This window comes from Rutilus rutilus (assembly GCF_951802725.1).
Source record: "Rutilus rutilus genome assembly, chromosome: 1".
Classification (NCBI taxonomy): Eukaryota; Metazoa; Chordata; class Actinopteri; order Cypriniformes; family Leuciscidae; genus Rutilus; species Rutilus rutilus.
The window spans coordinates 32,975,534-33,103,477 of record NC_140209.1 but is presented as its reverse complement, the minus strand read 5'-3'; the positions used below and the strand labels follow the sequence as shown (position 1 = coordinate 33,103,477).

Sequence of the window (127,944 nt, the reverse complement as noted above, 5' to 3'; positions counted from 1 at the left end):
TTCTCAACTCTCTGGTAATATTCTATTCACAAAATACAACCAATAGTACGGTAATGTTAAAGTAATCCCCCGAACCCTGTTTGCGATGGTCCGCTGATTTGAGCAGGAATATGCTGCACAGTGCTCTGGCATCTTGTTTCTTCTGCTGCTACGCAACTAGGAGTATGACCGGTCCAAGATGGCGACCGCATTTCTCGCGCCCAGCGGCCAATAGGGCGTCTACTCTCTATTATGTCTATGGTTTACACTCATCTTCTTCTTCTACTTCTTCCAGCGTGCGTTGCTCTGATTGGTTGTAGGTCTATCCAATTGAGTGCAGAGGCATTTTCTTTCCTGGTTCGGCTGAAACACGCCCCATAATCACAGCCCAGTGGATCAGTATCAGACTCATATCCTGACTAGAATCTGAGTATGACGACGTCAGGCTATGTGTGGATGTAAATTGGGTTGATTTTGATTTCATGTTGACAAAATCAGCTTAAAAAACAAGTCTTCAGATTCTGTCTGGTCCTGGCTCAGAGATACTGTTTTCCCTTGCGAAAATGTTGGTTAATGATTTGAAAACGTGCTTTGCCCTGTTGTTGGTGTAGGTTCGCTTGTGCCCGTCTATCCAGCCCCCGCACACCTACGCACACTCCCACAACAACACGAGCACAGATGGCACACTCAAGGGGTTCTGGGAAAAAACAGGCAGTCCAGAAAACAGATTTCCCACAGAGAGAGGTGTATTAGAGAGGAGGGTATGGGAAATTCGATAGTTGACAGTATGGAGTCTGCTCACAAATTTAATGCAGCTGTTGGTCTGACCGGAATTTGAGTTTGTAAGGGAACGAAGTAGAGGTAATACTGTCTGACACGGACACTGGCGGATTATGAATGTTCTATTTGTGAAGCTCCGGTCCTGCTACTTTTTTAATCATACTTACTGCATGGCTTGGCTGAGCAGCTGGATTCCTATTACGGCTGCTTGGCCTGCTACCCTATTCTTACCCGATAACTATCAGCAGCCGTACCGGCAAGGATATTTTTTTTTCTCGCTGCAGGGCTCAGGGCATTTTTATTCCACCTGATCTCTCTATGAACTTGTCTTCATCTTGTCCTCTTTCTATTGAAACCATTCCGAGATCACACAGTCACATAACCACCTCTCTGACCTAGACACCTGCAGCATCTCCTCGATGACGTCAAACCCGATTTCACGGCAACCTTTATATTATTAAACCAGCCGTAATGGTTTTATTGCCTTAGTGGAGTGTGGCATGTTCGAGCAGAAGGGTTATAAAGACAAATGACCTGTGGTTGCGCTGCAAAAAATTTCTGCTTTATTGTCTTTCACAAATCAGCATGTAATGAAATTAGAGCTAGGAGTACCAATCAATGTGTGTAAAAAAAAAAATGCAATTACGAGGGCAATTACGAATTGGTGTCTCGTGGGAGATAAGGAGGAGAATGAAAACCTATTACAACCTGCTTTCCTCTTGTCTGTCCTCTTTACACCCCTTTCTCAAGGGGGTGAAACAGCTGCCCAAACTTTTGAGAGCACCAGAATTAATTTCAACCTGAAGTGCCTCTTGTGCTGTTGACAGTACACAAAAAGATTGAAGGGCAAATTCATTATAAACAGTGGTGCCTCTTGCCAACCTGCATCCCAAACATTATCCAGTGGTGTAGCGATGCTGTGTATCAGTGGTTCTCAACTGATTTTGACATGGGACCCACATTTTCCCATGGTCTTTAAGCCGCCATCCAAATTTTTAGGAATTTGAACCAAGCTAATATATTTCTCAAAAATGGTTGCCACACGCTAGTAGGCCAACCATCCCACTTTACTTAAGACAACAATTTATATCCAATTTGTATCCCATTCATACTATAGCTTTTCATAATGCAATAATAATTTTTATAAGTTGGTATGAGCCACCACAGTCATAAAAAATAGCCCTAGGAAATAGCATAGTAAAATAAAGTATTGTTTTGGGTTTGGGTTAAGGTTATGGAAATGGTAAATCCACAATATTAGCATGAACTATTAATAAAACATATAGACACTGCAAATCCTTCCCAACTAACACACAACTTACCAGTTGCATAATTCATTGGTACTTTTTGGCAGTTTCATGACTCACTTATTGATAAATATAACTACGATGTTGCACTCTCTTAATTTCATTTGCTCTTTAAATATGATGAAGTGATACACAGCACACACCGCCGCATTTGTTTCATGTGTTTATTTTTACCTTTTATTTTCTTATTTTCTTTATTTTCTTATACAGCTCTTTTTTTTTTTAAATAACATTTTATTTTATTTGAATGCGCGATTTAAGAATGTGCGCCGCAAGCACAGCATGACGTCTAACTGACGTGCCATTACTTCTCTTTCTTTGAAACCAAATAACTGATTTCTTGTTGCATCAATGCATCAATGGGAAGAGAATTACAATAGTATAAATTAAGTTCCAAGTGCCCAACCAAAGGGAACACTAATCGCCATAATAATGACTAAAACATTTTAGGAAAATCAACATCAATTTTATGAAGTCAGCTTATGTGATGTTCTCTCAAATTTTTCAGTTGTATTGGCAATTCAACATTCAAGATGACTTTGGGAAATGAGTGAATGCAAACAGAGAAAAGGAACTGCAGAAGTGAAGGGAATGAGTGAAAAGTCCATTAAGAATTTCCCTGCCTCAAAAACCGCACTCAAACCAACAAATGAATCTTAACTTGGGTTGTCTGAGTAAACAAAGCATAGTATGTGAATAGTACAGATTACTAGAGTTTTACAATTAAGTTAAGACATTAAGTAAAGTTAACTAAAAAGTGTTAATTAGAATCACTGTTGGATTTTACAGTGTATTTGTTTTCTGTCTATTATGTTAGCTTAGCAACATGCTAATGCAAACCTCTAGTGAAATCAGTTGACACCAATTTTCTGCGTGCTTCAAGTGAGGAGTGCTATTTGTCTGTTTGGAGCTTTCCTAATTGGCCACTTCCTAGACAGCAACTAAGGCTACGTTCACACTGCAGGCTCAGATTTTTTGAAAAAATGCGATTTTTTTGCAAGGCCGTTCACATTTCCAATTAAATGCGACCTTTTGTGATCTCCTGTGTGAACGTGAAATGACCCAGAAGTGACCCGCATGCACAAAAGAGTACTCAACGTTCAACGACGTCACTTGTTGTTTGCGGAAGTAGCTAAACTTCAACTAACTGTGATTCACTCACACACAACACAAGAGCGCGCGCAGCGACCGTTACACAAGAGCCAGACAGCAGCCGCTGACCTATCTAATATCAGCACAAATAAGTTAACATAACGTTAGTCTACTCTTATTCACATTGGATATATAATGATGGTGGCCGTGGGCTTTTATTTATTTTTTTAATTAACGGGCTCGTCGAGGTCGACCCGTTCGGCAGATTTACCTCAGCTCGACGAATATGCAGTCCGTTTTCAAACCGACGACTACTTCAACGCAGACTTATGATGTTTATCGCGTATCAATGACGTGCGGGTCGGATACATGCGACCTGGCCGTTCAGACTGAAGTCGCATTTCAAAAGATCGGATATGTATCGGATTTTGGACCACATACCCAAGTGGCCTGGGTCGCATTTGAAGTGTCGTTCAGACTGTCATGAAAAGATCAGATACAGGTCGCATAGGGGCAAAAAAATCAGACCTGGGTCGTTTCAGCCTGCAGTGTGAACGTAGCCATAGTGTCTGCCCAGATCCGGCCCACATCTGGGCCGTGTGGAATCCATGTGTACCAGATGTGGGCCAGAGCTCGTCCGACACTATGCTGCTGTCTGGGTTACCATAGAAGACAGATTTCTATGTAGTCAAGCTCTCAAGGTTTTGGACAAAGCCCTTGTATTATTTATTTATTTTTTACTCAAATTGTTAAGTGAGTGTTAATGTTGGACGCTGCATGGCCAGTTGTCCTAGGATGTGCTTCATGTGAAGAAGAAAGGGTGTGCCATTTTACAATAAGAGATAGTGTACACTGCAGTGGAAGGGAAGGGCCTGCGGCTCTTTTAATTGGCTGCGTATGAAACAGCTGTCATGCCCGCCATTTAGGCTGTAAGTCTTAATTAAACAGCAGTGCATGCTGGGCCGGCTGCAGCCTCACTGAGAAACGGAAGGTGCTCTGTGAAACACACTGATGTCTCACTCACACAAACACACGCGAAGACGCGTGCGATCACAAGGGTGAGTCCGTCTCTCTCCATCACATCACCTCCATCAATTAAACAGACATGAAGCAGGATGCTAACAGACAGCTTTGCTTGTGTCATTGAAAGTTTACTGTAGTCCCAATGCACTATTCTTAAGAGAAAGGACGCAGTGTAGATGCAGTGGAGGCTGTTAAATGCTCATCTTTTATTCAGGAGGGATCCTTGCTGATTTGAGGCACTCAAACAAGAGATGTGGCTGTGCTAATGTTGTTCCACCCACAATCAAGATTCATGAGGCCTAGGTGCATGTTTGTGCCTGAAAGAGAAAGGAGAAGAAAGGGAGCGTGTACAAGCTTTCTTTGGATTTCTTTCGCTCGGCTTCAAAGCATTGCAGCATTCTCAGCATGATTTCTATTTTTAGCGGCCTCACTGCATCAAAGCTTTAATTCCCTGTACGTATACAAATGAAACAATTATTCAGAAGTCTTCACCAGTCTTAGATGCCGCAGTGTGACACGCATCAGATTATTTTCCTGTTATTTACCTTGTTGTAAATTGTAGAAAGTCTGTTTTACACCGCGCAAAAATCGACTTCACCTGCCATATTAACAGGTTGCAGCATTCGCACTGCAAGATTAAGCAGCACTCTTAGTGGAGTTCATGTGTAACACGGTGATCTCAGAAGAAAATATGTTGAAAATGCACTGTGAACCATATTTTTTTCAGCACGATTCTAAGCAATATAGGATTTTATGAAGTGGGATGTTATTATGAATAATAACACAGTGGGTATTGAGGGAACTCTATTCTTATTGGTAGTTGTAAGAAGGTTCAATTTAATCAAAATAACACAGTGAACTACTCATGGTTTGCAAAATACCAATTTATGTTCAGAAGAAAGGCCCTCTTAACATGCATTTTTGGTGATCAGATCATGATCGAATGGCACTTAGAATTAAAAGCCCAATATACAGTAAATGCACCAGAAATTACATTTGAGGCAGGTTTTAATCACACTTAATGAAGATATAAATGCAAATGAGTTTTCGTTATGCATATTCAACTTCATATTATGTGAGGTAGCGCTGCAAATAAAGCATCACATGAGTCACTTTCAAGCACTGAAACTTTAAAGCGCTGTGTTGTTGGTATTTGGCTCTTTCTTTTTATTCTTTTATTCTGTATTGCAAAAAAAAGATAACAGACAGGTCTTTTGTGAGCTGCTCACCTGATTTAATGATCAATACCACATGAATTATTACACTCGTCTATCCACACTCCACTTCTTTTTTTTTCTCACTTTCTTCAATTTTACTCCCTATTGTGCTTTACTATGGGAATATTCATTAAAAATGGGAAACACAATAGACCACAAATCAAGTTTTGGTTTAATTCCACGTTGATTAATCACTATTTGGATGCAAATTCGCTTTCACTATAGTCAAGAATGTCATTCTCTGGCTCTTGATACTCTCGATAGCCAATTCATCATTTAGTAAAGGGACACAGGTGTTATGTAGCTGAAACGCTCTTAGTGTAAAAGCGTCACGCGTGCCTGTTGTTGCAATTGGGCTACTGCATCATTTACGTGCTGGTTAGGCATGCAGTGTGAAACAGATTCATGTGGGATTCATGCACAGCTGCTCTTTGCATAGTGTGTTGAACTCACAGGAGAACTGAAGAGGAGACAGTGGCATCTGAAAATCTTTCCAGTTTGCTGAATTTGCATAATTTTCTACCTCACTTCTTCTGACTCCCACTCTTATACAATTACTACTTCCACCTTTATTACTGCTAAAGGGGTAAAGTAAAACTGTTAGGTTTATCCATTTAGTTTAGCCATTTAGTTTGACAGTTTTGTTGTTCTGCCTCTGAATGAATTGCTTCTGTGCCTTTAAGACTTCTATTTAAACAGCTCTCAGCTATGACAGATTCACAGAACAATCTGCTCTGAAATGTGCCACACAATCCGTTAAGATCAGTAATGTAAAAAAGTAAAAGTAAAAAGGAACTTTCAGCTGCTTGTTTCCAATCTTGGGAACCTTCAGAAGAATACGCAGAGCTGTAGGTGCTACACATAGCAAGGAACGGCACAGCATTTTTTTATGAATAACAGTATCTTTCCTACAAATGTGACTGGGTGGGCCAAGTTTCCAGACATCAAAGTTGATGTGGAATTGTGGACGGTTGTCTTTTAATGGGTTTCTGACATCAGAAATGAAAGCTTTAGCGTAAGGAAGACTCAATTGTTACGTCACTTATTACCTTCTCATCTATCCAATCGTCTTCTAATACTTGTATAAAAGATCGGTACTTACACATGTCTGAGTTCGCAGATGCTGACGCCTACATTCTCCTCTATCCTCCCCACCACCACCAAGATGGTCCCTTCCCATACCTCCCAGGGGGTCGGCTGCGCCCCTGCCTTCGTCTTCGGAATACGAGCTACGGACAGGGCCTACGCCAAAGAACTTTATATCATAATGCTTGCTGGGCTGTTAATACATACTTGTTATGTTATTTTTCCTCCCGAGTCTTTCTGGTAGAAATAAATGAATAAATAGAGTTGATTGTTTTTGGAGTATATTGGCCATTACGATGAAGTTTTGAGTTAATAAAATCACAGTATGAATGCTCTCTTTAGTCTTTACCATAAGTGAGATTTGATGGATTCGACACATTCACAGTGAGTCTTCCTTTTCAAGTGCTTAAATACTTGCACTTGCACAGATGTCCATGTGGATATTTTGCACTGACATCGGCGGACTATGCAGATGATAAAAATGACTTCATGCTGACTGTCCGTGAGCCGAAGCGGAATGCGGAAAGTATACTTTGGGCATAACTCGAATTAAATAAAGAAAAACATCTAAATGGTAGTTGGACAAGCCCACTGTTTCTAATTTAATATTTTAACACAGCCTGCTGAGGAGGCGTGCCTTGTAAGAAAAATGGAAACAGATTGCAACTTGGCAGGCGCAAACAACAACAACAACCGCAGCAGCATCTGTAGCCTGGGGCCTCATCTGTCCAACTCAATGCTGTTGCTTTTTATTCATCCTTCCGCTGTCTCCCATTTCTTCTCTTCTGCCACCTCACCTTTCAGCCCTTCATGTCACGGAACTCTTCCTGACTGACGTCTCTCCTCAGGACGGCTGACACCAAACAGGAGCTAGATTCTCTTCCCGAGGCAGTCAAGGGGAGCTCGGCTCATCCTGCTGCGGCAGATCTCCAATTACATTACAGCTGGAGCTTAGAGAAAGAATACTGAGCGAACAGGCGTTTACACAAACGTTTCACTACAGAATGCAGCCATTAGCAACCAATGGAAGCAAAGGGAAGAAAAAGATGAAACTTGAAAATGGTAAAGTTTGATGTTTATTTACTCTTTTTTTTCCACAAATAAAAAGAAAGTACTCATGCTGAATCATCACAGGAAAGAAAATAAAGGCTCAGTCCAAGTCCATATACCAGTACCAACCTCACTCTCCTTCAGAACATTAGATGAATAATAGCACTCTATGAAGTTTGGAATGCTGTAAAAAAGTCTAAGCTTTAGTCATGTCCTCCTCCACATTAATGTTTTGTATAAGTGTGAGATTTGTGTGGGCATATCAGTGTGTGTACATTTGTGTATGAGCAAATGTGTTTGTAAGGTCTACATGACCTAGTCCTCAGCTGTTTTAATGACCTGGAACAATGTGACGTTGTAGAGGACTTGATGTCCGTTGTTCCAAGTGTAGAGCACTCTTTCTCGGGGGTTGTAGTCCATCATGGAGATGTGGGAGTATTGGTTATGGAAGGGGATGTCTGTGTACTCATAGGTTGAGGTGTTGGTGTAATATGCGAAGTAGATCTTAGCACCAGCCAGATGGGAGTTGGTGACGTAGAGCGTGCCACAGATCATGAACGACTCGCCGGCACTCCGTTTGGGGAAGCCTGTGTCCCACGTCTGAAGCACTTCCAGGCTTTGAGGCTCCAGACGGCTAATGACGATGTTTCCAGCGTTGGGAATGGTGGTGTAGACGGCCCACAGCCCGTTCTCGTCAGCCATGAGGTCGATGTCGGATGATCCGCCCCAGGAGTAGGGGAAGGTGTTGTTATAGCCTGCGCCGCTAAGGCTGCGCTGCACCAGGACGCTTCGAGATCGGAAGTGGTACTTGATGAGGATGTTACTCTGGTATTTGTTGTAGTAGAGGGAGCCGTTGTAGACCACGTGGCCCGTACCGGCCCAAGGGTGGGGCAGGAGATGCTGCACGAAATTCTGGCCCTTCATGAAGTCATTCATTGTGCGGTACTCCAGCACACGACGTCCCTTAAAGTAACCGTCCATCGACCACACCTGAGACAGAATAAAATATACAAATGTAAAATGCATGACGGTTAAAATTGATATACTTCAGTGTTATTATACGCAGTGTTATTTTTGTAACTAAAGTACATTTTCCTGACTCCAAAACTACTGTAAAATAAATGTTTTGATACATGGTATACTATAAGACTTGAAACCTTTACAACCACATAAATAACAATAACACGAACATTAACTTTGGCAGCCCTAAAATACTAAAACAGAAATTAAAAACCCAAATAAAAAAAAGTTTTATTTTGTTAACAAACATGTATTCATTACTTCCATGAGCTCATTGTTTCTGCCTTAAATTAATACATTGTTTAAATGAATACAATATTAGCTAATTATGTGATTTGTATATGTACATTTCTGAAATGCATAACTGGGACACAGTCAGCTCTGATAACAAATCACTCAAATTGTAATGTAGACATGGATTTTCTGCTTTGAAACACTACGTATTGTGAAAAGCGCTATACAAATAAATGTGAATTGAATTGAAAAGTTGACAACTAATTTAAAAACCTTAATTTTAAGGAATTTCCAGGTCAAACCATGTCCCATGACGAAGTGAACTTCTTTGTACAAAAGCACTGATGGTCTTGTTTCCATTAAAGCACAAGATGCTCTTTGGATTATTTGCAAATTATGCTGGAGGATAATCAGGTTTTACACAAACCTGTGGCGTTCATTAAAGCTAAATGGGGATGTATGAGATATTTAGACATATTAATAATCACAAATAATCAAATTGGAAAAGAATGCAAAATAGAAGCATTTTCACGAGTGGTCCCAGACTTATGGTATGTATAAGAATGAACCAGGTTAGAAATGAAAGCTGGGGTTTGTGTGCAGAGAATGGAGTAGAGAAAGCATATACCTGGATGAAAGTACAGTACATCAAAAGAGACGCCATCTCCTGACTTACTTTTGAGAGAGTGAAAGCAGAGCCTTTCTTCCTGTGTAACCAGCAGTGTCTGTCACTGTGCACAGCCAGTGTGCGTGTGTGTTGTCAAATCTATTGATCTGCTCTCTGTGTGGGAGTGGAGATGCTGTATGTGCTCTGCACTTGGCTGCAGCAGTTGTTCCCTGCCCTTTTCCACTCCACATTCACAGGAAATCAATCCTGTTAGCAGTTCCCCATCTCTCTTCTCCTTACTCGCCATCACTGTATGAGGCTGAAGTATCTATCAGGCACACAATAGCCATGCTGTGCCCCCATCTTCACCAAGCCATGCTCTGTGCACTCTTTATTAACACATCGTAATGAAACTTCAGACAGTCAGCTTATTTAGGAGGGTTATTATGTTCTTTCTCCTGCATAATGAAGCCCCTCTGAGGATTTAACGCTCCCCTGCTATCTTTTGCCTCCTCTTCTCCTTCCTCCCTCCCTTCTGCATTCTCCCTCCCTGCCTCTTCCCCCATTTCTAATTCCACAGAGAGATGCTGTGCATTTTTATTTTTAGGCTACTGTGGGGCTGTGTGGTGACTGGAGAGGAGGAGAGCAGGTGACTTATGGACAGGCAGGATAATTGAAACATTAAGTATAGCATTTCCTTTGTGGGCTCAACGAGTCCCTGTGGATCAGCGAGTGGAGCTGTGGTCATACTGTGGTTGGCCCGTCTCCGGCCCTGTGTTCTCTTCTAAATAAAATGCCATATGTTGTGCTTTGGATGCTGGCGTCTGCATCTTTAAGCTTAACCAGCAACGCCGTGTGTGACTTGGTGAATCTGAGGATTGGTGAATGCTCAGAGGATGCCTGCAGAGGATGTATTTGTCACTTTACATGATTGTTGATTGATATTGGCGAGTAATGCGATCATTAAAGTCAAAGACAAAGGACTGTATCATTGGAGATTAACTTTCAGCTTGCAGTATCAATTTAGATGCCCCCATGAAAGAGAATAATTGATGATCATTGCCTGTCGTCCTCTCTACATGTCAGTCGTTTTATAGTGGAAATTTAAAAAGACTGAAGACTTCATGGACAGAGAAAACAATAGCTAGAATGATAGAACGATAGATAGAAATAAATTAGGTAAGAACACTTAATTTCCCAGAATTTACTATTGAATGTTTTGAATTCTTGTCATCCATATTCAAATTCAAATTAAAAAAAGAGCCAGTTTGTTTAATTCTTCAACCCTATTCTCCACCAACATTGTCAGGGTCATCACCAAAACTAACATAGCGAGTGGACAATATAGGTTTATATGATTTGGCCCCCTCACATCTGGACTCAATGATTAGATCACACCTTAGAGCTCTTCAACCCTGCTCTTGAGGACCCACTGTCCTGGGCCCAGTTGTTCAAAAAAGTTTAATCTGGATCAGAATGATCTGGATTTGGAAATACCATGTTTTGCTATCCAGGATCAGGTAATCCTTCTTACTTTTGTGCCAGTTTTTAATATTTCAATGCTTTTGCGTTCTCTCTAAAAAAGTTTTGCGTAGCATTCACCCGAGAAAATAACTTTTGACTGCTTCATATCTTATGATTATGCCAATGTAGTTTACAAACAGTGATTAAAAAAAACATTTTAAATTAAATATAATATTTTTGTATGATATTTACAGCTGTTTGGGGATTATTTCATGGCACCAAACTGTTGGCTACTGAAAGGCTTGGTAGCCTAATGTCTACTTCTAATTTATTACTTTAACAGGTAACACTTTACAATAAGGATCATTAGTTAACATCAGTTAATGTATTAACTAGCATGAATTAATAATGAGCAAGACATTTGTTACAGTATTTATTCATCTTTGTTAATGTTAGTTAATAAAAATACAGCTGTTCATTGTTTGTTCACGTTAGTTCACAGTCCATTAACTAATGTTAACAAATATAACTTGATTTTAATAACGTATTAGTAAATGTTGAAATTAATATTAACTAAGATTAATAAATGTTGAAGAAGTATTGTTCATTCTTAGTTCATGTTAACTAAGGTAGTTCACTAATGTTAACTAATGAACCATATTGTAAAGTGTTACCCTTTAACAGTTAAACTAATCAAGAGCAAAATAAAAACATATATTTGTGTGTTTATTACATGATTGCAAATGTATTTTTTTTTTCAAGTTTTCAAGTTTTCTTAAATTTTTGTGGGATCAGTATAATCCAGATTATAAGATTATATATCTTTATACCAAAGGTATCCCAATCTTACTAGAACGTTTTGGATTTTGTGATCTAATCTGATTTCAGAATACTTTTTTTCTTTTGAACAACCCATTTTCAAGATTTGATCCAATTACGTTTGAAAAATTGGGCCCTGGAGATTTTAGCTCCAACCCTAATCAAACACACCTGAACAAGCTAATCAAACTCTTTAGGATCGCTTGAAAATCACATTAGTGTGAAATTCAGGTTGGATATTAACTTTGCTGGACAGTGGGTCTCCAGGAGGAGGGTTGAAGACCTCTGCCTTAAAGGCTTGTTCTCCAACCCTGTTCCTGCAGGCATTTTACATTTTTTTATTTCTCCTTTATCTGACCCATCCATTTTTGTTATTGAAGCATCAACTAACGACCTGATCAGTTGAATCGTGTGTGGTTGATTAGGGAGAATTTGAAAATCTGTAGTGTTGGTGTGCCTCCAGGAACAGGGTTGGGAAACACTGCCTTAATGGACCTTGTTGGGCACGCTCATTACTGGGCCCAGGACAACTCTGGCTGCTAGTAATTCATGGCAGTGATTGGCGTTTGCCTAAACAAGTTGTTAATATCCAACCCCCTGATGGAGTAATTAATATGGGGACTGTGGCTCTGACAGGAGATGTGAGGATTGAGGGAAGAATGGAGTGACAGTATGAGAATAATAGAGAAGGAAAGAGAGGGAGGGAGAAAATGGTGGAAGAACCATCCATCAGTGACTCAGTTCTCACTGCTGAGGAGCAGCTTCACTGTACCAAAACACTGACTCAGTCACAGTGTGTGTGTGTGTGTGTGTGTGTGTGTGAGATTGTATGTCTATGGGGAGAGGCGGCTCATAGCAGTGGCAGTGATGGAGTGATGGAGTGATAGAGTGTTGCGATACGGTCATTCTTACCCTATTATCGGAGCTGGGGATCATTGTGTCAGTCATCCAGGAGCCGAACCTTGACCCTGAGGCGCGAACAGTGATGGGGTTACTAACGCCAGTTAGCTTCCCGCAACCTGGCGATAGAACACAGGGGACACCATAAATGACGGCTTCAACGAAACTCGGATGCACCAGTCAGCATTAAATTGGCAAAAGCGACTTTTATGGAGCAGAACGAATATCCGTTAGATCATCGTTTTAGATTTTCTTGTGAAGTCATCAGTTTCACCCTGAATAGAACATGAGCTTGTCTCATCATGCATCTGAAAGCTAATTACTCTTTCAGCCAAATGAACTTTGGACGTTTCGGTGCAAGGCTTGCTAGCTGGCTGTTTTTAACGTTCTAACGTTAAATTGCTTTTCTAATTGGACAGCAAGCACATTTTGACTTAATTGGGTCTAATGCGGTCTCCCCGACCATCAGACATGTCTAGTTTACTTTTGCTTTTTCAATTTAAAAGCAAATTACTGCAGCTGCTCTAAAATAACCCTGCAAATAATCATGCCAAACGAGTCCTGCACTGAGAATCCAATAAGTCAAAATTCATTCTATTTTCTTCTTGTCGCAGGTCACATACTGCCAGTCCACAGTCAATAGCTGCCTATTCCTGATTATTAAAATCAGCTCAAACCCACTTCTACTAGACGTCTTACCAAGTTTCTGCATGCAGGAGTGCAGGCGAGTCTCCAGCAGTAGCACTCGCTGCCTGAGCTCCTCGTAGTCGTAGGCTCCCATCTCCTCTTGAATGGCCATGAGTACCAGGGACAGATTCCTCACCTCCTCCCTCAGCCGCAGGATCATTCTTGCATCCGCCTTGTATTGCTCCAGCACTGGTAGCAGGGGAAGCAGCTGAGTAACCTTGTCCTTTAACTCCTGAGGGAGAAGAAAGGAGTGCAATGGTGGTTAGGAGTGAAAACGAAAGATGAGAAACGGTTAATCTCCTTCTCACAGAGGTCTGGGAATTTGCAGTCGGCTCTCATTAACTATTCAGCATGTTCATCTCCAACCTTTCATCTCGCATGACCGGTCTCCAGCCCCTGGATCCGAATGCATCCTCACATGAGAACCGAGTATTGATTGTGTGCATCTGCAATCTCTGACAATCTACCACTTGTCTGACGCAGCGACACAGGCCCACTCATCAGAGAACCGTCAGCTCTCTACCTCGGTGGGACCAAGCGGCTATGAAAGAACTAAAACTTGTGGGCTGATCTCAGCTCAGTGAGGGCCATCAGTTACGGCACCCAGGCAAACTGGCCGGCCTGGCATAGGCTTATAGGCTGAGGTGTATCAATAAAGGGTGTCCGAACAGCAGGTGTATCAATAAAGCATGCTAACCACAGGAGGGGCTATTTCCTTCTTGTTAAAGTTTATCGTAAATCTGGTGATGGAGCTGCTCTCAGCCCTGCAGCACCACATCATAAATCTAATTTTCCTGTTCCGAGACACAAAAATTTAGTCTTGTTAATCTCCCACCCTGCCATAGGCGACTTTGAGCTCTCAACATTCATCAGCAGCCTCGCCGAAATAAAGCCGGGCTTTGAGACACCCACTCTTTGAAATAGTGCTTTTAACACTGGCACATATCGCAAATTTTTCACAGCTCCAGCGGAGAAGAAGGGAGGAAAAAAGGATTATGGTGCTTTGAACATGTATTGATAGATGAGGAATGATTTCTGGAAAATTTTGGAATAATTTTCTATGCAGCGTTGACTCAGATGACTCAGACCGCAGCAGAGCGGGGTGGATGGGTAAGTAGTGGTAGTGCATTCTGAATGATAGTGATACCCCTGGGAAAAGTGTCTGTGGCTTCCATCCCACTCTTTTTAGCAGACGGCTACATGTTACTCATCTTAAAGCTCTTCCATTTAGTCCTCTGCAGGGACGTCGCTAGTGGGGTGAAAGGTGGTGCCAATTATAGGGGCCCCACAAAATCCAGCAGTTATACTATATAGGCCCCTGTTGTATGAATAATTCTAATATTTATATTAGTTGTATGCCTGAGATTTAAATGAAAACCACAAAAACATGCAATTTGGTTAAATATATTTGCCAAATATCTGCTTCTCTTACCTCCCTAAAAATGGTTTAGTCCGATCTAAAGTATTTATTAATTATTCAGTCAGTGACAAACATCAGATGGACCCAATCAAATTGTAAGTCCCACCCCAGATCGTGAACAGAACCAATCAGAGTTGAGGCGGCAGCTGCCTGAAGTTAACGATGAACTTGGTGGAAGAGCAGGAGACTGACTGACTGAAAATTTCGGGGAAAAGAATACATAAATCAGGGTACCAGAAACGCCATGAAAAGAAGGAGAGGGAGGCCAGGAGAGTTGTTGTATCCCAGTCGATCAAGACATTCTTAAAGACAGGTTGTATTGTTATTCGCAGGGAATAAGAAAACTACCGTCTACAGCCTGCCGGGTAGGCCTACTGTCACTTTTCATTATCGGGGCGGACCACAATCGACCGAATGATTATGCAGTCAAAATCCCTGTCTTTTTACACTATTGTAAATAGAGTTAAAAAATTGACACGAGTCACAACGCATTGCATTATGCACCTGACCTGCCAGCTGATGATGTATTTATTACATCAATAAAACACGAATACACACTGCACTTGAATGAATAAATTATAGCTTTATGTAATAATATTATCTTTATTAAAAAATAAGACAATACATGATTTTATTTTTTAAATTTGACTGCATTCTTGTCAATTTCTAAATGTTTACTTTTTGATTTATGAATTATAACAGACTGATGGGGAAAAAAAACATTATTTTGCTTTATTATTATTTAACAATTTCTTTTTATAAGTTGTAATTTTTATATAAACATTTATCTTTTAAAATAAAGGTTTTACAACAACATCACCAGGTGGGGGGGGCCCACATCAATATTTTTGCAGGGGGCCCCCGAATCCTCTAGCTACTGGCCTCCTCTGTATATTGTAAATGAGTCCTTTGACTATTCAGAGATCATACAGAGATACAAGCACACTATCATATTTAAAAGATGCAAGAATAAAGCGGTCTGAATCTTAGCCTTTAGGAGAGCAGCTGCTAGCTAAAAAGAACAGTTAAACATAACCTTTTGTATGCACACACACACACACACACACACACACACACACACACACACACACACACACACACACACACACACACACACACACACACACACACACACACACACACACACACACTTATTACTGAAGCTCCATGTTTATTTGAGGTGAATTTGAATTCTCTCAGAGGACCTTTGGTATGTCTCAGTTAAACACAACAATCAAGTTGTATTGAAGATTAGTGCCAGTGTCTATGACACGTAGGGGCAGAGGCGCCAGAATGAGATTTAGAGAAGGGTGGCTGAAGGTAGGTGGGTTGTGATGTCAATATAAAAATACTGAGGCTGTCAATACTAATTAGTGTGCAGCTAATGTTGCTCAATCTCCAGTCATGTTACCAAATTAATATTAATGCTAAACTTAGCCTTGGTTGATCCCAGCACACACAGGACATGCCCCTAATAATCCTATGGTTTCCATTTGTTAATTTTTTGGGAACCAAATAAGAACATTATGGGAACGTTCTTTGTAGGTTCTTTTTGTGTAACCAAAAATAAACCTTCCCAGAATGGTGCAGGTTTTTTCTTTTCTTTTCTTTGTAATAACCTAAAGATAATTTATACAGAACATTCTCTAATGGTTATTTATTTGTAGGTTTCAAATAACCTTAGAACGTTGCATTGTTTGTTTTTTTGCAATAACCTAAAGAGAGCTTATACAGAACGTAATCTAATGGTTTTATCTTTATAAAACATTCTGCAAACCTAAAAAGAATGTTATTTCCAAAAATAAATCTTTCCTGGCTAACCCAAAACAAACCTTAAAAACGCATTTTTTGGGGAATGTTCTGAGAACATAATGGGATTGTTCCCAGAACATTTTGGGAACCAAAAATTGTTAGCTGGGATTTGCTTGGTGTTTTAGATATTTCACATAGTTTTGACATTGATATCCAGTAGGAAGCCAGTTTTACATGTCAGATTATTTTAAAAATATTTATTAATTAATATACTCGGTATGTGTATCAAGTATCACATTTGAATAGAATTATTTCAAATGTCATCTACACAATTAATGTCTCGACCTTTTCTGATTGACTGATTGACCTTTTCTAGTAAAAAATAAATATACCATATATTATTTTATGCTAAGAATACTACAAATACATTTACATATTTATGTAATTACCATAGTATAAATACTCTGCAACTGTACTTTTAGTATAATAAATATATATCATTTGTCTGCTATATTGGAATGACTACTTTTGTACTTAATGCACTTTAGTTGTTCAGAAAAAGTGCTGAGGTTCAACTAAACAGATTGTGCTAAAATGGAACTATTGCAAGAATACTTTATGTACACTTTAAATATCTTGCATTTAAAGACTGATATTATACAGTGATCATACTATAGTGATATTAAAAGACATTTTAGGCTTGATATTAAGAAATGTGCATTGTGCAATAAAGAAGTACTCCAAATAAAGTTTAATTATATATATATATATATATATATATATATATACCAGTAAGTCTCAAGCAATATGTCAGTAAATATGTTAATAGATCTGTACTATACTTGAAATATAGTACGTATGAAATAAATGTATTCTACATAAATCTAAGCTTACTCTCCAGAAATCACTGTAGTTTTTTCTTTTTTTGACTCAATCTGCATCATATTTTAATATCACTGACGTGGATCTGAACTAAACATGGAGGGGGTGTGAGTGTAGGCGTTGTGAGAAGAAACACACCTGAAAACTCTTGGGGTTGAGGCTGCGTGGATTTTCAGAGGCAGTCTTCAGTTTTCCGTCCACTGTTTTCATGAGGTTCTCTGTGTCTCTCACGTACTGCAGATCTCTATACGTCCTCAGATCTAGCACCTCCATGGATTGAGTGATATTCTGAACCTGTTAAATACAAGAAAACACAAAGTCAAAACAGTGTGATGCATCAGGGAATGTTTTTTGAGGGCACAACAGCGTGACGCCTTCAATTTGTTGTAGTTCAAATCAGCCTTCCTACATATTCAGACCTCCTGCCAAGCATCTTGCCCACATCAACAGACTGGGCGACGGGAGCGTGACTGTTGATCAGCAGCACACACACCCAACTAGCTCCTATATACTCCTACATACACCCAGAGGCCACAAACACAAACACACACACACACACACACACAAACACACACACACACACACACACACACACACACACACACACACACACACACACACTCACACACACGGAAAGATTCACACAACCTCCTCCTGGCTGCACTTAAGAGAATCAAACAGGATATGGATTGTATGCTGGTATTCTCCTCATGTCTTCACTGATGTGCATGAGGGGCCTTGTCTAATGAGCTGATCTGCATAGCTGTCAGACCCAATGGTCACACTTAGAGCTGAGGATTGTGGATGTTTGGACTTGAGCAAGGGTTAGGTGGGATCACATATTCACTGTGCATTCACTTATTGTTTGTCATGCATGTCGCCGAATGCTTAGGAGGGCTGAGCATACTCACGCTCTCTCACACACACACAAGAGGCTGGGTGGTGGTAGTTTAATTCTGAACACATCTCTTTCAGAGAGGGACTGACCCAGGTGTCCTCATTAGTCTGCGTTTTATTAAGCAGGAGCATTAGTGTCTCACAGCTGCTGGCATAGCCACACACACATTTTATTGTCTGAGTGGTTGAGTTATGTTGAAATACAGTACGGCTATAGATAAGGTGTTTAGACCCTGACAGTGGGGCAAGGCAGGATTTAAGGTAGAGTTTGTGGCAAGATTTAAAGGGATAGTTCACCCAAAAATGAACAATCTGTCATCATTTACTGCCTCTCATGTCGTTCCAACGTTTTATGACTTCCTTTCTTCTGCAGAATGCAAAAGAAGATATTTTGAAGATATTTCTGTCCATACAGTTTTATGAATGTCAACGAAGAGATCATGATTACTTTGATGAACAGATCGATCCTTAAAACAACACAAAATCAAAACATTCATCAACTTGCATGTACACAGACTACATCAAATATCATGATGATTAAGAACCAATGAGGATTGATGTTAGATGACTTTGAGGTTTATATTTGATGTAGTTTTTGTATGTTTGTGTTAATCGTTTGTGTTAATCAATGTTGTGATTTGATAGTGAATAAAGGCTTAAATGTTGATCTGTTCATCATGCATAGAGATTGTATCACATTAGAAGACAATATAGGGTACAACGAGGTTAAAGGCGCACCAGGGTAAAAGGCGCCTTCGACTTTTTTTCTTTTAAACCACTGGATGGCACAAACAATCAGCTCAGCACTTTTCTTAACAACCGACTTTGATGATACACGTGGCAATTTGGCTGATCCTACACGGGATCACGAACAGTATCGCCAAGTTGATGTGAGCTAATTTGATCTACTATTTAATGTTTTGTTTTTTAAATAATGTAGATTTATGTAGCAAATGAGAATCAATAAAATCTTTGACTATATTTTGAGACAAAGTTCTTGTTAATGATTTTCAGTTTTGTTCAAGGTAATTAAAGCAACAGTTTTTCAATAACGGAAGAATATGTTAAAGTCAAGCGGCAACATTCTAATCTGAAAAATGAAGCCTACCCGGTAGTGCGAAAAACTGCAATACATCGAAAATCCGCTAGAGGGAGGTCCCAAAAGGGAGCAAATGTCCATAGACCACTATGTTAAAATGTCCGTTTTCACAGCATAAATTCATGTTTTTACAGGTTGGTCCCATGGACTTTTATTGTATTTTTCGATAGGTTCCGAGTGCCTGACAACTGTGAGGGGGGTGAATTTTTTTCTAACTCGTTAGTTTAGATCGTATTTAGATATAAAATGTATGACAAATAAGGGCGTGGTTAACTTTGATTGACAGCTTGATTGACAGCTGATAACGAGCATAGGCTCGTTCCAAGGAGAATGACAACATAAGAAGCGCCATTTTTTAACACAGTTGAAATATAATACTACTGTTTTTGAATCATGAAATGTAGTTTTAAGAGTTTTTCAGGCGAGAATGTAGTTGTTTTACAGCTCAAATCTGTGGTTTATTTATAAAGATTTCTGAAAATTTTATCCAGGTTGTGAGATCCAGCGATGACCGGGCGCTCGGCGCTCAGGTACCCCGCCTGGAACAGCCTTTCCTCGGCTAGTCGTTCTGACGTTTGCCGCTGACTCTGGCGTCTCTGTAGTGGTTAAACATAAGATATAATTTGTCTTGTGTATATCTAACGGGCGATTTTTGGTCTCGTGAATCTATAATTTGTTCCCTGGCCAATCGTTTTGGCTGAGGGGAAGTTTCATAACTTTATAAGCTATTTAACTTTACCGTTGTATGATTAGACTAGAGCGCTGACTTTGTATGTTTGACTGAATTGTTTGCTTTATTTGTATAGCTCCTTGTACCTTTTACTTATACTTTTATAATAGCTAATATTGATAAAACTGAAGTTTAACAAAAAGAGACTGGGTTGAGTTTTGTCATTTTAAATTTTAATACAACGAAGATGATCTGTAATGTTGTTTACTGCAACATCTGTTGTTTAGTACACATGCACATATTGCCTGGACCATTTTCAAATGTTTAATATTTTTATATTATATTTAAAACGAAAAGAGGCAGGTTTGTGTTTTATATTTCGTTTTGTTATAAATAGGCAAATATGCAGTGAATATAATCAATACGCGTTGCCTGAACCACATTTGTGTGGCTATAATGTTTAAGATTTCTTTAAGTGAAACGAAAAGAGTTAGTATGGTGTTTTATAACATATTTCGTTGCCTAAAATATACAGAGATAACCGGAGTAGCAGAGCGAGCTGAGTGAAGCGCGCTGCGTCCTTTACCCATATATGGATTGGCCAGAACGTGGGCGGGGTTAGGATTTCCCAAGATTTTTCAAGATGGCGCCGCCCATACCCCCCATAAACGGCTTCAAAACCGTTCTTCAGAAAGTCTATGGGTGACGTCACAGACGCTTTGTCCATATTTTTTACAGTCTATGGTTAAAGTATGGTATTTGGGGTAAAAGTCGCATCTGCTGTTGGGCCGAAAGGCACAATAATTATTAAAATGATAATAAATAACTGGCTGACTTTTCCATTTGTTGACATGACATACACTGAACAAAATTATAAACGCAACACTTGTTTTTGCCCCCATTTTTCATGAGCTGAACTCAAAGATCTAAGACTTTTTCTATGTACACAAAAGGCCTATTTCACTCAAATATTGTTCACAAATCTGTCTAAATCTGTGTTAGTGAGCACTTCTCCTTTGCTGAGATAATCCATCCACCTCACAGGTGTGGCATATCAAGATGCTGATTAGACAGCATGATTATTGCACAGGTGTGTCTTAGGCTGGCCACAATAAAAGGCCACTCTAAAATGTGCAGTTATACTGTATAGGGAGGGACCGGGGAGGGGGGTGTTGATAAAAAAAAAAAAAAAAGTTGTTGATTGTGGCCTGTGGAATGTTGGTCCACTCCTCTTATGGCTGTGCGAAGTTGCTGGATATTGGCAGGACCTGGAACACACTGTTGTATACACCGAGCTCTGTTGTTCACTACACTAGTCGTATGAATCAATTTCAAGCTACCTTTATTTCCTTTTTGAAACTTAAAAATGTTGGACCCCAATGACTCTCATAATATAGAAACATCCCCTGAAACATTTGTCACACATTTGTTTTCAAACACAGTCTTAAGAAAGAGTTTGGAATGACAAGACGGTGAATAAATAATGACAGAATTTTCATTTTTAGGTGAACCATTCCTCTAAGGTAGAGTTATATTGAGGTAGATTGGCATGGGTGTGAATCATGTGCGTCATTGACTCACATTGTCTGGAGTCGCAAATTTGCCTTCTCAGGAATCCCTCTCCAAACGATTTCATTTTCATCCTCTATTAATCTCTATCTGCCTCTCTCTTCATCTCTGCCTCCATCAGCTGTGCTCATTAACTAGTCAAACAGCTGCTTCCTATTGTAGTGTGATTCCAAAACTCTCTCTGATTCAGTGAGTGTAATGTTGATGGGGACGTGTGGTTCTTCTTCTGTTCACAGATGAGGCTGGAAACCACTGAGGGGTTGGTGAGGAAGGAGGAAATGAGGGCCGGTCAACTGTCTGAGAGTCCAACACTCTATTTATGCCGACACTTTGCATTTAACTGCCAATCAGTTGAACCGCGCATATCAACAGACTCAATATCCAATCGTTTTTCTGTAGCAAAACATCTCTCTCTCTCTCTCACTTCCGGTGCGAGTGTTGGGCTTGAGTGTGAACGGAGTGGTGCTGAGTGCTGTGAGTGAATTTTTTTTCTAGCAATTTCTCTACGCTGCTTTTTTTCTTGTTTGTTTTGTTTGTTTTGGTCTTGTTTGTTTTTTTATTGTTGTACTACATCTAGGGCCGTGTGCTATCCGTTTGTAGGAAGCATATCGGCCCAGCGGGTGCAGGGTTTGTGCTCACTCACGAGACGCCACGCATTAAAGGTGGCATCCGCGGTGAGCATAGAGGACTGTTGCTTGGCTGTTGGGGAGGTGGTTGTTCACTCAGGTGTTTTATCTGCTTCCAGGATGAATAATGCATTAGTGTTTTTTTGGATAGCGTAGAAAAAGCGAATGAGTTGGTAGAGCAGGGAATTGTAATTAGTGGAGAATTTGTTTCAGTTCTTCCTCTTTCCTTGCCTGCCAAAAGAGTAACTCTTTCTAACGTGCCACCTTTTGTGAGTGACGAGATTCTAACGCAAGCGTTGTCACGTTATGGTAAGTTGGTGTCTCCAATTAAAAATATACCGATTAGTAGTGAATCACCTTTATTGAAGCATATAGTTTATTTTAGGCGATTCGTCTACATGATCATTCCGGATGACGCTGATCTAGATCTAACGCTCAATTTTCGGATTGAGGATTTTAGTTATACTATTTTTGTCACTACTGGAAAGACTAAAGGCCTATTTATACTTCTGCGTCGAACTGCCGCCGTAGCTACGTCGTAGGCTGTGTGTAGCGCGCGTACCCTACGGCGTAACCTGACGTGCACCTCTCCAAAAATGTAACAACGCGTCAATTCTACGCGGACGCCAGCGCTGTGATTGGTCTGCCAGAACCCCTCCCTCGGGGTTTCACATGCTCCCTAGGTGCGCGTCAACGCGGACAACGACACAGAAGTATAAATTAAAACCAACACGTTGCCTACGGCGTATAGGCTCCGGCGTAGGTCCGACGCAGAAGTATAATGAGGCCTTAAGTGTTTCGGATGTGGATAAACGGGACACTTAATTCGAAATTGCCCGAACAGAAATGTTGCAGGGGAGAAAGGAAACGAGAATAGAAATGTTGAGCAGGGTGATGAAGGTAACGGTGAAGTGGAGACTGGTGTGACTGTGCCAGGTGGAGGCTCGGTTGTGACAGAGAGGTTAGAAAACCCTCCCGGGGAGTTTGAGGCTGAGTTAACCCCATCTCGGCTACGGTTTCTAGTTAGTCAACGGTTTTGGTTTCTTTCTCCGATAACAAAAAAGAAAGTATAACCAATGAACAGAATCAAACATCTGTAAGCGAAACTTGTGATGTAGGCTACAGTTAACATCGGAGCAAGAGCAGCTCCTTTTTAAGATACCTCAAAAATGAAAAATGATAAACAAGTTTCTAGAAGCAATAATAAGTAAAATCGATGACTTAAAAGATATGCAAGACACCGAGAGTGATAGTGATTCCTCAGAATGTAGCGTGAGGTTTTCGCAAAGTGAATCCGTAGATCGTAGTTATGAACTTGAGAACATAAAATTGTTTCTCAGATCAACGAAAAACAAGAGAAGAGTGAGGGTACAAGATTACTTCCCGTTTGCTGATAAAGCAAAAAGTTTGATGGATGGAGATTGTTTTACCAACAAAGAAGTTTATAGACAAAAAAAAAAAAAAAGGAGGAACACCAACAATGCCCTAAATAATGATGCTGTTCGATATAAAGAATAAAGATAGCTCTTCTTTTTGGCCTTGTAGTTTGTATCTTTTTTTTTTCTTTCTTTTTTTGAAGTGCATCTCGCTTCTTTGAATGTTAATGGATTTTTTAGGATTTTTTTTTCAGAGACCAGTATCCCTGATAGTGAAGACCCATTCCCCTGTTTGTTAATTCAGCCGAATTTTGAAGAGTGTTCAGGTATTTTATTAAAACAAGAAAAATTCCTTTCAGTTGATTGTATTTTTTTTCCTATAAAGGAAAAGACCTGTATAAAATGTGTTCTTATCCTTAACAAAAAAATGCTTGACAAAAGAATTGATACCCCATGGCATTCAGTTTTTAAATTATGCAACGATGTAAAACCTGAATGGAGAGTGTTATTTAAACTACCATAATTAAAAAAGACGGGAGAATTCATGCAATGGAGAATTCTTCATGGAGCCATTGCGGTCAATTCTTTTATTTCTGTTTTGGATTCTAACAACAACTCTGGTTGTCCTTTTTGTCTTCAAAAAGAGACAGTCTTTCATGCTTTTATGTACTGTTTTAGGCTTAAACCTTTATTTGTGTTGGTTCAAGAAATGTGTTACAAGTTCAATGAGAATTTTTATCCTGAAACTTTTATTTTTGGTTTCAATTATGTGGTTTCAAGTTTCAATTACTGAATTTTATTTTTGGACAAGCTAAATTGGCGATTTATATGAGTAGAAAACATAAACTAGAGCAAGGGTGTAATGATGATGTGATTGTGGTATTTAGGTCCTTACTCAAAGCAAGAATGCTGATTGATTTCAGTTTTTATAATGCCATGAATGATCTTTTCACTTTTAAAATGAGATGGTGCAGTCATGATGTGTTGTGTACAATAATTGAAGATGATTTAACTTTTTGTTTTTGATTCTGAAGTAAAAAAAAATAAAAAAATAAATTGCTTTGTGAAAATGTGAATGTGTTTTTTGGCTACTTGTGAATAAAGTTTTTTTTTCAAAAATCAAAATCTCTCTCTCTCTCGGTGTGACGTGTGACTGTTGAGTGTGAGCGGAACGATTGCGAGTGAATCGGAGCTCGCAAGTGAATCTTTATTTCTTTTTCTTGCTTTTCTTTCTTGTTTGGGTTATTGTTAAAAAGTTGTGGTTTATTTGTTTGTTCGGGCCGCGTGCTACCGTTTTCTTTTGCGGGCAGCATGACGGCCCCACGTATGCGAGGTTTGAGTAAACTCACGCGGCGCCATGGAGTGAATTCGGCGTCCACTGTGAGCATGGAAGACTGTTGCCTGGCTGCAGGCGAAGTTGTTGGGCATGAAAATATCATGTCGGCCTCTAGAATGAACCACCGTCATCTTTCTTAGCTCTGTTGAAAAGGCAAACAAGTTGAGACTAGAATAGTTATTGAGAATCTTTTTACTCATGTTCTTCCACTTTCCATCCCATCCAAAAAAGTGCTGTTGTCTACTATTCCGCCTTTCATAAGTGATGAAACTTTAGTGAGAATTTTGTCCCGATATGGTAACCCAAAGAAGTATACTTCAAGTTCATTTTATGAAGTATACTTAAGTAATGTTCAAGTATATTTTTAAGTATACTTTATGCAGCAAGTATACTAATATCAATGTGTACTTGTAGTAAACTTGTAAGTGTACTATTTCAATACTGCTTGGGGCTAAATTGGCCCACTTTTAGTATATAAAAGTATACGTTTAAGTGTACTATAAGTGTAAGAGTAGTAAACTACTTACTATTTTAATACAAGTAGTACATTTTTTAGTTTATGAAAGTACACACTGAAGTGTACTCTCAATAAACTACTAGTTTAGTTTATACTGCAAGTATACTTGTAAGTTTTCTTTAAGTGAACATGACATTATACTTATAGTTTACTATTTATATATTATTTTTGCACTTGCAGTATACTACTATGTTCAAATGTAGATATTTTTTTTATAGGCCTACTTGAAAAATACCTTTAACTGTACTTTAATTTTAAAAACATTTTATTAGCTTCATGCATCCTTTTTTTAATCAACACTTGAATGTCGGTAAGTTTCATAAAGAAAGGCAACACTTTAAACAAAAAAGTAGAGCAAATCACATTTTTGTCAAAGACTTCGCCTTGATCAGATTCAGAATGATGATCAAAACACAGATGGAGTAGATTGAGTCCAACACCCCCAAAGCTTCACAGTCGTTTTCTCTTCATGGGTTACGGTTCATTTCATTTGGTAACATTAAGCAGTTTTGATTTACATGCTGTTTAATGTTTGATGATCACGTTATTTTACATTTGAGTGAGCAATCTTCTATCACTTGTTTCAGCTTCTTCTTCTCCTGTGTTTTGATCCGGAGATTCTGTACTAGAAGATGTGTCATAGCGCCCCCTACTGTATATCAGTGAAAACATGGATAGCTGGAAAATTCAGTCAATGGTGGGGAAAAGTAGAATTAGAGTAAATTCCTATACACTACCAGTGGACTAGCCAACACAAAAAATCAGATACGCAGAATTAGAAACATATCTGTTTTATATCAATATTCTAATCAATATTTTAAAACAATTCAAGTTTCATAAGACTGTATATGAAAAACTATGTAAAAAAAGTATATTGATGAAATGTTTCAAATGTGGTGAAGTCGGCCACTTAATCCGTGCATGTCCTGGTAAGAATGAGGAAAACGGCTCAGCGGCTGATGACATTGTTAATAATGTTAGTGAGGCTGGTCCGTCAAACGCAGCTCGGCCTGTGACAGAGACAGGTGCAGTGGAGGATAGAGCTGTGGAGAATCCGCCCGCGGCCGAGAGTGCGGCGATCCAGGTAAATTATCCCCAAAATGTGGTTGAGGAAAATAGACCGGGTGATGCTGAAACATCGAATATTCATTCTCGCAGATCGAATATGCAAAAAAGTGATAGTGGACCTAATTTTTTGCTGCCCGATTTGTTTTGTGATGGCATTGAAATGGAGACAGAGCAGAGTGAATTCAAAGTTCCATCAAAAAGGAACAAATCTGACGTGTTTCAAATGGTTAGAGCTAAGAAAGCTGACTTCGAAGATTTTTATGGTGAAAGTGCTTGGGTGAGTCTTCTGATTCTAGCGTCAGTCTCTCTCAGAGTGACTTCTCTAGCCGCGGTTGTGAAGTGGATGACATTAAACTTTTTTTAATGTAGTGGTTTTTAAAGGTAGTGAGAAAGTATAATAGCCTGGCTAGTAATGTGTGTGTAGTGCTATGTTTCTTAGTCTCTTTCATTTCTCCAAACATGAGTGAAGTGAATATTGTGACTTTGAATGTAAATGGAGCAAGGGAAATGAGAAAAAGGGCAGGAATTTTTGAGGTGGTTAAACAAAAAAGAATAGATGTTATGTTGCAAGAAACACATAGTGACTTGAGGAATGCTGCTGATTGGGCTGAGGAGTGGGATGGGGTCTCTGTGTTGAGCCACAACACCTCACTTAGCGGAGGGGTTGCTATTCTTTTTTCTAAGAGTTTCAGTCTGACTTCTTATCAGGTTGATGAAGTAGTTAAAGGTAGGCTATTAAAAGTAAGAGATACGTTTGGAACCACCAATAGAAAGAATGTTGTTTTTAAAGGGATAGTTCACTTTGAAATTAATTTTTGATATGTTTTAGCTTACCTCAAGGGCATCCAAGATGTAGGTGTCTTTGTTTCCGCAGTAGTTTCAATTTTGATATTTTTAGGTCAAACCGTTCTTGTCTGTCAGTCATATAATGCAGGTCGATGGTCATTGTCTCAAAACACAAGCACAGAGTCCAAATTAAAACAATTCCCCATCGTCCAAATTAAACAATTCCCCATCGTAAGTACACATTGATGGCCTAAGACACGAAACGAGCGGTTTGTGTGAGAAAACGAACAGTATTTATATCGTTGTTATCTCTTGAAAACAGCACACGTCCAAATGATCTGACGGCGCGGGCGGGTATAGATATACATAGATGTCGCCTTGGCTACTGCAGTTCATTGGAACGAAACCGTAGCCAAGGCGACATCTATGTATATATCTATACCCGCCCGCGTCAGATCATTTGGACGTGTGCTGTTTTCAAGAGATAACAACGATATAAATACTGTTCGTTTTCTCACACAAACCGCTCGTTTCGTGTCTTAGGCCATCAATGTGTACTTACGATGGGGAATTGTTTAATTTGGACGATGGGGAATTGTTTTAATTTGGACTCTGTGCTTGTGTTTTGAGACAATGACCATCGACCTGCATTATATGACTGACAGACAAGAACGGTTTGACCTAAAAATATCAAAATTGAAACTACTGCGGAAACAAAGACACCTACATCTTGGATGCCCTTGAGGTAAGCTAAAACATATCAAAAATTAATTTCAAAGTGAACTATCCCTTTAAATACTTTGTGTTCTGTTTTACAAAAATGCTGTGTAGAAGAATATTTATTCTTGGGTGGTGACTTTAACTGTACATTATCGAATTTGGATAGAAATCATATTGAACCTCACTTGCCCTCTCGTAATCGGTTAATCCAGCTGGTCAAAACGCATGAGCTATGTGATGTTTGGAGACAGTTTTATGAGACACAAAAGCAATATACTTGGACTCATGTTCGTGACAGTGTGATTTCGCTGGCAAGATGTTTTTAAGCATCACTGTAACATTGTAAGAAAATGTTTAATTACCCCACTGAGTTTTTCTGATCACAGTATGGTGCAGTGTTCTGTGTTTTTAAACCCCATTAGGCCAAGGAGTGCATACTGGCAGCTAAACACTACTTTGTTACGTGACAGGTATTTTAAAAATATGTTTAAACTTTTTTGGGATGAGTTCAGGACCATAAAGGGATCTTTTAAGGGATCTATGACAGTGGTGGGATTTTGGGAAAGTCCAAATAAAGCAATTCTGTTTGCAGTATACTCAAAACGTCACTAGAGAGACAACTTTGAGTATGAACACCTTGGAGACCGACATTTTAAAACTTCAAGAATTAGCTGAGTCGACTGGTGGCCAGGGTTATTTAGATTCTTTGTCAAATAAAAGGACACAGTTGGCTGATTTACTGGGTATTAAAACACAGGGGACTCTGGTCAGGTCAAGGTTCCAGAGTGTGGACCAGATGGATGCTCCATCCAGGTTTTTTTTCAACTTGGAGAAAAAGAATGGTCAGAACAGAGTCATCCATGCTCTGGTTTCTGAGTCTGGGGGATTATTGACAGACCCTGCAGACATTCAAAAGAGAGCAGCTGTGTTTTATGAAAACCTGTATAAAAAGGAACTTGAGGTGGAATACAGGAGTGACAGTGAATTTTTCAATGACTTACCCCAGGTGTCTGAGGAAGTCAATGCTGAGATCTCTGGTGCTTTGAGCATGGGCGAACTGTACAAGGCCCTCCAAGGAATGGAGTCTGGAAAGGCGCCGGGCATTGACGGCCTGCCAGTAAATTTGTATAAATCTTTCTGGTCAGAACTGAGAGAGGACCTTCTGGAGGTATTGAATGAAAGCTTGCTGAAGGCCAGCTGCCTCTGAGCTGCCGTAGAGCAGTGTTAACCCTTACAGACATAAAGTGCTGGCGGCCTGTATCACTACTCTGTAGCGACTACAAACTGCTCTCGAAAACCCTGGCTAACAGGCTAGCAGGAGTGATGGATGGTGTCATCCATCCTGACCAGACCTACTGTGTTCCTGGTAGGTCAATATTTGACAATGTTTCATTGGTTCGTGATGTTGTAGAGGTCTCCAAGATGTTGAGTTTAGATTGTGGTTTAATCTCATTGGATCAGGAGAAAGCATTTGACCGTGTTGAGTATTGCTATTTGTGGAGAGTGTTAGAGACCTTTGGGTTTTGCCAAAAATGTATAAATTGTATTAAAGTTCTTTATGTGGCGTTGAGAGTATTCTGAAGGTGAACGGTGGTTTATGTGCTCCTTTTAAAGCTCATAGAGGTGTTAGGCAGGGGTGCTCATTGTCTGGTATTCTCTATTCTTTGGCAATAGAGCCACTTTTACAACAAATACGGGTCAAACTTCATGGTATATGTTTGCCAAAATGTAAAAATAATCGTATATTGTCAGCTTATGCCGACAATGTCATAGTCATGATTAGTAGACAACATGACATACAGGTTTTGTTAGGTTTACTTAAAACTTTTAAAGGTTAATCTTCTGCGAGTGTAAACTGGAGTAAAAGTGAAACTTTTATTATTAGGTAAAAGGACAGGTGGGCAACCAGATCTCCCTGAAGGTTTAGGTTGGGGAAAATCAGGTTTTTAATACTTAGGAGTGTATCTTGGTGATGATTTTACAGTCATTGAAAAAGTCATTGAAAAAGTTAAAGGTCGTCTGGATAAATGGAGATGGTTAATTCCAAAGATACCATATAGAGGGCGTATATTAATTATAAATAACTTAGTTGCTTATTTACTATGGCATAGGGTTGCATGTATTGATCCTCCTTCACATCTGTTAGTGAAAATCCAGGCTATTTTAGTAGATTTCTTCTGGGATAAATTGCATTGGGTCCCACAGAGTGTGTTATTTTTGCCTAAGGAGGAGGGTGGACATGTCTTAATACATCTTCAACACATACAAATTGCAATTCATACAAAGACTATTAATTGGTTCAGTTGAATTTAAATGGTGTTCTGTTGCATATGTGATTTTACATAATCTTGAGAATCTGGGTCTGGACAAAACTCTTTTTTTACTGGACTCTACGAAATTGAACACTTCTTCTGGTCTACCAGTGTTTTATAGGAACCTATTTAAGGTGTGGAGTCTTTTTGTTTTAAAAAAAGCAGAGGGTTCACAGTCACTTCATTGGCTATTGGAAGAGAATTGGCTATTTATATAAGTAGGAAAAAGAAGGTTGAACAAAATGTGGAGCAGAATGTAGTTGCTATGATTTCATGTTGCAATGTTTGCAACACGCTGCAACTGAAGAAAAACCATGCACATAGAAAAAGCAACCGCAATTTAAGAAAACATCTTCATCAGTTTTACAACACATGTGTGCTCCAAATACTCACAACACAACCAAATACAGAAACGCGCTGCAAATAGCAGACTACAACGGAAATGTTTCCAGGGGACCCCAATAAGTGACGAAACTGGCTATGTACAGCCGATGTACGATCAACGGCTGTCCGAATTCACTCACTCGTTTTCATTCACTCCTTCAAGTGAACTGTATTAGTGGACTAACGTAGGGATTAATGAATGAGGGTTTAGGGGGCGATTTTGGATTCAGCCAACATAATTTCCTCGTTATTTTCACCTGGGATGTTTCCATGACAACGCAGCACGGTGTCCATCAGCTGAATAGCTGTTCTTACAACAGAAATGTCTTATTATTGCTGTTAACATAACTGTTGTAAATAAATACATTTTATACAAAAAAAGTTTTTATAACATGCTTTATTTATCTGTGTGTGAGTTTTACAACTTTAAAAATTGCTGTCTCATCTTTGGACCCTACATTACCTAACATTTCTTACCTATGAAACTAATTTAAACATAACATTACAAAAATGTTTACAATGTTACTGATGTAGGCTATAGATTATAATCTATAGCCTACATCAGTAATTAAAAAAAAAATATATATATATATCTTACCCTCATGGTCTTTTTCTCTATCTTTTTTCAATTTTAATTTTATTTTTCAGCTCTTTGTTAACTCTAATACATGTTGTATATTGTATACAAAGTTGTATGTCATAAACATGTCATCTCTGTAAGTTTTGCAAGAAAAAAAAGCATGTCCAGGCATCCAGGTTCATCACTTATTGGGGTCCCCTGGAAACTTTTCCGTTGTGGTCTGTTCTATTTGCAGCATGTTTCTGTATTTGGTTGCTGCGCGTTTCTGTATTTGGTTGTGTTGTGAGTATTTGGTGCACACATGTGTTATAAAACTGATGAAGATGTTTTCTTAATTTGCAGGTGTTTTTTTATTTGCATGTGCTTTCTTCATTTGCAGCTCGTTGAGCTCTCTCGGACACCGTACGGATGACCTACTACTTCCGGTGAGATGTGCATACGATAGACACTTTAATATCCCATGAGGCCACGAGAGAGGATTTATGAATGGCAGTGAAGCAACGTAATTGACGTTGGTAGGTCACGTGATAATGACATCATGTTGAATGTAGTACGTCATACTACACACATTCATACTATATAAAACATCCTTTTTTAGAAGTCGTTAAGTAATTACTTATTCAAAATAAGTACCTACTTAAGAGAGTATGCGATTTTGGATGCAGCCAATGTCACGTTGTGTACCTTACTTCTTTTCACCACTGAATCCTGATGGTTTAGAGGACAACTACTCTGAGTCGCCCCCCTGTCGTTTTAAAGAATAGTACAATGGCGAGCGTGTCAAGTATAAATGCCTTATCCGTTTGTGAAGGAGCGCACGCAGTCAGCGGAGGCTCGCGGTGTGAAGCCAGGCGAAAGTAGCCCATTTGATATCTAGAACACACGTAAAACTTAGATTGGGCTTAAGATGGTGTTTTGTGTTCAACAGATAAAAGAAATATATGATACCGACTTCGAAATACATTCTGTCTTCATTTACTCCCCAACGATGACTAAATTTTCATTTTTGTTCTCCTTTACACAGGGTCTCTGTGTGTGAATTTTTTTACCAAAGCTTTTACTTTTAACAAAGCCTGTGCATTGAGTGCTCCATTTCCTGATTTAAGAGGTACTTTATTTTTTTCAGCAGTTCTTTGCCTGGTCCCCGTCTAATGAGTATGATTAGGAAAAAAATAAAAACCTCCTAACGGCTCAGCAGAATGAATCCAATTTCACAGCAGTATTTAGGACGTGTCCTCTTTTAGGCAGTTGTTTTGCATCATGTACTTTCAAAAACTTTCTCTAATGGGCAACAGTATTATATAATGTTTGGGATCCATGTTTAATGACTGTGTAAATATGTACAAAACATTACTCTGCAAGGATTTGCTCTTGACAAGTGCGTGTCATTTAGGTTATTGTGCATGTAACCGGCAAATGTCACCTTCTCCATTAGTTGTCGGAGCTGTCTGCTACGTGGGTCTCGATTACACATGTTCTGTGCTGGAGCCACAACGGTGCAGATACATTTCCCATCTGCGTCTTGTGCCGAGCTGTAGATCTGCCAGCCCTCCTCTGGGCTCGGATACAGGGCCTGCATAGAGAAAGAGATGAAGAGATGAAAAAAAGAGATAGAGAAGGATGCATGGAGAGACAGAGTAAATTGCATGAGCAAAATAGAATGTGGCATCTGTGAGAGGAGGAGGTTTTGATCAGCTTAGACACTTGGAGGAAATAGAGCCGCTTTGGATCGATAAAGCTGCTTTTTCATTGGAGGTGGAGTCAGGAGATGGATGTCTTGAAACAGTGTACATGCTCAAACGTACACACACACACACACACACCCCTAACCCTAAAACATCGCTTAATATAAGATGAAATGAAAGACCAAAAAAATGTCCCCATAAGGATTTCGGATATTGCCTTTAGGGATGCACCGATCATGTTTTCTCATGGCCGATTCCAAATTTTTACTAGCAAAGTGGCCCATTCCGTTACCAGTTGCCGATTTTTTTTTTCTTTAATAAATTTACTTGTTGTGTATTTGCTCTATTACAAGCCAAAATGGCCTTTTAACAAAAAATGTCTGTAGTCATTTCAAATTAGAGGTAACCACTTCCAATGGAAAATTGCAATCCAAACAAGGATGCTACACACATGTAGCATGAGCAATTGTTTTTGATTTAAACAGGATTGTGTAAGAATGGTCTGACTTTAGCGTTGACAGATTATGCTACATAAGACACACTTGCACAAAACAAAAACAGAAAGAAAATTCACTCTCTGCCAGTAGGTGGCGCTTATGTAACAGCAGCAATTTCGTTATCTTGGTTTGCGCTGTGCACAAAGCAACGCTTGCGCTTATAAACTACTTTATATGGAGGTAAGAAAGTAAATGCCATCAAACCTTTTCTGAAGACAGTTAGTTCCCTTCAGAGATACATTCATATAAACCAATTCAATGTTTATATTTTTCTTCCTATATTTCATGCATCGCAAACAGTGAGCTTGTTGTGCCTGGTACTGTATTTTCTCTGTTCTCCTCTTTGTGTCCGTCATTCGGCATGTCCCGTCTTTGGTCGTGTTAACGTCCTGTTTACAGACTTCATAATATTTCCACACAAGTGACATTTGGGGAAATGATTGCAATGCAGTTTGTGAGCAAGTCCAGAATAGAGATCAGCCAAAATATAAATAAAACTGGTCGACCTGTGCATCTATAATTGCCATCTTTGTGGGGACATTTTTTTCCCCAATAATTTTGGGAATACAAACACACACTTCATGTAGACTTTCCATAGGCGTAATGGGTTTTATACTGTAGAAACTGCATATTCTCTCCCCCTACACTACCCCTACCCCTAAACCTTTCAAAAAAACATCCCTTAGTATGATTTATAAGCTGTTTTCCTCACTGGGCTCGACCAAATGGCCCCACAATGTCAAACATTTTACTATCTTTACCTTTATGAGGACATTTGGTCCTCTTAATATAGGTTAAACAAGAACACATACAAATGACACATGCATTTGTTTTGTTTTTGTTTTTTTTATTATTATTGCTTTTTTTTCTAAATCAAAACTCACAAACCTTTCTGCTTTTTCATTAATTAAATAATAAATGTTCAATCCACAACATTTGTGGCATAATTTTGATGACCAAAAGGACCTCGTCCATAGTTCCCTTTATAAAAAAATAATTATAAAAAAACCCCGCAAACAGACATCAAGGTTATATTGAGGTATTTACAATGGAACTAAATGGGCCAATTTTGGGCGGATTTAAAAGCAGAAGTGTGAAGCTTATAATTTTAAAAAGGCACTTACATTAATTCAAGTAGAAATTAATTGTTGTAGTAATCAACATTTTGGCACAAATGCTTTTAATTGAGCTTAACTTGACTAAACCAGGAATATTCCTATAAGACACTATTTGGTATGTTAATGAAGGTGGTTTTCAGGTTTTACTATCCCTAAAGACTAAAAGAAGAATAAAACTAGATTGAAAAAGAACAATTGATTGTCAATAAAAAGGGATAGCATTCACAAGAAAAAGGAGTGGCAATAAAATGTCTCCTCCTGCTCTAACCTTCCCATTTTCATTCTTTCTTACCCTCTACGGTGTTTTTCAATCTCTCTCTCTCTCCCCACACTTCCCCGATCAGATTAAATGACCGAGAGGACAGAGAGACTATGTGATTGGAGAGTAAAGCAGCAGCCGCCCCAATGAGCTCACTGTCACTTCCCGTCACATCCTGCCAATCCCTGCCACTCTTGTCTCTTTCTGTCTCCTTCACATTTTCACTCCCTCCACATCCTTTTCTTCGACACTCTGTCCTCTCCTCACCTTCCCATCTGTCCCTTCTTCCTGTGTCTTCGGCTCTGTTTGTCCCTGAGCAATCTCTCTCGCTCGCTTTCTCAATTTAATTCAAATTAGAGCAATTCAACTCAATAATGCTTTATTAGACTGCCAGGCAAATGTAATTTCACAAAATCAAAAGGAATTGATTTGTAAATTTAGGTGTGAAGGCAATAAAAAAAAAAGGTTCCACACACAAATAATCACAATGAGTGTAATTCATTCAAGTCAAATGTATGTGTATCTCCTTTCCCAATACATATTGTTTCAAAACAGCTTTACAGATGGTCATACTGTTATGTCTCAATAATGCCTAGTGCTTTAACATAGAGCAAGTTTTAGGGCTAGACGATATGAGGATTTATATTGCGATAATATGAGCGATCCTTCAGGTTTAGATCTTGTTATATTTTTATTTACAGTATAGAGTTGTCTATATCAGTGCCTAAGTTACTTTGAAACGTATGAGCGCTCAAAGGCAATTAAGAGATTTAAATGCTGGTTGGCTTTGTTCTAAGTGAGAGTAAGCAATTCTCAAAAAGCTTTAATGAAAATACGATTAGTTGTCGCAGGTGAAAAGTCTGAAAAAGTCTGAAATGTTCTCCTAAAGTAAAAAAACGTATGCTATCCTTGTGCTCAGCTCCTTTGACAAACAACTCTGATTAAATCAAGCCATCTCAATTTCTGTGTTTTGACAGTCTTTTTTTTCATTCGACAATTTCTTTGACTTCTCTACTAGTCAAGTAACATGCACATTTTTGATCCCTTTGAAGATCTGCGTTGATTCGTTGTGGAGTTGCAAATCATTTGAACCGTCTAATGATGCTTGTCTTTTCAATTTTATCAGTTTGTTGAGTCTGGAGATGCGGGAGAAAAATTGATTGTTGTTTTGATTAATTCTGGCTTGAGAAAATGTCTCTCTGTGCATCTGTTTCCCCAATTTATCCTCCATCTCTGTCTCTCCCCTTGAGCACATTTTCGTTTAGGCAGCATGGGCTCCCTATTTTCAGTTACAACCTCTCTTTTTCTCTCTCTCAAAAGAAAAACAAAATACAAAAGAAACAAACAAAACACACCAACACGATGAAATGACATTAAAGGTCTTTAGGTCTAAAAATACACCAAACTGCTTTTTTTTTCACCCAGTAGATTAGGACACATTTAAAATCTCCCATCTCATTCCAGAGAAGGTGCCTGCAAAGCCTAAAGGCATGAGAGACAGACAGACACACACACACACACACACACACACACACACGCACAGTCAGTTCCTGGTGGTTCAGATTCGATACGGTTGGTCTTAGCTCAGTCATTTGCCTCATTCCTTCTGTTCATCTAACCTCTTGCTTGTTGATTTGCATAAGAATGCCACATTTATTATAAATTATGACCTGTTATAAATGTCTTTCTGGGCATTGTGCTATTTTCCTGTCCAGTCTGGCTTTCAGCAGCTGTCAAATCTAGCAGGGTCCTCGCTTTCCATTAGTAGTGATTTTCTGTGCGTCGTGTCACTGTCATCAAACACTTGCTGAAACTGCTCTGCCATCCAGGCTGGAATTTTCCCAGGTGAGCTGATGCAGAAATACAACCGTCTCTGCCGAGATCAGCACGGACAGGTCTTGCTCCAAGACGGCGTGCGCCGACACTACGCTCTACTGACCACTCATAGCCGATATGAGACCAGTTCAAGCGCATCTCGCCCTGGCCTGAAAGAATGAGCTATTGCTTGGGTCTTCGATTCCCAGCCCAGTGTATTACCACCCTAACATTTCATCATCATTCTCATTCCCATCCCGACCGACCTGCGGCTTAGTGTCTGAGCACGTCAGATACGGTTAGCGTCGAGCTCCGACTCAATCTATACGCCAATCTGCCACCCGCAGCCCCTCAAGAGGATAAAGCATCCATCATCAGTGCGGTACATGCACCTCACATGTTAAACATCAGCGTGGCACGTGTGCCCATCCGACGGGTGGAAGACACAAGCCGCATAAATATGCTTTCTGTTCATTAATGTTGCATAAATGTTGAGTTTTAATTTAAGAACTGATTAGAATCACCCCTGGACTCATTACCACCCACCAATTCATTCTGCTGTAATTTCCTCTCATCTACTGCTAATGGCAGAGTAGAGTACGGGGGGGCACACTCTCTCTCTCTCACACACACACACACACACCATATCACTTACAGATGTGTGAAGCATCTCGCCCTTATTTTGATGATCCCATCCCATCCAGCATCTGTATGTGGGTGCATGTTACGGAATAGGCCAGTTATTTATGAACAAAGAGGTCAGATGTAATGAGCAACGGTTTAATTAGTAACGGTTGAGCTGCCATCCGTAAACGTCAGGATGAGTGTATCTGCATGCATCTGTTTTTTTTACCTCTCATTTGCATTTAACACTCGGCAAACGATCAAATTACTCAGTGATTTGTCAGTAGTGCGCAGTCTATTTGCCGGCATTTAAGACGACAAAGCGAGTGAATTAATGATCAGTGAAGTTGCTGATCATTCGTTTCTAATACTGTATCTTAAACAGGTGCGACACGATGCAGCAGAGAGCAATGAATGGTGTGACTTCTATGTTCATTTTAGTTGTTGTTCTAACCTGCTGTGATCATGGTAGGTGATGAGCAGGACATTTTGTCAGCTGCTTAGTTTAAATTTCTGTCGCATTGAGCAGGGTAATAACCCTGTCTGCAGTGAAATCACAGTGGTCCAAAATCCATATACATAACTGTAGATGAACTCTTTCCCCGCAAAACACAGAATTTTCTGTTATTTACAAGAAAATGCTTCCTCGCCAAACACAGAATTTTCCGGGAATCCGTGTTTTAGTTGGTATACGGTAGGGGGCGCTATGGCACATCTTCTGAAAGAGTACTTAATCTCCTGATCAAAACACATATGAAGAAGATGTAGAAACAAGCGATCACCAACATTGAACAGCATATAAATCAAAAAAAGCCTAATGTTAACAAATGAGATGTCGGCCCAGGACGAGCTATAGGACTGTGAAGCTTTGGGGGTGTTTGATGGACTCGATTTACTCCATCTATACTTTGGTCAACGTTCTGAATCCGATATATTTCTTTTTTATTCAAATTATTATTTTTTGTCTATTCTTTCTTTTGATATATTGCATGTTCAGATACAACAAAATCGCTGGGGGGTGGCTGGCAACTTTAAAAAAAAAGAATTAAAGATGCACTCAGTCATTTATTTAGTTTTAGTTTTACACAAAGATATTAATAATAGTTTTGAAAAGAATGTTTAAAAGCATGTACTCTTATAAGAGATGAAGATGCGAGTAATATCTGAAACCTAATAAAAGCCATTTTATTCTACGTTGAGCGGGTCTCCTCAAGGGGGCGGCCATTTTGAATCGCATGACTCACTGGGTGCATTCTCAATCAGCTCCCTAGCTTCAAAGGTAGTGAATAATTGTGTACATAAATTCAGGCACTGGTAAGGACCCTGGCTCACTACACATTGGGACACTAGCTATGTTTCTATCCAAAGTTGCGAATTTAACTTAATTTAATGGGAATTTCGTATTAAACATTTACCAATAAAGCACCGTTTCCATCCAACCGAAGAGAACAAAATCGTCACTTCCTGATAAATTGGCACTAAATGTCAATAAGAAAAATGGAAGTAGTTGCAGTAGGAGAAGCCACTGCATATTATAATTTTTTGTATATAATAAATTACTTGCACCGAAATCGGAGCAACCTATCGGAGGCGGATGCCTGCTGTTCGGGAACACACTCATGTAAGACAGTTCTGGGAGGTAATTATACCAAACCACTTTGATGACAGACTTTGTTTAGGCTTTTCAGAATGACCAAAAACAGCATTTAAGATGCTTTGCAACAAGATTGGTCCACTGGCTGGTCCAGTTATGCCGTCCCATTGCGTCACATGACTTTTTTAAATGTGCATCGAGGAATTTATTCGGTACGCATGCTTTCTTTTCGGTTAAAAAATGTATCCGAATGAATTGAGCGCATACGTTTTTTATGCGCATTTTTAGAATTGATGCGCATCTTGGCATTTCAAGTTTGTTTTATTTATATAGCACATTTAAAAACAGCAAACACAGCTGACCAAAGTGCTGCTGAACAACACAAAAAATGAAGAAACACAGGGCAAACCACACATTAATGACAGAAACTCAGTGAATTGAAAGCCAAGAAAGAAAAAAAAAAAGGTTTTAAGAGACGATTTAAAAACAGTTAAGGACTGTGCCGATCTGATATACGCCGGAAGGCTGTTCCACAGGCAATGGCAAAGGCTCTATCTCCTCTATGCTTTAATCGCGATCTGGGGACAGAGAGAAAGTCTCTTCTCACCGGACCTCAGATTTCGTGTGGGATTGTATAGATAGAGCAGCTCAGCATTTCCATCCAGTGTTTTTTTTTTTTTATGCAATATCCCGAAATAGGCGCATAAAAATAGGTGGACGAAAACATAGCTACTGATGACTATTTCTGGTGATATGACAACGTCCTCTTTGTACAACACCACTACTGGTATTTATGAACAACAGCAAAACTGATTGTAACTGACTATTTTTTGCAATGCTATTTTAAGTTCATTATACTTTATTGTAACATAACCCTTCATATCAGCTGTAAATAAATTCTAAATGTATGTTCACTACCTGTCTATCAGTGCATGTTTATGCTGAAATATAATTAAATATCCGTTTTCTTTTTTTTTCTACGTGTCATATGTATTGAGTTGGTTTGTGTGACATAGTTCACACTGTAGGCCTTAGTGCTCAATTCCGATTCATTGTTCAGATACGATTTTTTTTGTATAGCTGTTCACTTTGTTGTTTTAAATGTTGCAAATATCAGATTCCAGTGCGAATAGATTATGGTCCTGGACTGACCCTCATGCGCAAAATAACAGTTGAAAGACGTCACGCACCACGCTGTCATACATAAGTAAACACAGAGGACAGCATGAGTAGCATGAGTGCAGAATTGTGATGAATGTTGCTCTAGAGTGACGTCAAAGTCGCAGGAATTCCGATATGGCTGTTCAAACTGAGGTCGCATTGCAAATATGGAAGTGACACAAATCCGAATTGAAAAGATCAGATTCCATGTGGTTTGTGCTGTTCACACTGTCATGAGAAAAACAGATTTGAGCAAAAAATAAATAAATAAATCGAATTTGGACCACATTTACCTGCTGTCTGAACTAGTCATAGTGAGCATTGATGCTGCCTGGTTTTCACAAAGCATTGTGGGACATTTAAGGAATGAACATTTCAGTGCACTGGAAGGATTTTGCGATTGAGACAGCCCTTAAAATGTCCGACTCCCTGATCAGTGCCCTGAATACTGAACTGATAAGGAGCTGATAATGACGCACCTACTTCTACCCCTATTATTGGATGCTTTCCAATTAATCATGGCTGACAGCAACTGTATGCTCTTGAAATGGAGTCTGAAATTTCATAAATGTAAATTTTTGTGCACATGAATGATCGAGTAAAGTCATATTTACAAGTGGAGAAACTCAGAATTCTAAATGATGCACGAGTCGCTGAGTTGTGAGGTTCAAAGGGACGTATCGGTTTGAAACATTTTGAACGTATCGGTTTGAAACATTGCAGAGACACTGATCTATAATATTCATAATTCATATATTTATTTATTATATAAAAAATTTTTTTATATATAAATATAATATTTTGATACCTTGTATAAATAAGTGAAAGAAATTTTCATAATTTTTAATTCAGGTAGATGGGTTTATTGTTTTGTTTAGGATACTTCCATGTTTTTTCCCGACTTGAATGTGTGATGTCGTAATAATGAATCCCTGACTCTGAGGTACGAGTTTCCCAGGTGCCCTTGAAGGCAGCATTAGAGCATTGCTACAATGGCATCAGTAATGAAAACAATTTCTTTCACATAATAAATCAATATAAATCAACATAAACATAAGCACAACATAAAAAATGATCATTACGTATCTTATCTTACGTAGTTTTGGTTACTTTCTCACCTGATGGGAGATCAGAAATCCATTTGGCACATTTCAGTCAATAGCGATGACGTATAGCAAAAAATTGGCAAGTTGAGAGCCTTAATTAATTGATGTCCCACAGGTCCAGGTTTGCTTAACAACACGCACACACACAGACACTTACCCTACCATTAAACATACCTATCACAGAAAACTTTCTGCATTTTTAAAAAAACCTTTAATTACTTTATTTTTATACCAGATTTACAAATGAGGATGGTTGAGGAGGTTTTTGGAGATTTTGGTCACTTCTGGGTACAAATTTGTCCCCAAAATATAATTTAGGTAGGTACACACACACACACACACTTTTTTGTTGAGACATTCAATAAACGTAATGGTTTTATAATGTAGAAAGCTATTTTAGATTTTCAAAAAAAGATCATTCGGTATGATTTATAAGCTTATTTCCTCATGGGGACAACATTTTTTTTGTTGTCATTTTGTCCCCATAATGTAGGGAATACCAGGACCACACACACACACACACACACACCTCCTTTGTCCTCCAACACTCAAAAATGTCAAGTCATAGAAAAGAGCAAAGTGATCGCTTCACCAAGAGATCCTGAGCAACAGACCAAAGGAGGACAGAACCTGATGTGAGGGCAATAGATAACGAACTACCGCAGCTACTGTTTGTGTGAGCGGAAGGGAAAGAAACACAGGAAAAAAACAGAGAATGAGAGAAAAAGAGTGACAGCAGCGAGAGAAAGCAGAGAGCTGCTGAGGGGGAAGATGCCGAGGTCTAATTTCAGACTCAGAGTGGCAGTTTCTTACTCAGCCCAACCGCTGCCAAAGCCTGACACCAGCTCCATTACATGCCCAGCCCTCACCGTGAGCCCCACAAGCTTTCCCGCACCGCTCGACCTTTACAAGCCTCGATCCCGCAGTCTGATCTTAAGCCCTTGGTTGGAAACCATCACACACATCCCACACACTCCCAGCTACCCAGGTATCGACGTCCTATTGAGAAAACGGAAGGTGATCAATAGGCACTGAGAGCAGGAAGTTAGGGTCAACTCCCCTCTCTGGGTTTCCTCTCACTCGCTGTCGCCACTTCTGCTTGTGCTCACCAGCTAGCCTTTACTTTGAGGCCACCATTAACACACTACGGAAAGGATTAACTAATTACAGCGGCACGCTTGGCCCCCATGGTGTCTGTGGGATTGAACTTAGGGCGGTTTTCATTAGACTGACCTCTGAGTTCGGCACTGTAAAGTCTGGACATAAATGAGATTGTAAATCTGTAAGGCCTATTTCATGAAAGCGACAGGAAGTCCATTACAGCTTTCATAAGAAGCGTGTGGTATGACCAGTTGTTTTCAACAGAAAGACCCTTTATTGGTGCTATGTGAACCTGAGTTTCCACAGTAACAAGGAGAAAGAAAATTGCCTTATTTTTCTCCTTAGATGTCCTTTGGTGTGTTTTCGTTCTCCCGACCCTTAGTTTTTCCCATTCTCGCTCTCTCTTTTTCATCAACAAAAGGCTTTGCACTCAGCTTTGTGATTGTATCACCCTGAAGCCCAAAATTGACCAAATTTGACCCAAAGTCTCTACTCTAAACATGGATGTGAGCTGTGCCATGACTGCTGCTGCTTCTATCAAAACATACGTCCATGACACTCATGAACAACTTTAAAGATCAAGCATCCTTGTAAAGCACATATTCTGATGCAAATGAACATGAATGTCCAGCATGCACACAGTTACAAATGTTCCCTCACTAAGCTCTAAGACGCAAAACTAGAGCAGTATAAAACTGGTGAACGAGATATTACTCTGTTTGTCCTCTGAGAGCATTTAGATGCTCAATTTCCTACAGGCATTCTTAAAGAGTGCCCTGCTTTTGACTCGGAAAATAAAGGATTCAGGATTCAATTTTGAGCATGGTATTGATAATCTGACAGAGAAGTTTGAAGTGCTTCCTCTCCTACTTCTTCAGATCTGCAAAGGTGCCAGTCAAGGGACTGACGAGATCTTGCTTCACAAGTTTCTTAATATTAATATTCATTTGAGGGTTTCTCACAGTCTTTCAGCTTGTCGTCAAAGACATCAAGAGTGTTGAACAGCACGTTTCTGGGGTGGATATTGAGGTTTATATTACATGGAGAGAGCTAGCATTCCCATTCATCTGAATGGTAGTTGCTGAGCTGCCATCTTAGCTTATGGGATCACAGATCTATATAAGCCAATCAACTGAACTGTAAAAACCACATAAATAATTACTCTGGGGCTCCAGCAAAATTATGTCATGACTGCAATGATTGGCTAATGCACCACAACAACACACATAGCCCCAAAACATTCACTAGCAGCTATCCTGAGCTGTGACTCAAATGCAGCAGCCTGGAAAAATATAAACTAGGGGGGAAAAAAACAGTTTAAGCTCCATTTTATGCTTTAAAGAGCGTTCAAAATCCAAACTGTCGACTGGCAAAACATTGACTATATGCTTGTAAAAAAAAAAAAATCATTTAAAAAAAAAAAAATGTAGTAAAAATGCATGGTTAATTTTTAATGACCGCAGATGGAGAAACAAGCTACTCACAGTCAGATGGCGTAGTAACAGACTCTACCAGCAGGGGCTAAAGAGGGCAATCAGCAACATGTGAACGCTTTGTAACAGCCCAGACAGAGTAAACACAGCTGAAGACTAAGGTGAGCCTGATTGGATGTCTTTTCGAAGGCTGTAAATCTCAACATTGTCATCTGTGGGAGTGTGTAGCCAATGTGGCTCAACCTCACTTTCTCATTTAGAGATCCCTGGTGGGCAGCAGCAGCTGAGCAGAGCTGTGTTATGGTGCTTTCATGACAGACAGCCGCTCCAAAAAAATAATTCCAATGCTCCATGTTTCCAATTCCCACAGAGTCAGTGGAGTTTAGTAGAACATTGTATCTGTTGCTCATTTATGCATGTCGGTCTCCATGACGTTCTTTTATTATTTTGGTCCCATGAAAACAAGAAACGGCGGCTGAGATCAGTCACATGGGCATGTGGCTTTGTTAAGTGTTTGTGTTCATTACACGTTTGTTGCAGATTGTCCTACGGCTTCTCACTCGCATCTCATTTATTTTTCATAATCGAGGAGACAGTGTTAGACTCACCCTTGAACCAGCAGTATTCACCACACACGCACATGCAACAAAATTGTTACCCATCATTCATTGCGGTACTGAGACATTGCTGTATAATTGCTCTTATGCAGCTTTGCACTTTACTGTGTATGTAAAGGTTGTTTCCTTACCTAGAGTACATAACAATAAACTTCCTGACATCTATTGTCACTATCAGAAATACTTTTTCTCCTTAACTTTCAAATTTTACATTTTTATTTATTTATATACAGTAGCACATTTAAAAAGGTGAAGTGTCATTTTTTGAATATTACTACTTATAGATTTTCTTTCATTAACCTGAAGAAAATTATTAGACAACCAGACTTTGACCTCATTCAAACAGACCAACATGTTCTTCAAAAGTCAGATCATTTCCAGCTTTAAGAGGTAAATATAACTGCGTGCCATCTGCAAACATATGATAAGACATAGCGACGGCAGATGGATCTCAGAGTGCACATATACAATAAAAACAGCATAGGACCCAGAATAGATCCTTGAGGAATACCATATTTTAAGGGAATGAAGTGTTTGCAAAATCAACAGAGAAGGTTCTATCCTAGATAAAACTCTATCCAAAACCATTTTAGAGCTGTCCCACAAATGCCTGCCTCATACTCCAGACATTCTCAGAGAATCGAATGATCAACAGTGTCGAATGCGGCACTGGGATCCAACTTAATTAAGACAACCGCCAGCCCAGGATCATATCATATCAGCTGCATATGGAGTGAGTTTGATGTGAGTCTACCTGTTTGAATAATGAGATAGAATCAGGTAAAAGAAGCAGTTCGGATGTTTGGAAAAAGCATTGTAAAAAATATGTGTGGTATTACTAGTAGTGCAGAAATTACACATTCCACCTTTAAGTGTAGTGTTGATCTTTACATGTGATGAGTTCACATGAATAAGCAGTTGAGCTGAGAAGGGCAAAAGAGCAAGTGAAGCGGAGTGTGATTGTTGCTCAGAGCTGATGGAGTACGGCATACTTAACATGTAACTGTGACATAATGGTGGACTGGACAGACATGCAGGTCCAGATGATCATGGCAGAAGGGAAGACAAGTTGCTTTGAAGAGAAGCAAGGATATCCCTGCGGCCTGCTACGAGTCCATCAGTCACTCTGCTTCACAGACCCCACCTCCATTCTGCAGCTCATTTCGCATGATCATCACCTCATCTCAGGAACAGAGGGATGCATCTCTCTTCCTGACTGAGAGCAAGCTGATTTTGAGATTAGATTTTGAGTCTTTGCAAAGCCAGATTGCTTTGGATGGGTTTACACTTATCTCAGAGAATAAATTAGTCCCCGGCATGAGAGTAACATCTGTCTAATGCCTCAAATCTAAGAACGAAGGCCTTTGCTTTGGGGAAAATTGTTTTTACGTATGCTAATTTCCCCTTGTTTTTTTTCCTTGAGGTGAAGTGAGGCAATGTTTTAAAGTGATTGCTTGAAATGAGATACATAGCAGTTAACGAATGCTAATGTTTTTTGGGTAATGATGACTACCGATAGCGGAGCATCAACCACTTTAGCTAAATAAATAAATGTTTTGAATAATTTTGGCTCATTTTCCAATAGTTTCCAGTGTTACTTGATATAGGTGTTATCAAATTTCTGGAGCTTGCACCCAACCTGAGCATTAGATTTTCAGGATTGAATAGAGAACGCCTTTTAAATCCCAATTCAGTTCTTTGATTCAAATTCGATTCAAATTTAAGTAGCAGACTTGCAATTCAAATTTTAATATAAGACAGGAAAAAGGAAACGAAATTCCAAGAAATTTATACCCAGCAAACATTGACTTTTAAATTGAGCTGAGTTGGAAAGTTTTGAAAAAAGTCAAACAAAAAAATAAGTTTGAAGGTAGAACAATAGATTAATTTACCAGAGAACACTTCATTTACCAGAATTGCAGTTCAGTAAATTCCTCTTCCTGTCATTCTAATTCAATTAAAGGGCCTTTTACATGACAATGTTTTCAGCTAAATATGGAACATTTTCTATGCATTTTGGCCTTTTAATTTCACAAGACAACAGCGTTTTTTTTTTTTTTTAAAGGGTTTCAAGTTTTTGAAAACTATACCGTTATCGTCTTTGTGTAAACTACAAAAATTCAAATTTGTGCAAATGGTGACGTCATGTTCATGCGTATTACGTGTTCAGTCTATAGGCTTAATGGACATTGCCAACTCCGGCTTGGGCATTTGTTTTCGCGGATCCGTGTGAATGGGGATCGTTTTGACAATGTTGTCGTCTGTATGCGAAAAACTCAAAGGAATTTTGTTCTTTGTTTTTAGCACATCGTTGTCATGTAAATGTATCCTTAAATTTATACTCACGAATACCAAGCTTAACCCCTGGTGACTATATCTATGGCCTGTCTTATAGCAAGACCATTGGGCAGACATGAGCACATGACTGGATGAGTAATCAGACTTGATATAAAGCGGAGTTGGTGTTGACTGTAGAGCTCTGTACATGGTAAACATCTCTGTAGGAAAGCAGCTTTTAGCTTGTGATTAGTAGTAACGGTCTTCCAAAGCGAGTGTGAATGTGTTAGACAAAGCTGTGATAGACAGTTTCTGCAGACTCCATGGAAATCAGCGTAGGCATTCTGACCGACCCAAACGACCCCTACAGCGTCTCCTCTCTCATCCAGATGGAGTGTCATCCCTGGCCATAAGCTGTGCCGAGTAGAGCTTTTATTGAGGGGCAGATGCTTAGATACTACACAGATACCCCAGGCAGTCTCTCAACTTTAATGATCCAGAAAACATTACAGGGATCACATCTCACTCTCACTCCACCTACTTACACCTGGTCCCATTTTTCAATACCCAACATTTGGAAAACACATAAGCATACACAACTCACAGATGCAAGATAATTACTCACACACTGACAGAATTGTGAAGGTTTAATTTCAGCCAGAGCTTACTTAACAACCTTAGGATATAACAAAGTGCTTAGCTCTAGAGTCTTTCTTAGATTTGAATCTTCTCTTTCTGTGTTTTTACTTTAAATGTGGCAGCCTTGATGCTGCCAAAGGCCTGTCCTCTCTCACACAAGGCACTTAATTCAGTTATGGACAGAGACAAAGTGCACAGTTCTCACAAAGAAGTACAGTGGATTTGATTAAAAAACAGGGAGCGAGGGGGTGGGAAAAAGAGAATTGTGCCTCTTCAGAAGAAAAGAATTGGCTCAGAAGCTACAAAAGTCTAGCCTCATGTCTCAGAACCATCAGCTCCAGCAGACGAGCCGCTGCCTCACAGAAACAATCCTGCCTCCCTTTCCTAATTTGACCTGAACATCAGTCATGAGGCACTAAACTCTTCTCTCCCTGCCAAGTGAGGATATCCTCGCAGGAGTCATGAATCTCGCCAGGTATATCTCGCCACTTCCTCGTCTATCATCTCCCACTGAGAATCACTCATCCACAGCAGTCATCAATTCCAACCCCCAAAGCCAGACACGCATTCAATTTACCTGCCTCTCACCCTGAAAATCCCTCTAAAAGCCTGTCTGGCAAATCTCTTGAGGATCGTAACCACAGAGGAGTGTAACTGCTCTTTAACACGAAGGTCCTGACTCTTTGGCTTATTCGGATGAGCAAACAGACACATAAGAGAGATAAACAGACAGGACAAGAGTAGAAAAGCGGAAGGTTACGCACACTGACGATCCTTTCCGAGGTGCCTGCGCGGGAGATGGTGGTTCCGTTAAGCCCCACCAGCGAGGGCAGTGTCTGGGACATCCAATTAGTGACCATGGCCATGGTGCTGAGCACCGCGCCAATCTTCAGGAGCGGAACGCTCATGTCGTCCCCCCGGCCGGCCGCCTGGCCCTAGTGCCCCCCACGCTCCCTGGAGCCGGGGTCCAGATGCAGCGCGAGAACAGACACGAACCTGATGCGTCCTCCTCCCTCTTCCTCCAGCCAAGCGACGTGTACACGAGTCTCAAAACCAGCTCACACGCACCAGCTGCTCAGATCCGACAGCATCACAGCGATGCACGACGCGCGTTATTCTTCAGCTGGAGAGCGACTGTCAGTGCCTGATTCACACTCCTCCACTCCCTCTCCCTCCCTGCCTTCTCTCTCTCTCTTTCTCTCTCTCTCTCTCTCCTTGCGCTCATTCAAGATGCCGTGCTGCGCATTGGCTGCATCTATCTCTCTCTTTCTCTTCCCTCCCCTCCCCTGCCTCTCTCCAGCCTTGTTCCACATCCATCCCTCTGTCTTCCTCTCTGGCTCCTCTGCACCTCTTGATCCCTCTCTTTTGTGAGCGCAAAAAAATCAGAGGCAGGGGAGTTGTGCACCCCCAGATCTTTGTGCAACCATCAGCTGTTTGAAGCAGTCACCGTTTGAAGGGTTTGTCTTCCCTCACAACTGCACAGAGGCGTCTCACAGCTCGAGCTAAATTAGGATCTCTCGCCATGAGTGCATTGTTTATATGTGTGTGAAGAAGAGGAGTTTTACTCCCGGAGTGTTTAATGAGGAAGAGGATGAGGCGTTCCAGTTGGCGGCTTTCCCCTGACAGCTCATCAATCTCGTGCGCAGCTGACACTCCCTTAATCAAAGAGTAATGGGAAATCTGAATGCGGATGGGTATGGCACTGGTGCTCGGCACTAACCAGAGCTGACTGCAGTCCATCAGCAGCCCAGCCATGCAAGCCACTCTCACTCTCTCTCGCTTCCATCATCCCCAGTCTAGAGCCTAAAGCCACATAAGTCACATAATTAAACAGATGAGCCGCGTGGCGGCTGTTTAACCTTGAGCGATGGCCTGTTGGAGAACTGTGTCATTCAAGCCTTAAGTAGTATGCCTACTAAGTATGCACAGTGCCCCGCTTGTTACTTTAAAAAACAAATGGCTTGTTTTATCTTCACTAATGTACCTCAGGTGTTTTCTCTCAGACGTGTTGAGAGTGACTTCTGAATTGCAGAAGTATAACAACAATCAATGAAAAGTGACAGCTGCTTGAGACTGTGTGTGGTCTCAACTCACCTGATGCATCTGTACATTTTCCTGAGTTGAACTAGCTCAACACTGCCATCATGTGTTTGTATCCGAGTACTGCATCTACAGTGAAATAGCCCATTAAAGATAGGCTACTGTGTGTGTGTTTTCAGTGTTAAAATACTTTTTTGAGCACCTCTGTGCCATGAGTTTGGAGTGGGACTACCTTGCAGATGGAAGTATTTGGCGAACCTGACTGAAAACAGTCACAAGTTTTGCAATTCTGTTTAGCACAGTAATTACACACAGCCACTTTAAGGTTTGCCTGAGCAGGTGTAATGCAGCATAACTTAGATACAAATGTACGTATCTTACGCCCTCTGTGGAATATACAATTATAACTAGTCACAGTCTGTTGGATGCTAGGCTTCCAGAGCAATCTGTTTTGTTTGCTTTTGTGTCACATCAATAGAAATCCAAAGGTTACACTGAACAGCATGACCTGATTTCTCAGTGAAATAAACCACACTAAAATGGATTTTCAATGGGAAACCACCATTTAGAGAGACTGAGATGATTCAGTTTTAAGTTACAGTTATGTTTTGCCTTAGCAACAAGCCACTTTATACATAATAAAAATAAAAATAAAGTGAAAATTATGTCATCATTTACTTGCAGTGTTTTTCCATGCCTATATGACTTTCTATCTTCTGAGGTGGGACATGGGTGAGGTTAGGGACAGGTTTGGTTAGGTTTAAGAGTGGGTTAATGGGGAAGGCAAAGGGACAAACATTAAAGACACTTAACATAAAGTAGGACCTAGTATATAAAGTGGGAGCTGGAAGAGCATGTTAGCAATGCCAAGGTCAATGGAAATGATTGTCACAGGAAAACCAGACTGATAAAATATACAGCCGGAAAGAACAGCATGTTTCTTTGAGTAAAAGCATCTGCCAAATGCATCAATGTAAAAATCGGTAAAATTGATCTACAACTGTTATGAAATAAATCTAACACCTCACCCACAGCTTTCAAAAGCTTTTCAATCACGCAAAGAGAGAGCAAGCAACACTGTTTCATTTAAATGACCCCAAAAACAATGTTTCTCTGTGTAGGTTTTCTAAGTAGGACGGATCATTTTCACCCACTTGAATACACTAACCTCACAAACTGAAGGTTTTCACCACAGCTACATTAGCCTTCTGTACGAGTGAAAACACTGAGATGCTGACAGTTCATCTGAGGCTATTTAGATAAATTGAGATAAATTGAGTAGCTATCCAAATACTGTCAGATGTACTTAGCACTTGCTGTATTCTCCATTGCCACAGTATATTACTCTGGGCCTCATAAAAATGTATCAGAGTGAGAATTGATTTTTGGAAAGAGGACAAACGACCTTCTGATTCCTCTAATCATTAAAGTAAACACAAAATGGTCCTTCTCAGTAACAAATACATTTTATGAGACCATTTGTGATAACGAGGTTTTACATTATAAAGTAGTTTGTCTCTGTGCTGATGTCCACTAGAGGATGCTGTTGTTCAACAGATTGCCACTTCAACAGGTAAGGCCCCATCTCTGGTAGAGATGCCCCATGGCAAGGAGACAAAATGCTTTTGTTCAGAGCAATCAGGATCATGACTTTGCCTAAATGAGATCAAAGGGAGACTCAACAAGGGCTACGGTCACGAAATGGTTTTCAGTTCTTTTTGGAGTGCTAAACATGATTCTAAATGGAAAGTGAGACAACTACATTCTTTAACTGTGTTTCAGTTACAACCCAAATGTGAAAAAGAGTTAGGTATGTGCTGATGACAACTAGTCACAACTGGTAAATGTTTATGTGGTGGAAGAGGGAATAAAACAACAATAATAAAAAAGCCCTGAATTGTCCAAAAATTAAACCAGAATGTTTTTGACAGATTTGTGAGGACAAAAGCATTGAGTGTCCCGACATGACCTGTAATTTTAAAAATAAGTAATAAAACCTTAAAGACAATACAAAGTCTTAATACTTCTTCTAAAACAAAATCATTCAATACATCTACTATATTGTAATGAATCAGTTAAATCAGCTCAAACATGCATTTTAGGCTACGTCTACATAAATCCGGATACATTGGAAAACGGCGTTTTCGTTTAAAAACGCTCTCCGTCCACACTAGTATTTTCATGCGGTTTCCAAAAGTTTCTCATTCACACTAAAACGTCGGAAAACGCTAAATTCACCTTGATGCGAATGCGTAAACCCTCACAGAAGCTCACTGAGATGATACAGACGGGAAAATATATAATAAAGTTATCGTGCAATTCTTCTGGCTGGAAAATTTTATTTAGCAAAATATCTCACCATTTACTGATGCGTCCAGGTCGCCCTCACTCACCATTATATGCATGGCCTAAAACGCAGCTGCTCTCATGTTTTGCCGCTGGACAGCAAATGTGAGTGAGTTTTCTGTCATCTTTGCAGGACTGTGATATGAAGAGTGTGCAAAGTAACATATTTGATCAACTGTGTGAAAGTGAATAGTACATAACAGGCACAATACCGGTATAAACATGAATATCTATTGGTACAATGCGTCACATGACTAAACATGCGTCATCGTTTTCAACTACCTATATCTGTTTTCACACTCCACACTACAATGCGAAAACAGGGTTTTCAAATTTATCCACTTTGGAGAGTGTTTTCGAAAAACGTTGTTTTCATTCATAAAAACGCCGTCTCAGTGTGGTCGGAAGGGCAAAACGGAGAGAAAAAGAAAAACATTAGTGTGGACAAGGCCTAGTCTGCGACTAGCTTAAGCCTTGCCTGTGAAACTGAGGTTAGGTGTTTGAGTTAGGAAATGCACTAGCAGGGCTATGCTAACCAGTCAAACACCGACCAATTGATTTATATACAAATATTCTTCAATCCGCTCCTGTTTGCTGTTGTATGCACAGAACAATTTGAGGGTTAATTTAACAATACAGTTGTCAATCCCAAAATCTGACTGTGATCCGCACGGTTGTGTATTTTGTGCTGCAGTCATGAGCTGCTGTTGAGTTTCTTCCCTTCTTGCCCCGCAGGCCTCTCAGTCTGCTATTTCTGTCCACGGCGCTCACATCCTCATTAATGATCTTACTCATATTCACACACACGCGCACACACACACGCACACGCGCATCTTCAGATGCATTTGCATAACAACACAAGCAGTCACACACAGCACACATATACACACAAATCCGTTCAAACGCAGGAAGGCGTGTTTATCGAGCACTCAATGCTAAACATCCATTTAAAATCTGACCGTGGTGCTTGCCTTCAGGGCTTCTGGTTTAAAGGGCATTTTTAATCAGTTCACACAATTTAAATGAACTTCAGCTGCAGAGTGCAGCGCTTCTGGCGGCCTGCAGGTGGCAGTAAAGATCTAGAGTTTCCCAAACGGCCTCAGAAGCTCTCCAAGGACACGGATTTACTATTCAAGAACCTGTGCCATAATAAATGTGTCTGCTCGGCGTGTCCAAGACCATAGTCGTTGTCTTGTAAGCGTTTTCCTACACCTGCACATGCACACAGAATTCAATCCACAACAACACATCAAATATTCACTACTCTCAGTTTGCAGGCAACAAACTACACAAGGCATTGTTTTCTACATCAACAAGCCAGCCCTGAACTCGTTTTAAAGGGATAGTTCACCCAAAAATTCATATTCTGTCATCATTTACTCGCACTCATATCATTAAAACCTGTATAACATTCTTTCTTCTAGGTTATTTGATGTTTACAGAAGAAGTTGTTTTATGGTGCTTGCTTGACATAGTCCACATTCACTTCCATTATATAGAAATTACTCTTTAAAAATCTGTTTCGTGGAAGAAAGGACGTCATACAGGTTTGGAACTACATTAGGGTGACAGAATTTGTATTTTTTGGTGAACTGAACCCTAATCACAGTGGATTTGTAATGCATCTATATGCAGCTCAGGTTTGTACCGCAGCTGTTCCATACAGATCAGCACGAATAGTAAATGCTTCATTCATGTGGGATTTTACAGCAGATCCCCTACACTGTGGACGCTCGACATGCAACGTCCATCTCACTTTCCCTTCTGCCAGCACTTAACTCCTGCCCAAATCCCGCTAAATAATGCAGCCCGCCAACCGCCAGCACTGGATCCTGCAGCGTCACAGCACCCTGAACACATCAACTCCCATTACGTGTTCTGAGAAATATTAGTGCTGTGATGTAGGCCTGTTACACATTTATCCATGTGCTACAAACAGACAGTGACAGTGCTGAATGAGGGATGACTGAGGCCACTGGCTGGTTAAACTTGTCTCCCTATGTTATGCCAACGTTACCTTTCCCATGATAAATGTCTAAAATGGCAGTATTATTGAGCTGGTGCTCAGCAGGGAACAGGATGTTCTGTGAGATGAAGCACTTTGGTAACAGAAGAGGTTTTGAGAGCTCATGCTGTAGGGATGCAAGTGTGTAATTTCCTTTCATGAGTGATGGGTGAGAGTATAAGCTTAAAGTTGAAGTGTGTAATTTTTTTGAAGTTAATATAATTTCTCCTATTGCAGGTTAATGTACAGTGTCAATTATAAGTATTTCAGTGTCAGCTTTTTTTCTTTTTTTAATACTTTAACTGTATTTGTTATACATCGCCCGGCCAAAAAAAATAATCTGTTTGGATTTAAATAGGCAAATGCTTGAGAGTCTATGATTGGATCATTATTGCAGTGATTATTATGTTTCTATCATGTTATATGTTTGGTATCAGTTCTACTAACCTTAAAGGTGCCATTGCATGGATTATTTTATTATTTTAGAATGTTTCCTGGGGTGCCCTTATAATGTTAGTATGTTTTTTAGATCACAATTTGTTATAATTTAGAAATAAAAGGCATTTTTCCTAGCCTGATTTTAGCCTCTGATTTGAACGCTCTGTTTGAAGGGGCGTGTCTGCTGTGAGACTTCAGTGTAAACGCCCACTGCTGTGATTGGCTGCTGTGAGACTTCAGTGTAAACGCCCACTGCTGTGATTGGCTGCTGTGAGACTTTAGTGTAAGCCTGTTGATCACGTGAATGAAGATCTTATCATTGCAACGCAGTTTCTGCACTCTCACTAATGATTTCACCAATGCAAACATGATGTACGTACAGTAAGAGCTTCGTTGTGCAGTGTAACAGCGTCATTGATTTCATAACGAGTTTTGGCAAGTGTCCAGATAAACTCGCGCTGTGTGATTGACAGCTTGGGCGACTGGAAAGGGATTGTTCTTTGATCGCTATCTGTATATTAATCACAGTTTAAGTACGATTATTTTCATCCCACTAAGAGAAACGACGTGAAGTTGATCGTTTAGTCACTGGCTTGATTTACTGATGCATAAACAGTATTGAACGACTTTGAGAGAAAGATTATCTGTCTGAACTTGAACAATTACACATCAGAAATTCACATAACCCACTGCTTCTTCAGAGGCTCGGATGAAGGAACTAAAAAAATACCTTTGTGTTCGTTTGTACATCCAAACACTGAGCAACTGCCATGCTTCGCTCATTTGCAAGCCATGATGTCTCTCGAAGAAAAATGATTCGGACGATGATTCGGCTGCGCAGTTCCAGCCCGGCCTTGAACATGGGCTGGCATATGCAAATTTTTGGAGGCGTACATATTAATGATCCCGACTGTTGCGTCACAGTCGGTGTTATGTGGAGATTCGCCTATTTTTCCAGGGGGGTTTTTCAAAAACGAGATTTAAATAAGAAGGAGAAAACAATGGTGTTTGAGACTCACTGTCTGTCATGTCCATGTACTGAACTCTTGTTATTTAACTATGCCAAGATAAATTCAATTTCAAATTCTAGGGCACCTTTAATTGATAAAGTGAGTAGCTTTTCATTTCTTAAACAACCATGTAGGAAGACACATCATGGCCATATTCCAGGATGACAATGATTCATCAGGATCAAATTGTGAAAGAATGGTTGGGAGGAGCATGAAGAATTATTTTCACACATGAATCGGCTCCTCTGAGTCCAGACCTTTAATTCACTGAAAGTCTTTGGGATGTTCTGGAAGAGACTTTACAGAGTGATGGACTCTTGCATTGACAATACATGATCTTGACCGAAGATTTATGCACCTCTTGATGGTAATAAATGTTGTGATGATATTTCCATCAATTCCAATTCCAAAGAGGCGCATCAATTTTTGTATCTTGTATTACAAATGTATTACACTTTAGTCACAAGTAGACTGCGTGTGGCCGTTTGGCCGGAAGGTCAAATTTTACTTGAATTTACTTAGAATTTAACGTGTTAAATCTTAATATTTTTCTTACACAAACTCATCGCTTTGCTTCAGAAGGCCTTTAATAACCAGTTTGAGCTTCAAACTGATGCTTGCAATCCAATCCATTGCCATTATAAAGCTCGGAAGTGTGAGGGTGTTTATTAATATTATAGGTCGACTGATAGTGGATTTTACCGATACCTATATTTAGGTTTGACAGTACATACCGATAACCGATTATTCAACCGATATTTTTTTAAATGGATGCTGGATTAAAAACAAACATAACACTCCAAGTAAAACAGTGCTGAACTGAAATGTGCTAAATGAAATAAATATATAAATATGAATATATTAAAATGAGAAGCTCTACAGAACGAACTCTACAGAAAATAATTTAAACATTAAAATATAACAGGTCAAATATGTGTTTCTTTTGCTATAACCTAGAAACATATGTACATTTCATAGGTAACACTTTGCAAGTCCCATTTGTTAACAAGGATGTATTAGCTAGCTTTCATGAACTATATGCATTATGCAATATACGATATATGTTTTTACTGCATGTATTAATATTTGAGCAATACAATTGTACCTTGATCATTTACGTTACAGTAGTTCATAGTACATTAACTAAGGTAATAACAGATAAAATAAAAATCAAACCTCAATTTAAAATGTGTTACTAAATTTTGAAATTAACAAACTAACAATGAAGCTAAAAATGGAATCTTATTGTAAAGTGTTACCATTTCATATAAATCCAAAGAGTCATGCTTAAAGATAGCCATTTAAATATCTGCAAAGGCCAGAGCATTAAAATTACATAAATGTAGACCTATATTACATGTATAGTCTCTCATTTTATTTGCTTCTGTTTTAGAAAACTTGATGACTATCTAATCAAAATAACAATATGTATTGTAGTGATAAAAAAAGAACTGAAATCGAATACGTTTCTGATTTGTTTTTGTTTCTGTCGGCTACATGAACATATCAAAGTTGAGAAATCACGTCACTAGCTTTAAATATGCAACTTCGCCGGCTAATGAATGCATACAAGTGACCAGCTAGATATAAACTAATGCAAATAGATGGTAACAATTGCGACATAAAACATTTGGGTGAGGTTTGTGTGCGTTTTTGTCACATTGCTTTAATTGCTTGAGGTAGCCACTACTAACGTTAGAGTCCTCTCAGTTTCGACGGCAAACAAACTGCTGTTCTTTCTTTGCTAATGCAGCATCTAGTCAAGTCAATAAATTAATTACAGAACCGATGAATCGGTCGACCTCTAATTAATATAACTCCGATTGTATTCGTCTGAAAGAAGAAAGTCATATACACCTAGGATGGCTTGAGGGTGAGTAAATCATGGGGTAATTTTCATTTTAAAGTGAACTACTCCTTTAATTCTGGTTCATTTGTCTACTGGAAACGCATGGTCAAGTTGAGTGCACAGCATTGTGGGGTACAAAATTCCCCGCAGTGTGCTCTGTGGGAGACTGCAAATGCAGTAGGTCATCTAAGTATACTATGCCTACAAAAAATTTGCATAATTTACACATTATACATACTGTATATACGGCAAAATAATATGGTAGCATGCTGTTCCGAATATAGCCAGTCGTTATTTTTTCAATTTCCCTTGGTGCCACGAGAGGTAGAGAAATGATTTAACCTTTAAGGAGTATAAAAACATCACTATTATTCATCTAAGATGGTTTTTTCCAACGTCACATACAGTACATGCAGGCACCAGCTCACACATGCACACAGCGGTTTGGGCAGAACACGACTGTAAATAGAGTCTAGCAGTCTCTCCTCACATCCTTTGCCAATACGGCTCAACACTGCAGTTGTGAAGGGACACAAAGCCATAGCAATAGTATCCTAGCCTGTTCTATTTATGACCGTTCCCTCTTTATGCAACGATGAGACAATGGACACAGAGAGAAAGAGTTCTGCACATCGGAACAGTGGCATGGTAGCCGAATGCTTAACTTTCTCTCTAGGTGAGAATAAGACTGCTTTGCCTCCCTATTGAGTTAATGATGCCATACACATTCATCTCACAACCGATTACAATGATCACCATTCGCATTTTCTGCGCCTCGATGACCCAATTACACCCACAGCCACGGAGATTAATTCTGTGAATAACATTCCCCGTGAATACTGACTCGACACGCTGACCCTTCCCGCTGCTCTGAACTAATCAAACATTCGTTCTGTGGTGGGAAATGAAAAAAATCCCCTCCGCTCTTGTAATTTGACTTATTACTGACAGAAAATTGGGTGTCTTAAGGCCTGTTAATTGAGGTTACCCCACACGGTTATGTGTGTCGTCTAAATGCCTGTCTGCCACGCTTCTGGCTTTGGCCTTGACGCTGTCTTTGAGAATAATTGGCTTTTCAATTTGAAGCTGAATGAAAGCTACTCCCCGTTTGAGCTGGTCTTATTCTCTTTAAATAAATTGAGCTATGTTTTAAAATGGAGGTAAACCCTTAACCTGTAAATGGTTGAGAGTTGATTTCACTGTATGTTGAGGCTTGCTAGGTATAGCTCACTGAAACATGGTGGGATTGTATTGTACTGTCCGCATATTGGTACTTTTGGTAGTCCAACTCAAAACCAAACTGTATTTTGAGGTTCATTTGTGCCTGAATAAGCCAGATCTGCCACATATTAAGTGGATCCCCTTATATAGATCTAATGCACCAGAGAAACAAGCGCTTATTTCTATGGCATCACTGTCGAAGAATAATTAGCTGGTGAAGTGAATTTATTTTATCACAAGCACTGTAATGTTGGAAGCGGATGTCATAAGAAATGTCTGTAGACCTGGAAGATTTTATATTTATAGGATTCATACATTTATAGGATTTATATATTTAGGGACAACAGAATGTTCCAAGTTAACAAACTTGTACACATTCATGTCACATAAATTAACATTTTTGCACTGACATACTGTCCGCCATCTTACTGAATGCTTGTCACAAACCATATGTCGTAATTCCTATGTATTCAAACTGTGTTACTATGAACCATTGGACCAAGGACAAAGCACTGGCGAGCTATTACCAATATGCAACCTGTGACACCTGTACTTTTTTTCAATTAATCGGTCAAGCACTTGTGCAGCATTAGCTAGGGAATTTTTGCTAATTGGGCTTAAAAGGTTATTTTCAGGAGCTGCGTTTACATGGACCCTTATAATCAGATTATTAGCCCAGTCCGAATAAAAAAAATAAAAAATAAAACTCTCATGTAACCACGTCAATCGGAATAAATTGGACAAATTTGTGAATGCTGTCTTTCAGAATGATAACTTGCTTGAGGGGATTGTTTCGAACAATACAGAGGAAAATGTTTCAAGTAAGTTGTCATGCGAGTTATCATCCTTAAAGCCAACATCCACATCATGGCGTGCAAAGTTTTCCAGCGGTTGTCCTCCCATTGTTTCATCCATAATGTTGAATCACAGATAAGGCGACAGCTTGCACATCCATGTCGGGAGAATGCATCTATACGACATAGCACACATAAATCAGATTACTTAATGTTCATTTAAATAGTATATAATTCGTAATCATCAATCGATATGATACATTAGTTAACATTGAGGGTTTCTTATACCGTGGTGCAAGACTGCTTACAGCAAACACAGAGCCTAAATATTTAAAAGTAAAGCAGCGAGCTCATTGGCTGCAGAATCAGAAGAGTCCAATCAGCTCGAGCCATGATAGATGATGTCATCGTTTGCAGATTTTATTAAGAACCCATCAATCAGCGCCATCCTGAGTTTCATGACTGAACTATTTATTTAATGCTCTGTGAACTAACATGAACAAAAATGAACCGTATTTGTATTAACTTATATTAGCAAAGGTTAATAAATGCTGTAAAAATATATATCGTTCATAGTAAGTTCATGTAAACTAATGCATTTACTAATTGTATTTGTATATAGTAATACTTACTGTAAAGCATTACTAGGTGCCAATGTAAAATCAGCTAGATATTTCAGAACTGTCACCATATGCGATTATATTCTGTAAAAATGTGCGCATTTATTAAAATGCAGTGGATCTACTGAAATAAGCACACTTTTTAACGACATAACTGAAAACATGGGGTTAAACTTATGTAACAAAAGCATGTTGTGAATTCAGCAGATCATAATTTACACCAAGGAGAGTAAAGGTTTTTTGTTTGTTTTTTACCTAAAACACATCTTTGTGATATTTCTGTGAGTGATATTTGATTATGCTGCCCCAAAAATAAAGCCTGGGTTATTGTTCACACAAGACCAAAAATGAGATAAAAACAGAGACTCAAATATTAAATGGCGATTAAAATGGCTGTTCTGATTTTTGCAGTGAAGAAAAAGATGGCATGTAACACTCAAGAGACTGAAGAGGATATCTTTCTGACCGGTGAACTCAATTCTTTACCCATGTTCTGAAACTAATGAATAATGAATATTCAAGCTCCTAACTGCAGTTCTAAGCCTAACCATGAAATGATTGGTTTTTAATAGGAATGTTGATCCTAAAAAGCAAACATGTTGACACGTCCTACCTGGTTAAATCACATTAAACTGGCAACCACCCCCCAATTTACGTTTGCATTTATGTTTTAGCAGATGCTTTCTTACCGAAGCGGCATTCGGTTAAACGAACCAGTACAGTTAATAGCAATTAGCGTGACAGGTAACTGAAATTACACAAAGCTTGTAAGCTCTGTTCAAAACTTCAGATGTGTTATGCACAAAGCAGCTGGAATCCACAAAGCCCCAGGATCAGATGGTGTACGCAGCAGAAATCCTTGTGCTGAACTGCTCAACTTACTTACACTTGCTGTGCTAGTCCTCACTGGACCAAAGGGCCTGACTGCTGTAGAAAACCTCCTGTATCACTCTCAAACAAGAACAGGCCTCACAATCCTACTGACTACCTAGCTCTATACCTTTCTAAATAGGTTCTAGAAGAGGTAAAGGCTTATATTCTGTCAATCACTCATTAAATAAACAAAGATCGTCCTCACAACTTGCCATAGTTTGTTTCCCTTTGAATTTCGTTCCTATCCATTTCTGCCACGAACTGCATCCAAACAATACCATAGCCTGGAAATAAACCAAAATCCCTGATGTGCAACTTCCAAAGCCACTTCACATATAAGCGAGAGGCAGGCACAAATACCTACAGCATTATTGGTTACAGTGCTGTGAAGAGTTAGTCCCCTGTACAGTGCTGTCTGCATCAAAAAATAATAATAACAATAATACCCTGTAAGTCCCTGTCAAGGAAAGTCATTCCACTCTCCAGCTATACATGTTTTTGCAAAGCCTGCAGGCAACTATTTGCAACTCCAACTCCAGCACTGAAATCTCAAAAACTATAATGGCCATACTCACATATTTCAAATCAGAAATAAATCTGACATGAAATGTCTGAATGCATATATTTCAGGTTGGTCCCGCCAATGCTCATGTACAGTCTTAAGAGCAAATCTCTGGGTTCGGAACTGGAGCTTCTATCTGGCGCGATGACATTACCAATAACGATTGTCTTTTTTATTTAGAAGGTGGGACTTGCATTACTATAGAGCTGCCCTTGAGCCACCATATTGCACGTTTCAGTGTATCCCATTCATAGCAATACAACTGCATCATCTTGGTATATATAGCCTTTGCTAATACACTCTCAGAAAAATGGTACAAAAGCTGTCACTGGGACAATACCCATAAAGATTCTAAATATATAAAGATTCTAATATGTACAATTTAGGTACTAATATGTAGGCTACACTTTTGGTTTAATTTCACACATCTTTCATTTACAACTTTGGTTTATATACTATTATGTAACAGTCACATACATTAATGGTAATAACAGTAATCAAGTAATTTTCAGGCCATGAACAGAGTTACCATTAAACCATGTTTTTTTTTTGAGCCAATGGAATTATTTTGGGACTCAACCCTGCACTGCATTTGTTGCTCTACCAATGACTACAATTCCACATTTATCAATAGGCATTGTTACAAATACGTACTCACAGCATACTATAACATCAGTTGAATAAAGATCACAATAAAGTAAAAAAAAAAAAAACTTTGTTTCCATTGTGTTACTTGATGTAGAGCACAACTTCACTTCTAGAGACAGGTTATCCTGGCACTGCATACTGCAACCAACCATATCAATTTATTTTGAGATCTCTGTAACTTGACCAGCCATAAATGAGACAAATCGGACATCCAAGAAATGCATGCGTACTCCAGATGACATAGCACTAAACATGAAACATAAACAAGTATTTTTAAATTTTGAATTTTCATTGCCATACTTGTACCACTTAAAGGGTAACTCCCGCCAAAACGCAATCTAGGGTCTTTTTTGTTAATCTACCCGAGGCAAACTTTCGTTTAAAAGCGTAATTAGAATGAAAACGCCACTTTTAAGTTTGACTATATTTTCGTTTTCGGTCAAATTGCCTTTTCAATGGGAGTGCTTGGAGCAGTTCTATGATAGCATCAAAAATCGCTATTTTTAAAACAATAAGAAGGCTCGACACAACATGAAACTTTGCTCGAAGTATCACCAGGGGCTCTACACGTGAACTTGAGCATTGAGAACATTGTTTGTGTACACAGAGTTTACTAAAAAGAAAGATTTTGAACAACTCACTGTAGCCGTGTCTGCCGGCATTTTGACAGTCAAAAATAGTCGATCTCCGAATGCAACGTAACAGGGAGGAGAGTAAAGATGGAAAGCTCCTAAAGCTTAGTTCCATATGAATTCACGGATAATTTGTTGTTTCGTCGTCAGTGAAAATCAATATTGACCTTGTATTTGAAAAAGGATCATCATATAAGAAACAATACTAAAAGTCAGAGTCAGTTCATTCACATTCGGAGATCGACTATTTTTGACTGTCAAAATGCCGGCGGACACAGCTACAGTGAGTTGTTCAAAATCTTTCTTTTTAGTAAACTCTGTGTACACAAACAATGTTATCAATGTTGGAGTTCACGTGTAGAGCCCCTGGTGATACTTCGAGCAAAGTTTCATGTTGTGTCGAGCCTTCTTAGTGTTTTAAAAATAGCGATTTTTGATGCTATCATAGAAGTGCCCCAAGCGCTCCCATTCAAAAGGCAATTTGACCGAAAAAGAAAATACGGTCAAACTTAAAAGTGGTGTTTCCATTCTAATTATGCTTTTAAATGAAAGTTTGACTCGGGTAGATTAACAAAAAGACCCTAGATTGCATTTTGGCGAGAGTTACCCTTCAAATCATTGTCCAAAACACATCCAAGATAATTAACAGTGGTTCTGTTTGATATTACACAATCCTCTACCCTTGATAGACAAGTTACGAGCTTTGTTCAGTTTACTTCAGTTTTACCTAGATGCAATAAAAGTTTGTTATCAGAGAGCCAGTCTCTTACCCTACAAAGCTCCTCACCTAATATCACTTGTATTTTGAAAACATCCTTGTCTAAAAACAAGTAGAGCAGAGTCATCAGCATATAAAAACAAATTACAGTCACAAACAGCTTGCATGTCATTTATGTATAAGAGAAATAAAAGGGGGCCTAGGACACTTCCCTGAGGAACTCCATTATTAATGATTGTCTCCTCAGGGAGTATCCCATCAAATTCTTCCCTTTGAATTCTCCCAGTTAAATAAGAGTTCAACCAGGGTATGACCATACTTGAAAAACCCATGACACATAATTTGTCTAGCAATATTGAATGATTCACTGTGTCGAAAGCTTTTTGAAGATCCATGAGTACCATTCCACACATCTTACTTCCATCAATCTGCTTTCTAATAAAATCTGTTAAATAAAGTAAAGAAGTATCAGTCGAATAAGATCTTCTAAAACCTGATTGAAATTCATAAATTAAACCATTCTTGCATACAAATTGATACATCTGTTTGTAAAGTTTTTGAAGCCACATAAGATTGGAGAACAGACGGTAATTTTTCAGGATCATATCTACAGTATTACCTTTCTTGTACAATGGAATGATTTGGGCTATTTTCATATCAGATGGAACTATACCCTTTTCTAAAGAAAGATTCACAATAAATGTAATAATTGGAGCTATAATATCTACAGCATCTCTTAAAAGTCTCGCTGGAATACCATCTAGCCCAGTGGACTTGGACACTATGAAGTATAACATCATGAAGTTTTTTTTTTGAAGCACAGTAAATTGTACCTAGAAAATGTAATTAAATGCAAAACAGACAGACACATTTTAATAATAAACACCCAAATATACCTTAATTATAATATATCTGCTAGGACTGACATATTTTGGTTACAGGTAAACAGTTTTTAAGCCTTTATAGCAGTGGGGGGAAAACATGCATCTATTTATTCTGGTTTTGTAAACCATGTCTGGATAAGTGTGTGCGATTTAGAAAAATGGGTCAGTGGCCTCTAGCATTCTATAGATGGAAAAAATATTCACTCCAGGACATCAAACATGAGGACATCAATGGGCAATAAAGATTGTGTGCCAATCCCTGTCTCCCGGGGACAGTTTTTCCCTCAGACCGTGCAGGGGCTACAGTACATGTATTCACTCTCAAGTGCCCCAAGTGTGAAAGACTAGTGACATTTCAGGAATTAGCCAGAAACTGCCACCGTTTTCTGTGGTAAAAGATAATAAAAGTGCTTGTACTACACTAATTACTAATTAGATGAGTACTGTTTTAAAGCTAAAAGGAGGCGAGCAGCTGGCACAGAAAGACAGTACTGAACCTTAGCAGACAAAAGCAAATTCTTTGAGTGCTCATTAAAGCAAGGCAAAATAAATAGATGAATCCCACTAATTAAACCGTCGTTGTTTATATTATGCTACTGTGAGAGTGCAAATGGGCATTAAGAGACCGAAAGGTGTTTGGAAGTGAGGGTCAATGCAGATTTAGAGATGCCTCTGGTGTGCAACACATGAGCGAACTTTCTTCCAGAGATTGTTTCTCTGCAGGTTATGAATGTGAATGTAGACTGTAATTTAATGAGGAGGCTGCCGTAATTACTCGAACAGCAACGGACGTATAAATCACAACACATCCCAAGACCAGCGCTTTAATGGGAAATGTTCTTGAAGGGGGGGGAAAAAAAGGATAGCACATTTAATGCAGTGTAGAGTAAACTTCTATCCTTTCAAAATGAATAATGTGTCAAGAGGCTTTCTACACATTTTTGTGTGTTTAGTTTGGCATTTACAGACGTGTTTACTGCTACACAAGGCTTCCTTTCTGAGAAATAATTCCGGTTACCTTTAGACTAGCATGTTCTGCCGGACAGAAAATTATGGCGACTAATGAGAACATGAGTGAAATACATTAGCATGCCAGTTTTTCAGTTGTGGGCGTAAAAAAAAAAAAAGGTGATAAAGTGATCATTTTGATAAGATGAATTTCTACAGGCAGACAGGGAGGTTACTAAACTGTCTCCATTCACTTCACTTGTCCTACTAATCTCATGGCTACTGTAGGACTCTTTTGGTCCGTGTCCCACCGGTGGCATTCAGTAATTGTGTGTACAGCCCATTGATCCGTTTCATGATTGCGAAAACAAAAGGAATTTGGGGAAAGTACAGGAAAAAATAAGCAGGCAAACAAGAGGGCTGATTTTTAATGTAATGAGGAGGATAGTTCGCACAGTCATCAAAACGTGACATGCAGGGACTTTGTTTGTCGTTTCTTGCTCTGTGACTTTGTGCATGATCATGTTCAGTATTTGCTTGTGTGCCAATGATATGGGCCAAAGAGTAAAGACAAATTATTTTAAAATACATGTAGTTAGACATGTACTCTTTGTGTTTATGTTGGATGGCTGAAAAACATTTATAAAATTTTTAAGAAAATGCTATGTTGTGTCCACATATTCAGCCTTTTTGGGTAAGGGTGGGGCAATTAATTTCCAGAATATTAGGCTTTGACATAGATGTGTCATTTCTCACTATGTTCCTCTGGGTTACTTCGGAGGGTTTGGGTAAAAGTGATATTTACCTCTTGAAGATTTTTCTGGTCGCCTGCAAAAAAGCTTTCACTAAATGTTGGCTCAATAGAAACCCTCCTGATGTGGATATTTTTTCATGCATTGTCAGTCAAATATGTTCTATGGAACAAATTACTCTCTCCCTTTGGTTACAGAAGGACAAAGGGCAAATAATACTGCACAATTTCTACTTCACATTGTTGCTGACTCCTTGTAAAATTGCATGTAACGGTTGTTGTTAGTGGTTGTGTTTTTATTGTTAATTTTTTTTATTCTTTTATTTACTTTTTTCCTCCTTGATGTGTACTAAAAAGGAAAAACTGTTTAAATTCTATGTGATGCTGTGCCATGTGTGCAAAATGTAGAAAGTTTTTAGATATATTTAAGGTAAAAAAAATATTTAAAATAAAATAATGAATTATTAATTTGTCTGTTAAGTGATTGAGGAATCACACCATGACATCACCTGAACCAACCTGAATTAAAAAAAAACTAATCTAAATTAATTTTTATACAGAATTCATGTTTATTCTAAAGCTATGGCTGAAAAGACTACTAGCATAGTTGGTCACCAGCTTAGATTGTGTTTTGAATGTTAAATCATGGGATGTTGGGATCCCCACCAAGTTTCATAACTAACTTAGCCTGCAAAAAGTCCCCCAGAAAAAACATTCAACAGTAAAGTTTTATAACTTTGTGCTGTAGCATAAACCAGTCCGATCCGGCATCGGAACTCATGCTAGTTTAACTGGACTTTTCCGCACTGGACTTTTGTAAGCAGTAATTTCAGATTTATCAAATGGCAGACAAATACTCCTGCAGCTTTTCATTCTATTCAGTGTATTAGCAGTGCACTTAGGTGAAGAGCCATTGCCCATAACAATGAGATCCTGGCTTTGCTTCCATAGCATGCTATCACATTGCTAATCCATTCAGAATAACGCTGGGAATGTGAAATGAGTCCTCTCCAAAGACAAATTTCTCATTATTAATATGTTACACTTCATTCCATTTTTCCTCATTAAAAAAATGCCTATTTGCAAACCCTCTCAGAGTCATATGGTAATTTGAAGCGTCAAGTAAACTGGAAGCACTGGCATGGTACATTCGTTAACTATGTTAGTCTAATGACCAACCTCAGTCAAACCTGCATGGGGTTCGCTTCTGTGAATCGGTGAGAGGATTATGAATGCCGTATCTGTTCTGTTTATTCTGCTTTATGTGAAATAAAGCTGAAAATGATGTGGATTTACTGAATATATTTCTCAAAAAGCCTTTAGGAATTACCGGAAAACAAACTATTTCTGTAATGCACAATTAAAGAGAACTACTATAATTTTTTTTACTAGTTATTATTTACTCCCCTCGTGTGTTTAAATTTGTTATTCTTTTCATTAATTTGAAAGGATTATCTGTTGATGAAAGTCCTGGCCATTCTTTTCCATACAATAAAAGCAAAGTGGCCTTTGACCAGGGTTATCGTTAACTAGACTAAATAAGTGGTACCACTTTATTTTGATGGTCCACTTTAGACATTCTACTAACTATAAGTAACTACATGTCAAATTTACAGCGTAAACTCTCATTAACACTTTATTTTGATGGTCCCCCAACAGACATTTTACTGTCTATAAGTAACTTAAAGGGGTCATGAACTGAGAAATCAAACTTTTTGATTTTGACATATAAGAGGTCATTGTACTATAAAATAATCATGTAAGTTTCAGAACTCAAAACTTCCTCGTTAGTCCAAAAACAGGATTTTGTCACATTATTATGTCATAGTGTGACCAAAGACTGCCTCTGCAGAAGATCAACTCCTGCTTCTACATCATTGCCTCTTTAGCCCCGCCCACATCATGTCATGTGATAGTAAATACAACACAGACGCAAACACAGGATTACTCCAGCAACAAAACCAGAGATGCCTGAGGATTACAAGATGTTCTGAAGTTGTGAGAAAACAGTCCTTGTGATCCTAACATTAAGAAAGCGTGGATGAATTATTTTTAACGAGATTCCAGTCAGATCGCGTCAGTAAGACACTGTTCGTTTGTTCGCTTCGTTTTACTGCGGATTCATTTTTAAACAAGTCACAGTTCGACGCAGGCTTTTCAGAGAGCCTTTTCAAAATAAAAGATGCAGTGCCGACTATATTGGATCCGACAGTAATGTCACTTGACGCCTACATTGTGTCGCCAACGTTTTCTGTTGCTCGTGTCGCCGGAAGTCGCCAGCCCTGCACTGAAAATGAATTGGAGAGGGGAAGATTTTCAGTTAATAGAATACCAACATATTCTCCGTAGATATTTTGTAAAGGTTTAAGGGTGCGACCGAAAAAGTTTGAGAACCACTGCTTTAGCTTTAACTAAAAACCAGACATTTATAGTCCCTGCAAGTGAACTTAGCATTTCAAGAGGACAGCGACAATTTAAACTACTACGCCGTGGACGTAAGACAACCTAAAGAAATGAAGGCAGGCAGAGGATCCGTTCTGCCACTCATTTTTATTAACGCCTTCGAGAGAGCTCGAGCACCAGCAAAGGTATCAGCCCAACTGCAACCATCGATTCCCCGGCGATCCTAACAAGAAAATATGTATGTCAGGCTGCGAGGACCTCTCTGTCTCTTTTCCTGTCAAACTCTGCTTCTCCTTTCTCCTCTCCCACGGCTGCACGAGGCAGATTGCAGGAGCGAGGTGTGTGGAGAGCAGAGAGGAGAATTCTGAGGGCGTCTGAGTGGCCGGGGGGGCTCCTCCTGCGGCAGACATATCCCCCCCCCCCCCCAGTCTGGCAGAGTGCTGACATATCTGTCCTTGCTTGCTACAAGCTCAGAATTAAGATGGCAGCATGTGAGGCAGAGATCAGTATCCCAGATCAGGCATGCTGCTAGCGGTTTCCAGTATCTTGTGCAATTTTTGCAAGAATTCATCTGTGTTTTTCTCGTCCATCACACAGTGTAATGGCTCGGATGCTGTCATTCTTTAAATCCAATCTCTCCTTTTGTCTCTCTGTGTCAGCATTGTCTCTCCTCCACTGCTCTTCTTGCACCTCTGGATGGTCGTGAAGCCATATCGCTCAAAGAACGTGGCAATCAGCGGGAGACAAAGCTTCGAAGCTCGATCTCAGAGAAATGTCACATGCATCATAGTCGCCTCATTCATCAAATCAGAGGATCCTTATCATACTCGATTTCGCTCTCTATCCCTCCCCCATGGGAGTTTTCTTTGGGAGGTGAGGGATGTCTCCTCCAAAAAACTGGGAAAAACAACAGACCGAATTCATCTAAAAACATTGCTAATCTAGATTATTGAAAAGCAATACAGGCCAACATTGACACCAATATGGGTGAAAGGGAACCTCCACATCACAATGATTGGCTGTTCACCTGGTAAATATAGGATAACCCCACTTATAATGTTAACAGCTGGCCCAGAAATGAACTTGAATAGATACAACTGGTGGAAATGTATGGACTAGTTACAAAGTAAACAACTCACCCTATTTCACTTTTCTTTAAACAGGAATGAACTTGAAATGTCTTGATCTGTGAGGTGGGCGTTTGTGGCACTTAGTTTGCTTAAATTAAAGCTGCGTGCAACCTTTATAAAACCTGCATGTTTATAGAGGATTTGTTGACTAATTAACTGAAATTAAGGTTCATTAAAAGTTAATCAACGGTAAGTTAAAAAAAGATACCTGAAATATTGTTGTTATTGTACCATAATTTAGAATTTGAAGTGACTTGGTTTAAATAGGTTGTTTATTAATATACCAAGACAATATATATATATATATATATATATATATATATATATATATATCTTTTTTTTTTTTTAAGTATCCTATATTTTAGAATTGGTTAATTGTTGCTAGTTTAAAATAGAGATGTGCCTGAATATCTTATTCGGAAAAGCATGAATAGTGACTTAAAAAACAAATAATGGAATCTACTGAATACGAAAAATATTTGTTAGACTGATTTGTTTAGATAAGCACAAAGAAAAAACAATATTTGAATCTAAATTACATAGTAATTACATAGGTCTGTGTAACCAATTTGACTAAACTTCACGAATGAAAATTTGCACATGTGATCTGAAATTCAAATCTGATTCTCTTTTAATTGTGCGCCAGGGTTGCCAGATCTTCGTAGCAAAACCAGCCTAAGGCCGTGTGTCCACCAAAGCGTTTTTACTCGCGGCTGGCGTGTTTTTTCAATTGTTTTCAATGGGAGCGCCGCGTTTTTAAAACGCCATGAGCGTAACGAGGCGCTGAGCGTCTTTTTCACGCTGAAGCGCTGAGCGTTCGGCGTTTTTTACTGGTCGCCGAGAGTTGAAGAATGTTCAACTTTTGGTAAAACGCAGCGCTCATCACTGTCACTTTTTACCCAACCGTCCAATCACAGTGGAGGAGGGGCGGGACTAATACCACACCGACCAACCGCGTCCGCCACATGATTCTGCTTGTACAACGTCAACAGATGGCAACAACAATCATAATAACGGGACAAAATCAAGAGCCAGAGAAAATACATTACATTGTATTGACATTTTAATATAGAATCAAGTCAATCAACACAGAAACAAAATATGTGTGAAATGAGATACTAGTAAGACTTTCGCGGATATTCCGTATCATAACAAGCAAAGTGTCTCAGTCTCAACCGTCTCAACTGAAAAAACGCTGCGCTGCCAAAACGCTCTCAAGCGCCCACAGCTGAGCGTTTTTAGCAGAGCGCCTAGCGTTTTCAGCTGGCTAAAAACGCTTTGGTGGACACACGGCCTAAAGGCCAATCCAAAATTGCCCAAAACAAGTCCAATGACCCTATTAAAATATCAAAACTTAACACATACCTAAAATACATATTTTTCATACACTGTTATGCGTTATACACAGTTTCAACTTGAAAATCACAAGTAATAATAAGTAACATTCTGTGCTCATAAAGGCATAAAGGAGCTCAAAGGCCCCTTCCTTACAAAACTCATCATCAAGCACAGTTTTATCACTGGTAATGTACAACATTATAATACAGGCATTTCCGTCAAAGACAGTTTATGCAATATGCCAAATTTGTTACCTGCGGCAACCGTTTAAAAATAGCCCAATTCCGAGGGAAAACAAGAAACTTGGCAACCATGCTGTGCATGTCTCGGAAATCTGTCAAGAATCACATTAAACTTAGATGCTACATCATACTTTTTTCTTAACTTTTTGATATGTCTATGTTAATATTTTAAACCTTCCGAGTGAGATATACAATAAAGTTTCTGTGTCTCAAGCAGAGCCAGACTGCAATGCAGTAGTGATGTTTCACTTGTGAACGAATCAGTGTTTTAGAACAATCCTTAAAGTGTATAAATTATGACTTAAATCTGCTTTGTTGTCATTTGTAGGATGTTTAAACACTCTTTCTGGAGTCTCTTTATAGATTTGTGCACATGCACACTTTAATAAATGATATAAAAAAAGTTTTGGTCTAAAACAACTGTTACTAATCAGTTGAGTGAATGATTCAAATGACTCTCTCACGCCATAAATAACTAGTTGCCACCTACTATGAATGAATCTTTTTGGTGAACGTATTCAAAACTAAAAAAAAGTTTTTTATTTAAGATAAAGGTTGCATATGAAAAGCAATTAAAACTACACATTGTGTAAAGTAAACATATGCCGTTACCTGGAAATAATTTCATCACACACACCACTGTCTTTGGTTTCCTCTTAGTACAGTGTTTCCTACAGTAAGTAGACACATTCTCTTGATATTGTTCAGCCAATGTGGTGCATATATTGATTTAATGATATAATTCTAATTAAACTCAATCTGTAAGGAGTACCAGTCGTGTTCAGCAGGAGAAAATCAAAGTGACAGAGTGATAGGGGTCTAATTATTGCTCTGTTCTTTATAAGGATGTTTAAGATAATAACCCCAGAGGCACTTTCTTTACAAGTTCCTCCATTATTTTTTCCTCTTTCTCTCTTTCTTTTCACTCACATTTTTAAAAATGTATTATTCCTTCAGTAGGATTATGGATTCAGCACGTCTACACACTCTTCCACTGCTCAGCACTGAAATGAACTGATTTGTCTTGCATTCCAACATTGTGTGTAAAACAGAACAAAATAATATTGTATGTGCCGAAGAGAAGCAGCAGCAGAAATGAGAGCTTGTGTTGTAATTTAAGGAGGTATTGCTATAAATTGGTTTAACACACTTCTAAAATATGTCAAGTTCACAGGCACTTGACCTTTATTCTTTGTAATTGGATTATTTACACTATGGCAGGAAAGTCTATGGGATATCAAGAGCTAAAGTTAGACATTGCTCAGTGTGTGATTGAGACTTGGTTAGTAAAGGTGTCAAATTAAAATTTGTTAATTAAATTTTGATATTATCATGCTGATTTCTATAATTTCATCATGGAAGTGGGACAAACTCAATACCACAGAATTCATCACATCCATTGTTAATACTTACTGAGGGAACACTTTACAATAAGGTTTCATTAGTTAACATTAGTTATACATAAGTTCACATAAACTAATTATGAACTGCACTTCTACAGCATTTATAAATCATTGTTAATTTGAACATTTACTAATACATTATTAAAATCAAATTGTTGTAATTGTTAACATAGTTAATGCACTGTGTAATAACATGAACAAACAATGAAAAGCTGCATTTCTATTAACTAATGTTAACAAAGATTAACAAATACAGTAACAAATGTATTGCTCATGGTAAATTTATGTTAGTTAATACATTAACAAATTAGGGCTGAACGATATTCTGTTTTAACATCGACATCGCGATGTGCGCATGAGCGATAGTCACATCGCCGGAACATGCGATGTGAAGGGTAGTAGCACCCATGGTGTATTAAGAGCACGGTAGCACCAGGGTAGCACACAGTAAACACGAGTTTGTCGTTTGGCTTGTTGCTTGTTGCTTGTCGAAGAGGATCCGCCGCAAATTTTTTTTATTTTCGTACCAAAAAGAAAGTCAAAATCAGCTATTTGGGACTATTTCGGCTACAAAAAGGAGGATGTTGACCAAAAAGAGGTACTTAGTTTATTAATAAACAAGTGTTTTCTGTGTCGGCTGCAAAGATGAAGTTGACGATAGGCCTACTGACTCGCGATCTTCGCAGTAGTGAACGCGCCGGAAAGAAATGCACATTTCATACGGATTACATAGTTTTAATTAGTTTTGAATGGTTCTGTTTAAAAGTAGAGCTTTAGATATAAAAAAATATATATATTTGGTGTGTGAGGCGAGTAGGCTACCTTATACGCTGAGTTTCGGTTCATGGATGATAGCTTAAGCTCCAGTTCACGCGCCGGCGCCTCCGTGTCATGATTATCTATTGTCTGCTATATTTACTTTTTATTGATTAAATCCAGGAAATTGGATAATGAAACACTGATTAAAATTAAGATACAATTAATACAAAACGAAATTCGCTTTAAAGAAAGGCTTTGTGCTTTCTGTTTGAGGTCTCTGAAAGTTTTAAAGCAGTCTCTTAGTGCCGCTTTTAGAGCGGTCGCGTCCGAAATGGAGAACGTCTCGGTTACTGACGTAACCTCGGTTCCCTGAGATGATTATTTTAAGTTATATTTTTGTTAACCAATCAGGGGGTTGGTGTAAAGCTGCTGTTTTATTTAAAAATGTGTTCTGCTTTTGTGTTTACAGAAATATTTTTTTAGAATAAAATATTAAGTGACCTTTTTGTCACTTGTAATGAAGCTTTCTTATTAGTGAAATTATTAATATCATGGAATGGTAATTATTGACTTTAGCCTGGATTGATGGCTTGCAATATCGCAATATATATCGTTGGGAAAAAAATATTGCAATGTAATTTTTTTTCCAATATCGTGCAGCCCTATAACAAATGTTTACAAATGAAACCTTATTGTAAAGTGTTACCCTTACTAAGATTCATGCTGTTGTTTTCCCACCAAAGTGATGTCACTTCCTAGAGAATGATGTCTTAAAGGACCTGTCTTGATATTTAAAGGAATATTCAATAGACGAACAGCATAAAAAGTGATATTGGAAAAACCTATTACTAAATTGTCTGTTATACAAATTTAGAAGTTTAGATGTTAATTGCAGCAACTCAAAATAGCATCAGTTCAAACCAAAGTGGTGAATTATGCTATTTTAAAGGTGTTTTGTTTTGGAGGTTTCCTACAATAGGTTTACATGCATCCAAGATAAAAAAATATATATATATACTTTAATTGTCTCATAATATACATTGCACATCACCTAATTTCTCAAAGAGTCTGAAAACAGTTATAGAGTTAGATTCAGTCTCACTAAGCCCCTCCTTTCCGAGAGCTTCCTCTCCTCTGATTGGTCAGACGGCCCAGCCTGTTGTGAATGGTCTACCGCTTACAGTGCGCGTAGGAAACGAAACGCACATTACCATATCTGAATTTCAGCTCCGGAAGCTCCCTCAGGACTTGATACACATTGATATGAACAGTAACGACGGCATTGGTTTTTCCGTATCAATTCTAGCGCAAGTCCTCATCCTTTGGAATTTCATGCAAAGTGGATTAGCGGAAAACAGCGTCTTCTCGACAGGTCGTCAACATGAACCAAACTCTTCCAGGCCTCAGCTACAGATGCTGTTCGCAGACAGCCAATGAGGACCACAGGCAGCATTATGCAAATTTGTTACATAGGTTTGTAACTGGAGGTGAGACTCGTTTCTCGTTTCATAACTTTATTTATCATGCACTTTGATCTTTAAAACTTTGCAGACCTTTTACATTCTCAAACAGCTATATTACACACTGCATGAAAGGTAACATCCGAAAAGCAATATAGGGGCACATTAAAATTCACTCAGATTTCACTCACTGTAATACTATAATAAAAGTAACTAATATGATTTCTGTTACAGATTTCTTTATCGATAAATTATACACGGCTGGTCAGAAGTCTGACTGCTTGCAGGAAGACACTGTTCTTAAATCTGGATGTTCTGGGCTGCGTTTCCCAAAAGCATCGTAAGCCTAAGTAGATCGTAAAAACGATCGTACGACTGATCTTAATATTACGGTCTGTTTCCCAAAAACATCGTAACTTAAGTAGCACTTGAAAATCATCGTAGATCTACGAGTGCTCTGGAGTAATCGTAAATCCCTAAGTGCGTCGTAAGAAGAGTTATGAGGTCACCTGCAGGACAACCGGCAGATTACACCTTTAACTTTATTCAAATGCAATGTGATTATAATATAAGGTTTTGATTGTACTTTATTGTACACTTTATTATTATTTTTTATTTTTTATTTTGTTAAATGAATGTATAAATAAAATAATTAAAAAGGTCAGAAACCAAAACAAAAAATAGAATACATTTAATCTAATAATTGTAATAAAAATTAAACGAATGAACAAAAAATAAATAAAAGATGTGATATGCTTCAAAGACTGGGAAAAATAGGAAAAAATCTGACAATGACTTGCTGATATGCACGAAAACCAGCCATGTATCCATGCCATCTTTGTCCTCCTAGTCCTCCACCACCTCTTCATCTTATTCCTCCCTGTTAAGTAAGGACACTCTCATATGCCCTGACAACAACTACAAACATTCTCAAACTGCTGAGGTGTTGTGGCTGCAGTCGTTTGGAGGACTAGGAGATGGTAGGTGCTGGGAGATGGCAGATGAAACTGATGAAGGACCTGACTCAGGCTCAAGCTGTGTTACCCCTACTCCTCCATGGATGTCAATACCACCACAAATGCCATCTGAAGCACTTGTGCCAAGCATTGACAAGGCCTTTTCTTCCTCTGCTGTGAGAAGGGAGGACTCATTGGTCCCACCACCTGTTTTATTAAATGTTGTCCTCTGCAGTGCCCTTTTCCTTTTAGCAAGGCTGGCAAAGCCACTTCTTCCTGACCTCCTTCCCTGATCTTCTAATGCCACTAGTTGCAGTCAGTTTTCTAGCAAAATCCCAGATTTTCAGTTTTTGTTTATTTGTATGACTTCCCTTAAACCTGCTGAAAATAATGTTTGTATAGCTCTAAAATGACATTAATCTCCTCTTAAAAAAAAAAAGTATTTTTTAGATTTTTTTGGTTCAGCCATTTTGCTGGTAGGTTTGCTGGTAAACACTTGTAGGTTTGTGCTTTTGTAGATTATTGGCCTCGTAGAAAATGCACATCAGTTGAAAACAATTAGGTTAAACATTTCAAAATACAAGCGTGTGCTACAATTACGAGCCATTCTACAAGGTGACATTTCAGCACTTGACAAATGGACAGCGACTCTTAAGTAGCATGTAGAACGCGTTCTAGCGAGTTCATGTTAAGTGCATTTTTGGGAAACGTTCGTAACCTTGCACGTAGAGAGCGCTCTTAAGAGCTGAGATACATCGTTATCGGGAAACTCACCCCAGGTCTAAATACTTTGGGCCGTTATCTATTAGCTGCTATCTCTAAGTTTAGCATTGACTTGATCTGGATTGTATGCATTTGAAATTATTATTGAGAGTTTAATGTGCTATTTTTGTGTTTTCCTTGGGTTGTTTACTCTCATCTAAATGTTTAGAGGAGCATATGGATACCGCATGTGCAGATTTTGTGAAAGTGCTTTGTAAAGTGCTTTTGCATGAAAGTGTCTGCTAAGGACATAACTAAAGTAACACATATTTCCCAGAGTGACTTATAAAACTGACTTCACCCATTTAATACAGTGATGACCCTGTGGCAACAGTTCACTAAAAGCTCACCAAGTAATCACAGGTACTACAGATAGAACTGTTAAAGGCTTTCAGTCCAAGAACTGGTGCGCAGTTTTCTTTCCTGTGTTAATGTATTTCCTCTCTATATATCATTGTGTTTATTATGTAGGACAACATACGTTTTGTATGGCTGACAAAAATGGTGAACCACCAAATACCTCCATATCAAACTTTATTCGAGAAGATCCAAACAGATGAAAAATATATGTATTTTCCAGTAGATTAAGATCTAGGGATCATGCTTATTCATTAATGTGTTATTGTCCAAACTTATATTACCACCCTAAATTCAAGGTGTCCACTATAATGGACAAATGTAATAATATTCAAATAAATAAACACAAATAATAAAATGTTGAAAAAGTTTTGATGAAAAAAATAAATACATTTTTCCGTTGTGCTTTAATAATTAATGTATCGGATGGTTCAATAAGCAGCACATTAGCATTTAGATGGCCTCTCCCATTTTGATTTCATATGATTTCATTTTGATTTAAAGTTACTTATGATAGTGTAATTCTATTAAAAATGTATATCTGACAGCAATGCAGGAAGATGTGGATGGGTGGGTGTTTTTCCTTCATTTATTCTCGTAAAGAGAGCATAAACAAAAGGATGTGCAACTGAAAGCAAATGATGCAACCTCCACTTTTAATTTAAGGAAAGAATAATCTCTTAGATAAATATCCCTTTCAGACTGAAGGACAAACATTTCTTGAGAGTAAGACAAAACAGAACATGGGGCTATCGAGAACATATTTTTTTTAACCAAATCACGGTTGAACTTTATTTTACAGTACATGCACATACATGTACTTACAGTGTGCTTACCTGAGAAAGTGATGGTTAATATAAGGTAACTACATGGGTTAAGGTTAGATTTAGGGTAAGATTCAGGGTTGGCACATAGTTATTACCCAGTTATTGTAAGTAATAACTATAATAAGTAGATATGTGGGAAAGGACTGTAAAATAAAGTGCTACCCAAATCATAATATCTTAAAGACAATAAACAAATCAATAAAAATAGCATAATAAATCAAAAGACAGAGCAGAAAAAAGACTAAAAGTTCAGTTCCTCTCATGCCACCATCAGATATTTTAACTTTATTAAATCAAAAGACAATTTTGACTCATCACTATTTTGAATAATTTCAAAAATTCCACTTTTGAAATAAAACGAATAGAGTTCTACTAGTCATGTGATCTCAACTTGTCCACCTTTTGAGGCAACCATGTAACTTAAATGGCTTTTATTAGGCTATACTGATATGACTGGAGTCTTCACCTCATACGGATTACCATGACTTTTTAAACTGTGGAATATTTATTATGTGCAGAAATGATACACTGTAAAAAAATGATATATATATATAACATTTGTTGAAATGACTTGTAAAGCCGGTTTGATCATACTTAAAAAATTAAGGCAGCAACTTCAGTTTTTAAGCTGAATTAGGTGGAATTTTATTTACAGTGTAGACATGTCAAGCTTTTTTCCTGCTTCTGCTCACTTGTGCTGGCATCAGCAGACTTGATTCTCAAACATACAGTATAACGTCTGTGCATGTCATGTGCTCTACGTCAGTCCCGAGGGAAAGTATCAGAGCGAGCAGGTTGTGCTGCTGTGTGGGAACAGGAGAGGCTTGTTATCTTTGAGAATATCAAATGAGGACTGACAGTGCTTCTCTTTCTTGGTTCTAGAAAAACCATTCCCCCAGTGCAGGGCCTGTCTCAGGTAGCCACTGTTGTGTAGCTTATTCCACTTCTGTGTCCGCTTTCAAGCACCGCCACAGAGAGACGTGGAAAGGGAGGAACATTTCCTCATCAATGCCCCGTCGAAGAGTTTGCCAGAGCTCCGGCACCCGGAGTGGCCAGCGTATCTCTTTGGCTGTCTGTCTTACAGAAGAACAAGCATGTAGATAAAAAAGAAGAGTCTCCTCTCTCTCTACCTCTGCCACTATGGCATTTGCATTTATTGCTTTCAAATCTCTCTCTTTCTCTCTTTGACAGGTTATCTTTCTGCAGGAGATGCTGCATTGTCACACCTCAGGGTGACGAGAGGGAAAATATGCTCCGAAAAAAATAACAAACAGGGACAGGGGGAGACTAAAAAGAGAGGAATCAAGAAAGAAAAGACATGGAATGGGTTGCTAGTATAAAGAAAATAAAATCTGTTTAATATCTCAATTGTTTCTCTCACAGACCAAAGGCCCTTTTTCATGAAGCACAAGCGGAATGAATTTCTGTGTAAATCGTTTATAAATCCTTTCTCGAGTAAATGTTCCCACTGAACTGACACTTTTACGTATGAATGGTTTTGCGTACGATTTACATAAAAATTATTCTGCTTGTGTTTCATGAATAATCCCATTGAGATTAAATGGAGATCTTTTTTCCTACAATAAAGGCACTGTCTCCTCTTAAGTTTCAGAAGATCTCAAAAATGTCTTCGAACTGTGCTCTGGTTTGGAGCTGAAATTTCTTATGAAATTCTTCCCACATCAAATTATCTAAACTATGACATCCACTTCTTCCACGAAAGAAGACATTTTGAGTTAATGTACTGTTTTTTTCCCCTTGCAATTATGATGAATGGCGACCGGGTCACAAAATTACCATAAAAGTGGTCCATACAACTTGTAGACTTTCTTCAGAATCCTTATTATCTGCATTCATTTTATAGCTTTATACTCTTAATATACGCCAATAACTGCCTCTGTTTCTATTTTCATTTCTCCAATGGAATTCTAGAAGAAACATCCAATACATGGTTGATATTGCATGAAATATAACGTGGAACTCCAGACTGCGAACTTATGAGCAATAACATTTTTTTTAACAAATTTAGGCTGCATTTTCACTGCAAGAACTAATGCACATATCTGATATATTGATACAGCCTATCCAGTATTTTGTCCTGTCTGTTTAAATTCACTTAACATATAATAGTAGCTCAAAGAGTAGAGAATAGCGTTTACAAAGCAAAAGTCATGGGTTTGATTCTCAGGGAATGGATAAACTGATCAAGTGTATACCTTCAATGCAATGTATGCTGGATAAAAGCATCTGTCAAATGCATAAATTGAAATATAACCAACTGTGTTTACATTAATACCCTTCCTCAAGCAATGCAAAGCTCTGCCTAAAATGAATTGACGGGTCGCAGAAGTCCACCGTAGAAAATAAGTTTGGGGTCAGTATAATTTTCTGTTTACATTTTGAGAAAATAAATAATACTATACGGGCAGTCGTGGCCTGTTGGTTAGAGAGTCAGATTGGTAACCCGAAGGTTTCAGGTTAAATTCTCAATACCGGCAGGAAATGACTGAAGTGCCCTTGAGCAAGGCTCCTAACCCCCAATCGCTCCCCGGGCGCCGCAGCGAATGGCTGCCCACTGCTCCGGGTGTGTGTGTGTGTGTTCACGACTCACTGCTCCTAATGTGTGTGCACCAACTTGGCTGGGTTAAATGCAGAGGAAAAATTCCGAGTATGGGTTACCATATACTTGGCCTTCAGATGTCACTTTCACTTCCCTATATTAATAATAATCACACGGACACATTCAACTGATCAAAAGTGACAGGATTTATAATGCTACAAAAGGTTTCTTTTTCAAATGAATGTGGTTATTTTGAACTTTCTATTTATCAAAGAATCCTGCTGCAAATGTTTCTTGAGCAGCAAATCAGCACATTAGAATGATTTCTGAAGGATTGTGTGACATTGAAGAATAAATCACATCACAAGAATAAATTACATGTTAAAGTCGTAACACTTTACTCAGAGCTTTTATGTATGATGCATTATAAAGATATTCATAATGTATGTTATAATGCGTTATATCTTTTCATAAATAATTGTAACCAAAGTTAAAATGCATTATAATATTTGGAGATTCCTTGTTACGTCTGGAATTTGTGATTTATTGCATTATACTTTCTAAAGGTGAGTCACGATCTGTGTGTTTAGTTTCTATTTCATGGACTTTTAGTTTGCATTCATCAGTCACCTGTTTCCTGTGTTCCCATTGTTCCTAGTTTCCAGCCAATGGTTAGTTGTCATGGACACTCATTTTGAGTCAAGTTCCTCCTTTTTATTCAGTTGTTGTCTGGTATTGTTTTTGTGTAGACACACTGTTGCGTTGCTTTCTCGCCTTTGGATTATCTGAGTTTGTTTTATTAAAGAACCTTTTGTTTGTAGAAACCTGTTTAAACCTTTTTCTTCATCTTCATCTGAACTAACCGTGACAAGGTGTGTAACAGTGAATAGATAAGTATTATGATGTATAACAGGGCACAATGATTCATTAGACTATACAATCCATTTTATAAGGTGCATTACCAGGCATAATTAATGTTACAAATACTTTTGTAATGCATTATATATAAAAGCTTTAAGTAAAGTGTTACCGTTTATTTAAGAGAGTACATTTTTTAATTTTAATACAATTTCACAATATTACAGTTTTTACTGTATTATTGATCAAAATAAACAAGAGACTTTTCATTCAAAACCAACCCAAAACATTTTGTTTTACACACAGGAATTACAGTACCATCCATTCCCTAACCTTAACTAAAAATTGTGAAACCTTCTGAATCAGATGACCAGATATCATATAAGTATCCCAAATAAGTATCCCAAAGTAGCCCAAATCCGATGTGAAAATAATCAGATCTCGAATGTGTTTTTGCTCTTTACACAAATAAAATCAAACTGGTTAACAGTGTAAATGTTTAACTTCTGCATTCAGAGTTCACTCTTGAATAGTGTCACTTTTGCAGTCGATGTGCTCTAAATATAACATTTTAATTTATTGTGAACAGATGGCCACATTTATTTGTAGAAAGGAACATAATGCAGACTGACACCAAAGAGACTGCAGATTTAAAACACTGTGTCAATCTATTTAGTACTGTCATGCCTTGTTGCTAAGAGTTTTGAGAGCAAATTATAGTGTGCATTGTTCTGTTACCAAATTGATAAGATGACTGCTTTATTTTAAGACGAAACTGTTGCATAGATACCACTGCGATTGATCGTGAGATTGAGAATTCTTTCCACCACAATAAAGCAGCCTTTTACATAAAAAAATAATGATTATGCATATGCATCGCACCACACATAAATGTGAAGCACGTGGTCAGGTGACGCACACCGAGCCCATTCCCAGCATAAAGAGTTTAATATCACACGCAGAGGCTTGAGGGTCTGTGTGCAACAGCCATATTTATATTCCAATCTTCTACACTGAAAACCCACATCGCAGAGCTCATAAAAGATTCATTCGGTGGTGGAAAGCAAGGTCGCACAGGAAACCGGTCAGAAGGTAGTTACGACAACACGCCAACATCAGACAAAGGCAAATCGACCGTGCGATCACACCGGCAAGCAGCCCTACCGTCCCATTATTACGATAACCTCTTGCCCGGATACTTTTTGACTGGCCGTAGCTGACCCGACCCCCAGCCGATATGTGTCGTCTCGTTGGGGTGTGTCTGTGTACACGTTTTATTAGGTCACGAGGTAGTGTGTGCGGCTGCGTACAGTATTAGTAGGGCAGAGCAGGACGTCGGGCTGCTCTCGCGGCTGTCAGAAAAATGTCACATTCGCTTAGAGTCAAGGCCGCAGAGCCGAGGGAGCCCGGCAGACCTGATACCGCATGCCTGATATTCACGCCACCAAGCAGAAAGAGCCGTAGCCCGACACAAAGAGAGGCAGAAAAGCATGACACGCTGCTTGAACAGGATGCTCTGTTAATCTGCCGCTTGGGTGACGGAACAGATTCAGCAGAACTAAAAGAAGAAATTCATGTACCAGCTGTACTAAACGTAATTTAATAATGTCAACCTGAGCACGCCGGGGTGAAATTTCACACGGTCCCGTGGCTTTTTTTATTTTGGCCGTTAAAGGGAAGTGACAGATATTTGGGAGCGGATTGAGTTGTGACGCTTCGATGTTACAGCCTTCTGCTGCAAAGATGTGCCTCGGGGTCTCGCCTGGGGAACGACATGCAAACAGACCCTTCTCTAAACTGTCATCTAAGGACGTGGGGTCTGGTGATCCATTAGGCCGCAAGACAGTCCAATACGCACATCTGCACTTTTTGAAATTCACAACTTCACGCACCTAGAGGCCTATAAAAGCTCAGCCAAAACACCTGGTGTGGTCAGCTTAGGCCACTGTTCCCCCGAGCCACGCTGAAGTGTGGTGTCACACCAGGACAAACATGCTTTCAGGTAGAAACATTAGGAACATTTTTACTATTTATTTCTTTTGGTCTGGTCTGATCCAGCGCCCAAAGGGTGACTTTTCGCAAATTTAGCCAAACACACTGCTGCAATGCCGCTACACCTGTAAAGGATGCATCAAGCAGATGTTCGAATGTTCATAAGCATCACTAACAGCTTCTGAGTGCCTCTTACTTTTTAGGTTTGCCACCCCACAAATGGAAACATAAACATCACGAGGAAAAACTCTGTAATTAACAATAATTAGTAAAGGCAAAATACTGAATCCATTAGTTAAATGGTCGCATCTGACAATATTGTACACAGAATGAGAAGTTTTAATCTGATTAGCTGGCTTTGTTTTTTCCCCGAATGTTTTCATTTGTCCACCAGCAAGCAAAACTGTGAAGTCAGTTCCAATGAAAAACGAAACACTAAATTTGCCAGATCTTGTAAGGTTCATTGCATTAAATTTACGCGTTACAGCAATATGGTAGGGATAGGGAGGCACTTACTTTGTAGCAAGTAGGGATGCAACAATAGGGGAGCGCGGGGCACAACGTAACACGGGGTTAGTTGTAACACGCTTGTTTTAAATACTTCCGCACATGCTAGGATGACGAAACTTTGTGTATTTACTAGTTGCCATATCAACACTATATAGAAAAAAAAAATTCCGCCAAAATTATTATTTTTTTTGAAGATATCCATAGACATTTATTAAACCATAGCAAAAGTAAATTTCTTACTTAAGTTAATTTTTCATCTCTATTTTTTGTGTTTATTTAAAATAAGACAAAAATGATATTATTTTAATCTCCAAGATGTTATTTAAAAGTTGAGACAGTTATTTAATGCTTCACTAACGAGCAGAAGACACTAGGGTTTGAATCCCAGTTGTGCAGGCGGGGCATGTTGTAACACTGCGTTACAATGTGCCCCTATTAGAAATATGCCATTATATTCTATACTTTTTTTTTTTTTTTTGAGAAAACGTGAGAAAAGGGTGAATAAAGACTGAGAGTCAATGTTCAGAAATTACTAATTATTTATTTGTTTTGAACTATGTTGTATAGCTGTGTTTTCATGCGTTCGTAGTCAAAACTCAAAAATTAGTTTATATTTAATTATTAAAAATTGCCATTATTTTGTATGAAAAAGTTTTTTAATTGTATTTTATTTAGAAAATATTTTAGTTGGTTTTGTATATTTTTTTTATTAGATCAGATAACATTTTAAGCTGTCATATGTTATGTTACAATGTGCCCCACACATGTTACAATGTACCCCACCTATGGGGCATGTTGTCACATTTCACTTCCATTCTTTCGGGGTATATCAAGAAAAAAGTATATACTGTATTAATAAAACAAAAACACATAATTGTACTAGACGTGGGAAATTAATGTGGGGGGGAAAAAATACTCTGAACCATAAGTAGATTTACACAAACTGAGAAAGTCAAAAAGCGTTACTTTGTGCCCCGCGCTCCCCTAATAGAGAAAATATATACAACTGAAAACAACAGATTGATTAATTGTTTATATAGAGCACGCTATAGGTTGAATTCAGGGTTTTTTCCCCAGTCATCTCAATGGCACAAAGTCACACTATAATGTTTGAAAAAAAGGTTCATTCTTGTGTTACGCAGCACATTTGAGCTTCTGTAAGAACCAATGAGGTTCGTTCTCATGTTACGCAGTATATTTGAGCTTCTGCAAGAACCAATGAGGTTTGTTCTCATGCACCAAGCAGTTGAGCTTCTGTTTATTTTTCGCTGATCAATTTTTTAAATGTGAATAAAAGCCTAAATTCAATCTGTTCATCATATAAAGTGATCGAGTCTCTTCAGAAAATTTTGACTAAATTGCTTGATTCATATGGATTAGTTTTACAATCTCTTTATGAACTTTTGAAGCATCAAAGTGGTAGTTGCCTAGACTGTCAATGGAGGGACAGAAATAGGGCCCTATAATTTCCGCGTTCACGTTCACGGAATCGCGGAATGGCAAATTAACGCGGAATCTAGAGTCAACGCGGAATTTCGCGGAATTTTACATATTTGGAATAAAATTCTGTTTTTGTGTGGGAGAAAAACGTATGTCTGAGGAAAATCGCATATTACTGAAAGAACGAGCAGAGAGAGAGGCCCGGTCGCGCGCGCGTCTTCAAACTGTCTTGCTCTCACTCCCTCGCGCTTATTAATCAAAATCAATTGAGAATTGACACAATGGTAAAAGATCGGAAGAACGAAGTTTCACGTGGAGCATTCGGATATTTTTTTCCTGAATTAGCGCTGGGTGTGAATTGTGCAAAAAACAACGTTTTTACCTTGCCTTCTTCTCTGAAAAGCATTCCGCCCATTCAGCTGACATAAAAAACACTTTCAATAAACTAAACAAAACCTATCCAATGATGAAATGTTTTCTGTGTTGACAAATCTTGTGCGATATCCTAACTGCCGGGATAATCACACAACGCGTACAAGTCTGCTAATGATACGCCCGATTCGCGAACTAATGACTCCTTTGAACCGATTCACTTTAATGAATGGTTAAAACAACTGATCTGTCCAACACTGAATCGGTTCGGTGTATAACAAAATCGGTAACACTTTACAATAAGGTTCCATTTATTAAACTCTAGTTAACTAGATCAGTTAACATTAACTATTAATAAACTGCACTTCTACAGCATTTATTAATCTTTATTAATGTTAATTTCACCATTTAGTAGCATTATTTAAATGAAAAGTTGTATTTGTTAACATTAGTTAGCTTAATGCACTGTGTGAAGTAACATAATAAAAATACAGGGTTAGGGTTAACTAAGATTAACAAAGATTAATAAATACAGTAACAAATGTATTGCTCGTGGTTCATGTTAGTTAGCCTAATACATTCACTAATGTAAACAAACCAAACCACATTTAACACCTCTTAAAATGAGAATTTTGTTTGTTACCTCAATAAATTTAGGGTCATTCCTATTTTATTTGTGTACATTTTAATCATTAACATTAAAAACACTCTTTTTACGACTAAAATAACATTAAAGGGTAAAAAAAAACTGAATTCCCAAAAATTAAAACGGAAAAAACGGAATTTGCAAAAATTAAAACGGAAAAAACGGAATTTGGGAAAAAATAAAACGGATTTTATAGGGCCCTACAGAAAGCTCTCAGATTTCATTGAAAAGATCTTCATTTTTGATCTGAAGATCAACGAAAATCTTACGGGTTTGGAACGACATGAGGGTGAGTAATTAGTGACAGAATTTTTGGGTGAACTTAACCTTTAATAGTATTTTCGTCCCATGACTGTGGGGACAGACAAATGTGTGACATAGCCGTGCGCACTTACTAGACCGTCTTATTCTAGCGTTTAATGCTGAGGAGGACTCTAGCCTACAAGCCTCGGAAGGACTGGACCAGCTGCAAAGTGAATTTGTAGGCCAACCTAAATGCCTAATTTCCAATGGTCTGCCATTTTTTTTAATGGTGCTCTAGGTAACTTTTTAACCTTAACTGAACAGCTTCGGAGTCAGCGGAATGGTTATATTACTTATATTGGGTTGAACGGTGGTGGTTTCGCACCCCCCTGGTACCCGAGAGCGGAAAAAACCCACTTGCAACTTTGGGCCGGCGGGTCGGCGGCCTCGCCGATGTAACGAATTGCTTGACGGCACTGCACACGTACACGCCCCCATTCAAGCACCGGCTAGCTATAAGCAAAGGGCAACGATAGACTGAGTTATGGCTGAGCCTGTAAAAAAGAAGCAGAAAGCTAGGAAATCTTTGTCGGAGGACCAACGAAAGAGGAAACGGGAGACTGACCGAGCAAGAAGTCAGACTCGAGTAAATATCGGACCGGCTTTTTCAGAATGGCGAGAACTGAGAGAAACAGAAGCCTGCAAAACGGATGCTGACCTGGCTGCTGTTGCACTTGTAAGTATCTTTGGAATAAACTGTGTTTAATATTTAAATTTCAAGTAATTGTGACCTCAGGATGTTTGCTATTGTCTGTAAAGGTTTTTATTTTATACATTTGAAGTATGACTGCTGTAATTTATGTCGAAGAACAATACTTTTAAGTAGATACTATGAATAAAATACCTCTTTTTTTATTCATAAATCCAAAAGCACTATGCTAAAAAAACGCTAACATAATGTAGTTTTACAGCAACAAACTAAACAGCTCTGTGTCAATAGTCAGTGTGTTTGTGAGGACCCACAGTAGTGTCAACACATATTGTGAGCCTCCTCTTATGTGGATAAATAAATAAATATTGATAGCAGCAGGTATTCGCACGACTGTCATGCGAGGGGCAAAAGCAAGAATCTAAAAATCACACTTCTCTTGTTCCTCTTTCCAGCAGACAACACAAAAACACCACAACGGTCACACAGCAGTAGCATCTCTGCTCACACCGGACAAATTTATGGACTAGTGCGCATGCCATGCATGCATGCATTCTGGCCACATTCAACCCCTCCGCTGTGCCAAACACAATACAGTCTCATCAGTGGGTCCTAATCAGCAACCTCTCACAGTGTAGGCTGGGCTATTCAATCGCCTCCTCTAGCCCTGCATCCGCACGCGCTCCCTGATTGTAATGCACTACAATTGAATGTTAATGGGAACACTTGAAGGTGGGCGAAGGGAGGAGGCTTATTCATTTCTCATTGCTTGTTAGTGCCGCTCATACGCTGCCTGTGACATTATTATGATGTCAACTATAGTATCATTATAACCAGACGCCCCCACATGTTTCGCATATGAAAATATTAACATTAATTTCTCGGTCCACCTGCCATTGTGATTGTTGCATGGCTCAGGTGTGAACCACATACTTTATGCAAAAACGCACACACTCATGGGACAAAGGAAAGGTCATGTTGCATTAGTTAGTAGATTTTTAAATTTATATAGTTAAGTTGCATAAGGTGGCCATTTTCAGAAATGAAAACCCTTGACATTACTAACATCTGATTATGAATTACAAGGGGGTCATTTTAGTTGTGTGTATTTTGACCATGGTAAATTAATTAGCTATGGTATATCATACTCTGCTATACTTCTCTAAATGAAATTCATCAACCCACGTAGATGTGCCGAACTTGCCGAGTCACAATGGCCAACTATCCTATAGGCCTACGTTCTAAATAATTAGAATAACAAATTAATTAATTAATCTTCAAATGATTTATTACACAGTTAACTACAGAGAAGCTAACACTGGTAAGTAATAATTATGAGGTATTTTTAACAATTGATATATGTCCTCGTTGTGCCCCTGTTAGTATAGCATCTTGACAGGCCTCATTAATAGTTTTTAAATGTCTTCTGTTTTTCATTCTTTTTTTCTAAAACTGAAAAATTTCACACTGTATGTGTATGTGTTTAAAAAACAAGCTTGTGCAATATCTAGCATATTCGGTGTTGTTTCAGTCTGTGGGCTGTTTTGCACTCACAGTATAAAAAAACAGGGACATTTCCAAAAAAATGGGAACTCTGTCTGTACCCAGAAAAAGGCAACATCTGGTCAACCTATGATAGAAGATAATGGGAAATTTAGCCAGGATTACATCCCTAACCTTTCTGAGAAACAATGACCACAGAGAGTCATGACAGGTTAACATCTCATAAAGAACAGTGCCTTTTATAATATAATGTCCCCATCATTATTTTGGGGCATTAAGGCTCAGGTACAGTATACTTCATTTTCCACGTTCTGCTTCATCTCGCACAATTGAGCGTGCAAGCCTTTCAATGTATTCTCCTTTGACCGTGAGCCAGGATAGGCACGTTCGCCGTGCGCATGCTATCTCGTTGGCCCTTTCTTTTCAAGAGCTCAAATCACTCGCAAATGCGATGCTGTCTGCGCGTGTCTGGCTGCATGTGAATAGTGTGCGCAGACATTAGGAATTACGTCACGCAGACAGTCCGCAAGCTGGAGTGGAACACAGATAAGGGAAGTATACTTTAGGACTAACACAGACCACCAAGTCAACACCCTCTGCTTGCCTCAATAGAGGGTATTGCACTGACGTCACTTTCCCACCAGAACACAGCGCCCTCAGCCAGACTGAGTGGCAAAAGAGCTGCTGTGTGACTGGATTTAATAGGGGAATCTCTATATAGTGTTCCTTATAACCAACCAAAGATCCAGTGATCCATGGATTGGCATTGACATGCAGCTAGGAATCGTGTTTCCTGAATCCTGACATTTATATGTGCCTGATTTCGATGCCAGGAAAATACATAAAGCAAATTTGCCTGTGAGCGTGTGAACGCTTTATATAAATACAATATACGGTAAGTCTAAATCTGTGTGATCACTTCAATGTTATATATATATCATAATTTCATCCAGCCCTAAAACTTTTATGGTTTTTCATCAGTGTTTATTTAAAAAAAATCCAATTATGCAGAATATACGATGGAAAATATTTAATTGATGAGTTAATACAATATATAACAATACAATATATAGGGTATGATTTGACGCTGCTTGGAGTCCAGTTGTTTCTATGAATTGCAGCGAAAAAAATATACCTCAGATTTCTTGTCAAATCTAATTATACAGTCAATTGCAAATCTCTTTCCCATTTTAGATGTGTTTTTTGTGGCATTCACGCTGAAAACCATTGCTACCGCTCAGTCTTTTTGCCACTCAGTGGGCGTAACACCAGTCACTCCGGCAATCTTAGCTTTCCCCAAGAGCTCTCCCATCCAAGTAGACCCCAGACTCAACAGTTCTTAGCTTCAGTGGGAAACCATGCAGGAGCTGGAGGGTGACAGCCTGTGGTGTTAGTGAAATGGAGAGCAGCTGTTGGTCTGCTGGCAGCTCTTGTTCGTGCTATGAGTTCTGGTGGAGAGATTTATGCCGCTGGTCCTGGGCCTTTTCATTTATCTAATTCCCCAATTGGAAGTCGGACCGATGGCTGGCAGAGCACATCCTGTCCGACCTTCCTGCATGTCCTTGATCTCAAAGGCGACTGAAGCTTTGTAACACGTCACTGCCCCCTTTTGACCGCCGTCCAAGAGCACCGTCACCGCTCCTGATATTTATTAGGCTCTCAACAGCCAAAATCCACTATGAGGCCATTTTCATTGCCAAGCTAACTTTAGAAAGGAGGCCTAATAGGTTCACGCACATTATCTCACATCTGATCAAATGGGTGTATAATAGGCCTTTTAGCTGGTGGGCAAGATGAACTGACTTGGACTGCACCATCCATTCATAATTCAAAGAATGGGCTTTCACTGCAAAGCTTTCTTCAGCCTGGATGTGCACCGAAAGCAGTGATAGTCTCCAGGCAGCTGCCCGTATCCTGGTCGCATTGGTCCAGTGCCACGCAAGCACTCCATCCTGACCAAATCTGGCTGGATCATGATGCCACCAGTTGCTTATTAGAATAGATCCTGCTTGGACACTATTTCACAAGCCCACAATATAGGCAAAGATTAAAAAATCATGTTTTGACCAGCTTTGAATTAAAAGACACCTATTCATACGGTTCATGGGAAGCTTCGCTTGACCCCCGAGTGACTAATAACTCTTACAAGAAGTGCAGAAATTCCATCTGGCAACAGCTTAACTCACATTATTCATTTTATCTCGTATTTCCCTCTTAATAAAATCTCAGGACTGCGGCAGTCAGTTTCTACTGAGCTTATTATTAAATGACTGCATTCAAACGAGTTTCTAGCGAACAGCAGGTCCAAAGCAGATCATTTCACTTCACTCCAGCTGGGCGGCTTTCCACAGTGGGCGCTTCTCTATTTCTCAAAGGCCTGCGCATTTAAACATTCTTATTAAACAATTGCAGCCATTTGCTTCTGATGCACATCTCTGGTGTATTTACGAAACGAAGGGTGAAAAAAAAAGATTTGAATCAACTTATGAGGGTTTTGTCTCACAGTCGCAACCAATTAGCACCTCTCCCCAGCAGAGGGTTTGATATAATAGGGCTAAATAGTGAGTAAACAGACAACACCCTCATTCTACAAGCTAAAAGTGACGGATCGTAGCGTCTCTGGGGGCTAGAAAAGTCTGGGCACCAAGCGTCCCATTAGGGGTGTTGAAAATAATAGTTGCATCGCGATGCGGACGATTCTGCAGCGATGCAGTAATAGACCATAATCGATTATAGCCTACTGACATTTCTCTGACGTCATTCGTCACATTCACACTTCTCGTGCAAGCGTAAAATGGCGGAGGGAGGCGAAACACAAAAGCGAGTAATAAAAAAATGCACCCACTATTTAAAAATGTACAGTGTGTGAGCTCGAGTGTGTGCGAGTGTGTGTGGCGTTGCGAGTGGGAGGGCTTTGGGGGCTTAAGCCCTTGATGTATTGTCAAAAGCCCCTGATTTTTGGGATTATAGCCTAGTATGTTTCACTTCACAAATAAAATAGGTTGTATAACATTTATTTTGTTATCCAAAATCCGTCTGTCCGTGATTAAAAGCTGTCTGCGCTGCTGGCTGTGGTGAATTACCGTTTATCTTACACGCACATATTCCACTAAATGCAACTTTTGTGTCGGGTATTTAAATAGTCAGCTGTTAAATAGTACCTGTTTCGACCGGCAAGTGGGACTGTTGTCAGACGGCAAGCTTAAAAAAAAAACGCCACTGAACTGTCGTCATTCATTATTAGAAGAGCTGTTGGGGTAATAATAATACAACTGTTCTGCGAAACTGAGAAGTTCTAGCTACTAACTAAGCGTAATAATTATTTACACACTATAGAATGTAGTTTTGGCGAAATAAAATAACTGTCTGAAATCAATAAAATGTGCATCATAATTATGTACATACACGCACGTTATAGATATGGCTTATTTAGTGCTGCAAGAATATTGCACAGCACCAAGCTCTTCTCACGTGAGCCTCTGTGGTCTGTCACCGACTCATCAAAGGTAAAATATTGAGATGACCAATCAAATCAAAGTAGGAGGGCTTTGTGTTCACAGAAGCTGCTGAGCGTGAATACCAATAGAGTGCTGCAGGTATGACATCACTTTGTAGGCCAATTCGCGGAAGTGAGTTAGCATTTTAGCACTTCCGGTTCCACAAGGTTTTTTTAATGGGTTTTTTGGTAAATTGGCTGAAATAAGGTCTGTGGTGAACACACGCTCAAAACACTTTTTTTTTTTTATTCTACAACATAAAATACAACAGTATTACCCCACTGTTGATTTATTTATTTTTTCAACCAAACAGTTGATGGACCCCATTGACTTCCATAGTTTTTTTTTCTTTTTTCTACTATGGAAGTCAATGGGGTCCATCAACTGTTTGGTTACAGACATTTTTCAAAATATCTTCTTTTGTGTTCAGCAGAAAAAAGAAATTCTTACAGGTTTGAAACAACTTGAGGGTGAGTAAATGATGACAGAATTTTCATTTTTGGGTGAACCATCCCTTTAAAATACATGATGCTAAGGTCACTCTTAGCATCATGGGCCAACTTGAGTTACAAAAAGGCCCAGAGCCCTTTGCTGCATTCCATTATATAGACAGAACCTCTTTCACATGGAAACGTGCTAACAATGGAAATTTGCATTCAGAGGTTACACCTTTTGGGGGTATGAGACCATTTGCCACGAGACCACCTTCCTTTGTGTGCCAGTTATCTCTGAACTCTTAAAAACTCTTATTTGTTTTACTTATTTGGAAATGAGACATTTGTACCAGTCGCACTGAGACATTTCAAATGATACCAAACATGATAATCATTCACATTAAACCATTTAGATTCTTGGGTGAGTTTTTGGTGATCTTTGCATGGGGGAGAAGGAGTGGGGGACGAGGGAATGAAATGTAGATTAGGATGACTCGGAGGTGAGACTTTCGTCTCGATAGTGCACAAGGGGGAGTTCAAATGTTAATTTCCAGAGAGGTCCTTTGTCCTCTCAGGGCCTCAAGTAGACTGCCTGGCATGTATCTAATTTCTCAAGTCTTACAGTGTTCAGTTCACGATGATATCACGATGCATTGCATCCTCACTTTTTAATATTACTGCACATGCCTATTCGTCAATGAATACAAAAAGTGATCAGTTGACTTTACTTAAAAAAATGTAGGAAACCCGTTGCCTTAAAATGATTACCGGTAAGTAAATAAACTTAATGCTTAATTGAAAAATGTAAGTTATCTGAGTTCACTTTTTGTATTCATTGACAAATAGGAATGTGCAGTAATATTAAAAAGTGAGGATGCAATGCATCGTGATATCCAATCAAATCCAATCGTTGACATGATAATCATAATCGAATTGAATTGTGAGACCAGTGACGATTCACACCCCTACCTCCCATATAGGTTTTTGAAAAATTATCATTTCATTCATGGACGGCTTCAAATGGAAGCACTGCCTTCCAGCTGAAAGGATATATCCGATGCTCTCCTGACAGCTCTGTGATGCCATTAAAGCAAGGAATGATCAGACACATCCATTGGGCCCCTTGAGCTGTATATCTGAGCTAGCGTGTTTGCCTCTAAAGCACTGGCTAATTACATTTGATGAAGATGTTGATTGCGAGCAGATTTGTGGCTAATCATTTGTCTGTCATTGCGTGGCGGCGGTATCGTATAAAGTATGTGCTTTACCCTTAAACGCATAGATTTAATAACGTTTTAAAATAAACTAATTAAAGTTTCTTTAAGACGCACGATTCCTTCTGTGTGTTAGCGCCGCCGCCCAGCTTTGAACTGCGCTAATGATAGCAGTCAATAGATCCAATTCCAACTGTGAGCAGTCACTCCAAACTAATTAAGAAGATGAGACCCCAATAAACGTACATCAGTTGATACAGACTGAAATGGTTTAACACACAGAGACCATAAATTATACAATGCGGTACGTGCTTGGGGAAAAAAAGCAAAAATGTCATTTACATGTGCATCCAGTGTAACAAAGGTGTGTGCACAGATTCGAGAAAATGATTATTGAGTGAATCATCGCAGAGAGCTGAGCACAAAACGAGCTTTTAATTCGTTAAACTGTTATTGTTGCTAATTTGCATTCTGCTTTAAACTACATTTTCCCTGAGCCTAATTAAACCCGGTTTCATCCAGTTTTATGGCCTTAATAGAATTTCATCCTCTGTGCTTATTTAAGGACTCAATGCACAGACACATAGACACTCACACAGATGCATCGTACACACAGTGTGAAAGCGTGTGAAGTGTGCAAAGTGAATGCAAGCGATGCAACCCCATCATAAAAAGGGAATTGCCAAGGTCAAGTAGGCGTCCATCTGTATCACTGGTTGTCATGACCCCAGGGCATTATATGTACTCAACACACATCGTGAGCGAACAAGTGCATCTGTCTCATTAAAACATGTTGCATATTTCATGAGAGTGTTCATATGTGTGTTTGGTGGTTTTAATGTGTGTATGGTTAAATAAATGTGTGAGTCCATGTATGAGGATGTTTCTTTGCATCCCATGTGAAGTATTCCTAGCAGGACACACCAAAAGAATTCATCCATTTTTTATGTCTACATTGCTACATCAGGGAGATGGGTGTTGCCATTTTTTCTCTTCTCCATTTAATATTTAATGCAAACACTTACAACAAATTGTCCCCTAGGGCCAATTATGAGGAGTTTATGGTGAAGAAACGGAAATATACATTCCTACGCATGCCTACAGGACTCTCATATCTTTTGCTGATGCGTTCTCATTTACATATCCTAATGTATGTCTGGAACAGAACTACTGGCAAATTTGCAAACTGTGCACACATCTTGTACCGTATCATTTCCTTTCCTCTAATATTAAAATCATTCGCAGACTGCTTAACATACTGTTTTATAGAGCGCACAGGTTACATCTAATCTAATGCATCATCTCCAGTCTCTAATTATGCCACATAGCAGGATGTCACATGCTCTCGGGTTTTATTCGAATTATTTTTTACTTACAAAAACATTAACATGTTATTAAAATAGCGTGCAATAATGAAAATAGTTCTTAAATTATTTTGAAATATTTTTGAATAAAATAAAATAAAAAATATATATTTTTGCATTTTATTTATTTTTTGGCCTTATTTGGGAATTATTTTCATATTCCTTCTTCTACAGCTTATCTTCTAAAATTGAATCCATAATAATATGTGTAAATTGGTGTCAAGTATAAAGAGTGCCGATATTACATCCTAGCTCAGTAACTTGGCGGGTTGTAACAACAGAAAACATGGACATTTTAAATTTGGTGCATGAACGTATTGTGGTAATCAAGATTTACTTGTTCTGAATAATTATTACCTAACCAATCCATCTCATCACATTCATTTCATTTGAAACAACTTAATTCACAATGGTAAACATACAGGAAACATGTAAGGCCGTATACAAAGTAGCAAATAAAATCAAATAAAAAGATAGGCTAGCAACATAACAGACTTTGTGTGTGTGTGTGTGCCTGCGTGCGTGCGTGCGTGTGTGTGTGTGTGTGTGTGTGTGTGTGTGTGTTTTAGTCACTCTTACAATTGTATCAAATGCAGCAGAAGTAAACTGGAAATGTTTACTGTACAACTGCCCTTCCTGTTCAGTCAGACGGCACCAGTTCTGTCATTTGCATGATTTCAAAGCAAATTATAACACAAAATCGTACTTTCTCACATCAAAACTAAAACTGTAGCCTACAGCATCTCCGGTCACCATACACTAAAGAGTGGTGGTCATGTATTTTATTGTCATTATCTCATTTCCAGTTAAATGAATGGTGTTAACTAATCATGTTTCCAGCACTCCCCGGTCTCTTAATTAGTCAATTAAATATTGACTAATTCCACTGCTAGCTTTTATAAAGTTGCCTTATGTTGTGGCACGGCACGAGTAATAATCCACCCAAAAACTAAAGTGCAGTGGAAAGGCTACTTCAGCCAATCACAAACGCAATCGGGTGATTGGCTGATCGCTGTCCATGGTCCTGACCAATCGGGCCATAGTTTCCAATCGCGTGAAATCGCGTCTTTTACACAATAATAAGTATTAAAAAAAATTATAGTTGATAGCTGACATGTAAATGACAACGACTAAAAGAGTAACGACTAAGAGTAGTTTTGGCGAGTCTATGAAAAATGTTCACATGTCTGATTTGGCAAGAATATTTCCGGGTCAGATAATGTGCTGTCCTTCACTTCAGTTCACATCTGTCACATCAGTTCTCGTCATCCAGCGCGAGGAAATCTTACACTCGAGGAGAACAAACGACAAACAGCTCTTACAAGTGCTCCTGTAACAATACGAACTGCGCTTCAACAAACACAAGTCTGCTTGTGATTCATTGCGCAACTTTTCAGTCCTCGAGCTGTCCTCCTCTTAAACGAGTTCCCAGATTCTTAGAAAATGTTCCCTGCGTGCCGAGACGCTCTCACTTGAGATTAATCCAAACAGTGATTCAACCATTAACCTCCAATGAGCTAATTAGTGCTTGTCTAAAAACTGACAATCAAAAGAAGCCACTGTGCATCTCGCAACAATGCGTATTTACACACAACACAGGCTGTGATGACGGATACGAGCGGTGTTTCGCATGCTACGAAGGCATCTTACCTCGCAGGGTATAGTGGATAACATTAGCAGCAGGAACATGGCACTGAAGAGATGCATTCCTCTCGAAATGACAGCGTTCCGACCACCACCAGCACTTGGACACTTTCGTTTTTCAGAGCTCGCCTGCTTTCCTCGCGGTCCGCGCCGGATTCTGTCAGCGTTCTGTCGAGCGCGCGCGACGATCCATCCACATCACAGGAGGCACGCGCTGGGGTTTATTCCGCTCACGGAGGCAGATTACCCCCACTGTGCACGGCACAACGAGCCGCCTTGTGTTTTATGATTAGTTCCCTGTCTTTCGCTTGTGACCGCCACCAAGAGGTCAGAGTTGTAAACGGGCTCGGGAAATTAAGTATAATAGCAGTTCCCCTCTCAGCAGGCTTTTTTTTTGAAGTGGGATCGACTGACCGAGCTCCGGTTGCAGAGGTTGGAAGGTGACTAATGTGCTTGCGATGCTCCGACACTAGGAGCAGCACACTTTGATGCTCTGGGAACAGATTCAAAAGAAATGCCCTGCTCAAGATGAAGCTCAGTGTGTGTGTGTGTGTGTGTGTGTGAGAGAGAGAGAGAGAGAGAGAGAGGGGGAGAGGAGGGTGAAAGAGGAGGCTTTGCCTTGACAGCTCAGTCTGTTGCACAAACAATGGATTTTTGAGATGGGGATAAATGACATGCATGTCCCCAGGAGAGCTGTGACATTATGATACGGGCGTTTTGATGATTAGATTAGACTTTGAGCAGCCTATTAGTGGCTCTTTGCATGTGAAAGAGAGTTGCGTCTCTAAGTAAGGGATAATGCACGTAGTCAGACGGTCATTATTGCAAAATAAACCCGCATAGAGTCTCGCATCACCCTGAAGGAGTTCATTTTGTAATAATGACCAGCTTACTGCACATTATCCCAGTTATTACAAGGCTACTTAAAAACGAAATAAATAAATGGACATCAAATTTTAATTTGAGGTGAATATTGTTTTGGTTTGTTGTAGAGGCCATGGAGACACTGATAAAATATTTAGGAAATGTAGCTTGGGTTTTCTGGATGAGCGTTCAGTGTTGCCAGGGGCAGTGGCTTATTTCAGAAATAGGTGGCTTTTATTTGTAATCAATTTTATATAGTGCCTTATTATTCTAATTGTATTCACTGATTAAATATAAGACATTTCTCAGGCAGTAAATGTGAATCTTTTAGAATAATTTAAGGAGTGTTGGTCTGGTCTTGGTCTTGGTCTCAACACACACTGGACTTGGTCTTGACAACAACACTAGTTTCCTCAAAAATATGAAGCAGCACAACTGTTGTCAACATTGATAATACCAAGAAATGTTTCTTGAGCATCAGCACATTCATTTTTGAAGGATCATGTGACACTGAAGACTATATATACAAGTATTGGTGAGCGCAAGAAACTTATTTCAAAAACGTTTACCAAATGTAGTGATTTTTGTTAAAATTATACTAAGGACATAGCACATTTATGGAAGGCCACTTCTGCCACTTGAGAAGACAAAAATCATAATTAGTAAATAAAGTCATAATTATGAGATAAAATGTCCAAAAGAAAGAAGATAAGAAAAGATAAGAAATATGCCAAATATAGTGATTTTTTGTGTGTGTTAAAATTACGTTTGGTGGTGCAGAATTTGTTGCAGCAGCTTATTGTATACCTTCACTTCAGTTGCACCAATGTTACACTGCAGTGTTGTTACAGTTTCTGGAAAATAAATAAATGAGAATTAAAAATGTTGAGAGACAGACAGGTAAGCAGGAGGGGAAGCAGAACCTCTGGTTGTTGGTGGAGTTTGTGGTAGGGCTCTGATTGTCCTGGGTTTTGACGGGGAGGATTATGTTTTTTTTTTTGCCTGCAAGCAATATGAACATGCATTAATAAACAAAGATGCCTGAGCTCACACTCCTGAATCAAACTCAAGTGCAAATGCCTGCCACTCCTAGTGCATTATTTAGGAATTATGAAGAAATAAACTTAATGGCCATGGGACTGCTTGTTGATTGTTCATGTGAAGGTCGCAGGCATTTACGGTGGATCTATGTACATTTATTTACTGTTTTAATTGGAAATGCCAGTATGGTAAAAGATTGGAGTCTCTTTATTTACCTTTATTGTAGTAATATTAGCGCATATTATTTAAGAAGCTGCAGAAAATGTTGCTCTTTTTTCTTGTTTTTCAGTGCCACTTTCCATTGATGCATATCAGATAACACAAATGAGTTTGCTATATCCATCTGCATTCTTAAATATGCATGACAAAAGCAATTTTATTTTACACACACACACACAAGTGGGCAGAAAAAGTCAGAAAAAGTTCTGTTTTCTGAGGCATAGAGCCAAATCAAGAGTTCATTCTTTCCCTCTCTCTCTCTCTCTCTGTTTTTGCACACTTGGCTGCACACTATGAAGAGGACATGAAGTTAAAGTGTCTATATTTTCCCCACTATCTTTCTCTGTCTCCTTCACGGTGGCAGATAGTCTCTTTGTATACTGAAGGCTTTAGGGCACAATGTCTAGAGTTTAGTGTGTGTGTGTGTGTGTGTGTGTGTGTGTGTGGGTGTGTGTGTGTGTCTTTGCACACATTCAGTAGGAAGCTTTAAGTCTGTATAAGTTAACAGCAAAATAACTATTGAAAGGCATAAGCTTAATTATTTTCTAAATGTGACCCTGGACCACAAAACCAGTCACATGGGTCAATTTTTTTAAATTAAGATGTATGCATCACCTGAATGCTGAATAAATAAGCTTTCCATTGATGTTATGGTTTGTTAGGATAGGACAATAATTGGTCGAGATACAACTATTTGAAAATCTGGAATCTGATGGTGCAAAAAAATCTAAACATTGAGAAAATCGCCTTTAAAGTTGTTCATTTATGTTCGTGATTGTGCTGCATACACTCACAAAAATAAATGTTTTATATATTTACGGTAGGAAATTTTCAAAATATCTTCATGGAACATGATCTTTACCTAATATCCTAATGATTTTTGGCATAAAAAAAAAATCGATAATTTTGACCCATACAATGTTGGCTATTGCCACAAATATACCCACATGTGACTGTGAATCCAGGGTCACAAATGGTGTATATGAAGTGGAAAATGGTGAGAACTAGTTATCCAACATCAGGCTGCCTTCAGAGGGATATGTAGTGGTTTTAAGGAGGACTGAACAGTGGAAACAGAAACAGATCGATACCTGTTCGTTTCAAAGACTGTGCATTGATTTTGGGCCCATCCTGATCTGGTGGGGAAGATGCATTGGAGTCTGAAAGATGTCTGAGCTGCTGTGTACCCCTCGTGTGCGCGTCTCAGAACCATCAGCATTCTTCCGGTCACTTCCACTTTCTCAAGCAAATGTCAAGCACTGTCAGTGAAGCCCAGCAATATTTCAGCATACTATGGACGTAGCACATTTATAGAAGGCCACTTCTGCCACATGAGAAAGAAAGAATCATGCTTTTGTAAATCATAATTATTAAATAAATAATAAATTATGAGATGCGAAGTCATAATTATGAGATAAAAGTCCATCTGTTACATAGAAACTCAAAATTATGACATTACAAGTCATAATTATGTTATTAAAGTCAAAAGTACTACATAAAAAGTCATAATTGTGATGTTTTTCCCTGGTAATACAAATTAATTCATGCCTAACTAATGTACAGTTAATAATGAGTTAATGTATGACACATGAAGAAACAAACTATTCATTAATGATTACCACATCAGCAACTAATAAAGAGTCTGACTAATAGATTAAGTAAAATATCATAATTATCTGTGCATTAGTTAAGCATTAATTAATGCATATTAGTGCACCTGTAAACTGTTACTTTTTTTTTTTTTCTCTTTTATATATGTTCCTGAAATAGGCTTTCACACAGAGATTCCGGAAAATACACGGATAAAGTTACACGGGATTTGACCCGGGTTCGTTTGATTTTGGTTCATTCACACAGGGATTTTCCGGAATCAGAGTTTGTTCACACACAACACGTAAAAATTCCCTAAAGACACGTGATATACGTGACATGTAATGTCTCAGCAGCGTCTTAAGTTTGCTTATGAGCTGCGATTTCTCTCATGAGAAACCACACTTGTGCATTTTTTGCTCTGATTCGATCATAAACTTGCGCATTTACGTACCGTTTCACAGCTGGCGAACGATCCCGGCTTCAGCGTTATCACTACGACACGGCATTATTACGGCTTTTGTTCACACAGCGCGCGTTCCGGGACTGAACACGGTAATGTTACTAGGTCCCCAACCCGGCACCGATGCCGGCATCATTCCCGGGTCGTGTTTGCGTTCACACAGAAGGCGTTCTGGCAATTTCCCGGCAATTTGCCGGGATCATCGCGCTGTGTGAAAGGGGCTATAGAGTAGAACCAGAGCCATTTTCTTTTGTACAACTATAAAAGACTTTTCAGAACATTTGTGAATAATTTGTGATGTTGAGCCAGGGTTATTATTTTAATATTATTTTTTATATTTTATAATTATATCTTTATTTTAAATTTCATTTTTAGTAATTTTGTTGTGGTTTTGTCATTTTTTGTATTTTTATTCCATTTCAAGGTTTAATTTTAGTCCAGTTTTAGTTTTATTTATTTCCAGTTAATAATTTTAATTGCTTGAACTTAAACTTTTTAAGTTGCAAATGCAACATAAAAATAAAAAAAATAAAGTTTTGGAATATAATTTTTGTCTTATTTAATATATATATATATATATATATATATATATATATATATATGTATTTAATTTTATTATATATTTATTTAAGTTGCAAATGCAACATAAAAAAAAAAAAGTTTTGGAATATAATTGTCTTATTTAATATATATATTTATTTAATTTTATGTGACGGAAACTTGAGAATTTTATAGACAAGAAAAGACATTACTATTATATATTAATTTAAACAAAATAATAATAATAATAATAATTTATAACTTTATAAAATATAGTAAAAAGCAATTTCTTTATTTGAATAATAAAAAGTGTTAATAAAAAATAAAAAATCATTAATTATTAAATATTCCAAAATATTACTATAAAACTTTTTTGGCAAACATTGGCTTAAAACACAATACGCTTACAAAACAAATCATAGCTTTTCTTTTATTATTCATCATCTTCCCAGCATCAGAAAACAGAAGGCTGTGAGGTCAGAAGCCGGAGATATCCAGCAGGATTATCAAACATCCCACTCTGAGTGGAAGACCGCATCAGTCCAGAACAGCTCACAGTTATTTCCCTCTCAGCATCACCGATATTGAGACGACTGGTCATTGCTCAGTCCCATCTGCAAGCCACAGCGATACTTTTTTTTGGGCCATAAAAAGCAGGTCACGTGTTCAGCCACTGCCCTCCTATGGGGCAAGAAGTGTATAAGGAGTGGTTTGTTGCCATAGCAATGTCCATTACAGTCCCAGTAGTAGGAGAAGGTGTGAGAGGCAGATTGCTTGTCGGCCAAGACAGACAGAATCAAACCAGTTTCACACCCTCCCATGGGCGGTTGCACATTTAGTACCGGCTCGTAACCAAGGCAACTGGGGCAAGGGCGAACAAAGTTCAGAAGTATTGAGATGCAGCGCACCGATGCGTTGTTTGTATATGTCCATGAACTATGAGTAAACAACACGTATCTGCACTTAGATAAGGCTTGTTATGGGTTCACTGCTGCTCGCTGATTGATTGTTTGAAGAAAGGACTCCACAAGATTGTTTTAATCACATCCATCAGTAAAATCACAGAGCTTCCATCTAGACACCACAGGCTTATATTTAGTCTTGTTGGGGTTTGTTCAATAGCCTGTATTTGTGTCTAATTGGATGCAGAAAGAAGAAGAATGGGATACGAGGAAATGCATATAACTCCCTGTTTTTCGCTGCCAACCGAAACCTGCAGTTATTTGCTGTCGGCAATTCTCTCTGTGTCGTTTTCTTCTGCTCCATTGAAATAGAAAACATTTCATGTTTTTCTTCTTCCATGAATTTTAATTTCAAAATGGGCTTCCTGTGTTCTCAACAACCCGGAGAATGTCGTTTTAATGCACGCTGATGTCAAAATCAGACTGGAGGTCTTTTGACAGTCAGCCCCCCCATGTCAAAGTTACAATGGCGGTGATTGCGCCCCTCGTTTCTCAAACGCAGGGTAACAGTAATAGCCATCTGAAGACGTATGGTCATAAAGGCCATTCTGCTGTGAAATTACATGCTTTTCTTTCTTCTTTAAGGGAATTGTTCATGCAAATATGACAACTGATTCCATAAAGGGTTATTAGGGTTGGCATGGCAACGGCATTTGTAAGCCAAGGGGTCGCAAGAACTGATTCAGGCAGACGGGGTAAACAAAGAGAGACTAAATGTCCTTGTTGGTTTTTTTTTCATTCAGCTTTGCCCGGAAGTGAAGCCGAGTCCTCAGAGGTTACTCGGAATCGGTTATGCTTTCCAATGGCTGTTCCCACCGAGTCTGTGTGTATGAGCAGACAGAGAGAAAGGGGCTGGGGGATAAAAGAATAGTTTTACATAATTAAGCAGATAGTAGCGATTACAGGAGCTTAGCCGCAGAGCACTGAACTCCACGCACTTGGGCTCATTATGAAGTTAAATACTCCAAACTGTCACTGATGGTTTAATTACAGCCCTGCTACGGAACAATATCTTCAAACCCGTCGTCACAATCCGCAAACCTGCCCCCGAAACACACAGAGTCGGCCCGGAAAGAAGCCGAATTTCCCTCTTTTACACCCCAGAGATGAAGGGAGAGTAATTAAACATCATTATGATGCACTTCCCCTGCTGCTCTCTGATGGAGGAATTCCTCCACTCTCACTTTCAGCTGTTCTGCAGACTCGGGGAGTAATGCAGTAATAAGGGCAGAGCCCTATCTATACCTTATGTAGCCACGCCCCTTTTCAGCGCTGCGCTTGTTGTCTTTTGTCTTCCGGTTTGTATTTCCATAGCGATCTTACGTATTTATGAATGAACTGCCCGTTTTAAAATCTTCATTTAAGATATCTGCTTTAAACATTACAATGCTCGTGATAACTGTAGTTAACTCTACAATAAGTAAATCCATTTCACCAGCTAATTACTCTTCGACAACGATGCCATAGAAATATACAGAGCGACCGCTAAACCGGAAGTTCAAAGACAACATTCTAAAGATGGCTGCGCACTTGTTTCTCTGGCGCATAAGGTCTATACGCTCACCCAGAGCCATAGAGAGAGAGAGTTGCGACAACTCCATTGACTACAATGGAACGCTTTTTTTACAGCAATGGCGGCTCGTAGAGCCTTTCAATAGTTCCCGGAAGTAACAGCAGCGCGGTAGAACAGACCGTTTGTGATGCAGTTTTAAAAGATAAGACGTTTAAAGAATAAGATTGTATATTATCAGATTATCTGAATCAAATAAACTTGTGTTTTAAAGCATGCTAGTTGATTCCGAAGCACTTCCTGGAACTATCTGAGGTCTACACGAATCACGTGACAACTAAGCATTTTGAACTTCCGTTGTCGCAACTCTCTCTCTATATGGCTCTGCGCTCACCATGCTAGATGCGTAGGGCCACGCAAATTACTCAAGGCCCCGCCTCCCCCTCCTGTCAAAGCACGTCAATCAATGTTAAGCGGAACTATCCTTCTGGTCACGAAAAGAGAGAAAATAACTATGAGAGTGAATGGCGGGATGCTATCAGGTAGACTTGACTAGATTTTTCTCCAAGTTTGATGTCACCAAAGAACAGTAAAGTTACGTTGATGTGCATCTCTCCCTAGTCTGTCTGTCTTGCTATAGCTAATGCCAGCCACTTCCAGGTTTTGTGACTTTGTGCCTGACAAAAAAGTGAGAGTGATATACAACAATTTATTACGTTTGATAAACGACAAAGGGCAACAGTGTTTGTTTATAAACTGTAGCTTGGAAAAAGAATAACCGCGTCGCGCGTTAACATGCGTTCCTATGCGCGCGTAGGCTATCTAGTCTCTAAGTCAAGGTTAAGTTACCACTCTGCAATAATGCAAGATGGAAAAGAATGTATTGACATTGACTATTGCTTTATAGGCTATTGAATTTAAGATGTTGAATGGCTGGATGTACTGGTCAATATGGATGCACATCCCTCAGTAAATATTAACCATCAAGTATTGCTGTTATCATTTAAAACACAGTGACATGCTATGGCAAGCCACTTTAGCTTTTATTCATTCACAGGTTATGCATTTTTAATTTCAAGAATTAAATTTTTACTATTTAAAATGTGAATACTTGATATTACGAATAGCCTAAACTTTTTACTAGTAACACTTGTCTATTTCTGATTTCAGGAATTACATTTTTACTAGTTAAAGAAGGGAGGATTGTAGTGGGAGCACTGGGGTGTCAGGTGTGACTGTGTGGCAATAGCAAATGGTTTACATGGCACATGGGTCAGTTATGAGCCCCTTGCTTACGGCCCCAGGGAGGTCAGGATCCGCTCTGCTTAAAGGCGTTACATAATCAGGATGAAAAAAAACACAATCCGTAGTGATGGTTTTGCAATCTGCCCCCTCAGTTTATAAACCGTACTCACTAATTTTTAAACTGTTCCCTCAATCAGCCTTCAGTTTTTGCAATTTTTTGCCCACGTGTATTGCATTGTGTTTAAACTTTATTTTTCAAAATGAAAAAAAAACAATTTAGGCTACATATTTAGAAGACGCTTTTATCCAAAACGACTTACAAAAAAGGAACAAAGCAATTCGTCAAATGTCGGTCATAATACAGGTTAGACAATAATAATAAAGGGCTAGGATCATCACAAATAAACAAGATTTTGATGCACATCATTCATATTAAATCGTCTATTCCACCACTATTGTGGAGCGCGCTTACTGCATGACATGGAGGCGCGATCACTTGCATTTTCCTATCAACAGTGGAAACAACTTAAAATACTCCATAATTGCTGGTCATACAGAAAATAATAATGCATCAGTCGCAACTACTTTTATTTGTGTAAACTCACAATAACAAGAAAACGTAGTGCTTTTGTAAAATAAAATAAAACAATCAGGGCGCGGTTTCATGGTCTCCGTGAACTGGAGCACGTCTCATAACTGAACTGAAAAACAGCGTAGGCCTATACTAGCCTCACAGACATGAGAAATATACCTCTAGAAAGCTTGAAATGTCCACTTTTAAACTAAAATTCGAATCGAAAACAAATGTCATACCGTCTGATTATGTAATCCGTATAAGGTGCATTTCTCTCTAAATGCGCATCCGCTTTACAGCGGAGATGGAGATATGTTTGCAGCCGACACTGATTTAGAAAACATTAGTTTATTAATAAACAATTAAAATGCCTCGTTATTTGTTCAGACACATTTATTATTATTAGCCTACTTTTGCCGGTGCTTTGCGGCAAGATTTATGCATGCGCTTGAGTGTGGAATAAGCAGAAATTAATATAAACGTGCGATTAGTCGACTAATTAAATGAATGACTACTATACGGTGGCCGAGAGAGCTCAACGAGCTGCAACTGAAGAAAACACATGCAAATAGAAAAACACCCGCAAATTAAGAAAACATCTTCAGTAGTTTCACAACACATGTGTGCTCCAAATACTCACAACACAGCCAAATACAGAAACGCGCTGCAAATAGCACAGACCACAACGGAAATGTTTCCAGGGGACCCCAATAAGTGATGAACCCGGCTGGGACATGCTTATTGCTCGTGAGCATCCCTATTCCCTACTCCCTTCGAAGGGCAGAGCCCTTGAAGTGGGGACTTTGGAGTGAGCAGGGCACTTGTGTGCCATTATGTAGCCGTTTGGAACGCACTTGATGAAGGGAGTCCTCAATTTCACCTGGAATGTTCCCATGACATCGCAGCACGGTGTCCATCAGCTGAATAGCTGTTCTTACGACAGAAATTTCTTATTATAGCTGTTAACATAACTGTTGCAAATAAATATACATTTTTTTACATACGTTTTTAAAATACGTGTTATATATCTGTGTGAGTCTCTCAACTTTAAAACTTGCCGTCTCATCTTTGGACCCTACATTACCTAACATTTCTTATGAAACTTATTTAAACATAACATGCCAAAAGATTTATAGATTAATATCTTACCCTCATGTTCTTTATTTTTGGGCAGAGCTATGGGCTTAGGCTCAGGAACAGACTCAGGGACAGGGACAGATTCCGGCTCGGAGACAGGCTCAGGCTTGGGGACAGGAATAGTTTTTGGTGTAGGAACGGGTTTAGGAGAATGGACAGTCCTTGGGGCAGGAACCGGTCGAGGGACAGGAACAGGTCTGGGGACAGGAAAGGATCTGGGGACAGGAATGGGTCTAGAATTGGCGTTGATTACTTGCATCAAGACAAACAAAAAATGTATTAAAAGTTTTTTTTAATTGTTTGTTAACATGGACAAACGATGCATAATCTAATTACGTATGTGCTAATTTACATAAATACCACAACCGATCTAAACATTGGGTATAGCCAGGTGAAAATGTTGTTGAATCTTGTTGACATATAATAGTAAAATACTTAATGTTAAGGTCTGAATGGAACCCATTTAGGCTACCCATGAGCATTAATACATAGAGGCAGGAAGAAGTACTTTAGAAACCAGCCTTTATTAATTTAAGAGATTGGGTTTGGGGCTGGGTCTGTGGGACTGTTTCTGGGGGATGAGTCTGAGGGAAGAACAGGAGACAATGGTAAGGAGAATGCAGAAGACAAAAGGTGGGTAAAATAAAAAGTGAACCCCCAAAAACAGTCCCACGGACCCAGCCCCAAACCCCATCTCTGCAATAAAAATTAATAAAGGCTGGTTTCTAAAGTACTTCTTCCTGCCTCTATGTATTAATGCTCATGGGTAGCCTAAATGGGTTCCATTCAGACCTTAACATTAAGTATTTTACTATTATATGTCAACAAGATTCAACAACATTTTCACCTGGCTATACCCAATGTTTAGATCGGTTGTGGTATTTATGCAAATTAGCTCATATGTAATTAGATTATGCACCGTTTGTCCATGTTAACAAAGAATTAAAAAAAACTTGTAATACATTTTTTTTTTTTGTCTTGATGCAAGTAATCAACTCAGTAATTTTCATGGTGATACCTACAGGTTAAATGTTTTACCCGATTCACGTGAGAAAAAGAATGAATAGGCGTATGAATAGGCTATATTTGGGTCTTTTTCGAAACTTTCCCCTAATGGGATTCTTCTGGGCTTTATTTTTTTTTTTTTTTTACTCAGGACATATTGAGGATACAAAATCAGTTGAGTTTGCTTCTGTTGCAATTTGTCTGACCCCCATTTTGGCTTAAAATGACTGGACTAATAAGGGCAGATCCTTTGAGCGCTGCTGATGACGCAGTGAAGTATTCCAATGTATAAAAAAAGCTTTCATTCGATTCCTCCGTCCTCCTTTTATTTCCTTGCAGCCCTCCCTCGCATTCTACAGGGGTGGAGCTGAGACGCGAGGAAAGGAAGCGAGGAAAGGAAACGAGGATGCACAAATAAGAAATGAGAAGCACCGGAGGGCTCAGGCGTGGCGGTGGCCATCTTGGCCGGAGACGGTCTCGACGGTCTCGACTCTCTCTAGACATCTGCAGATGGCCTCTCTCCAGTCCAGTCCTGAGATATCTGGGAGCTCTCTGGGATGTACAAAGTTTGCCCCAATCTAGTACACTGCTTTGATGATTTCATCATTCAAGGGGCAGGTGACTGCGAGATGACAGAACCCTTCTGTGTATTCGAACAAATCGCGGCTATTTTGAGCCACCGCCGCGATCTGTCCTGCAAGGTCGAAACTCAGTTAAGGGTCTGGTCTTCTGTCATGTAACAGAAAGATTCACACAGGTAAAGTGGATAACAGGTTTTATTAGCAGAAGTATTATATCACAGCGATGGAAGCAGGTAACTGAAAAATGTAGAGTACTGGATGAATCTGGAAGTTAAAGAGTCTTATCTGATGTAGATTCTGAAATGGAGATCGAGGCTGAAGGCTGAAGGTTGAAGACTGATGAACGAAGTAGATGACTGAATATGGATGAAGGAAGCCGATGACTGGAGGTAAACGTTATCTCAAAGGAAAGGAGTCAGGTAGAGTTCTCTGAGGGAACAACGAGACCAGACAACGGTGAACTGCAGAGGGAAGAGTTAAATAGTGCTGGATGATGATCAGTCAAGATTGGTGACAGGTGACGGTGATCTGTGATTGGGAAGTGCATGCAGGTGAGGGCCAGGGAGGATGATGGGAAATGTAGTGAGGAGGTGGTGACTAGCTGGAAACCGTGACAAACATGATGCTTATTGCAGTTCTAGACTAAATGTGAGCATTTACTCATCTCACTGGCACAAAAACAGATTCAGTATCCCTCATAATAAATACAAAAAGTGAAATGCAAACTCGTTACGCAAACCTGCAATAATTATGTTATATAACACAAATATACTTTGTGCATTTAATCTCACTTTTACGAGCCACTGTCTTTGCTGTTGTCCTTCGGTGATCTGATTCAACCATACGAATAAGCAAAAAAAGACTTTAGATTTACATCACATTTGGCCTTCATTTTGTGTTTTTATTGTTGAAGTAAAAGTTTTCAACTTTCTTCTCCTGCGTTCTATTCTTCTGTGATCCAGAATGGAAGCACAGCTGAATGGTTTGAGCTGCGCCCTCTACTGTACAGGCATGAATTTGCATTTCCTTCAGCCTGAGTAACGCAAAACTAATGTAACACATTGCTTTCCATTAAAAGTAACACAATTAGTAACGTCTCTCCAGCACTAGAAAGCTTTTTTAACACGGGTCTTAGCTCTTGCTTGATCATAACCCTTCCTTTTTTTAGTATTCCTTTTCCTCTTTTGTAATACCTCAGCCATCTCTCTTTCTACAGTCTTTCAACAAATGTGCCGCTTGCTCACTCTTTCTCCTCCCCATCATGAGTCTATGGCCCTATTGCTGATTGGCTACAAGAGAGTTGTGGTGTTCAGTCCAATCCACTTTGTTTTTTTTCTCCCACCTATTTACACAGCTAGGACTGTGTACAAACACTATCTTTTCAGCACAAGCAAATATTCACAAATTGTTTGTTTGGGTGTTGATTTAAATTTTCAACAGCGTTTCTCAGAAATCACTTACTACACCTTTAACAACATATTGGGGAGCATCAAAATAAAGAGTTAGCAGATATTAAGGCGAGACACTACAGGTGAATAGGGTAAAATTTTTAACTAGCAGATATCACCATGAAACTTTCCCAGTTGATTACCTACATTAAGATGAGAAAAAAATGTATTACAAGTTTTCTGTAATTTAATGTTTAAATATGCAAATCAGGCAATATCTAATCAAATATGCACTAATTTGTATATATTTAAAAAAACGATATCTGAGTATTGGATAAAGCCAGATTAAAAATTATTTTTTCATTGTGTTCACATATTAGATGGGAAAAAAATTACAGAGGGATTTATGGATATCTACTTTTGTTATCCTGTAAATCAGAAAATACTGTCAATAGCCTTAAAAAAAATATTTTCGCCATGTTTTTTGGAATAAAATGTTATATAAATCAGGCTAGGAATAATATATTTACAAATCCCTCTGTAAATGTCTTCATAATATAACTAGGTACAAGTCTGGAAAGTTTGGTGTATATAGGTGCTACTGAAGTGGAGATCTCGACTTCAAAAGTCATTTTGAGAAAACGGGCTTTAAAGAGCAACTTGCAGGTTAGAAGACCCAACAAGTCAATGTATAGAAAAATAATGTAGGAACTAGATTTTCTTAAAAAAAAAATTATAAATAAAGCTGCCGTGCTGCTGCTCCTCTCTCAGCCATTCACTGAACAGGGTAGACGCAGAGTGAGGTGTGTAACGGCAAGAAAGAACGCAAACCTCGCGCTCGCAGGACTGTGATGGCAACATTTGGAGGTTACTGAGGTTTGTCCAAAAAGTAGCTAGATTTGTCGCTAGTCGCTTTTTTGAAAAAATGTCGCTAAAGGGGTCTGAAAAGTCGCTAAAAATAGCGACAAAGGCGCTAAGTTGGCAACACTGTGAACGCGAGCTCATATTTACCTCGGCCTACGTCATATGACGCGTTGCTAAAGGGGGAAAGGCGTATTCCAGAGCCTAGCACATTTTCATCAAAATCTCTACAACCAATTAGATTTCATTAGTAATTTCTACATATGTGTTTTTAAAAAACCTCTTCAGACAAAATCAAGAATTAATTCAGTTATAAATTTAACCTGCAAGTTGCTCTTTAAAGATTTTTCATCAGCCAATGAGATTGCGCATTCAGCCCTTTTACTTTCACGATTGGTTGCTGATAAAAAGGAAATGACCATATTTGGATCCGACAGGATTGTACACAAGAGAGGGAGCTTCCTAACGGTGCTTCTGATGACAGGCTGACGGCAGAGATCGCGGAGCAGCACAAGAACGCGAACTTTTGTTGAATTTATGAGAAATCTACAGACGCAAACAGACAAAGTGTAATAAAATAAAGACCTAAATGTGTATTTCGGACTTTTTTTCAACACAAGTCTGAAAGAAGACATGTTATTGAAGACAAATATCCCCAAATCTCAAACTTGACCAGTAAAAAAAAAACGATGTTTTTGCCTGCCTTGTCTCGCCTTAAGCAGACAGTCTACTAATAATGAGAGTTAACTGACATACAGTTGCAAAGTTACTTATACAGTAGTTAGTAGAATGTCTGAAGTGGACCATCGAAATAAAGTGTTACCGAATATTTAAATATGATTTTAATATTTGGAAAATGTGTAATCATAATGCCAAGCTCTAAGCAGTTGCAACTTCAAAACCATAAAATGAACAGATGCGCCCTGTAGAACACTGCCATACATTAAAATAATTAACAAACCCAGTCTTTTATCTACTCATACACAACAACTTCTGTTTCTGTGAGTTTTTCTTTAGAGTTAATCACTTTATTCCTGTAGTTCACTAATTGAATGAGTTTGAATATAAATGTACATTTATAAATGTAATATCCATATAACATATCCATATCCCGCCTTATGCACACAATCATTCTCACTTCTGTTTTTCTTTTTCTTTTTTCATTCTATCTTCCTCTCTATATTTAAGAGTGAATCCTCAACAGTCACCTCTGGCCAAGAAGCCACAATGGTCTGATTGAACCCTTGGCTCTGGCATCATCTCTCTCTCTCACTTTCTCTTTCTCGCTCATCCTATCTTTCTCTCAGCGGCCCTGCAGGTATCAGTGTGTAGAATGAAGCGTCAGCAAATCTCAGTGCTTGTTGTCTGAAGACCAGTGCTGTCTGTTATTCCCTCTGGCATTACTGAACCAGTGCAGCTGGACACAGACCAGGCTGTATGTGGATCTGAGCGATCAACATACGATGTACCGCTAAAATCATTACATTTCTCACTCCCAAATAGACACCAAAAGGTTTTAATACACAACCCACCTCCCCTCCCCTTAAGGGCTTCATTAGATAAAAGAAAAACAGCTCTTTTTCAGCGCTGCAGTGCAATTATTCAGTGTAGTCAAGCATGTCTGGGTGTGACAAAGCAATTTGCCTTTTCAGTTTGCTGTTCCTGATACAGATACGAGTTTGAGAAATCAGCGAGAGGGAGAGAAAGAGGGAAAGAGCGAGCGCATCGGTTCAGTGCCTTCAGTGCAGCGGGCTATCAGCTGCTATTTACCTTGCGAATAGAGCGCTGTGTGGTTCTGCGACTGCTGATCAACCTTCTGCTCACTGTAGGGTTAAGGAAAGGCTCATCCAGTGGAGGACATCCAGGTTGCTTCTCCTTGAATCAAGGTTAAAGTTTTAAAGCTCAGAGCAGCAGGAGGCTGAAAGTGCAAGAAAATGATTCTTTCGCTGCCCGTGTGTTCGTCGTGAGTGAGGGGAGCGTTCATGACCGCTGACTTCATATTTATCTTCTCTTACCTGCGCTCTTCCAGGAAAATCGATAGTGAGGGATTTAGGCCTATGGTGGAGAAGGGGAGGGCTGAGATGGAGGACCACAGGACTTATTTCCACTCACACTGTCCCTCTGTCATCAAATGCCTGGATTGAGATCAGCAGAAGGCATCAACCGACACTCAAAAATAGAAGATTTGCAGCATTATGCCACAAGAGTTCGAACTGGTACTAGTGCTTCAAAGAACCCAAGTGGGCTTCAGTCGGTTGATGAAATGATGTGGATGAAACCGGCTTATTAATTTTGGTTTATTATAATCTTCATATGTTACCCTGGACCACAAAACCAGTCACATGTGTCATTTTTTTAAACTTGAGATTTATACATTGTATACAAGCTAAATAAATAAGCTCTCCATTGATGTATAGTTTGTTAGGATAGGACAATATTTGGCCGAGATACAACTATTTGAAGATCTGGAAACTGAGGGTGCAAAAAAATCGAAACAGAGAGAAAATTGCCTTTAAAGTTTTCCATTTATGTTCCTGACTGTGCTGCAGTCACTCACAAAAATAAATGTTTTTTAAAAATAATTACGGTAGGAAATGTACAAAATATCTTCATGGAACGTGATCTTTACTTGCTTCCTAATGATTTTTGGCATAAAAGAAAAATCAATAATTTTGACCCATACAGTGTGTTGTTGGCTATTGCCACAAATATACCCGTGCGACATGTGACTGGTTTTGTGATCCAGGGTCACATATACTAATACGTTTTTAACATTTCAAAGAAATGAGCAAAAACATGCTTAAAAATTAACAAAAATGTTGTTCATTGACTCATGCAGTAACTAATGTTAACGGATTAAACCTTCACTCTAAAAATGGCTGGGTTAAAAACAACTCAATTGGCAACCCAGTGCTGGGTAAATATCAGACAAAGCACATGTTGGGTTAAAGTAAACAAGAATACTGATTAAATGGCTCAAATAGCCAATTTTTTAAAATGCTTTTGAAAGAAGTCTCTTCTGCTCATCAAGCCTGCATTTATTTGATCAAAAACACAGTAATATTGTGAAATATTATTACAATTTAAAATAATTGATTTATATTACTCCAGTCTTCAGTGTCACATGATCCTTCAGAAATCATTTGAATATGATGATTTGATGCTCAAGAAACATTTCTTATTATTATCAATGTTGAAAACATTTGTGCGGATTAATATTTTTGTGGAAACCGATACATTTCTCATTTCATAGAAAGTTCAAAATAACAGCATTTATTTGAAATAGAAATTTTGCGATATAAATGAATTGACTGTCACTATTGGTCAATTTAATGCCCTAAAGGTTTGACAGCTATTGCACATTCAGAAACGTTCTGAGATAAAACAATGTCCATAAAATGGTTATTTGTTCCAGATATTGTAACCCCCTTGAGTGGCCATATATGCTAAATAGGTGTTTGTTTTTTTTATTCTCACAGGTAGAACCCACATGAATCTGCATCTGAAATGCTGTTGTCATGGAGACTAGTTACTGTCATGTGGACCGGCCGGTGGGGACTGTTGTTGGGATCAATAGGCGATCTGAAGACAGAATGTTTTCTTTCATTCCAGACCGAGTGCCAGCGTGTGGCTCTCTCTACCCCTCAATTGTGATAGAGGAACGAGGAAGAGACCATTTTAGCTCTCACAACAGCTGAACTAGAGGAGGGAAGACGCGAGTGAGTGAGCTCTCCTGTTTTAGCGAAATTGGCTAAAATTGGTCCCCTTGAAGAGCAAGTCAAAGAGATATGTGAAGGCTCTAAAGTGGTTTTTCTTTTTTGGTGCAGGGCGATCTTCTGCCTATTCCTCAGAGTGATATGTATTCACTGTAGACTGTTTCATAAACCGCTCACGGGAGCTTCAAAAGCCAAGTGATTTATGCCTGTCAGCGTGTGTAGAATGTGCTGTCTTCTGCTGGCTGCGTGTGTATGTGTGTGCGTGTGTGTGAGAGAGAGAAAGAGACAGAAGTGTTCCAGTCTGGGGAAGGTACTGACCACTCTAATTATCCTCTATTTTCTTCAAACATGGCGGAGCTTTTGTGCGCCTGTCTCCTGAGATTCGGCTCCCCCTTCTCATTTTCTTTGAGATTCAATTCCACTTCCTCCCTCTCTGTCTTCTACATATAAAACACCTTCTTCAATTATTCCGCTGACGTTCATATCTGTATTATTTGACGGCCAGGTCTGGTCAAAGAGGCCGCTCGCCTCACTCTTCTGCCAGTGACTACAATCAATCTGAGAAAAGGGCCTATATTCTGAGCATCTGTGTGTGACAGAGAGATAGCGAGGGTTAACAGAAGTACAAACTGAAACAGTAAGAGAGAGTGAAGGAAAAGAGAGAGGGATTTTCCCCCCCAAAGTCATGGGGTGGCACCCCTGCATAAACGGCCATCTTTACGCACCATGAATCTTGGCGGCTTATGTTGTGTTGGGCTGTATAGTTCTGAAATAAAACTGAAAGGGTTTGTTTGTTACTGAATTATTATAACTAATATGTTTGTGTATATATATGTGTGTGTGTGTGTGTGTGTGTCCTTTTAATTATTAATGTTGAATAAATATTTCAATGTCCCACTGCCATATAACCATTTTATAATTTATGGTTGTCATTGAAAGATATATTAACATTCATTCACTCATTTATGCTATTTTATTATTTCATTTTACAATAATTACCATGAATTCTAAAATGGTTATATGGGAGAAGGACATCAAGATGAATTTCCCAACAATGACAAATTGTTAAAGGGTTCTAAAGGACAATGAGAATACAAAATATATATTCATTTAATTTAATTTAATTTATTATTTATTACTATAAATTATAAAATGATCATATGGTTATTGTATGTTTATTTTTTTGTATGTATTTATTTATTTTGTTTGTACAGTAATGACCATAAATGATTAAATGTCTTTACCATTTTAACTCAGTTGTTGAGAAATCGAATTAACATCAAAATTAATTTGGTAATTATGGTAATTAGCACAACAGAACCCAAAGTTCAGCAATAAACTGCTCAATAGTCGGGATTCAAACAGATTTGCTGAATAGAAAACGCTGTTTGTGTGAATGTTATAACTTGAGGTCAGAGGCTCGCTCTATTATTTTATATTGCCTATATTTTCCAAAAGATTGTGCAGCTAGAGTTAAGTATGTTGCATATGGCGAACCCCCGCTACTCTGTTTACTGTACACCTATGCTTCTTCTATACAGCACTGCTCACATAAGCAGGAGATATGGGCTCCATAATAAATATGCACGTTTACGTGTGCGGTGTGAAAAAGGCCCTAGGGATCAAATTGAGCTGTAATTATGCTGTGGATGTCTCAGTCAATAAACCAACAATAGAACATTTCTGTCAGCGCCGTTCATGCGAAGACCTCTCTTGGTTCTTTCTTCATGCCTGAGGTCTAAGTGTGTGTGCTGTTCTCTAACTCTCTGAGACGTGTGGGCTTGGGCATGAATAAACGAACACTTGAGTCTCAGAGAGCATTTTTCCAGAGCGAGGTGTACTGCACACTAGACTGAGGTGAGGAGATGCCAATCGCTGAGAATGAAAGCTGAAGGACTGAGTCCATCTCATTCCAGGCCAGGTCAGATCAGAGTCAAGGAGCCTGGATCCACCTCAGGAGATGCCACAGGTTAGGGAGATGAAGGGATTGCAAACAGATTGTGTGTGTGTTGTCTGTGGGAGTTTATGCATTGAGTGTGTGTTGGCAGTTCCAGTCTGTTGGCTGACAGGCTTCCTGTTAATGAGCAGCTGTCTAGCATCACTATTCATGAGACCTGGCTGTCACACCTCACACTCAGAGCCGCAACATATGAACCCCCTGGCTCTTATTACTGGAGCGCTTCAGCAACACACACACACACACACACACACACACACACACACCTGTACTCTACCTCAGAGAGTACCCCATTAGACACATACTATGCCACCGTTCATAAGACCCAGTTTCTACATGATCAAAATAGACCAAATATTACATTTATAGACCTCTTTGCTCTTGCTTCAAATCCATTTTAAGTGCATTTTAAGGTATATTAAGTGCTTTAAAAGCACTAAGTGTGCTCTGAAAGGTAAGCATAGACATGTTGCCTTCTTAGATGGCTTGAACATCAAATACACTGCAGTGAGATCAGATGGGGGGGAAATCATTCCAGAAGTTGAGACGCTGCCTATGTAGTGCGTTTTGAATCAGTCATTTATAAGTTTCCACAGTTAGGATGTTGCCTGATAAAGCAGTTGCCAATGTAATCAGTAGACAGCAGGTTTTGGAACAGAGCAATTATATTCATTTTTTACACTATTAAAATGCAAATGGCCCGGCTTCAAAATCTTGTTGTGATAACAAATATTGGGGGCTGTGACAAACATCTAATTTATGTTGGTTAAGGATGCTTTGCCCACGGACAACGCAAAGTTGTTGTTATAATTATATTCCAGGTATTGCGAGTACATATAAAATCCTTATACTGTAGCTTTTTCCGGCTTGTGTGTTACATCGTCATTTCGTCATTCGTGCCTTGAAACTAAACAGTTTTCACATTCAACACACTGTATTGATAGGCCTATACACAGGTATGCAAACTTTATGTTGAGGACCACATGACTGTATATGGTTTTGCACACCGCTGTATAATCATTAATGGAGTCATTATGCCATGTTAACCACCCTCAAATAACATGACATCCAACACGCCGAGAGCATTGCACACACTGATGCTGATAAAAACCAGCACTGCGTCTGACAGGAGCTCTGCTCTTTCATCTTGAGAAGCAGAAGAGCTCCAGGGACTAAAGCTATGTTGTCTGATGTCCATGAGGGGACAGATGCAAGTCTGCGTCACACCCCACAGGACAACCAGTGTGTATCCGCATCTGTGTGTACGAGAGATGTGTGGCCAGATGAAATGAGAGAACACACAGCGCTGTGTTAATGGACTGAATGCAGGCTCTGCTGGAATAGACAGACTGGTTTATGCAGGCTCATATTCAGCAACAGCTGTACAGTTGGGTAAATATGATGTCTTTCTTCTCCCGTGAGGGGGTTTGATGTCACATCGGCTTTGTATCCAGGCAGACCGTTAAAGAACACCACACTCAGAACTTCCCGGAAGTTCTGTAGAATTCAACAGATGACGGCATTCACATTCTAGAGTGCATCTAATTGGACAAAAATCTGTGTTGTGTAGGATGAGTCATCAATATTTTTGGTCCGTTTTACTGGAAGATAAAGACTGCTAAAAGGACATTTTGTAAACTAACAGAAGATGTAACGCTGATTTCAAATGTATGTAATAAAAGACAAGAAAAGAAGAAAAAGAAAAGAAAAAATACAGAGCCCTGACCATGACACATAGGGGAAATAAAAGGTATAGTGGTCACAAAGTAAGAATTCGTTCCCTGTTTTAGTTAAATCGTAGCCACAACAAGGAAACTATTTCATACAACATGGCCACAAAATTCATCTGTCATGGGCATGATGACAACACGTGTGTACGGGGGGATCTATAAAAAGCCTACAGAAAATGACAGAAAAATTCTTTGCATTGCACATATCAAAACAAGTTATTTCAAATACTTTTTCTGATTTTCCAGTCATAATAGTGCCATATAAAAAACAATATTGGTAAATAAATGAACCAGTGTTTTTTCCTGACAGCTTTTGACACTCCATCACCACTGAAATAAGTTGCTTCCAAACAAATGTACTGAATAGACACACATAAGTGCTTTAAAGACAGTATGCGAGCAATACATGAAGGGAGAAAGACAAAGTGGTCCATCATGCTTTCTTAGGAGCAGTCACAGCTATACTAAGAACAATTTATAATATTGTGGGGCAACATATAATGGATACTCATTCTATATTTCTAGCAACTGGATTTTGTGTGTGTGTGTGTGTGTAAACAACTGTGTGTACTGCTTGCCTGTGCAAAAATGGCCACAGCAGTACTTAAGTATTGTTGTTGGTTGCTAGGGCGTTGCTATGTGGTTGCTAGGATGTTGCTATGATGATCTGGGTCAGTGCTTGCTGAGTCACAAGATGCCACCCAAGTGTCGATAATGTTTTGGTCCCTAGATCCATTTTCAGGTGAACACCATGTCCAGTTTCTTAGAAGAGTAAAAGCACATCTGTCTTCAACAGACCACATGATTTGAGATACCATTTGTGCATGAAGTTCAAATCCCTAGCCATAAATATCAACAGGTATAATTGAGTTACAGTCAGTAATATGAACCCTTCTTACACTAATCCAGCTAAATTCATGTAGATTCTTCAATATGCATTCTTTTCCCAAAGAAAGTTGGGTAAAATTAGATTTCACATTCAATCTACCGCTCACTGCTGCCTGGTAATAATGATGCATTACTGTAGTCATTTAGGCCAGTGTCTCTTAAGGGCCTCACTGGAATAATCCTACAAATTACATTTTCAATTTGCTCGAGCTGCCGCAGCACTCGGTTGCATACGCAAGCAACCTATTTAGAGCTGTACATTTGCAGTAATTAGTGCCAAAAATCCTTCATGTTTCTGTGGTTAAAACATTGCTTTTCTGCAAGATTTCAGCTCTCTGGTAACAATATGACAAGAAATGATTTTCTTGCCTCAGGGTAACATTCTGCAGTAGAGGGTCAACGGTTACGAATTGTATTTTTTATTAAATCCCAGCTCTGCGCGCTGCACTTCTGTAGTTGACGACACAATTAACATGATCAGTGGAAGTGACATCGACTTGCTGTGGAGCCGTGAGTCGTGACTGAAGCTAAAGAAATGCACAGATTTGGATTGATTTGTGGCCCGTTTTACAGAAAATTCTGTCCGTCATGTTCTGCTGTAATGGCGATTACAGCCCAGATCTCTCTGATTACGAGACTTAGCGCATGTAAAATGAAAATCAAAGGGAAGACTGTGGGTAGTTTAACTTCTCCTCTCGAGATCAGAGGTAGCCTAGCTCTGCTAAGACATAATCAAGCCACAAAGTCTCTCTCTCTCTCTCTCTCTCTCTCTCTCTCTCTCTCTCTCTCTCTCTCTCTCTCTCCATTTAAAGATTTATGGCGAGTGTCCCTGCTCTTCTGAAAAGCTACTATGTCTGATTCTTTCCATTCATTCATTCATTCTGCATTCATTCTGGGCTAAATTGCTGGGTTTGATGCAAGATGGAGGTAAATGGGAAGGTACTTAGGCAAAAGAAGTATGCGGAGCTATTCTGAACTGAAAATGGCTTTCCGATGTATCTATGACATATACGTTCACTTCTGATTAAATATACGAAGGAAAGTGTCAGCTTGAAGCAAGACGGCAAGAGAGCTGTCCGAGATACTGAACACAGCTACAGTTCATTATGGCAATTGTTGTAATCATTAAATATTCTGCTGAGAAACTGTCATTTTGTATTTTCATTCATGTTCCTGTCAGAAACATTTATTTTCTTCTAACATGATTCACACACAAAGTCCTGCTGACCCTTCTTGCAAAGTGGAGACCTGTAGTAGAAATCTAGAAATAGGCTACACTACAATCACTTAGCCATTGTTCATTTTTATATTACAAAAATAGATGTGTATAATAAGGATGTTACTATACGGAGATTCAAAAACTCACCCTAGACTATTTTTTTTTCCCTTTCCTTTCCTTTCCTTTCCTTTCCTTTCCTTTCCTTTCCTTTCCTTTCCTTTCCTTATCTTTCCTTTCCTTTCCTTTCACGGTTTCCTTTCCTTTCCTTTCCTTTCCTTTCCTTTCCTTTCCTTTCCTTTCCTTTCCTTTCCTTTCCTTTCCTTTCCTTTCCTTTCCTTTCCTTTCCTCTCCTTTTCCTTTCCTTTCCTTTCCTTTCCTTTCCTTTCCTTTCCTTTCCTCTCCTTTTCCTTTCCTTTCCTTTCCTTTCCTTTCCTTTCCTTTCCTTTCCTTTCCTTTCCTTTCCTTTCCTTTCCTTTCCTTTCCTTAAACGGTTTCCCTTCCTTTCCTTTCCTTTCCTTTCCTTTCCTTTCCTTTCCTTTCCTTTCCTTTCCTTTCCTTTCCTTTCCTTTCCTTTCCTTTCCTATCCTTTCCTTTCCTTTCCTTTCCTTTCCTTTCCTTTCCTTTCCTTTCCTTTCCTTTCCTTTCCTTTCCTTTCCAACTCTGATTCATGCCACATTCACTCTGTTGTTTTTATGGAACCCATTCAATATGATTACGTACGTAATAATATTAATTGTTATTATTTTTATTAAATTATAAAAATACTCGCATGCTCTCTGAGTAGGACAAACCGTGTACTTTCACGCAAGTAAGGAAGTTGTGTACTTTGTCCACCTCTGCCTCTCGAGGATAGGTGGAAGAATGGCGTCATTCAAGGGGAGAAACTGTGTTGACAGTCTGAGTGAGGTCGAAAAAGATCTGCAGTGAACAAAACGCGGTTTGAAATCACTGGTGTTTCTGACGTCACAAACTACCTTAAAGACACCTCTTACGATGTCGGAAAAATCCGGGAGGCCCTCCCGGAGAGATACCGTAAATACCTGATCTTCCTACACAGCTTCTCTGGCTGCGATACCGTATCAGCAATTTCTGGGTTTAGCAAACCAACTTTGCTCACCAAGCTCTGCAAGACTGACAAAGCAGAAGGGGGCATGGATGTGTTCAATGACATCAGAGCCAAGAAAAGTGACATCATCAAAGCTGGCTGTGAACTGTTCAAGCTCATATTCTGCGGAAATCCACCTGAAGATTTGGAAGACTTAAGATTTGATATCTTTAGCAAGCGGGCATATCTCCAGACCAGAGATTGACTACTGCTACAAAGTCCATCACTGGATGTCCTTGAGTATGGATGGAAACAAGGAGAACAAGGTTATGCACCAGTCCCTACAACAGATCCCATTGCACTGGACTACCTTCTGAAGTTTGTCAGCTGCAACTGTGCAGGGGACTGTGACACTCTCAGGTGCTGCTGTAAAAAGCAAGGCGTCAAGCGTATTTCTGTTTGCGGGAACTGTCATGGTAACTCTTGCCAGAACATCAACCAGTCAGATGATAACAGGAGTGAGGGAGATGTAGGGGAGTTGGATCAGGTTTGTTAAATTTTAAACTGATTTAGTAAGTTTTGTTTTGTAATTGTTCAATAAAACCACTTTTTATGGATTTTTGTATGGACTTGGAGTCATTTTTACTCAAAACTAATGGCTGGGATAGATTCAGCACTCCTAAAATCCCCTAGTTAGACATCTCAAAAGGTAATATTGGTAAAAAAAAAAAACAAAAAAAAAAACATATTTTTACCCAGGCCGTCTGGGCACCCCAACTTTGATCGCCTCTCCAGGCGTTTCCCCGAGGATTTGGCCGTGGATAAATTGGGAGGTGTTACTAGACACCTATAGGAACACATGGTAAAAAAAGCTATTGGTAAGACATTTTTTTGCAGATTGGCAAAAAAAAAAAAAGCCTAACTTTCCCTAACTATATGCGTTTTAAGGGTTAAAATGGGTGGTTTGATGCTGCCACTCAGAGAAGATGGATCACCCTTCGTGCTGAAGACTACGTTAAGTGAAAATGACACGGCGATGCCACACTGTGTCTCAAACAGAAGAGGGGGAGTCAGACAAGCGGCAGGGCCTTTCCGTCTCAGAGATAATAATCTGACACTGTCCCTGTCAGCGGCCCGTCCGCTGAGTTTACTGCAACGCTGCTAATTCCAGCTCCACCTTCTTCTGTTCGGCTCAGTCAATGTTTACTTTATAGATAATCACATCAGATGGCCCAAAGTCAGAGAAATCATTTCTCTCCTCCAAAGACAAGAGAACACAGAATAAAGAAGACCGCGCACACAAAAGAGAAAACATGCGTGTTTTTGTTCTGTTTGACTACTGCGAATCAAGTATGGAAATGACTTGAGGAATAGCGCGTTTTCATCATTTTGACTGATGGGTTGAGGCCTTCCACAGCAGCAACAGAAGCTCTGAATATAAATAAGCATTGCTCTTCAGTGACAGGAATAATAATACATACGGGTCTCACACAATTGTGTGAAACTACAGTGAAAGCTCTTCTATTATTGATGGTGCGGAGTACACATTGTTGTCTGTGGTTCTGGGAGGTGATGTTTGACAAAAAGATCTCTCTTGTGTCTGGGATCTCACACAATCGACCCTTTGCAAATATACAGTACCCCACCCCACACATACACACACACACCATGTTCTCACAAAGTGAAAAATACATTGCGGAGCAAAGAGGACATTGACAGCATGCCGACAGACAAGACAGAGCAGGTTACTTTAGGTAAGTCTCAGCCTTCAAATTGTGTCATTTTAAATAAATGTAAAAAATAAATACAGTTTTGTGGCTCTTTAATGTGTCGCGACAGATCTCTGTAGCGCCTCAGATCAAGCGGTAAGTGAACTGATCATCTCTTTAGTACTAGTTATTGCACGAAAAAACATGAATGAACATCAGAAGATATGTTTTTTTCAACCTCAGAAAGACGTCAATACTCCCCATTGTTCAAGTCCACCAACGCTAATCTACTGAAGTTTGTTTCCGCCACAGAATAAAACATTTGAAAAGACATTTGCAACTTTTTATGACTTTATTTCTCTTTTATGACTTTATTTCTCACTGCAAGATATAGTCAGAATTGCGTGTTATAAAGTCCGAATTGTGAGAAATTCTGACTAACGCAGTAGTCTTCCCTCACCCCATCTCTCTCTTTAACCTGAATGTCTGTTTAATACATTCATTTTCTCTGTGCGATGACGACACGTTCTGCCCTATTAGAATCAATGTCACGCTGAAAGGTAGAAGCGGGGGACTGAGAAATTGAGTGAACATAAAGCAAGAGAGAGTGTAAAATGTGTGCAAGGGATGGGGGGTGAAGGAAAAGATGAGGAGAGGCTCATTACTGCTCCGTAAGACCCGTGGAGGCTGAAGCACATTAGCTGAGCTGGTATAAGGGGAATCTCCATTCACTCTCCCTCTGCATCCATCAGATCCCAGCACATCACAGAGAGGTCAGAGGATAAAAGCACGGCTCAGATCTAGAGACACAGGTAAGAGACGTGCTGAATATCCCGACGCCTCTGAGCCAGAGGTCTCCGAAAACATCAGCAGTGTAGAAATCTCATGCCACCCCACTGATAAGAGATTTTGATAAGAGATAAGAGATGTAAGGCACTGGCCAGCTATCAGCCTGTGCGGAAACACGTACGTGTGTGTGTGGCTGGAACGAGCCGCATGCCGAGATCCACCTCCACTTCATCGCTATTCTTCAGCAGCCGCGGGGAGTGACCTTTGCAGGCAGAGAGCTTAAGATTGTTAAAATTTGATTGGATTGAGGGAAGCTAAAAGAGGAGAAAATAGAGCCTTTTTTTTCTTTCATTGATGCTAACCTTGAGGAGTGTCCCAGAGAGGACGACTGCAGTTTTTCCCTATGAGACAAAGAGAACGGGAGACCAGGGGCCTCATTTATGAAACGCTGAATAGAAGCCATCCTACATTTGATTATGGTAATTTCTTAAATGTGCATAAGTGTGATTCAGAGAACGAACTTATGTTAAAAAAATGCATTTGCCTCTCTTCCAAATGTATAAATCGCAAATATTCTTGAAATTGTGCGCAGATGATTGGGTTCAGCTTTCAGGTCTCTGCCTTGTTAACACCACCTAATTAATGTCATTAACATATTAAAAGAGCACCAGTCAACATCCAAATGCTTTACTTGAGACCGGAATTGCTTATATTTCTAAATACCTGCAGTACTCCGACTCTCTGCCACAAGGAAAAGTGCGTACGTCTGCTTAGACACTGATGTGGCTTTAAACACTTTTCCATGTCAAAGACATATAAATATGAATGTTGGCGTTGACCTCCATGGGCCTCATTTATAAAACGTGCGTACGCTCTAAGTTCAAATCTGTGAGTATGCACGTTTTATTAATGAGGCCCCAGAAGTCGTTGTGCTGCATGTGAATGATATATAAATAAATGTGAGTTTAAATAAAGCATAATATTAGTATTAATATTTTTCACATTGTGAAGTATTTTTCAGGACAATTGAGCAATTATTTTTTACCCCCTATAACAAATTCTCATTATAATGTGTGTCATTATTCTCATTAGGTTTATTAATGTGCTACGCTGATTTTAAAATGAGCAGAAAAATACAGTAGGCTACAAGAAGCATGTCATAGTGTAAAGTATAAATTATGTATAACTACTAAAATTTAAACACTGTAGTATATCATAGTTTTGTTGCTTTCTTTTACACTACAGTAATAATTTTATCCAAAATGAATAAACAGAAACATTAATGTAAATGAATGTAATATTTATTAAAAATAAATATATTTCTAATTATTATCTAAAGGGAAGAAAAGATGGCAACTTATGATTCATGTCGACATAGGTTTAGTACCTATGATCACGCGCGTGAACTCGACAATCGACTACTGTGGACTTCGACCGAAAACAGGATGTAAACACAGCGTTGGCCAGTCTATGGCGTTGGCTGAATAAACATCATTTTTTATATATTTCTTTCACATCTACTGCAGTCAGATTCACTCGCGTTCACTCCGAAGGAATCACTCACATGACCTGTGCACTTGTAATGACACATCAAGGATGTTAAGAGGCTAAGGTTTAAAACTTGACCCATTGAAGTCAACAGGGTGCAAATTTTAAAAAGAGGATAACTCGGTGTAGGCAACACCGATTTTTGTCGTTGTTCTCTGTACTGACAGCACTCCAAATGTACAAAAAAATGAGCTCAATGTTAAAATTGACCGGAGTTCTCCTTTAATTTGAACAAGTAAAAAATAATCTTATATTTTATTTCCTGAAAATCAGTTTTTTGATCATAAAATCAACAATGTTGCTCACAGTCATGTCACTTCTCCTGTGAGCTCAAAAAGGTGATGAGAGTGTATGATATTGATGACATCACCATAGCTCTTTTCTTGCTTGTCAAACTGCAGTGTTACAACTGACCCCATGTTACAACACTCCCCGGTCTACCGCTATGTTCTATATAGTATGGATGTAATCCAGATGTACTACATCGTCAGACTTACCAGTGTCATCGGTCATTTGTGTTGCTTCACTGCCATTCACAAATTCTATCCCATCATGGGAGAGTAAAGTGTCATTAAATGCACTCTTCAGAATCTCACCAGAACAGATGTAGTTCTGTCATGACAACTCTGTCATGTGTTTGGCATGGTAATGGATCTGACCATGTTGATATGTTTGGCCTGGGGAAATAGATCTACTACGCTGCTGCTGCTGCAGAGCAAGTACAGGACTTGCTACTGCCAATACATACATGATTTGCTGCTGTGAGCAAGTAAGACATGCTGCTGCTGCACAATATAGTGTACATGAATTAGCCGTAGCAGATCTATACAGGTGGAGCTGGGGAAGGTGGAGGGTGTCTGAAAGCGTGCTGTACTGCTAAGGCAAATGCTACCCATGTATTTGAAAGTTGAGCAGCGATCTCATTGGCTACTGACACAGCAGGAACCAATCAGCTGTTCCCTATAGATAATGATGTAATTACGAGAAGGTTGAGTTAGGACCTATTAGCCTTTCATGAAGCTAATTTAAAGTTTTTGCTTACTATATAGTAGGGAACTATGCATATTCAGAACTGTTTTTGAACAGTTGCTGACTTCACCTGAAGGAGAAGAAGAGTTTACTCAAACGTCTTCATTGCATTGTGTAAGTTCGTTTGGAACGCAGCGGCACACAAATCAAGTTAGCGTAGCTAGAAGCGTTTGAACCCACGTACTTGCGTAGTGCGTTTCAAACTTCACAAATGACAGCATGGCTGCATATCTTGTCATCAGTCGCCGCTGAAGGCCGTCTCAATCTGAAGGACGCTTGAAAGGATTATCCTTAAAGGATGCATCAAGTGTCTCCTTCGAGTCCTTCAATCACCCACGGATTGCACACATTCTCATTCACGAAAAATATCTGACAGAAAACAATTCAGAACTGAGCTTATATGTGACCCTGGACCACAAAACCAGTCACATGGGTCAATTTTTTAAAATTGAGATTTATACACCACCCGGAAGCTGAATAAATGAGCTTTCCATTGATGTATGGTTTGTTTATAAATAACAATATTTGGCCGAGATACAACTATTTGAAAATCTGGAATCTGAGGGTGCAAAAAAATCGAAACATTGAGAAAAAAAAAAATCGCCTTTAAAATTCTACATTTATGTTCACGATTGTGCTGCATTCACTCTCAAAAACAAATGTTTGATATATTTACAGTAGGAAATTTACAAAATATCTTCATGGAACATAATCTTTACTTAAAGGTATAGCGGAGGATTTTCTTTTTCCGGGTGGATCATCAAGACTATTGGTCCTCCTAAGTGTCAATCATTCTGGTGATATGTTTACGTAAGGCCGTCGTACGTGCTCGTGCACACGATTCACATGATGGCGTGCGCTCAAAACACAGGTTGGGCTTCCCACTGATGCCTCAGTCGCGAAGTTTCTACTTGACAGGTAAAGTTTGGCATGCTATTTGGAGAAATTCATTTAAAATCACTGCTAGTAAAAGTTAATGTAAGCTATGATTAGCTCGTGCATGCTCTCTCGTGCACACGTTTAATAGGCGTTCCCTCTCGGGAGCAGGTAGAGTGTTGCGCATGTGCATTTTTTCAAAAAGTGGAGAGGGCGGTTCTTTTCTAAAATTCGGGAAAATCCTCCACTATACCTTTAATATCCTAATGATTTTTGCCATAAAAGAAAAATCGATCATTTTGACCCATACAATGTATTGTTGGCTATTGCCACAAATATACCCGTGCGACTTATGACGGGTATATGAACATGAGTTCATTATGAAATGTAAGACAAAAACAATGTTTTCAGGGGTTAAGGCATACATGTTCTCTTTTGTTTTGGTGTAAGTTAATCGCTTAACACTAAAGTCACTGGGAGACCACAGACGCTTGTCATTCACTGTATAGAAAGCCGGTTAATAGAACGATTTTTATAGAGACATCAGATCCAATATTTCTAGGAGAGAAAAAGCCTCTTGCATGTTATTTGCAATCAGAGGTGAGAGATTGCATTTCACTTCTGAACAACGGTTCTAGTTCAAATGCGATAATAAGGTGCTCTAGGAGATGCGCTTGTTGTGCCAACAACATGAAGGCAATTTATTCACTTTCAAGAGGTGAGCGGGTATCTCTTCCTGGTTGCAGAATGCTTCATTTGTGTGCTTATAAATAATTGCAGAGGTTGAGAGGAGAAAAGAACAGCGCATTAGCAAAACACACGCGGCAGACACAGGGAAAGACGAAGGGGAGGTGAGCGGGCTGGGCTGCCAATTCCCTCCCCTATTTCATTGTGTCCCCCCGAAGATATGGTTAATTCTCCTTGGCTCACTTTTTAATCCAGAGCCATTTCATTATTTACGCACACACGTACACACAAAGGGCTGTTTGCTTCCCCTTGTGCTTCCTCTCCTGGGGAAGGAAACAAAAGTTAATTGAAATAAATGAACTGGGGAGTGAATCAGAGTTGATTACATCTGCGAGGTAGGAAGTGATGTTGATTACAAGCGCAGAAGAGCGAGAGAATGTAGCTACGGTTAATTAAGAGACAAGCTTGTCTGTTGCCGTTAGAGAAGACATCACAGCACCTCTGATCCTCTCCAAAAAGACACTCGCCTCAGAACCCCAAAATTGCTTGCGCTCCCAAGACAATGAAAAGGTCTCCTTAAAAGAAAAGCAGTTTTTTATTCGCTCATCACTTTTTCACAATACA

General features: G+C 39.0%; 1 protein-coding gene across 2 annotated transcripts; it reads right to left on the bottom strand.

Moving 5' to 3' along the window:
* Nucleotides 1-7,542: 7,542 nt before the first annotated feature.
* Nucleotides 7,543-96,691, bottom strand: olfm2a (olfactomedin 2a). Of its 2 annotated transcripts, none has more exons than XM_084405283.1 (6): nt 96,154-96,691; nt 32,683-32,832; nt 17,458-17,613; nt 13,278-13,497; nt 12,591-12,697; nt 7,543-8,524 (listed from the first exon to the last, which is right to left on the bottom strand). In XM_084405283.1, exons 1-6 carry the CDS (start codon nt 96,208-96,210, stop codon nt 7,850-7,852), a joined length of 1,365 nt encoding a protein of 454 aa, XP_084261409.1. In that variant the 5' UTR covers nt 96,211-96,691; the 3' UTR covers nt 7,543-7,849. The 2 variants fall into 2 exon arrangements, with proteins under 2 accessions (XP_084261409.1, XP_084261408.1); XM_084405282.1 differs by lacking the exon at nt 96,154-96,691 and adding an exon at nt 47,950-48,548.
* Nucleotides 96,692-127,944: the final 31,253 nt, after the last annotated feature.

What these genes read in the sequence shown, in the direction of transcription:
- olfm2a (XM_084405282.1), bottom strand. Translation starts at nt 48,093, where the DNA reads ATGAGCGTTCCGCTCCTGAAGATTGGCGCGGTGCTCAGCACCATGGCC. An exon ending in CCTCGGAAAGGATCGTCAGT is followed by an intron (nt 32,833 to 47,949) that starts GTGCGTAACCTT and finishes TTCTCTATGCAG; the next exon opens with GCCCTGTATCCGAGCCCAGA. An exon ending in TCCCCAGCTCCGATAATAGG is followed by an intron (nt 8,525 to 12,590) that starts GTAAGAATGACC and finishes ATTCTGTCTCAG; the next exon opens with GTGTGGTCGATGGACGGTTA.